At 40.1% G+C, this 122,777-nt stretch overlaps 4 protein-coding genes and 1 pseudogene across 21 annotated transcripts; 3 read left to right on the forward strand and 2 right to left on the reverse strand.

Annotated features, from left to right (window-relative positions):
* Positions 1 to 41,740: 41,740 nt before the first annotated feature.
* Positions 41,741 to 43,734, reverse strand: pglyrp5 (peptidoglycan recognition protein 5). Of its 2 annotated transcripts, none has more exons than XM_034079506.1 (4): positions 43,692 to 43,734; positions 42,965 to 43,160; positions 42,534 to 42,652; positions 41,741 to 42,001 (listed from the first exon to the last, which is right to left on the reverse strand). In XM_034079506.1, exons 1-4 carry the CDS (start codon positions 43,702 to 43,704, stop codon positions 41,829 to 41,831), a joined length of 501 nt encoding a protein of 166 aa, XP_033935397.1. In that variant the 5' UTR covers positions 43,705 to 43,734; the 3' UTR covers positions 41,741 to 41,828. The 2 variants fall into 2 exon arrangements, with proteins under 2 accessions (XP_033935397.1, XP_033935396.1); XM_034079505.2 differs by having other exon boundaries at positions 43,601 to 43,695.
* Positions 43,735 to 45,522: 1,788 nt separating this feature from the next.
* polr2i (RNA polymerase II subunit I) lies at positions 45,523 to 50,291 on the reverse strand. The gene is made up of 6 exons (XM_034079504.2): positions 50,109 to 50,291; positions 49,920 to 49,974; positions 48,834 to 48,907; positions 47,612 to 47,686; positions 45,961 to 46,012; positions 45,523 to 45,789 (listed from the first exon to the last, which is right to left on the reverse strand). The coding sequence occupies exons 1-6, from the start codon at positions 50,168 to 50,170 to the stop codon at positions 45,727 to 45,729; spliced, it is 381 nt and encodes a 126-aa protein (XP_033935395.1). The 5' UTR covers positions 50,171 to 50,291; the 3' UTR covers positions 45,523 to 45,726.
* Positions 50,292 to 56,203: 5,912 nt separating this feature from the next.
* Positions 56,204 to 63,203, forward strand: LOC139433566 (hydroperoxide isomerase ALOXE3-like; annotated as a pseudogene).
* A 15,090-nt stretch (positions 63,204 to 78,293) lies between these two features.
* LOC117443601 (adapter SH3BGRL-like) lies at positions 78,294 to 95,972 on the forward strand. Of its 17 annotated transcripts, none has more exons than XM_034079493.2 (9): positions 78,294 to 78,470; positions 80,373 to 80,558; positions 82,035 to 82,115; positions 85,492 to 85,575; positions 87,553 to 87,732; positions 88,270 to 88,308; positions 91,024 to 91,050; positions 93,592 to 93,653; positions 95,330 to 95,972. In XM_034079493.2, the coding sequence occupies exons 1-8, from the start codon at positions 78,426 to 78,428 to the stop codon at positions 93,607 to 93,609; spliced, it is 660 nt and encodes a 219-aa protein (XP_033935384.1). In that variant the 5' UTR covers positions 78,294 to 78,425; the 3' UTR covers positions 93,610 to 93,653; positions 95,330 to 95,972. The 17 variants fall into 17 exon arrangements, with proteins under 17 accessions (XP_033935384.1, XP_033935385.1, XP_033935386.1 ...); XM_034079494.2 differs by having other exon boundaries at positions 88,273 to 88,308; XM_071202613.1 differs by having other exon boundaries at positions 78,295 to 78,470; positions 87,553 to 87,669; positions 88,273 to 88,308.
* Positions 95,973 to 97,051: 1,079 nt separating this feature from the next.
* Positions 97,052 to 117,572, forward strand: LOC117443600 (immunoglobulin superfamily member 5-like). The gene is made up of 10 exons (XM_034079491.1): positions 97,052 to 97,169; positions 98,458 to 98,553; positions 105,143 to 105,457; positions 108,545 to 108,672; positions 110,309 to 110,474; positions 111,462 to 111,593; positions 113,449 to 113,476; positions 114,682 to 114,770; positions 115,570 to 115,637; positions 116,981 to 117,572. The coding sequence occupies exons 2-10, from the start codon at positions 98,505 to 98,507 to the stop codon at positions 117,089 to 117,091; spliced, it is 1,086 nt and encodes a 361-aa protein (XP_033935382.1). The 5' UTR covers positions 97,052 to 97,169; positions 98,458 to 98,504; the 3' UTR covers positions 117,092 to 117,572.
* Positions 117,573 to 122,777: the final 5,205 nt, after the last annotated feature.

Here is a 122,777-nt window from a genome sequence, read left to right on the forward strand (position 1 = left end):
TCAGATAGATAGGACCTAAACCAGCCTAAAGCAGTTCCCTGTATGCCAACTAAGTGCTCTAGTCTTTGCAATAGGATATCATGGTCGATAGTATCAAATGCAGCACTGAGATCGAGCAAAACAAGAATAGAGACAAGTCCCTTGTCTGAGGCTATTAGAATGTCATTTGTGACTTTAACCAGAGTCACAAAGTCTCTGTGCTATGATGTGTTCTAAAGCCAGACTGAAAATCTTCAAATAAATCATTGTTTTTTAAGTAATCACACAACTGTTTTGCGACCGCTTTCTCAAGAAGTTTTGAGAGGAACGGAAGATTAGAAATAGGTCTATAGTTGGCTAAAACCTCTGGATCGAGGTTGTGCTTTTTAAGAAGCGGTTTTATCACTGCTACTTTGAATGATTGTGGAACATAGCCTGATAATAAAGACATATTCATAATATTTAATAAAGAAGTGCTAATTAATGGAAAAACTTCCTTCAACAGCTTAGCTGGTCTAACATGCACGTTGATGGTTTAGAAGAGAGAATCATTGAATTTAATTGTTCAAGGTTTATGGCTGAAAAGCATTCTAGTTTACTATCTAGTGTAATATTAGAACTTACGTTTCCGGGAGCTGTTGACAACACTATACTGGTCAAAGGCAAGAGGTCATTAATTTTGTTTCTAAGAGTAACGATTTTATCGTTAAAAAAGCACATACAATCATTACTACTGAGTGCTATGGGAATAGAAGGCTCAATCGAGCTGTGGCTCTCTGTCAGCCTGGCTACAGTGCTGAAAATAAATCTTGCATTATTCTTATTCTCATCTATTAATGAAGAGTAGTAGGCTGCTCTCGCTTTACGCGGTGCTTTCTTATATTCATTGAGAGTAATATGCAAAATTAAACGAGATTCTTCAAGTTTAGTGGAATGCCATATCCTTTCAAGTTGTCTAGACTTTTGCTTTATTTGCGGGTTTCGGCATTATGCCATGGAGCTAATCTATGTTGTTTTATTTTCTTCTTTTTCAAAGGAGCAACAGAGTCTAATTGTATTCGCAGCGCATCTGTAGCACTATCAACAACATGATCAATTTGGGGTGGTGTGCATTTTGTATACGTTTCCTCCCTTACATGCAGACATGCTATCGAGTTAAGTATTGGTGGAATCTCTTCCTTACATTTGGCTATAGCACTAACAGATAGGTTTCTGCTGCAAGAGCTTTTGACTAATGCTTTGTAGTCTCGTAATAGTACTTCAAAAGTTACTAAGAAATGGTCGGATAAAGCAGGATTATGCGGTTCGACTAATAGTTGCTCAATTTCAATACCATAAGTCAGAACAAGGTCGAGAGTGTGATTATAGCAGTGGGTTGGTTTATTTACCAACATAATCTAATATAGAGTTAAATGCAACAGTAAGGCTATTTTTAGCATCGTCAACATGAATATTAAGGTCACCTACGATAATTACTATCTGTTTTAAGAACCAAAGTTGATAAAAACTCAGAGAATTCTAATAAGAATTCTGAATAAGGACCTGGTGCACAATACACTGTAACAAATAAGATTGGCTGCAAAGTTTTCCAGGTCGGATGCGTAAGACTAAAAACGAGGCTTTCAAAGGAGGTATAATTTAATTTTGGTTTAGTATTGATAAGTAAACTTGAAACGTCAAAGATTGCTGCACCTCCACCTCCTCGGCCCGTGCCTCGAGCAATATGAGTGTTGATATGGCTGGGTTGATGATGTTGTTTCCAATCGTATAAAGGTCTATCATCAATCATATTGCAACACTTTGAGTAATAGAATCCTTCTTCAAATGTAGTATACTTTTCCAGAACTCTTTCAATCCCTGCATACTACACATGAAATATAGACCTAATGAATTTGCATATTCCAAAACAACACACACAGATGAAGGCCTTAACACTCATACAAACATACACATCAGGAACTGCTAACAGGTCTTTATAGAGAAAAATGTGTCTTTTGATTGCAAATGAGTAAAGGTCAGTTCAATTAATTATATACAGTATGATAAATACTACTGCAATTTTCAGCAAATGTCAGAAGTGTCACTTAAGTATAACCTCTGACATTTAGATACAGGAGATACGTTTACATCAACAAGTCTTAATTTCGATGTAATGGGGAGTTACGTGATGATTCCTCAATTTGATTGCATGGGTTCTTAATGGGAGCCTTTTTTAAACTGACATAGCAAAGACAGGTAAAAATCAGGACCTACCTTTTATGTTTCAGAACTTCTTGAAAACAAAAACTGCTTTACAGAGTTACTGTTGATCAAAGCTAGCATAAACCTGGCTCAAATCAAAATCCAGTTGTGAAAACCTTCATGACAATGTTCAATTTGAATTCAGGATGTTGCACAGTCATAGAGTCTGCTGTTAGCATTCAGGTCATGCCCAATGTTATTGCCCTGATTCCTCTCACACTCATACACACTCCACCTCAAGTGTTTCAAATATAACTTGTGAATGGTCTTGGGAAGAGGATCATTACATCAGATGACACACATAACACATGATGGATAGGGATGTGTTGATACTGTTGAGACAAATCCAAATGACAGTTAATAGCAGCCCACTGGAGCTTGTAAAATGAAGTAGCTTAAAGAAGTGCATTCTCTAATAACAGTGCTGCTGATGAGAGAAATACTTATAAAGACAGAAGTGACAACAATGTAAAAGAAGCCATGTTGTTGTTGCATTTTGGGGTAAACTCCACAGCAGATTGTCACCATGGGTTTACTAGCCTGTAGACAAACAAGAAAGGCTGTGATTCAAAGCCTTCTCTGGGATTTAGAGGTCTTCTCAGTATCTGTAGTGTAAATGTAAATAAACAGCACCGGCTCTGTAGCGTCGTGATACGGAACCCCACTGTCCAGAAGCCAAGACACGGAGAAACCTGTTTAAAAAAATAGAAGAAAGGAACAATACATCATCCATGTCCGACTCCCAGAAGCAAATATCTCCTCTCTCTCTAATTCCTTTTCTTTCTGTTTTATGCTCTCGTTTTCTCTCTGTACAGTAACTGGTTATCTAGACTCCTGCACAGACATTCCGAGAAGTTGGATGCTCAGGGGTGGACAGCATTAGTGTTACCAGGGGCACGAGAACATCCTCCACTGAAGGGGCGGTGGTGCCATGATGAAGGCCAAAGCTGGATGCTGAGGGGCTAACAGCAAAGCACCACCAAACCCATCCCCTTTTAATATTACCTGGGGCACGAGATTCTGGCGGGTGTGGATGGAGGGGTTTAGTCCGAGGGGGGTGTGTTTAAGTGCGGGTCCCCGGGTACTCACGGTGTGCAAGGTTATGGATGTGTGAGTTTGTAAAAGGTTTGCTGGTACTCATGAGGCCGCCCTGTGATGCTTTTAGGTTGGACATGGTGAAGAGGATTTCCCGGTCTCTTTCCTGGATGATGGTAATAACGAGAACCTCCAGCACAGCAGGGTTGGTGCCATGAAGACGGCCGAAGATGGATGCTGATGGGCGGACAGCAAAGCACCACAAAATCCATCCCCTTTTAATATCACCAGGGGCACAAGGTTCTGCGGGTGTGGATGGGGTTTAGTCCGAGGGGGCGTGTTTTAAGTGCGGGTCCCCGGGTAAAACAAACGGTGAAATACATACAGAGGAATTCATATCAAATAGGCGCATTAGTGACTTATTCTTACATAACCGCTGGGTTATAAAGTAGTAGGGAATAGTTTTAGCGGAGGTATTTTACCGCACAACATGCAGCAGAGTTGTGAGCCTCTGAGCCCCGCGGCCGCATCACGGAGCCCGGCCAACGCTTAGAGCGGCACAGGGGAACAGTTTGCGAAGTTGATTCTTAATACGTACTCTAAACTTAACCACTTTTAACAGTATTGCTTCGGTACGCACTTGATGTAAACTTTGCCCAACACCATTTGCGCGAAAAAATAGACTACATGAGCACGACAGGACTGAGTCCAACTTTAACAGCAGTAATGGCACTGGCATGCATTAAAATGTCGATGTTCCGTTCAAAACAGTGAATACAAGAAAAGTAAATAACACTTGCTAGTTAAAAAGCAGTAATTAATAACTCAGGAGGTATGCTTACTTGTTTTACGATGCTTTGAATAGGATCCAACGCAAACACGTGTCCAACTGAAGAACCGCTGCAAAGAGGAACCGGAAGTCTCACACCGCGGTATTCTCGTTTGAGGGCGTGGCATGACCGTGGCGTTGACAAAAGCATTTTTATGAAGTTTTCCAAAACGTATTTATAAGAAAGTTCAAAAAATGTGATATTAATTTACAAATTAATGAGTTCTTAAAACATGCTCTCATTGTTGCTTAAGTGTTACTTATTTAAACACACATTGAAAAAATTATAATTTAGGGCAAATAAATTACATTAAAAAATTGAGTTTTTTGACTTCACCATCGGAACTGTTTTTACAGTGCATGTGAAAAATGGAAAGAATTCTGATTTAACATTTGTGTTGTCTTCCCGTCAACTTTGCAACTTTTGTCCTGGTTGACTGTTATAAAATGTATTTAATTGTATGGAAAATAGACATAATTTACACAAAATTCAACCTTAGTTTTGAGTTAAAAGGGGGAAACATAAACACAGTTATTTTTGACGGGATCAGAAGAGCATTTCTTAAAGGATAATCACGGACTGCATGTCATAGTTAAAAGTTTACTGAGGATACTGTTTTGAAACCACCTCAAATATTTAACGGCAGTACATAATGTCACCAGATGCTATTCTTTTAAATACAACAAAGACAATTTGATGATCATTATCTCATTAAAAACACTTCAAAATGGTTCAAATGTAACCCAAAGACAACAGGAAGGCTTCTTTTCTTTTTCTCCTTTCCATCTGTACTTTTCCATACTGGTCCGTACTGGCAGTTATTTCCTAACCTTAAATGAAAATGATGTATACCTATGGAATTGAGTTGTTGACCAACATCAATCAGATCTTGAAAAATTCACAATCTAACAAGCATTATGTTGTAGAAGAGAGGTACTCAATAATAATCTCAGAACATTCCTTTAAATTACATTTAGTTTGCAGGAAACAACAACCTTTCTTTATTAGCATTTAATTCCCACAAATGTCCAGCTTGAGTAACGTTTTTGAGTGACAACTGCTGGTTCTCATTGTATCTTGATCTAATCTCCCGAAGCCATGTACAGATGACTGTGTTGATGCTACGGTGGTGAACCTTTTGTCCACTGAGCGGTGACTCAGACAGGAGAGCGTCATCAGAGGGATGGATCTCCCCACGTTACTTACAATGCAGTGATATCTCTGCGTCAAAGTTCGATTAGTATATCTAATATTACAATTATTGATGATTAAACCTTTTTGTATAATAAATATGACAGCTTTGTCTTACTGATGTTGCATCAGTGAATCATTAAACAAAAGCTATGAAAAATGTGATAATGAAAACAATTAATAAGTCATCACCTTCACCATGAAACAGCTGGCTGTGACTACAGTCATTTGTCCTAAATGCACTTTGCTGTCACGAATGGCACCCTGAGTTATGGCTGTTATTGTCATCTCTAAATGTTTGCATTATTTTGAATGATATCAGTCTATATCAACGTCATCCGTCATTACAAGAGCCTCAGCATGGCACAGACACTGATTTATCTACACGGTCTATGATCTTTACACAGACACATTTGAAATGCATCACACTCTGCATGCTATCATCGGAGAAATCAACAATAGTCTTTTCTACTATGTATGTATGCACTGATTAGTGTCATTTGATCACGTCTACATATCTTAACGACCCTGATTCTGCCACTTTTCTAATGCTAATATAAGAAAGCCAGACAAATCACAGATTTCTTTTTAATTGACAATGCTATTTGCATCAGCGTAACTATAGTCAACAATGCTATTTTCACTGGGGTGTAGCATGGCAGAGACACATGCACTCAGGTATCCATAGGAGACAGTGCTATTTACACCCGGACATACATTTGATTTAGTTTTGAATCTATAGGTATTTCTGAAATATCAATTGTAGCTACTACAATTGGACATGATTTTTTGAGCGTGCTTAATTGCATAATTCTGCGCTTTACGGCATGATGTGACGAGGGGAGGAGGGAAAGGGGATCTGTGGCGGCTTTCTATTTTCAACTGGGTGCGAACAGGCCCTCCATTTTTTTGATTCAGAAATGAAGCTTTAGTCTACACATATCATAGACATATTAGGACCTTTTTGCATCCCTCTTTTCCCTCTTTCTAGATTAAGTTATTATAATTTCAGCACACTTTTAAACCTATTCTAGCAGTTATAAGCACTATATACAGCTAATTTAGGACATGATCGACACTTTAATGTGGTTGTAAGCAGACAAATATTATGTAAATATAAGTGTTTATTATGAAGCATCCAAGACCAAAACACATTTTTTCACAACAGTTTTAAAACCTTGTTTGTGTATGAAATAAAAAGTAACAAATGCTCTTCATCAGTTATGGATGTAAATGTCATCTTGTGAAGACTACCTGATATTTTTGGAGTCTGAAAAAAGCAACAGGAATAACTGGTCAAGAATGTTTTGTAAAAGCGGCATTTCTTTAGTATCTTCTTAAGACGATTTTACACTGCCTGTGAAATATACTTAAATACATAGAAACCAATTTTGTTTTGACACCCCTGGTAATGTTCTCAAGTGCTCCACAGAGGACTCATTTATGAATTTATGACAGTGTTAAAGCAGGAACTGTCTCATTGCAACACATCACATTGCTTTTTAAAGCTAATTCTCACTTAATAGATATTGATCTAGTCCGATCTGTAATTACATCACATTACTTCCTCTGAGACTGCAGGGTGGCAGACTTGTCTCTACTAACCTCCTCTCATGCTGCCACTGCAAAGATATGATGATAAGCTCCATGGTAATGTTAAAGGATCTGGCTGGATGTCAAGGTGTACACATGCACTAAAACACTGCAATGAAAATGAAGCGCTGTGACAAGCTGTTAGCAGAGGGGACTGATACCACCTGTCTGTCCAAACAACCTTAAAGACTAGTTCACACCTCTAGCTTTTAGTACGGAAGCAGTTTCCATTTGATTTGTGTTATGTTTACTTTCTAATTTGACTAAGAAGTTTGCATGCTCATTGTCAAGGCTTCATGACTGTGCGTCTTTGCACTGATGATTTTGTTGAAGGCAGTTAGTTCTTTGAACCAACCAGAAATAATGCGGGTAAATTCTCCTATTGTTGATTAAGTTATCATTTTACATACCAAGTTTCAAACTCTAGGAAAAAGACGTGGGCAGGAGCTCCAACAAGGCGTTTAGGACAGAGTGAAATTCAGTGAATACACATACTATGGATGCTGTATGAGAAACCAATGTGAGTTTGGAACATTGAACAATGTAAATCTATTCTAGTAGACCTCAACAATGGAATTATGATCAGTAGAAATAGCCATGTCAAGGGACCTTTAAATAACTATAGGGATTTGTTTTACCATTTTACAGCAACTACAGGTCCATGATGTGACTTTGTGACTAATGTCAGGAGCACTGTAGAGGCCAGACATCTTATGTGTCAGAAAGGACCATGGCTCAGCTACTGTTATATGTACAAGCAGGGGCTATACACTTCATGTGATTCACAGCATGTATAAATCATCTCAGAGAGCTGTAAAACATATTGAATCCCTCTAACGCTGTAACAGGCATCTTAAGCATGCCAAACGGCTTATACGGTAACACCCAAGACCGGGGATCAGAATGAAGCTGCTTACATCACGTAGAAGTGTAAATCCTGTGCATGCTATAGATAAATTACATTGCACATACAATGAACGTGCATACTACCGCCAAGACAATGTAATAATGACATTTTGTAGATTATACACTCAGATTGTTTCTTTTCTTTTTGTCAGAAGGTTAATTAATACCTCATTCGAGAAGGTTTGAGTAAGAAGTCACCATGGTGATGTGGCTATGGGTTTGACTAGCTGTTTTGGTTGATAAAACGTTCCTATTCTGGTGTTGCAATGAGGTGAAATAATTGCACATTGAGGGCACTAATCTGTGAGGCTTTGTTGAGCAGACAGTGGCATGAGAGCTTTCTTATCGCGTTCATCTGGACAAGGGCTGACCGAGCAGATCATGCTGATGGATGTCGACTGCAGGACGTTCCTATTTGTGACCTGCATTGTCTGGCCAGGTAAATGATGTAAGCCCAAACTGCTGGAGAGGAACCGCCGGGGGAAAGAAAGACAAATAGAGAGTCAGAAGAGTTGTTGCCCCCATGAATAGACCTCCCCTCTATTACACTTTGGATTGGACCCTAATGACACTACTCTCTTTGGAAACACATCTTTCAAACCCTTTGTGCGAAAAACCCCGCGTCCCCGCGAGAAAAGCAGATAAATCAGCTGTTTTCCACATGATTAAAGCCACCATGAGGAGCTTTTCATGTTGCTGTCAGACTGCAGAACAGATCTGTTGAACTGTGTTTAATCCAGCTATAAGGCACTGTCAAATGTCATCAACTTAAACTCAACATGTTGTTTGCCTTACTGGTGTAGAGATTTGAAGTGCTAACCTACTACCTTGATGCTCTTTAACTTTACCTCTGTGCAATTACATTTGAGGATTTATTTAACTGCATCTCTTGAATTCCAGGTGCTGTCCAACACTTGAAAGTTATAGCTGATTTCTTTTCTTGGGCTGCTGAACTTTGTGGTGCAGGTCAGTTTCCTACTGGGTTGTGCTGAGTCAGCCTTGTTCTTTGTAAGCCTGTAAATATATAGTTGTTTTTAATTGATGTTCTCATCAAACTTGGCAAGACAACACACAAGCATTCTTTTAAGACATTACATGATATGGTATTATTTGTGTGGGCTTTTGCAGGCTGCTCGGTGAAATCCTGCACAAAATAATTGACCCTTCCAATGTGGATTTACTGCTATACCAACCTTACATGTATACATACAATACAATACAATGATACCTTAACTTCAGCTCAAGTCTGAAATTGCTATTGCATCGCAGCTCCATGAACAATATAAACAGCACCAAGAAGCAAATGAATAGCACTAAACATAACATTTAATCACAATTTGTTCAAGCCCCTTTAACGTACATTTGATTTGGATTGATTAAACTCTTTTTCATTTACTTTTGTCTAATGCTGAACAAAGTGCTCTAGTGTAATCTTATCACCACATGTATTCCATCTCTTACAGTCCCAGATGTCTTCTTCTTCTCAACACATCATATCCTCTGTTGTCCCCCCCGTCCCTGTGTTCCTTTCGGTTCTCACAGATGCCACATATTGCCAGACAGCTTGTAGAAAAAGCTCCCTGATAGGCTGTGATGAGAGTGTGATGGCTGATCCACTGTGGCACTTTACCTAAAGGGGCGTTTTCCTCTCGTCTCAGTGTGCTCAATCAATGTAAATCTGTCCGGCCAGGGAATTGATGTCCTACATGATGAAGTGCTTTGCTTCACTGTGCTGCATTAATTTGACAGGGCTGTGATGTGATGTAGACAACACCTCTTTTTTGTGTGCAAAATAAGTGAGGCATACAAATGCACTATAAATCGCCCAGCCTATTTTTAGAACCCTCGAGCTACAGGTATCCTAATGTTACAGTTATTTTTTCCCTCACATTTGCTACATTACTTCTACCTTGTGTCAGTTCATCAGAATGACCACCGTGCTGTGCCAGTGTACTCCTCTGTGCTGACCAGAGCGGAGAGAGAACCAGTTGCTAGGAGACACCTCCTCCCTGCCCAATGGATGTCTGTGTAGTCCATTGTAAAAGTGTGTGGTGTGTGTGTGTGTGTGTGTGTGTGTGTGTGGGTGTGTGTGTGTGTGTGTGTGTGTGTGTGTGTGGTGTGTGGTGTGTGTGTGTGTGTGTGTGGTGTGTGTGTGGTGTGTGTGTGGTGTGTGTGGTGTGGGTGTGTGGTGTGTGTTGGAGAGAGACAGTGAATGAGACAGAGTTTGATTCTGAATAAGAGTAACGATTAATGACCATGGCCGATTAACAAGTCGTATGATAGTATGATTAACTTCATACTAATTATTGTCTAAAATACTAATACCTGTTTGCTAAATTGCAGTTTCATAAACAAATGAAAGCACAGGTGAAATATTATAAACGGTATCTCCCACAGGTGCAAGTATGGTGTATGTCCTCTGCAAAACGTGAATCAAACAAGGTGCACAGAAGCGCCTTCACTGCCATGTTGGATCTCCTTTGAGGGAATGCCTTTTCATTGGTTTGCCCTTGATTGCTTAGTTACGTTAAATCAAGAAAATCCGACTTGGATTAAAAACATGTTTCTCTTGTGGGAGAGGGAGGACAGCCTTTTTCTTGTTTTATTATAGACTGATGATTCATCTTGCAGCAAATCCCACAAAGTCCGCCTGCGTGATAATAACACAATATACACATGGTACGTATAGACGTGGCAGTATTTTGCACTTTAGAACCTGTGCTTCTACTCCACACTTCAGAGAGAAATATTATTATTTTATCTTCACTGCATTTAATTGCCAATTGTATTTAATACATTCATAGAACATGTACTATTCTGAAAATAGGTCTGAAATTGTTGGCACTTACTGTAAGTACTTTTTGAAGTAGTGCTTTTGTACTTTTACTAAAGTAACATGTTGATTGCATGACTTTACTCCTCAGACAATTCTTACATTATGGCTCACTGGGTTGAGGCAGCGAATAAGACCTATGTTCTCCTCATTTAGCTTCTACACCGTGATTGTCTGTTATCAATAATAACAAATGGCGGTTTTATTCACCCTTGTCTTAATGCACTCTCACTTCCCTTCTGCCTTTTTAAGTTGATCCTTGTCCCCTGAGCCTCTCTGTGTTTATATTTGTGTTCAGTTCCTTCTGTTGCCATGCCGCGCTGTGAAGCAAAGGTTAACTCTATTGTCTCCGCTGGAGTTGCTGCAGGAGAAGCTGTGCTGCAGTTAGCAGGGTGTGAAGTCAACTCGCTCAAAGAGTTCATAGTTGGATGTGATGCAAAAGTGTGAATGGGACATTGTTGTCATTGTACAAGTGACTTTCTGATTCAATCTCAAGAAACTCTACATCCTCTTTGGACCTGCTATAATATGTATGGCCATGCAAATGTGTTGCTGTCTCTATTAAATACTCCTGATCAGATCAAATTACTCCAATCACATATTAGAGTAAAACCTTCAAACAATTGCTCTGTGAACATGGTCTGAGGTAGAGGTCCTATTTATTTCCAATGTATTCCGACCACAGCTATCTTGGTTACTTGACGTCACCAGGGAGTAGAATCATCCGTTATTTGGACGAGACACAGGGATTGTCTATTGAATCACACACTTCATAACAGAGATAAAATCACAGTCTCTATGGTGAAGCTTACAGAAACAAAACACTGATTACGCTCCAGTGCCCTGAACTACGAAGCTGGATTTCCACTTGGCAAGGTCACTTCACGGTTAACTCTGGGGTTCCGGTGTGAAGTAACGTGTTATAGCAGAAAGTTTAATACAGCATATTTCTGGTATATTCATTTTATTATGTCACCTGATATATAAGAAGTGTGTTTTTATATATTCATGTGTATACTTCATTACTTTGTATTAAATAGTAGCAGTCTGTATACCAAGAAGCTGGAAATATGAGAAGTGAAACCTTTGTATTTGGAGTAGTGGAGATATGAGAGATGAGATATCCTTATTTGGACACAGCTCAAATCTCTGGAATGCTGCAGGATAAAATGAGTGTGCGTTACACATGCTAAGGGAAATGAGTGTGCGTTCTCTGTTTATGTAAAGTTCTACTATTTCACTGCTTTAGAGCAGATGTAATGTTTTCCTCGTTATTATTGATATTAAGGTAATTTACATGTATTGCTTGTATTGGAGCTCCATACTGTTTCAGAAATAATCCTTGATAATCCATGATATGGCGTTTCATCGCGGCAGTAACTGCCGGTAGAATCTCCCGCATGTTTTTTATATATTTTGATATATCTGAGACCTTTAAGATATATTTTATATTGTGATATTTACTGGAAATTATGTATATCTCCATGGCAATTCTTCTTCCAGCTATCTTTTTTAGGTGTTTGAAGTCAAACGAGGACGTTTACTATTGATAACTCTTTTTTAAACTTCACATATTAGCCATTACTCATCCCTCAGCAGCAGGAAACTGGACCCTCGAGAAAAGTGGAACAAAATCAACCTGCCAGTTAGGACATTTCATAGAAAACAGTATTCAGTTAGGACAAAGTTTAATGGACAGTATGTACTAAACTATATTTGAATAGTTTGTACCATTTTGTTAGAATGAGGAATACAACACCAACTTAAACCGCCCTACAGTGTTAATGTACTGTCACAGAAACTCTAATTAGCTTTGTGTTGTCCTGTTAAGAACTAATGCATATTTCTGCTCTTACTATTTGAGTTCACTTTCACACCTCTCACCGTCATCCACACTGTCGGCAGCACTAAATGGAAAAGTAGCGACCAACTGATGAAAGACGTGGAGCATTTAGTGGATCATTCAATCAATGAGCAATGATACATTTAAAAAAAATACTCATTCCCTCTTTGTACAACCACAATTAAATTGTGTCATTGCTCTCTATTTGTGTAGAACTGAGTGTGATCAAACCAAGAACTCATTCATTCATAGCAGTCTTTGTCAGGTCTTTTCAACTCTTTCTTCTTACTTACCATGAACCTGTGTGCTGACTCATAGAGCCTTTTTTTTTTAAAATAAATCTCCACGGCAATACATTGAAAATCTGCCAGATTCATTACCAAAAATAATGCAGTTCTTGTGCAGAGTGTAAAGATGAATACTTCACACTCTGCAAAATAATTATTCATCTTCATAAACCCATTTATGTGCCACTGATGTTTGGTTTAAGCTGTAAAATATGACGTTTTACACAATTACAAGACATATTTTCCTGGCAGGTGAGACAGTAAAAAGGAAAAACGTCAAGGTAATTTACAAGACGAGACAGGAAGTCAAACATCACGAGATGAGTGGACTGTGGAATCCAGATTTGGTCTCACAAGTTGTCAAGCTGTCAACAACCTTGTGGTCTCCGATCAATAACACCGCTGTTTGAACTCCACAGTTGTCTGATTGATGGAGACCTGTCAACCTGTCCATCTGTACAGTGTTGGTTTCCATATTTAATGTTTTAGACCATCTTTAATCATGTTAGAGTGAAGAAAGGAAAAAGCAGTACATTGAGTTTTCCAGTAGTCTCTCTATTTCCTCAAGAGTATCCACCCTGTAGTCAGCGTTTTCTTCGCTGTCTGTGAAACAGCAGATTATATGTAAGCTCCAAATATATAAATGCAAATTGACAGCAGCTCTTCCCACATAATTACTATCTTATATGTGAGTCAATTGTGTTTGAGAGGCTGTGAAATATGGGTTATATCAGACACTATGACAGCAACTACTGTATACTTTTAGCTGGCTTTCATTTTATACTACCAGGAAAAAAAGATCTGAGAATATGCTTATTGGAAAAACTTAAGGGGTAGAATAGCATTAGTCACACCAAATAAAAATAGTTACAAAGATTCTGTACCAGATGGCATTTAGAAAAGAACATTTGCAAAAACCTTCCCTCCCATCCCCAGTGATAGAACATTTAGAAGAGAACGGAGAAACTTAATTAGCATTGCTTTTTAGTTGCACATTTTATTATATGAAGTCAATTTGGTCTCTATTTATTGTAAAGTGAATGGCGCTAGGGCTGAACGAGTAATCGATTTTAAATCGAAATCGCGATTTTAAATGATGCGATTATCACAACAATCTTTTTACCAATTTTTATTTATTTTTTCTACATTTTTTTTTTTTTCCTTGTGTGTCAGTCATCCACACCAATCAGAAGTGCTGTGCTCCACATGTACCAGCCATTGTTAACCAATCAGAAGTGGCCCATGATAGAAGGTGATAAGTAATGCTCCATCACATGTTTTACATCTATTACAGGGTGAATCTTAAACTGAAGCTTGACTTTAAAGCAACCCAACAGAAGTTTCATGTAAGTTTAGTTCTTTCACTCGTAGCTCGGGCTGCGGGGGTGCTAGAGACGGGAGCATGTTGATGCGACCTTCCTAGCCGGAGATATGGCCGCATTTTACAATAAACTTCCGTTGGGTCGCTTAAAAACAAATATCGCAAATCGGATCACAATATTTGTCAGAAAAATCGCAATTACATTTTTTCCCAAAATCGTGCAGCCCTAAATGGCGCCGCTGAAAACACCATAAGTCTTCATAAGTTATTCAGTTCTAATACAAAAGCAGTGTATTGGAATGAAACAGGAAGATGTTCATAGATAAATCTAACATAGATTACCAAGAAAATCCACTTTAAATGATATCTGATTGATATATCAATCTAAATGATGTCACTGTGATACTCAACATCACACCGCAAGACTTGAAACAAAGGAGTTATCACAAAGCTGGTGGATGAGCTCTCACAGGTAGAGATACAATATTATAAATCTGATAGATGACATAATGGAATAAGTCATGAGCAGAAAAGAAAAGAGAGTAAATGTGGAGCTTTTCTTCTTGCCAGCCTCTATTGATTCTCCTCCTTCCTGTGAGAAAGGCTTGACCAGAAAGTAGTCATGAATAAATCATGAGGCAGCAAAGCATGAAAGAAAATATTGAAATGAGGACTCAAAATGGCTAAAGGTGAGCAGATAGAGCAAGATCTGCTAACTTCTCTGTTTCTCCAGTACAAACTCAAGACTTTCTGCGTTTTCTTCTCCCTGAATCCATGTGGCCACCTGACCAGCTCTGTCTGAGGGATGGATTGACGGAGTTGCCTTTTCCCACCAGCAGTGCTGTAGGATTGGCTCAATAGGCTTCACTGAGAGCCTGGCTGTGGGGCTGGAGTACACTGACGGCTTATTGACATTCAGCTTGGCCACTGCAGCTGACCTTTGCTTCTCCATACGTTATTCTGCTGTTAATGAGGAGAAAGGTCGATTTCTTCCCCAATCCCAGAGCTATGTGTTTTCTTTCTAATTGGCGAGCTGCTATTCCTGTGAAACGGCGGCGAGGAAGGACTGTAGCCATGTGGTTAGGATCTGTCTGGGATATCAGGACCAAGAGGTTGATATTTAAACTTAGACATCAGCACCGGTATCCAATCATAAGTCTGATCACCGTAGGACTTGGAGACACAGGGTGTAAATATACAGGAATGAACCCGACCCCGGTCTAATGCCGCCTCGGGTCGATGGAGTCTGACCTGCCATGATTAAGTGGGTAATGTTCCGGCCTTTAAAATGCATTTAGCTTTCTTCCTGCTGTGTTCCTGGATGCTCTTCAGGGAACGACCTTCCACCTCTGGAGGAGATGACTTTGAAGTGCCGTGTTGTGCTGAGGATTCAGCGTCAGGCCTCCAATTTAGATTTGCAAATGTATCATTGGCAATGACAACATACAATTATTCCAAAAGCAGCATCCTGGTTTCGAATGTTCCTATCTTGTAGCTCTATACTTTGTATACGCACATACATACGAATGGTATTGATATATGCTTATGTGACCCCTGGCGAGAAAAAACACATTTCCCAAAATGTCTACTTTAAGTTTATTTGTTGGTGAAATTCTGTCTTCTGGTTATTCTCAAAGCAGGCATATTATATTTGACTGCAGCCTCGTAAAATCAAACGAAAGCCTGCGGACAGTGGTGGGCTCCATCTTTATTTCTAGTCTGAGGAATTCTAAAGACTTTCTCTTTAAATGCCGCCCCCAGCCCTTCCTTTTAAAAAACCCACCTATATTAAATCACCCAGGTGAGAAGATGGAAAAGGAGAGTCTCCTGTGTTAGGAAACTAAAACGGAATGTAGGATACGGCAGAACTGAGAGAAGTACATGTATTTGTCATCAAAGCATCGGAAGACCACATGATATTGAATTGTTCAAAATCAGAGCAAAACTCTACGTGACAGTGAAGAGGATTGTGGCTCTAAGTTGATTTCCCTCATTGTATTAACTCAGAGATTCTTTCGAGGGACAGTGGGGGTTTACTGGAAAGTGACTGATAGCGTGGAGTCCTAGGAAGTCATCTGAGCCCAGGGTATCTGTCAGATTCTTGGCGCAGCGAGCACAGAGAGCTCTAGAGGCAGCTTGGCAGACACAATCACAGTTGTTGGCCCGGAAGAAAACAATTCATAGCAGTTCTGATCATTCCTCTGATCAGCATAGTCTTCCCCTGTTGTCATGGAATTGTAAATCAAATAAGCGTTTTCTTTGCCCTGTAGTTATGTTTCCAAAGCCAATACTGATTCTTTTAAGCAAGTGTATCCCTCCAACTGTGGAGCTTAACACCAGAATATTAGAATAAACACAATAGAAACACAGACACACGTGGGATTGAGGTTACAAATTATATTGTTGTAAAACAGTATAAGAGACATATTTCTTGTGACAATCAGTCAGGAGCAAGTGTCTCAAGACTTGGACAATCGTTCAGGTTACCTGTCACCCAAAGGACATTTGGTCCAATCAATGCTTACATTTCTTCATTAGAAAACCAGACCGTCATGATACAAAGGTTATGCTATATTGATTGATTATCATCTATCCTTTTATCTATACATTTTCAAAAACTAACTAGACACCACTTTGGTGAACTGACCCTTCAAGAACTCTCGGACCCAAAGGAAACTAAATAGAATAATTGCTCTGGGTTCCACCCCGAAGGCTACAGAGTGGTACGAGCCACACGTCAATAAGTGTTGATGTGCTTGTGTGCTTCCTGTCGCTGCTGACCCCCCTCTGCAGTGATATCTCTTGATTACATGAAGGCTTCATTAGCATTGGCTAATTAGCCTTTCTGTTTCATTCTAAACTTTTCCACACCCAAGATGACTAAATCAGCCTGCCAGGGCCTGCAATTTAGACTTCCGCTGAGAGTACTAGATATAAAGTGTCCAGTGCTGCCGATGCTGGAGGAGGGATGTTCTTTTAGGTCTATTGGAGGAGGATGGAAGTTCCTTGGCAGCGGTTTCGAGGAATGCTTCCTTGTTGTTTTGGATGAGTCACAATTATCAGCTCATTCATTAACTCTGTGATTCATTCATCATTCTGTCAGTTTTACCGTCTGTTCATTTATCCCTTTCTCTGATGCTTTTTCTAGGCTCATTTCAATGAATTGTCCTACCTTTTTTATTTGAAACTATTTTCACCAGTCCCTAAGGTCAAAGAAAGACAGTTTTTAATCAAAAGATCGCGCTTCTTGTCCCTTAAGAAGCACTCCTGCTCACATATGTAATCTCCTCCTGCAGACTTCTTTTTCTGTTTGTAGTATCCAACCAGTGCTCCATCCAGGTCTTTAACCCTAACCAATTACAGCTTCAACTGTTGCTACATCTCTTATTCCACGTGTATACTCCAGAGATTCTCCTCGGCATCACTTTCAGCCCTAGAAACCGTGCTTCGCCAAAACCCCCCAAAGCTCCCAGAGGAAGACGCCAAAGCTTCTTCCCCCGCACCAGCCTAAATAACCAGTCTAGCACTGGTGAGATTAGCTGGTTTCCATTCTCTCAGGACCCAATGTGTACCCTGCCCTTGATATCCCTTGAATTATGTATGTCTGCTGCCAATCTGGCCTCTCAGCAGGCCCAAGACACTTTCCCTTTGAAATGGAGAGCACACAACATTCAGGAGGAAATAACGCATTGTTCAGAAGACAGTGGGGCCACTCGGACATTTATGCCATCTGTTGAAAAAATCATTTTATGCCGCTTAAATGACCAAGCAGGTGGTGTAAGCAGTTTGCACAACCTCAATAGCTGTCTGGTAATTGTTAAGTATAGATTGTTTTAATCGCTTTGAGAATAGGAAGGAATACTTCCATTCACTCAAAATATATGATTTGACTTGGATAACCATTCATTGCCTCAATGCATACTCCCATGATGCACCAGACAGGTGGTCCATCATTCCGCCACACCATAGGAGTCACTGCAGGTGGGAGTACAAGGCCCTCTGACATTAGCCTCATAAAACCTTTATGGGGACGCCATCCATCAGCTGTCGGCTGAACAGAGCAGAGAGTCCTTGAGAGGGGGGGGGGGGGGGGTTCTTATCCACGATAGACCCTGCGTTCTTGTTTATCCCACATAACAAGATTCATGTGAAAGATGTCAGACATGATGCTGCGACAAGCTGGGTGTCTGGGGAACAGATTTCTAAACGGGGGGGGCGATACAGTTTTTTTCTTTTGGTATAGACAGTGGATATGACTAACCGCTCAAAGCACTTCATTATGATGGAAGTGAGTGCTACTGGGCGGTAGTCGTTGAGGCTGGTGATTTTTGTCTTTTTGGGGACAGGAACAATGGTGGAGTGTTTGAAACATGTGGGGACTACAGACTGCAGCAGGGACCGGTTGGAGATGTCTGCGAACACCTCTGCACACACCCTGAGAACACGGCCAGGGATGCCATCCGGTCCAGGAGCCTTGTTTGGGTTAACCCTTTCCCCCCCATTATGTGGAAACTTGCCAGCTAACCAGAGCAGATATTTCTCAGAAAAGTGGAAATTGCCCAGAGACCCTGCTCCATTTGCACAGTGTACGCTGTTCCAGTGGCTGCTGAAGTGCTCTGCAGAGGGACATAGTGAAGACATTAGAATCTCATGAACGTGTATTTCATCAGGCATCCACTGAAATGTGTCGCGGCATCATCTGGAGCATTAAGAGAGACAATAAAACAACGGTAAAGTACAAGACAGCATCATTACAGCGACATTACATGCATGAAACGTCGCTTAAAGCACAGTGAAACACCAGGGAATGCTTTTGTCTTACAGACACCAGACTACAAACATTCACTCACACCCATTACTGCAGAAATCCCACTTGGCCAATATTTGGTATTTGAAGTACTGTCATTGATCATAGGGATATAATTGTACTACATTTCTATTAGATTTGCAGTTAATCAAAGCAGATTGCGCGGGACACTCGCTGCAGGATATGCATGTGTGACCTGAGTGTGACTCATGCAAAAGCAATCAACAACTCCGCTCTGTGGTTGCCATGTGTGCGTGGAAGCCATCTGTCTTTACACCTTAGAGTCCTCTATTTTCTGAAAACCTCTGACACAGAGTGTACGAAGACACTTTTTCTTTCTGAAACCTTCTGAACGTATATAGTGATTACGCATGCCGCTCCTTCCTTCGCAGTGTCAATATTAGTTACCGGGTGATGAGGGGGAGGGTGGTGGTGTACGAGGTGGGGGCTGCCTATGATTGCTTTCAAGCAGCTGACTCTGGCCCCTGTGGGAGGATGTTTAAAACCCAGGGAGGAAGTGTGTACCTGTGTGTAGACGCATCCCGGGACGTGTGAGGCATGAGAAAGGAGTTCCGATAGAGCCCCCACTCTGCTCCCTCCACCCGCCGCCCCGGCTTCATTAGCAGCTGTCAGCTGGGCCCCATACACCGCTGGATGGTTGCCTGGCAACTGGGACCCTGCTTGGCCAATCAGTGGCGGATGCAACAGGAATTGTCTCCTTGAAACATAAAAGAGAGAGACAGAGTTCTCCTCCAATGCAATTGATTTTGCGTCGTCGTCATTCACTTCAAGGGCGAGTGAGGCGTCCGAGCAAAGTTGTGTTAACGGGCCGCCGTTTAGACGGAATGTTCCAGAGTCACAAGCACTGCTGCCTGCATGAACACATCTTCGAGAAAGTTATGTCCTGACAGGCAGGGAGCAAAAGCTGCAAATCGGATCTCATGCTCTCCTCACCCTGCTCTCAATCAGGGATGTGACACACAGCAGCGGAGGGCAACACATCCGGCAGTATGCGTCTGTGACTTATGGTAATAAATAATTTGCTCCAGATAATGCACCTGTAGATAAGACGGTAAAGACGGCCATTGGAGAATCCGTCCCTGTGCTCGGGGAATCCTTTCTAAACACGGCCATGAACTAATGGCCCAGGCTGAGGAGCACGGGCGATGCATCATTGTTCTGGTCATCGGCATCAGGACTTATTCCTCTCTCCGTTTCCTCGTTTAGGTTTCGCTGACCTCTCCGTTCATTGATCCACCGCGTGCTCTGCTCTGTGGGGTTGTTCGTCTTTCTGTCACGCTGAGCTCGAGCACAATGACAAGGGGTGCTTCGTGATTTGTTACAATTTCATACAGGGCAGACCCATTGATCTTCATTTCCCCCCGGTTTTATTCGCACTCATGTTGCTGAGAGACTGTCAGGTGTTCACTGGGGTCTACCTGCGTGTGGTTCAACACTGTATCTGCTTTTCTTTTTTAAATGTCTTATTGTGGAATTATTTAGCAAGTAAGTAGAGAGATGGTCTCTAAGATAATTAGATTTTTGTGATTTTTCTTTGAAGTCGTTATCACCTGTTCAGATGTGTATGGCTTTAAGTTGAGTAATTTGAGGTCATTAAAGGCTGAAATACGGCATATGGAAATAAACTATTTAAAAATCTTATTTGACATAATGCTAGTGTTTTTCAGTGCGTTGAATGGTTGGGAATAGCATCTAAAACATAGCACAACTTCCTAATATTTCCACTCATCTTTTTTCCTGCTACTGACTGTATTTACTCTATAATTATATGTATTTTTTTAAATCAAGATTATAATATAAATATATTATACAACAGCTTGATTATGTTTACGTGTCAACATGGTTACCATAGGATACCTTTTGTTTTTACAGACTCACCTGAGGTTCTTTGTTCCTCCTGTATCGCTTTTTATTTATTACATTTTAACGATGATTTCAAGCCATTTTGAAGCCCTCTGGATGGACCTTTTATTAATCCCAGAGGGGGGGATTCAGTTTCCACTCTGTCGTACACACACATGCGTTTCTACACAGGTACATACAGTACACACAGTACACACTTATTACAACATGCACATACATGCAGTTGAGAGGTCAGAGTGGAGGCAGCCAGTCTAGCCGGCGCCAGTGAGCAGTTGAGGGTTAGGTGCCTTGCTCAAGGGCACTTCGGCAGTGGCTCAAGAGGTGAACTGGCCCCTCTCCAGTACCAGTCCACACTCTGTATTTTTTGGTCCGATCGGGACGCGAACCGGCGACGCTTCGGTCCAAAGTCCAATCCCCTACAGACTGAACCACTGCCGCCACATTCCTCCTTCTTTGGCGCTTTTGTAGACGTGAACAGTGACTTCCTCACTTCAGTGCAATGTATCAACACACAGCCCCATTACACATATACTCCAGGGGAACACGACATTACGCCAGGGGATGCTGTCGTCTCAAAGGTCCACTGATCTCCGCCGCAGTACAACCCAGATCTCTCCCCTCCCTTTCTCCGTCACCCTGCCACAAAAAGTCAATTGGATTTAAAATTGCGGAGGAGCGCGCTCGATTAATACTTAATGGCTCCAGCAGCCGAGCTTGTCTTTGTGTCCGTGTGAGGTATGATGAGAGCGGTATTCAGTACGTGTGGCGCTGACCTCTGACACATGGCTTCAGTGAGGGACGAGCTGAGATTTCTGATGTGATCGTTTCCATGACGTCAGACTGGTTCTATTTCCCCTTTGTTTCAAACGGAGAAATAAAGTAGATAGTCATTGGCTGCGAGTGTACAGTAATGTTTTGCACAGTCTTGGCACTAAGAAAAAGTTATAACTATCTTATTTGTATGTCCCCCTCTCTGGAGTAAGTCTCTCCTTTGAAAGCCCAAAGAAAGAGAAACGTATTATCACCCAGACCCCTGCATTGCCTCTAAAGCGTTTTTTCCAACAATTCTATCCATGTATGAGCGTACACTAATAATTCTGCAGATGTAGCTTCCTGTGTGTGGCTTCAGTAAATTGCACACTTCCTTGACCTTTCTTCTTCTAAGTGACTGCGGGAGTGAAGAGGCTGGAAAGAAGAAGGGAAAACACACCCACCTTATTGCGGTAATGGCTAAAGAGAAGTCTGTATACGTAGAAAGGGAAAGGTTACTTTGTCCTCCGGCTCCAGGAACTGAGTTCCACCACTCGTCCATTGAAGCCCCTTCATCAGGTCATTGCTTCCCGCTATATGACCTGAACAACTAAAGATTGTTTGCATTAGATGTACATTGTGTTGAGAGCTAATTAGCTAATGTTAGCTTGATGACATACTAAACTCGATCCACACATTACCGCTCAACAGTTATGTTTAACCGTGCAAGGTATTTATAACTCACTAGGAAGGTCATCGGTGAATAGCACTTGACCAACTCACATTCAACTCTTTCTGCTTTCTCCACACCCATTCGTCCCGAAAAGTGACATTTTCCATCTGAATAAGCCTTTGAATGAGGACAAAGATCTCAGTGTTGAGGTCAAGAGAGGTGGAGAGGTAGATAAAGAAATGTATTTCGGGAAAGAGGTTCCCTTTGTCCCAATCTGCCGTCCCCTGACCAAGATGACATCAGAGTGCCATATCTTTCCCCATCCAGTTATCTATCCAAATGTACGGCAACATTTATCAGAATTCCAGTGCAACGGCCACATGGAATGTAAATGTGCTTTTTTCCATCCGCACTGCGCCTTAAATCAAAGGGTGTTAATGTAAACACGGCCATAACTTTTCGCTCACATTAAGTGAAATGCTAATGAGATGAAACATACGACCGAACAAGAACTGTGAGCATATGGCAGCAGTGTAATGATTCTTATGGTATGCGTAGTTCCACAGCACCGAGCGCAGGTCACGTCCGCATGAATTATTGCCAGCTGTACGGTGCCATTTGTGTTCCTCCATGTTGAAATGTCCAGTGAGTGCAGGCGCTGAGGTTCTGCAATGTGGCAGTGTGCGAGTTAACAGCCGATTTAAAGAGGTACTCCACCACCCTTAACGTGTCAGACATTACAGGCGTGTCGGTCCTTCCTTTTTCTTTTGTAATCCATCTAAACATTCCAAAAAGAAGGATTTCAAATTGTAGTTGAATCAGTTATTAATATTATAGAACACTAGGGTTGTAAGAGGACATCACTCTTTATATATGTCTCTGCACGAGTAGCCATTTAATGAATGGATAGGTTGATGTGAATTAGTGCTCGGTCGTCATTTATCATGCCGTGTTCTCTTGTTTTGTATCATTAGTGAAGTGTATGGGTTTTCGGTTGGAAATCACAAGCATTTTGGCATCTGTTAGAATGAGAAGCACTTCCAACCGTTCGGCAGTGTTACCCTTTCGGCACGTGTGCCTGCGCTTTGAAAAAAAAAGAATACTATCACTGTTTAACGTGGAGATATGGCGTGTGTGTTTAAGGATTTTTCTATACGGTGCAATAGCGTTGCCGTCTCAGGGGGTGGGCTCGACGGATGAAGAGATGTACAGGGGGCCAGACACCTGTAATCCCTCTCCGCTCTGTCTCTAATGCATCTCACACCCAGCCCCGGCTCCTCTCTGTTATCCCTGAATCACGCAGCAAGCCCTTGGCAGCCGGCTTCATTTATGATTCCAGCCAGGCCAGTAGTAATACAAATGCCACTTCAATCTCATTAGTATGCAGAAAAAGTGACAGGTCGCCCCGCCCCTTTTCGACCGGAAGTCCCGCCTTATTTGACCGGAAGTCCCGCCTTTTTATTTTTATTTTGAAACCGGAAGTCCCACCTCGTTTGACCGGAAGTCCCGCCTCGTTCGACCGGATGTCCCGCCCCCGCTTCCGGCGGATGTCCCGCCCCCGCTTCCGGTTTTCAAAAAAAAAAAAAAAAATATTAAAAAAATGAGAAAAATAAAATGCCGTTGTTTTCAATCAATTAATATGCCTAGGATATATGTCCCGCCTCCTTACCACTTCCTGTGTGGTTAATCCTGTATACAGTATCGAATGTAACTTACAAATACTTGCAAATAACATGAAATTAATCAAAAGTAAGGCATCTTAAAAACATATATTTAAACCTCTCTGTTTTTGCAAACAGGACATGACAGGACATGGGGGAGAGAACATATGGTGGAGGAGGGGAACACACACACACACACACACACAATTTCCCCGCCCCTCACCCTCTCCCTCTGTCTAAATAAAAAGCCATCGTCTTTAGTCACTCTTAAATATTTTTCAAGTCGAGAGAAAATGGCCAAGAGACGTCTTGATATGAATTTAATCAGCGAGACACCGGTGACAACTTACAGCCATCTGTTGGGTGCTCCAAATCAAAGTAAAGCATATGTGCAACATTCATTAGAATTTTTAAATTGTTGAAAAATAGGACTGAAGGACATATTCACTCTGCTTGCATTGAGCGAGACAAAGATCCGTTTTTAAAAAGAACAAATCATTGTCGATACGGACAATGCATTTAACACAGTTCCAATACAGAGCATGAAACTGATGTGTTGCACAGAGAGTTTACAGCTACAGAGTTTTAAACTTGTCTCCCTAGTTGGGCTTTTCAGGTGACTCTGGCTTTATTAGGACAACAAACATATAATACAAATGGGTTAGGGGTTAAATATAACCATAGTGGACTTAATAATCTAACAAAATACTTTTATCTGAATACATTTGTTCTTTTTAAGAGCACTTTTTGAAATTATTTATTTATTATTTCAGTGGAACAATCCAGTGTTTGTTAACATTAACGCTTTCTTCTCTTTTTCTTGTGTTACTAAGATACTTTTAAACACACTTTGGTGTATGCAACACTTGTTCAGATAAAACAAGGTTTTTTCTTTTCTGATAAACTTACATATTTTAGTTTATGTTACCAAGATACTTTGAGATACACCCTGATGTACACAACACTTAACAAAGGGTATAATATGAAGTAGTTGGTAAGGAAGGGGTTTTTCTTTAAGGGTGCAAAACTTTTAGAACAGGGTAAAATATTCATTAATTTGTATTGAATTGAGTTTTCTTTTTTGATTTTCAACATACTATATGACTTTTACATATTTCTGACGTACTATACTTTTGTTTTTTGACTTTTTTCTGTAGAATCTTGACAAAACTATTACTTGTTCTTAAATGATGACCTATTGCTGGAGATGAGATGAAAAAGCTACAACGCTTAAAGAACTTTTTTCTAAAAAACTCTCAATTCTACACTGACTCCCCCCACTCAACGCAATAAGTCCCACCCCACTCAGCAAATCATCTAAAACGAAGGACCCCATCAAGACGACCGTTGAAAACTAGCCATGGATCTGAGAAAAACCAAGTCTGATGTAGCCTACCCTTATTATCACCAGGATAATGGATATGGGCTTAATGACTGGATGGTACAAAGTAGGGGAGAGGATGTTCCCGAAGAAGAGCTCTCCTCTATATGTAATAGTATTGTAAACGAAACATTTAAAGTGGTCCCGGAATCTTCATTTTTCAGAAACATTCTGTAACATTACCGAAGAAATTACACTTACTCTTTTTCTTGTGTTACCAAGATACTTTTAGATACAGTTTGGTGTCTGAAAACTGAAACTGGGTGAATATAAAGTACTTTATAAGGAATTTGGATTCTTTTAAAGGCAGATTTTGGCTTTTTTCTCTTGCCAAGATACGTTTAGACACACTTTGAGGGATGCAAAACCTTAAAACTAGAAAATGAAGTACAGTCTGATTAGATTTTTTCTTAAAGACTGTTTCTCTAAAAGGTAAGTTTGTGATTTTAACAATTTTCCCTGACACTTGGCAGATTTGTGTGTAATTCTCTCACAAAGGAACTGTAAGATACACTTTTTATGTATGCAAAACCTTAAACTTTTTTTTTTTTTTGAAAATAAAATACTTTGTCTGAATACATTTTCTTTAAAGGCACTTTTTTTTATTTTAACGCTATTTCAGTGGGAAAAATACAGTTTTGTTGACATCAAGGCTTTTTTTCTCTTTCTTGTGTTACTAAGATACTTTTAGACACACTTTGATGTATGCAACACTTGTTCAGTTAAACAATGGGTTTTTTTTCCTGATAAACTTACATTTTAGTTATTTTATGTTACCAAGATACTTTGAGATACACCCTGATGTACGCAACACTTAACAAAAGGGTATAATATGAAGTACTTGGTAAGGAAGGGGTTTTTTTTAAGGGTGTAAAACTTTAGAACAGGGTAAAATATTCATTAAATTGTATTGAATTGAGTTTTCTTTTTGATTTTCAACATACTATTTGTACACAATGACTTTTCCATATTTCTGATAAACTATACTTTTTCCGTAAAATCATGACAAACTATTACTTATTCTTAAATGTCACCTATTGCTGGAGATGAGATGAAAAAGCTACAACGCTTAAAGAACTTTTTTTCTAAAAACTCTCAATTCTATAATTGACTCCCCCATTCAACGCAATGAGCCCCACCCTCCACTCAGCAAATCTTCTAAAACGAAGGACCTCACTAAGACGATCGTTGTAAACTAGCCATGGAGCAGAGAAAAGCCAAGACTCCCCCCGCGAGTTGCAGTCAGGAACAGAGTCCACCAGCGACACCACCATGTGGGAAACCCGAATCTTGCAGTACTACTGCTGCTGATGCTACTCCTCGGGTCAAGAAGTCTCGGTTTAGGGACACAGTGAAATCGGAATTGTTTTATATTCTGGAGATGGTGATGTATCGGTACAGAAAAGAAATCTGCAAAGAATGCCGACGCGTAACCCCGACCAGAGGCAACACGATTGTCGGAATGACATGCAATTCTTCTTTAGAAACAATTACAAAGCGTTAATGAAAAGACTTTGGCTCGCCGACTTCGTTGCAGTGATTGACCAGAGTCTTATTGAAAAAGGCATTTGCGAGGATAAACTGAGGATAGGACGCGCTTCGGAAGCCTTTCTGCACAAGCTTGTAAAATGCAGATGCCTCAAGGAGAGACTTGAAATATCCATACAGAGTTGGATGGAGAAGAAGAGAAGAAGAAGACTAACAAACAGCAGTCGGATGGAGAAGAAGCCAGGGACTTGTTCAATGCAGTGACTTTTTCTTTAAGTAAAATAAAAATGGGAAACTACTATGCAAAACGCTCTGTATATATTGATCATAATGTAGTCCTTACCGTTTAATAAGCGGGAGATGATCTATAAGATTATTATGATCCGGTAATGGCTCTACAACACCATCCTCTAGTTTAAATTTCTTCACTTTGTTTCTTTTTCTTTTCACCTTCCTTCTTTTTGTCTTTTTAGTTTTCCGTCCTATGGTCCCTTTTCTTTTCATTCGCATTCTGCGTTTGCTTTTAATTTTTCTTCTCCTTTTCATGTTGCTTTTTTCTTTTTCTTCGTTTTTCTTTACTTTTTCTATTCTTTTCTGCTAATTGTCGTTTGCAATCTTGGCGAGTGGTATGAGATATACTGTTTCTATAAAGGTTATCTATAATACCATCTTTTAAAGAAAGATATTCTTCATATGTCATGTTATCATGGTCCTCTTTTGTCCTAAAAACCTTACATGGATATGATATAGATGAGAGCTCTTCTTCGGGGACATCCTCTCCCCTACTTTGTAACATCCAGTCATTAAGCCCATATCCATTATCCTGGTGATAATAAGGGCAGGCTACATCAGACTTGGTTTTTCTCAGATCCATGGCTAGTTTTTAACGGTCGTCCTTAGTTTTATATGATTTGCTGAGTGGGTGGGACATATTGCGTTGAGTGGGAAGGCTTCATCTGTAGAAAGTACTCTGTTTGAGGAGATTTCGTAATAATGGCAGTTTGTCATTTTGAGGGTATTTCAGTGAAACAAGGCTGTTTTGAACATTTGACAGATTTATGCTTAAATTCCCTGGTAAAGTTACTGAAGTATACACTTTGTATATAAAAGCTGAAAAGTAGATAATGACGCGTGCTTTGTGTGTACAGACACACAGAAAACACTGAAAAACACAACAAGAAGGACTGTAATACACATGTATCAGACACGCTCCCCTTGCTAAAATGATGACAACAGTTTTTAGATGTAAAAAACCATTTTTTTATTTTTTTCACACGCAAAATCAATCGTTATACTGATTGTAGCATCCCCAGGACAGTCTCCAGCTTAGAATTCCCCATATTACTGGAGATATCGTGATGGAGTTTTTTCACTTCAGTCAAAATATTCACGTCTATGCTGTTTTCGACGCAAAGATGCATTACATCTACAAACAGAGCATACAATGAGAGCACATGATACACTGTTGATGTTTGTTTCATTTCTGAGATAATGTTACAGAATGTTTCGGAAAATGAAGATTCCAGGACCACTTTAAATGTTTCGTTTACAATCATTTCCCATTGACCCGGAATAGTACTGCCAGAACGAACGATATCCAAAATGTCTTCTAGTTTACAAACTTCAGCCATTCTGCTTACACGGGGGTCACTACTCATTCTGTTTTCAATCGTCCCCATCATCACACTTATTAAACGGGTAAGGACTACATTATGATCAATATATACAGAGCGTTTTGCATAGTAGTTTCCCATTTTTATTTTACTTAAAGAAAAAAGTCACTGCATTGAACAAGTCCCTGGCTTCTTCTCCATCCGACTGCTGTTTGTTAGTCTTCTTCTTCTTCTCCATCCAACTCTGTATGGATATTTCAAGTCTCTCCTTGAGGCATCTGCATTTTACAAGCTTGTGCAGAAAGGCTTCCGAAGCGCGTCCTATCCTCAGTTTATCCTCGCAAATGCCTTTTTCAATAAGACTCTGGTCAATCACTGCAACGAAGTCGGCGAGCCAAAGTCTTTTCATTAACGCTTTGTAATTGTTTCTGAAGAAGAAATCGGGCATGTCATTCCGACAATCGTGTTGCCTCTGGTCGGGGTTACTGCGTCGGCATTCTTTGCAGATTTCTTTTCTGTACCGATACATCACCATCTCCAGAATATAAAACAATTCCGATTTCACTGTGTCCCTAAACCGAGACTTCTTGACCCGAGGAGTAGCATCAGCAGCAGTAGTACTGCAAGATTCGGGTTTCCCACATGGTGGTGTCGCTGGTGGACTCTGTTCCTGACTGCAACTCGCGGGGGGAGTCTTGGCTTTTCTCTGCTTCATGGCTAGTTTACAACGATCGTCTTAGTGAGGTCCTTCGTTTTAGAAGATTTGCTGAGTGGAGGGTGGGGCTCATTGCGTTGAATGGGGGAGTCAATTATAGAATTGAGAGTTTTTAGAAAAAAAGTTCTTTAAGCGTTGTAGCTTTTTCATCTCATCTCCAGCAATAGGTGAAATTTAAGAATAAGTAATAGTTTGTCATGATTTTACGGAAAAAGTATAGTTTATCAGAAATATGGAAAAGTCATTGTGTACAAATAGTATGTTGAAAATCAAAAAAGAAAACTCAATTCAATACAATTGAATGAATATTTTACCCTGTTCTAAAGTTTTACACCCTTAAAGAAAAACCCCTTCCTTACCAAGTACTTCATATTATACCCTTTTGTTAAGTGTTGCGTACATCAGGGTGTATCTCAAAGTATCTTGGTAACATAAAATAACTAAAATATGTAAGTTTATCAGAAAAAAAAACCCATTGTTTAACTGAACAAGTGTTGCATACATCAAAGTGTGTCTAAAAGTATCTTAGTAACACAAGAAAAGAGAAAAAAGCCTTGATGTCAACAAAACTGTATTTTTCCACTGAAATAGCGTTAAAATAAAAAAAGTGCCTTTAAAGAAAATGTATTCAGACAAAGTATTTTATTTTCAAAAAAAAAAAAAAAGTTTAAGGTTTTGCATACATAAAAAGTGTATCTTACAGTTCCTTTGTGAGAGAATTACACACAAATCTGCCAAGTGTCAGGGAACATTGTTAAAATCACAAACTTACCTTTTAGAGAAACAGTCTTTAAGAAAAAATCTAATCAGACTGTACTTCATTTTCTAGTTTTAAGGTTTTGCATCCCTCAAAGTGTGTCTAAAAGTATCTTGGCAAGAGAAAAAAGCCAAAATCTGCCTTTAAAAGAATCCGAATTCCTTATAAAGTACTTTATATTCACCCAGTTTCAGTTTTCAGACACCAAACTGTATCTAAAAGTATCTTGGTAACACAAGAAAAAGAGTAAGTGTAATTTCTTCGGTAATGTTACAGAATGTTTCTGAAAAATGAAGATTCCGGGACCACTTTAAATGTTTCGTTTACAATACTATTACATATAGAGGAGAGCTCTTCTTCGGGAACATCCTCTCCCCTACTTTGTACCATCCAGTCATTAAGCCCATATCCATTATCCTGGTGATAATAAGGGTAGGCTACATCAGACTTGGTTTTTCTCAGATCCATGGCTAGTTTTCAACGGTCGTCTTGATGGGGTCCTTCGTTTTAGATGATTTGCTGAGTGGGGTGGGACTTATTGCGTTGAGTGGGGGGAGTCAGTGTAGAATTGAGAGTTTTTAGAAAAAAGTTCTTTAAGCGTTGTAGCTTTTTCATCTCATCTCCAGCAATAGGTCATCATTTAAGAACAAGTAATAGTTTTGTCAAGATTCTACAGAAAAAAGTCAAAAAAGTATAGTACGTCAGAAATATGTAAAAGTCATATAGTATGTTGAAAATCAGAAAAAGAAAACTCAATTCAATACAAATTAATGAATATTTTACCCTGTTCTAAAGTTTTGCACCCTTAAAGAAAAACCCTTCCTTACCAACTACTTCATATTATACCCTTTGTTAAGTGTTGCGTACATCAGGGTGTATCTCAAAGTATCTTGGTAACATAAAATAACTAAAATATGTAAGTTTATCAGAAAAGAAAAAACCTTGTTTATCTGAACAAGTGTTGCATACACCAAAGTGTGTTTAAAAGTATCTTAGTAACACAAGAAAAAGAGAAGAAAGCGTTAATGTTAACAAACACTGGATTGTTCCACTGAAATAATAAATAAATAATTTCAAAAAGTGCTCTTAAAAAGAACAAATGTATTCAGATAAAAGTATTTTGTTAGACTATTAAGTCCACGATGGTTATATTTAACCCCTAACCCATTTGTATTATATGTTTGTTGTCCTAATAAAGCCAGAGTCACCTGAATTAATTTTGTCTCCAGACCTTTTTTATTTTTTACATTTTGTAACAATCTTAAAACATTTGTGGTTTGACTCTTTTTTTAAAAAGTTATTTTTCATCTATCATTTTCAACCAAGCAGCAAGAGGTCAAATGTAAGAACAAGTAATAGTTTGTCACGATTTTATGGGAAATAGTCAGAGCGCGATGTCACATCTTAAAGACAGCTTGAACTGGATAAATGGTTAGTCTTTTTCAAACATACCGTACGCATGTTAGTATATCTGGCCCATCGATTTAGACCCTACTGCCCTAGACGCATGCCCTCAATAGGGTAGTCACGCTTTGGGAATAGGTGTTTCATTTCACAGATCCACCTTGATTGTTGTTGTGATGGCTGAAGGAAGATGACACCGTGTTTATGTATGACATGCAAAATATCTTGAAGTCCTACAAAAAAAAAAAAAGGGTACAATGAGTACAACAGTTTTTCTTACAATGCATTTTATTGATATGTCACACCCATGTATAGAAAAAACATGTTACAAAAAGAAGTAAAATATAAAAACAGATCAAAAATAAAACATACTTTAACGAAAAAGTATCAAAATAAAATAAAACTCTTCCTAATGCTGCCAGAAGGCCCAAGCTGCTCTTGTAATCTTCATTTGGGTTTCGTCGTTCTCTACCAGCTGTTCGTATAGTTTCTCGATTTTAGCCTCAAAGAGTCTGGTGTTTCTGAGGTTGTGCAGAATCGCCTCGGTAGCTCCAAAGACTCTCCTCTCTGACACATGAAGGTGGTTCTGGTGCAGAGCGTCCCGAATGGCTGGAATGAAACGAACGGTCCACAGTCTCTTTACCACTTCATCATAGTGTCGATCCAAATAGTATTCATCGGTAGGGAATAAACACTCGTGCTGCCTCTGACTGGGGTGATCGACTTGACATCCGTTACATGTTTCCTTTCTGTAAAGGTACACAACTCTATCCAACAGATGAACTACAACCGCTTTTACCGTGTTCAGGAATGCCGATGTCCTAATACGTTCTGTAGCATCACCCTTGGGAGCATAAGGAAAGCATGGCGAATCAATGCCTACTGTTGTTGTTGATTCCTCTGGAGACTTGGATGGAGGTTGAGGCATATCCAGCCACCCCGTGATATCAATGTCAGCCATAGCGCTGTCCAGATCTGGTGTCCAAAATGTTGGTGAGGATGGCGGTCCTGTAGGCGTTTGATCCAGGCTGCATATCGTGGGGAGAGACTTGGTTTTTCTCAGATCCATGGTTGCTGCTCTCTAAAAATGTCCTTGCGGGGTCCCTACTTTTTAAATGATCTGCTGAGGTGGGTGGGACTTGTTATGTTGACTGGGGGGCGGAGTCCTCTGCAAAAGTGAGGGTCTTTTTCACCAGTATAATGTCCATCGACGTCTGACTCTGTTTAAAAAGTTCTTTAAGCTTTGTAGCTTTTCCTTCAATCATTTCCATCCATGCAGTCAGAGGCACCCTCAAGGACGTTTGAAATACCCCGCAGGTAGAATTAAAATACTCCAAAACAAAATCATCAGAGGAGTCCTTACCCAACGTCACCAAACGGCTTGAGCGGTAATACCAACGCCCAGAGGGTCCGCTTTTAGTTTCCCAGACGGTGCCTGTCAGGACTCTTCTCCCCTCTGGTTGTGTGGGAATATCTCCTTCTTCTTCCTCCACATTGAGGGGTAAAGATGCAGGCTCTTCTTTAATCTCGCATGCTGTTTGTGTTTCTTTGTTTTTCTTTGCAAATATCTTGTACACCTCTGGTTCCACGATGGTTTCTTGATGCACTACTTCTTCCGATACAATGGTTGCTTGTAGATCTCGGGAAGACACCAGAGTTAACACAGCCCAATCTGTTGAGGTCAGTGTCGCTTTAACACTACGGGGTCCATACGTTTCTCCATTCTTCAGATTGTAGAAATGCAGTTCATTAGCCATATAGTTGAATATATAACCCCAAACATCGCCATTTTTTAGAATCCATTCTTCGTGAAGTTCTTCGGCTGTAGGCGTCTGAACCCGGCATACAAACTGCATTCGTTTCTTGATTGGAGCACCCAACGGATGGCTGTAAGTTGTCACCGGTGTCTCGCTGATTAAATTCATATCAAGACGTCTCTTGGCCATTTTCTCTCGACTTGAAAAATATTTAAGAGTGACTAAAGACGATGGCTTTTTATTTAGACAGAGGGAGAGGGTGAGGGGCGGGGAAAGTGTGTGTGTGTGTGTGTGTGTGTTCCCCCTCCTCCACCATATGTTCTCTCCCCTCATGTCCTGTCATGTCCTGTTTGCAAAAACAGAGAGGTTTAAATATATGTTTTTAAGATGCCTTACTTTTGATTAATTTCATGTTATTTGCAAGTATTTGTAAGTTACATTCGATACTGTATACAGGATTAACCACACAGGAAGTGGTAAGAAGGCGGGACATATATCCTAGGCATATTAATTGATTGAAAACAACGGCATTTTATTTTTCTCATTTTTTTAATTTTAATTTATTTTTAATTTTATTTTGAAAACCGGAAGCGGGGGCGGGACGTCCGCCGGAAGCGGGGGCGGGACATCCGGTCGAACGAGGCGGGACTTCCGGTTTCAAAATAAAAATAAAAAGGCGGGACTTCCGGTCAAATAAGGCGGGACTTCCGGTCGAAAAGGGGCGGGGCGACCTGTCACTTTTTCTGCATACTAATGAGATTGAAGTGGCATTTGTATTACTACTAGTGTGTTTCTGCTAATGGAAATGTTTTCAAATCTGAATTCAAAATCTCAGACACTCAAAATCCAGCACAACACTTTTTTACGCTGCTACGGACAATCTGCAATAAATGCACATTTTATGGACAATCTTGCACCAAAGTTATTGATATTGAAGTGACTGTTATTTTGTGAATATTGATTGTTGTTGTTTTTTATCTTAATGTGTGCATATGTGTAAATGTGTATGTTGATTGTGTATATAGGATATACATATTTTATACATATCTGTATTACTGTATCATTTTACATTCGGATTGTTAGAAACGTCATTTCGATCTCTCTGTCTGTAAACACAAACTGAGTAAGATTGACATTAAAGTTGACTTTTAGGCTGTTGTAGCGTGTTTGAACCTGTCAGCCACCGTACAATTGCATTAAAACACAGCTCTATCAAAGACAATTGTTGGAGGCCTCACATTAGTAAAAAAGTCAAATAGTCCAGAAAATATAGCATTTATTTCCAAAAGATTTGAATCATAAGCGATATACTGTTTTAAAGTTGAGCCTAATGCCTTGTTATAGAGCAAAGATAACTGAAATGTATTGCCTGCCATGTTAAAGGTGGGGTAGGTACATTTGAGAAACCGGCTTGAGATCACTAGAATTTGAAAATACACAACCGGAGAAAATCGAGATGGGTCTGGCTGCAGACCGCAGCAAGGAGGCGGATCGTATAGGGGCGGATCGTATAGGGGCGTTTCCTAACTTTTTTTATCCAATAGAATAATGACACTCAGCAGAAATACATACTGTAGGTGGCAGTAATGCAACTTAAGGGATTCCAGCTGCTTTTATAAATCCTCGCAGAAGAATTCATTCCTTCTAGTGATGGGAATTCCGGCTCTTCTTGGTGAGCCGGATCATTTGGCTCCCAAAGGGCTCTTCAGTTTACCACATATTATACCTTTTAATTAAATCAAATGTAGCCCTGTTTTGACTAATGATTTATATGTGTACAGTTTACCACATATTATACCTTTTAATTAAATCAAATGTAGCCCTGTTTTGACTAATGATTTATATGTGTACACATATATCACTTAAATTATTCAATACATCCTTTGTACTGAAGTATTCAAAAGTAAAAATTACATTTTAATATAAATTATTTGCTGTGGCCAATTGTTTTCATTGCATTTACAGACCCGTGTAACTCTCTGATACCACCCAATGAATGCATTGACTTGCTTGTAGAACCACGCTACACAAAACAGATAGCAACATCTATAAAAACTATTTTAAAAAAGGGGCTACTGTATCAACCTATATAAAGTATATAAATATAGTTTTTCTCCCTGCAGGAGAGTTGAGCGTGCTTTGAGATCAGCTGCTAGGCTGCAGCGGGGAGAAGAGGGGGACAAAAAGAGATCTACGTCCTCCGTGTTTTATTCTTATAGAAGTAAGAAGAGAAGTAATGGGGCAGAAACCCTCCTTTTTACGCAGCGGTCCAGACATAGACATCAAACGGCGACACATATTCAGTTGCCAGTTACTTTTGGCATTAGGGCAGGGATATCTAGATACTTTCCAAGGTTTCACATAATGAATTGTGCTACTTTTAAAGCAAGCAACGATGTTTTCAAATCTGTAATCAAAAAGCTCCTCAAAAACACTATAGAAGCAGTTCCTGCCGTTGTTACGTTAGTTCAAACAGTAACAACGGACTACTTTTCTTAGCGGATGCATGTCAATTTAAATCAATACATAAAACTATTTTTTAAATCAATAAAATCTTTTTCTAAATCCATTAAAGCATTTCAATTATTATTGGGAGTCATGTCGTTACTTTGTTGAGAATGTGGCCATGTGTAATAAGCGGGATAATGTCCACATTGCACATTGCATAATGTGCCTTCATGCCGATCTAGATCCCTCCGCAAAAAAACGGCTCGTTCGCGGGCGAGAGCCGGCTCCCGTCGTTCACTATAGGATCCGCCCCTATACGATCCGCCTCCTTGCTGCGGTCTGCAGCCAGACTCTATAGAGAGGCGAAGTCACGCCCATCTACTTCCGGCCCATGGGACCCCGGAAGCGAAACATTTACATTGAATTCAATGGAGAGAGAAAACGTATCTTTTGATCCCGTTTGAATTGTGCCACGAACTACACATATGATGTTTGTCAATCTTAAACAATAAGTTCCATGTCAAAAAAGTCACATTTTGTCGTAAAACTGTTGAAATATAAGACTATGAAAAATACGCGATTACAAAGACTACAAATCCCAAATCCCATTCTGGTAAGTGATGTCACAGGCGATAATGCTCCAAGTGGTTGCGACTCGTAATTAAAGCGAAGAAGAAGAAGAAGATCTCATAACTGATTTATTCCCTCCAATAAATAAGAGATTGCTAAAAATAAATTCACTTTTACAAGATGCCTGTGTGCTTTGTACCAGGTTGTAATCACATAAGTGATCATACCACTTGCTCGTTCTATCGATTCCCGTCTGATGAAAGGACCAGGAGTCGCCGGATCAGACATATCAGGTAATACACATGTTGTGCATGGAACACAGTCAAGGTAGCTACCTAGCTAGTTGCGACGAGTAGCGAGCACGTTAGTTAGCATTACATTACTTAGCCTTGTCACTTTTAGTAGCCTTACCATGAAGTTATTATTTTATTACATGAAGTAAAGCAACATTTTAAACAGTAAGAGTAGTCATGATGGTAAGTATTTCGTGAAACATTTGAAGAGTAGCCTACTGCGCCATCTACCGGGTGCTAAGGAAGCAGTCAGGGAGAGTCGAAGGCAGGCAGGGAGCTTTGCATGACAGATTCTTCTGGACGTGTTTCATTGTGATGACAGTGAGGGGGAGTCAATCTGTTTGTTGGAAAGACAGTAGTTGAGTGATTACTGAGAGAAAATTATTAGAAGAGATAATTATTCAAAGTGTTGTTACTTTAAAGTGTTGTTACTGACCTTTTTCTCTTTTATTTCCTTTCCCTCACCTGTAACTGCTGAGACCCTGAGGAACATGCACACTGACCTGGCAACCTGATTTCCACTGTACGTAATAGTATTTGGTTATGGTATATTATTTATATACATCAAAGGCACAATGCACCCCCCAGAGACACACATGTATTGAGTGTGATATTGTGCATAGGTCAAGTGAAATCATCTTTACACACTAGAAAACTGTAGGAGCGGCAACTTGTTTTGAAATTGAATTTTTAATATCCGATAATAAAGTTGATCTGTTTTCTTTATTCTTCTCTCTTCCCAGCTCCATCCATCACCGTGCTCTGTTCCTGCAGGTCCTGCTTGCTAATCAATGCTCATATGTCTTTATACAATTACAAATAAAGTCAATGTATTGTATGACATGAAGTTGTGCTTCATTCGGAGTCAATAATAAATTCATTCTGCCTTCAACTGCACAATGACTGTGGACTGCACCGACATCCATGTAGCTGCCCCCAGTAAGATGAACCAAGCAAAGAGGGTCACCATCATGCCTAAGGACATCCAGCTGGCCCGCCGCATCCGCGGAGAGAGGGCTTAAACTGACCTGAGACCAGCACACCCAAACACAACGGCTCTTTTAAGAGCCACCTACAGTTTCAAAGAGTTGCAATCCTACGTTATTATAATGATTAAACTGGTTCATGTGTCACTTAGTTTACTGAACCGTGATGAAAGAAATGAGTGAGGTAGTAGTTTACTGAAGTTACAAAGACATTAATATATGAGTAACAGGTCAGTGTAAACACAAGCTTCTGTCAATTATGGATCACTCAAACTATTTATATAAAAATATGTAATAAAGTTCTAAAATAAGTATTCGGTATATTCCTTGATAGCTTTTGGAGAAGGTCGTTTTTAAGTTTACTAAAATCTATCGTTTCAACTGTTTCACTTTATAAAAAGGAACAGGTGAGTAGAGCATCATTGAGTTTCTTATTCTGTCAGTTTCTTATTCATTATTTTAGTCAACCCTAAACAATTGATTGTACCTTTTAATAATGACCTTACATGGTCGCCAAAGTTAAATTAACTTCAGAAAATCAAATCTGTTTTGAGAAAAAACTAATACATGTTTAAAGATAGGAACTTGCCATCCCACTGAAAAACAGTCCGTAGAGATTTAAAGGCGTAGTTGTAGTTCAGTCCAACGTTTCATTTGGATTCATTTCGCCAACAGTCAACTATTTTCATAAAGAATATATATATTTTTCAAAGTCAACTTTATTGTCAATCTTACTCAGTTTGTGTTTATAGACAGAGATCAAAAAGACGTTTCCAACAATCCCAAATACGAAAAATTAAATTATACAATTTACAGATATGTATACAAATATATATATCCTATATACACCATCATGTATAATGATGGTGTATGATGTAGAAGGAAGTGTGGTAGATAACAAGTAAATATAGAGTTACATACAGATCCATGTTACAGCAAAAGATGGAATAACTAAGAAGCACGCAGTATAATAATAATTACATGCAACAATGAAATAACTGCTCAGCGTCTCCACCACAATCCCAATCTGCTGTCTCCTGTTTTCCTCCCCTCTGCATAACACCCCATCACACATACAACGCAGAGTCTGAGGGTGTTAAGAGTATGTTTATTTAAATGTCCTCCTCTCTACTGGCCAACACAGGGAGCATATGCTGGGTGTAGAATTGTTCCAGGAGGAAGAGATTTCCATGCCATGCAGGGTCTTTGGGGATGAGGATGATGATCGCCTCCTTCTGGTCCACATAACAAAGTAGCAGAGACTCCGGTCTGTGATGTGCAGCTGCCCTTGGACCTGGTGCCAGTGTGGGTGATTCTCCTTGAGAATATATGACCCACCCTCCTCACGGAGACAGAAGGATGGTAACTGGACTGCCTCCGCGATGGTCATGTTCATGTCACCAAAATCCTTGAATCTACACACAGCAAATAAACTCAAATGACACAACGAGATGTAAAAGGAGATCACACATACAGTATAGACTATACTGTATAGCAGTGTGCGAACTATACCATGGTCTCCGGGGGAGCCGGGATTTTTTTTTTTTTGCGGGGGGGGGGGGGGGGGGGGGGGGGGGATGCTGATCCGTGCATTAATAGCAACAGCACAGACATAGGCCTATTATAAAGAGAAAATCTGTTGCACACGGGGTGGTGCCACAGGTCTACATTTACATGGAACGTCCCGATGGATCATGTTCATGTCAACAGATTTCCCGAGCATGTATGGGCTACGCAAACTTCAATCAACTTGATAATAAATAATCCACGGACCACCAATGTAACGTTTGACTGTTTAATTAAATCAACTTAAAATGACTCAAAAACAGGCTACATTGTTTCACATGGGCTATAGCCTATTATGGCTGTAGCCTACATAGAGCCGAACACACGCGATAAGAGCAGCCAGCGGCACCAACCATGAACAATATTAATATTAATAATACAGCTATAGCACAACACAACCCTCTCACTGCCTGGAGAGACGCGACGCCACACACTACACAACGGCTCGTCTTCTTGTGTCTCTTCAGCCCCCAAGTTAACGTTAGCTGTCAAGTTAGCACTAGCACTGACGTTAGCTCCCTCCTCTCTCGGTTCTGTTGTAGCAGCAGTCACAACGTACGATGTACGAGGTCTTCTTGTTATCAGGTTGTTTGGCCGTCTTTTTAAAGAAATTGCCAAAGTTAAATTGTTTTTTTCTTTTCGACATGTCAGCAGCAGCAACAATGCCTGGTAAACATGCAGTGCTAAAACTAAACGAGCTTGTGAGTGAGTGGGTAGTGGGTGGAGCTGCGGGCAGCGTGCAAGCAGGTGACACTTTTTTCATGAATCATAAACTCTAAATATAATTTTATTTCACTTATTTTACACCTTTGAAAGAAAGACCATGCCCAAATTTATTTTGTCATCATATCAGTATGTTAGAGAGCTCCCCCCAAATTTCACAAACCATGTTCCCAGGGGAGCTCATGTCACCACTAGGGGAGCTATAGCTCCCCCTGCTCCCCTCCAGTTCGCACCCTGCTGTATAGTCGATATAAAACTGGCCGCTTCAATCTGAAGAGCTACTAAAACAAAACACGGGAGTGTACCTTCTTCTTGTGAACACTAATGTTATCCACAGCATACACAGAGACCACAAAGTTCTTAAGGAGAAAACTAGTTACTAAAACAAAACACGTTAGTGTACCTTGTTAGCTAATGTTAGCTAGCTGACATTAACGTTACACATTGCACTCATATTACTCACCGAAACCTTGTAAAGCCGGTCCCGCTGCTCTTACAGAACCGACTAACTCCCCTTTCGTGTATGTACAGCTCTCAACGTGTCCAGACTTGTAGTGATTTTCACCTCATTTTATACTTTTCGCCTCATTCTGAAAGAAACAGGTGAAATTTGCTAACGTGACGGCCGTCTTTGTGATGGTGACGCGTATTGTGCGAGACCAGACACCTGTAGTTCACTCAGCGGTTTCACACAAAAAAATGTGTAACTTCACAGTTTTACGACACATTTTTATTTTTTTGACTTGCAAAATATTCTTTTAAATTGACAAACATCATATGTGTCATTCGTGGCACAATTCAAACGGGATCAAAAGATAACCTTTCTCTCTCCATTGACTTCAATGTATAATTTTACGCTTCCGGGGTCCCATGGAGGCTCCCGGAAAGGGAGGGACTTCGCCTCTCTATACGATCCGCCTCCTTGCTGCGGTCTGCAGCCAGACCCATCTCAACCAATCCGTTTAGCCGGCCTGGCTAAACGGATTGGTTGTACTTTTTACAGTATTACGGCTTCTACAGATGACATTTTTTTATGGATTTTTTGTCAAAGCACTTAAAATATTCATTGCTATCGGGATGTTAAGAGCATTCCATGGAATATAACAAAAAGTGTATCTCGAGCCGGTTTCTGAAACTTACCTACCCCACCTTTAATACTGCACTAAAAAGAAGCATCGCAAAGTTAAAGAATGTGATCAAATAAAAAGAGTTATAAACATATTTATTTAAGTGCATTGATTTCATGTAACTTTTAAATGATAGTTGCTTAATTTATTTTAACACAAGTCATTGTGAGCAACTTCAAAGTTGAATGAATGAATTGAATATTGTTTGCAGAGCTAAAGCCTGTAGTGGTGGCTCCCCCTGTCGGTCAGCCTGTGAAACATTCCCTTATTACCACTGGTGGAAAGTCACTCATTTACTCAGTTCCTGTACTTGAGTTACATTTTGGAGTACTTTTTTTGAGTATTTCCATTTAATACTACTTTATACTTTTACTTCATTACATTCCTTAAACAGCTTTAGTGACTTTTCAGATGTTCAATTAAAAAGCATGTGATACACTTTGAACATAATGCATCTCTAAAAATGGTACTAGTGGACTAACTGTTCAAGGTACAACAAAGTAAAGTTATACAATATATTACAAAAAAGTCCTCACATGAATAATATGTGTATCAAAGCGCTGTTTGTGTACAACAGTAAAATGCTGCTTGATGAAACAATATTACCTAATTATCTAATAATGTCATATATATATAATCATATATCAAATATTTAGTTCTGCAGAGTTAGTACTTTTACTTTGTATACTTTAAGTACATTTTGCTGACCTGTACTTCAGAGTGTAGGACTTTTACTTTGAATGGAGTATTTTGACATTAATGCTACTTTTACTTCAGTACAGGACCCGAGTACTTCTTCCACCACTGATCATAATCCAGTCGTTTCATATATATGATCCTGAAATGGACCTTTAGGCATAACCAGTACTTTTACTTTTGGTACTTTAAGTATAATTAGATGTCGATACTCTTGTAACTTAAGTCACTTCTTGAATGCAGGACTTTAGCTTGTAACAGATTACTTTTTCAATTTAGTATGGTTTATTTTACTTCATAAAAAAAAATCGCAGTTCTTTATCCATGTCTGCTTATTTCAAATGATAAAAGAAAGCACAGAGAAGAAATTAGGGTTAATGTTTTATTTGAATGATCATGTTTATAGCTTTACAATGACTCTCTGTGAAGCCAGGGAACTGATTGGCACTTAAACCCTTTAAAGATAAGCCTTATGTGCTCTTCAGTTGTTGCAGCACACCGTAAAGCTTCGCCCCGGGACATTCAGTGTCTCCCACATCTCTGTGTCCACACAGGCTGAACTGGGGCTTTATGAAGCCCTGAGACATGCCGGACTGCAGCAGCTGCTTGACTGAAGCCAGCGCTTCACAGCTCGGTGCTTCACCTGAAACATAAAAAATGCATTGTCATCATATGTGACATCTTAACACATTACATTTCACGCTTTTATTGAAAGTTACTCACAATAAGTGCAATACACCACAAAGATACAAACTTAATTAAAATTAATTAATTTAAACTTGAATCTTTATTTTATTCTATTTTCTTTCTTTAGTTTATTCTATTTTCTTTCTTTTTTAATTCTTATTTTATTCAGTCCTATCTGTTGGCTTTTATTGGTATTCATGTATTTATTAATCATGAAGTTATGTGTGACATGCGGTAGTGTTACTTTTCTCTTTTTGTTTTTGTTGGTGAAGCACTTTGTGTATGAAAAGTGCATTACATTAAAAAAGGAAATTAAAAGATAACATTTACAAGTTGAAGTCGCTTTAATGACCAATGACATATTTCTATTTCCTTGATATTTCCCTACAAATGATCTCCGTTCATTAGGAAACAGACAGGACTCACTGCCCCGTGAGAACCTTGTCTTTATGTTACACAATGGATGAAAAGATTAAGAGCACACCTACTTTTAAAGTTGCCCAAGAAGGCAATCCCCAGTGAGTCATGATTGTTGCCTTTGGCATGAGCCCCCACCGCGCCCCAGCCACGGCCCTCGAACACCGTCCCGTCTGCTGCTACCAGGAAACTGCAACACAGACAGAGTTTATGGTTAGACGGCATATTCTGCTCATTTCAGGTGTGTGGGAGGGAAACTCCGCCTGGAGAGTACACAGGGATTTTAGCCTTTGCAGACCATTGACATGCACACAAACCTATTAACACGCTACAGGGAAGGGGAAATACCTGACACATCATAGGGCCTCTTTAAGGACCTAGGATTGGAAAAAAGTCCAAACTAAAGAGAAAGAACACCTAATTAAGTGTCCCTCCATTACGTCCACATTGTAAACACTGCATGAACATCACTCAGAAACCACATGTCCCTGCAGCTACTCACTTGTACCCGATGTCATCCCATTTTCTCTCAGTCATGTGCCCTCTCTGGATGCTGGCGACGCGGCTCACACACTCGCTGCGGCTGCTGCAGCTTGGGGTGTCCGTGTGGTGGATGATCACTCTCTGAGCACAGGAGATCTTCTCCGGCACCTGCTTCGGAGGAGCCGCCCCCCACTGCTGCCTCGACACTATTTCCACTGAGGAGAAATCAAATAAATACTTTTTGAAAATGTCATCAGCAGCAGGGTCATGTAATCCTTCTGAGGATCAAAATATGAAAGTTATGTAACCTGGATACTTTATTTTGGATTACCTCAATATCAAATGCAATGAAACACATGAGCACATATACTACAGTTAAAATAAGCAGGAATAAAATCTGAGCCGAGAGAAAATGCTGTTTTAGTTTCATACACACAGTTAAGCTCACACACACTATTTTATGAACATATAGGTTCACCTGCTGAGTAAAAAAAGAACAAATGAACCAAAGAGAGTGAAAACCATAAAGCAGATTCAGGCAGTAGGCGAATAGATTCACACAAAGTATTAGCCTACAGAACAGAACAGCTCACAGAGAAGAAATACAATCTGACCTTTATACAACACACACTATATGCTATTTTTAGTTTGTTACCATCAATGTAATCTTGGTGGTAATACACCATTTTTAGAAATGTAATCTGACAGCGTCTCCCAGTGTGATGTCTGCAGTGTGAGGATGTTACCTGTAGTTGCCATCTCTCTGTAATATATGGATTCAGTTTGCTGTGCATCTCCTGATCTTGAGTGACTCTCAGGAGGCGTGGTCTCGGGGAAATACACCTTCCTGGTTTCTTGTTGTTTCATGCCAATGCACAAAATACATTCCAACTACTCGTCTGACTGAGTAATGATTCTACAGTTGCCAAACAGGTCTTTGGAATATACGTGTGGATACAAAAGAGGAAGTTGATTAAGCACTCTCAATCATTTACATGGGGGCATATTTCTTCTTCCCACAAATGAGGCATTAATACATAGGATAAATTATGTTTTAAGTCACATGAGTTTTTAGGGGAAATCAGTTGTTTTGCAATATCAGTCATTATGCTAAAATTCCCATCAAGCAGAATGTAACAACGTATTATATTTACATCATTTTACTTGAGCATTTCCATTTCATGCTACTTTATAATCCTATTTATTTAACACTCAGTTACTTTAAACACACTATGCTTACATTAATCATATATAACATATCAATCATGTATTCTACAAAGTCTCTGAAATTGGCTCCATATTGAACAACAAGATAATAAAGCTTGTTCTTGTGATAAAAACAGAAACCATTCTGCTACTTTTACTTTTGATACTTGAAGTCCATTAGGCTGATAATACTTCTGTACTTAATATTTTTCTGAAATGGGTAATTTTACACGATTACTTTTTTTGTTTGTTGCACTTTTAGTTTGAATTCTGGATCTTTACATGGAATCGAGTGTTTAAAGACCAGAAGTAGAAAAACTTTGTCCTAAAATACAAGATCGATCAAAGATGGAATCCTATCTTGGAGTCCTAATTGACAATTCTCTCTCTTTAAGCCCCACATTCAACAACTGGTGTAAACATTAAGGATTTCTTTCTTCCTTTGATGCCAAAAAGAGAGTTATTGCGGCAACCTTAATGTCGGTGCTGGACTCTGGTGATGTGGTTGATATAAATGCATCTTCTACATGCCGTCATCGTTTAATCCCTTCTACCACTGATCATTACAAACCTTAAAACCCTTGAACGCACCACTGCTCCTTGTATGCTCGGGTTGCATGGTCTTCTCTGACCACCCGTAGACAAAACCAGGAGCACACTATATTTATGAGGCTATTTATGCATATTTTCATTGGGAAAAAAAAAGAAGCAAAGAACTAAAAAGGTACCATGGGGTCAGATTGGAATTTTCCAAAGGGGGGTTCGTTTGGCATGACACACTTGAAATAACTAAAGGACAAGTTAAACAAGAAAGTAGAAAGAAAGGGAGGTGATAGAAAACTATGTCTGCTAAAAGGTTAGCATTGATTGAGTCAGACCTAAACATGTCAGATGTGTCTCACACGGCACTGTAACTTTTATTCATGCATCTTTGCTTTTAAATGACATGAGTGCTTTTAAATGCCATTTTATAGTTTCTTTTAAATGTGTGTTTTTAAATGTCATTCATAATATGTTTCTTAATATCTTTCATTTCTGTAAAGCACTTTGAATTGACTTAAATAAACTTGGCTTGTTGGAAAAAGTCCAAGAATCCATCAGCTCTGTTCTGAGAACTTGTTTTTACTAACGGTCCCTGAAGTCTACACTGTGCGGGGGCAAAGGGCGTTCGGTTCGGCTGCTCCTTCTGCTTTGAACCAGCTGCAACATGACCTGAAACTCAGATTTAACGGATTTATACAAGTGCTTCTTAAAGCCAGAGGATTGCTAAATAAATGAGTACACGGTCTGAGTAATTCTTCTACCTCTTTAGTGGGTCTGCTGATGTGAACATCCGTTACACCTTTTCAATGAAAACTCAGAGACATTAGAAACAATTGATTCTTTTAATCGAACAAAACACACCTGAATGACAACTGTTATATAAAAAAATAACTATTAATACAATATATTCACATGATGGACTAAAAAGACAAACAAAAAGATGGTTTCAGAGTTTACAAACACCAGCAGTTAAAAAACTCTGTTGGAGATTTACTGTAGATAAAATGTCAGACCTCTTCACCATCTGCATCTTTACTCCGTCCACCTGTGTCCACAGTGAGGCGCTGTGCACACGTAGTACAGTCTCATAGCGTCCTGTCAGGAAAACACAATGTATGAGAGCTTTTAATTCAATATCAAATACCAAACTAAAGATGTGCAGACAACAGGATTAAGGTCTTCCTCAATAAAACGTATTCCTCGACAAACAATATCAAGACTTCAGGTCATGCATTGTGTTATATAGTCATTCAAAAGCATCATTACCTCAGCCTTCATACTGTGAGACTGGAAGAACACTGCCTCCTTGTGACCACACCTGGGAAGAGACATGGAGAGAGAACAACGTTAAAAACCCCTATAAACACAGCTAGTTGAAAACTCAATTCTGATTGGTCGATTTGGAAAGTAGCTCTGATTAATGTGCAGAAAGAAGTCTGGTCAATTTAACGTCAGCTGTGGACAACAAACATTAGTTTCACTCCATCACAGTCTTTTTGTAAGTTCACTTTTATATTTGTGGAGAGCACGATACTTTCATGATGGCTAAACCGTCTCCAGTAAAGAAAAGAAAAAAGAGAACAAGAGAAGGAAAGCGGGTAAAAGACAGTGAGCTGGACGTCAGAGAAACACTGACAGGAAGTAAACTCTAACGGGAACACAGGTTGGGGTTAAATTGTCCAAAAATCAGCTCCCATCATCTTTTCTTAACCACTATTCCATAACCTCTGTGAGAAACGTCATCAAAAGATGAAAGGGGGACTCATCAGGATTTAGGAAAAGACAACCGAGGTGATTTGCGAATCCATCTGCACTTACGCTATGTGACATGATCATTCATGAGACGCCAGTGGATGTTATTAATGTATTTCTGCCGTGGGTAAACAATAGGGATGTAACGATATATCGAATATCGCGGTAAATAAATCTCTCAATACCGTCATGAGACTGACAAAATATACCGTGATTTTTGTTTTTTTAAATAATTTTTTCATCAATCTCTTTTTCAAGGGAGACCTGTCCAACATGGCAGCAAGTAGGTTACAACATGAACATAAAACAACAGATAACACAAAAGGACATCGTATTTACAGGGCTACATGTACACACCTAGAGACATTGACAAGTACCAACAGTATATGTATATCTCGCCCTGTCAATAAGCCTCACCTTCTTGGCAACAACTGTATTGTTTTTTAAGTGGTGGAGAGACAATGCACAGTTTTACCCACTGCTGTCACCCATGGCCAAAGCATATCTCTCTGTCCCAGCAACATCAGTACCAAGCAAGAGTTGTTTCCACAGCAGGGGATTTTGCAAACGCCCAAACATCCCAGCTTCTACCTCGAAATGTGGACATGCTCATATCCCTAAAAGATAACCTTGATGACGCTGAGTGAGTGAGTTAGAGTTGAGTTACTTGAAAAACTAAAGTGGTGCTCTAGGAGGAGATTCAGGTGATACGTGTGTGTGTGTGTGTGTGTGTGTGGGGGGGGGGGGGGTTTACCTTGGTTGCTGATTGGCTAATGGTTGCACAAGCCAACAAATCGTTATGACATCATAAAGTGGCCAAAATCTGATCAGCTCATTTTCAGACAGGTTTTTATATAAATGGATCAGGACAAAAAGAGAGAGAAACTTTCAGAATCTCTTTACACCGAGGGGACACGTGTTGACATGAAAAAGTGGATTTTGCATAATAGGTCCCCTTTAATGGTCGCTCGCACTCCCACTGCGGTGGACACGTATTAATCCACATGAATCCTAATACATATGATTGTATGAAAACAATTGTATGAAGACAGTTACGTTGCTGTCGTCGCGGTTCCAGTGGCTGGTACGCATTGGACCGGACTGCCAACAATTATTTAAAGAATATTTATTTGATGCCGACATAAGTTATGTTGTAAAAACTTACTTGGGGCAGGGGTGGTCCTCTGTCCTGGGTAGTGTCGGATCCTGAGAAATATCAGCGATGATTTGTGTCAGCTCACTGGAGAAAGACAGAAGCCAGATGCTAGATTAGTTACTCACAATTAGCCTTCAAGTGCCTGGCATTACACAGGAAACACGAGACTACTAATCGCCAAACATTAGCCGCCTTTAGCTTAGCAGTGGTGGCGTGAAGTCATGTGACCGTGATGTAGTTCCTTTAGAGCATAACGTTAGCTTTTTAATACAAAAATCATAAAGTGGTGTGAGCATGTGGAGATCATCCTTCTGAACAAAATGTGTAAGTATCATAAACGTTTGTTTGACACAGACAATATTTTCTGCAATAATCCAATTGAAGATCCCATTGAAGCTTTCTGCCAAGCGAACCAGGGAGATGTTGCCTTCAGGGTCAGCTACAGAAATTCAAGGCTTTTATTTTCATTCGTACATAGCTGTGGTGTAGTTATGTAGATGAAAATCTTAGGTCCCAAAGAGTAGAACAAAGCGGTATAAAAACTGTTTTATCCCAGCAGCTATTGCACAAATTAACACATCATAGGAGCGTCACACAGACGCCTATTTATTTAATTATGAATTCTGAATGTCAATGTTTGTACTAGTGTTTTCCTTCCTTCTTAAATGTTTTTCAAATATTTTGAGATTCGACGGAGCAGGGTGTACTTGTACTTTTTGCTAGTCCTTTTATTAGAGATGTGTCTGTTGTTTGTGTTTGTTTTTTAGTGTGTCAAGATGGATCCCTTGTCTTTTTCTCTGCAAACAAAATCTACCTACGGGTACAAATAAATAACCTGAACCCGAGGTCAAAGGCTCATCCAACAGTGCAACACAATAAACAGATAAAATAGTGCAAGTAAATACAATAGAATAGAATAGAAGTAGTGCCATAAAAGTCTATATACAAGTGATAAATAATTTGTAAATTGCAAACAGGTGAATGTTATGGATGTTCTTAGTTCAGGTGTTTAACAGTCTTATGTCATCACTGCACTACTCTATTATCCTATTGATTGTAAGGACTGCCTAAAAGTGTTTGAGTAATGCATTTCATTTGATGTGCCGATAAACATCTTTGTGTTGATATTGATAAAGTGATGTAGCGGTGACCCAACAAACGGGAAGCAAATTCACACCACAAAGAAAAGTTTTAAACGCATTTATCAGAGACATAACTGTCTTTTACTTACTCAACCTCGTGGGTGATCTTGTTGACGTAGATGCAGCTGTTGTCCGCCTCTTGTTGGTAGTCACAGTTCCTGCACTGATGGATGAAAAGAAACAGCTTATTCAGCGTCTCATTCAAGCTTCAAATAAGTGGAAATGCTACAGCCTCATTTATCAAATCCAACAGAAAAGTGCACATATTGCCTAATTTAGCATCACAACAGTTGCAACATATGTTTTAGAGCAGTTTCATGATTACCTTTAAAAAGACCTTTAATGCATTAGTTACATTTTGTATTATCTCCTAATTTATCTTGTATTTTTTATGTCTTAACACACTTTTATGTGAATCTTTGCACCGGTTTTTTGGAGTTTACGCTCACTGAGGGGTCGTTCCTTTTTCCTGGGTTTCTCATATAACCTTTATTTAAAAAAAAATGTAATACAGTTTTGTTTTATCAGTTCTTAATTGTATGTCTGTTTGCATCTCTCTCTTTGTTGCACTCGTACTTTACTTTAGTATTTCAATCTTTTGCTACTTTGTACGTCTACCCCACTTCCATTCATAGGTCAATATTGTACTTTTACTCCACTAAATGTATGTTGTACCTTTAGTTACTTTGCAGATATAGATTAATGATAAACAATAAGATCATCAACACTAAAACACCTCAAACAATTCACAAGCTACCCTGCAGTATATAAAGTAATTGACATTAATTCCACCTTTACCAGCTTTGATCAACACAACAATACATCAATAACAATAACCAAAACATATAATATATATATGATTCTGAAATGGGCCAATCTGCATAATGAGTACTTTTACTTTTGGTACTTTAAGTATATTTAGATGCCAATACTTCTCTTGAGTTACATTTTGAATGCAGAACTTTTACTTGTAACATAGTATTCATTCACTCTGGAACTTCTACTTTTATTTAAATACAAGATCCGACTACTTCTTCCACCTCTGTTTATGCTGCACTCTTGAATGAGCCTGGGACTTTAAATGTTCACTGTAATTACTGTACATATATGACAATAAAACCTTTACATATTTGACTTGATAGTCTCAACCATTGATATCTGAACCAGACACTTACCGCGTAAAGCAGGATCCGGTTTTCTTTGTCTTCTTTGGGGTACAACATGTTGTTACTGGGAAAACAGTTAATTATTTTACACATTAATACGCAGCGTTATCTTTTCATTAAGACACCGGTGAGTTAACATGCGTTTAGCTTCAGCTAGCTAGTATGACTTATCTAACTTCTATTCAGCCACAAACTCACCATTCTTGACAAAACCGGATCCCCACAAACCCCGGCTCGAAGCTCCCAGCTTCCATATCCATTTTGAAAACTTTAGGTTGAATATAAACACGACAAACTGTGATGTTGCTTCACTTCTGCTACCGATGCTAAGGCTATTCCCACTCGTTTGAAAACAGACCGTCTGCGCATGCGTGAAACGTAATCAGAGCAACAACCAATGAATAGGTAAATTACCGCCACCTAATGGACTGGAGTGTAGAACAGAAAAAAGAAAACGAAGGCCCAATTCCAAAACACACCCTACCTACTCCCCCTCCGTGATGGAGTGAACTCCGTATGGAGGAAAACACTCAGCTTAATGAGGGTCCCTTCTTTCAGATGGAGGGTGTAAATACAGCAGCAAGTTTTGGGACGAACGTCCCTCTCTCCGGAAGAAACAGGTGTGGTGTGGATAGTAAATGGACAAACCGTGATTCTGAAACAAAGATTACCACCCATTTAAAGTTAATCTTCATTCATACCTCCATTTCCTTCTGCAGAGAGCTTCCCTCTTCCAGGAATGGCTTCACCATTTCCTCTGTGACCGGGAAGTTTGTGGGAAGCTCTGAGCAGCGCTTTATAACACCAGGGTTGACTCCATTCAGGAACTGATATCCATAAAAGTCATCTTCCATCCAGTGGTTTGCAACATACTCTGGAAGAATAGCAATTATATGTGGTTTAATACGAATAACAATTGGTACATTTAATAAATAATATAATATCATTTATCTAAAATGTTTTTGGGTGTTTAAGGTTCAACATAATCATCATTGTCATTGACTGTAAAGCAAGAATGTGTTCAGGTATTTAAATAATTGTAACTTTTACAGAAATACTTTGTAGAAAACAAAACATTTTACAGAACAGGAAAAACATCTACATATATCTGTTGTTATGAAACCATGACATAGATGGGGTGAGTAACACTGACAACTGGTTAATGGGATAAAAAGAAAATACCTGACATTGTTGTCTTTTTATACCAGATTTTTTTTTTTATGTCTTCAATGCTTTCCCATTGTGCAGTAGATCCTTGCAGCCCCTTAACCTTGAGTTCAATACCACTGAAGTAAAACAAGGAACAATTAGAACACAGGAATAAACAACATACGGAAATTAATGGCAATTTACCCTTTCCCTCAATATATAAAAATCTAAAGAACAGAGCATAATAATAAATATATACACATTTAATGACATATATTGACCCACATTTTAGTTTTTGAGTAATTTAAGTCAGCTGTTCTGGAATCGGAGAAGCAGATTTCAGCTGATTCCAGACGATCTTTTTAAAGTGGTCAGCACTGTATTACATGTGATGATAGCCCATTACGTCAACTGGCTGGGTTGATATTTACAGTATAGAATACCAGAGCCCAGTCTGTTAATATTAAGGTTTTTTCTTTTACAATAGTGGCTTATTTCAAATGAGTCCTCTCACTCAGGATTTGGCGACTCATTACGAAAACGTGGCTTACTTTATTAAAGATCAATATAGATTTAAGGCAGTGGTTCCCAAACTTTTTCAGTCGGGCCCCCCTTGGGTAATTGGAAATATTTTCGGGACCCCCCCCAACCCGGTTCCCATCTATATTGGTAGGATTAATTGTATATTGTTGTAAAAACATTACATTTTTCTCTGCTGATAATAAGAAGATATACAAATCCAACTATAATTGTATATTTTATTATGGATTACACATGAACAAAAGTGCTTGTAATAGATACTGTGAATTAATTTGGCCTAATTGAAACTGGTTGGCCTTCTTCCCTGAGTAGTAGATTTTTAAATTCAAATTTCTTTAAGGAAAATATATTAATTAACTACTATTTCTACTGCAGGTTGCAAGCTATCACATCACATTCCTATTCCACACATAGCTTATCAATGACTTGTGTGTGAGCTTTCCCTTGCAGATCTTCTCAAACCGGGGCTGTTGTTTTGAGACTGCCACTCTCAGTTCATTCTCAATGTTGAGCTTTGATCTGTATTTGGTTTTGATGGCAGCAAGAGCAGAAAAAGCCTATTCACACAAGTAGGATGTTGCAAAAGGCAGCATTATGCCCACTGACCAATGAGATATTTTCGAGCAGTGTTTGTTTACAATTGAATAATAATAATAATACATTTGATTTATATAGCACACTTTAAAAACAATGTCATCTCTCAAGGTGCTTCACAAAGCTAAAAGGATAAAATAATAAAATCTTCCCGCGACCCCCCTGCAGTACCTCCGCGACCCACCAGGGGTCGCGCCCCACAGTTTGAAAACCACTGGTTTAAGGTATTTTAAAGGTGTTGAACTAGTGTGGTATACATTTGCGCTAAGTCTTACACTAAATTATGGCTTTAAATCTAAAGTGCTTACTTGATGATGCAATCTTTTATGTACAGACAAGTGCAGATGTTTAACTGGGTTTTACTTACTGCCCCTGTTTGAAAGTCGAAGCCATAGTTGTCCATCAAAGTTCGCTCACTCTGCCCCTCAGTTCCAAATAAGGTGACATAAATGTAGTCCGATGTTCCTGCATATTGCACGTCACCCGTTGTTATCTCTAGCTTGTACTCCGCCATCAGGCCCGGTTCTACGGGGGTGCATAAGGGTGCATTCCACCCTCAGTTGAGTTGTTCCCTCATTTGAAAAATTAAAAGTGAAAAAAAAATTAAAAGGGAATATTTTTTTTTTATTAAAAGTGAAAAATATTACATATATAATAACAATAATCACAATAGTAGTAATAATAAGAAGAAGAATATAGTTGAAATAAAATAAATTTTAATTGTGGTTAAATAACATTGTCTGCTGCATTTATTTGGTCAATTTAAACGGTAAGTAACGTTATTATGTCAGGTGCGCGTGACCTGTGCCGCTGCACGTTCGTCATTTGCAAAGTGCTTACACAGCAGTCAGTGATGGACATCAGAAAATGGTTAAAACAACCAGCCCTTATCGCTAGCAGTAACACTGCATCTACTGCAGGTAATAACAGTTCAGATCATGGGGAGATTACGTTACCCGCGGCCACTGTCGTGGACACTAACGTCCTCCCGCCCGACTCGCCGGCTTTGCCCGCCTTGCCCTCTTCGTTGCCCCAAACACTGCCACCCCTCGGCGGCCCGCAAGTGCCAGAGGACCTCGGCAAAACAGAGCCTGCTCAGGTATATTAAAAAAAGTACCCAACTCGCCTGTACAGTGGGGTAAGGTGCTCATTTTGCAGCTCATGGTTTCACAACAGAGATTGGCTGGAATATTCCTCAAAAAAATATGCCATCTTCTACTATGCATGTAGACATTTCGGTCTTGAAAGGGGAGTGATTTGTAAAATATCCATAAAGAAATAGTAAATCTGCTACAGTTCTGTTTCATATGGGTGTTGAGATGTATCCATAGATCTCTTCATTTTGCTCTCAAAGTGCACCAGATTGATGCTTTTAACTTCAATATTTAGCATGCCCCCGGACCCCCCTAGAGGAGGTGAGGACCCCCTAGAACAGTGCTTCTCAAAGTGTGGTCCGCGGACCACTGGTGGTCCGTGAGCGCCCCCTAGTGGTCCACGAGTATATTGGTAACATTTCACATTTGAAATAAATAAATACATTTAAGTTTTCCGCACTCTCGCGGGAATATCTCCGCAATGGAGCGAGGTTAAGTTTCACTTTCGATTGTATGATATAGCCCTGTGGAACAACTTCATCACACATGTTGCCACTTGTTTGTACCATTTTCAGGCGATTTGTAATCTGTTCTAGAAAAACGATGCGATTTTGGATATTTGTGGAGTTAGGTGGTCCGCGAGTGTTTTTTTATTGGTTAAGTGGTCCTTGGTATGAAAAAGTTTGAGAAACACTGCCCTAGAGGGTGTTAGGTCCACTCCCCACTTATAAAAATAGCACTTTACCACTGCACCCTCTCTAATCTCAGTTGCACCCTTAGTCATTTTGTTCTGGAACCGGGCCTGTCCGCCATGGTCACCTGTGGATACTGTTTGGAAAAATAAACACATTTGAGTCTCTTAATTTACAGAATGAAGGATCCAGTACGCAGCAAAACAAAATAATGCTGACATTGCCCGTGGATTGTGAACCTTCTTTCATGAAAACATTTTAATTTGGATACATTGCATTTACCCAAAACATGTTTTTTGATACTCGAAATATTTGTCCACAGGCATCCAAAAACCTTATTATTGTGGCAGTAGCCGCAGAGGGGAGGATCGGTGAATGCATTTGTTTAAATTTGGTTTGATTACACCTTGCGAACAGGCAATGCAGGCAACTGCTTGGGGCCCCGGACCAGAAGGGGGCCCCCAAAGAAGGTAGATTAAGAAGGTCCACAGCAACGACAACATGAAACACCCTTGAATTTACTGACATGTCGGGAAACCCCCTCAAGGCGGCCCCATGCATAGAAGCCGTAAAATGCTGCTTCTCATCTTAAGTTTTGCTGTCGGATGTGCGTGGTGATGAAAAGTTGGTTCGAGGGGCCCCCCAGTGAATGTTTGCCTCGGGCACCCTTCACTAAGGAAGGCAAAGCAAGGCTATCAATATCAATTCTATCAATACGCTGGCAAATTGCAGAACTTTTCCTGAAGCGAGCAATGTTGGTGTATATAGGCTACTGCCTGAATATGCTTAATGAAAGACAGGTTTTCCTGTAAATTAAATCCTGTCAAATTCTTAATATGTTATTTTCTAAGGTCACATTGTTCTGTTGTCTTACATAATACACTTCAGTAAAAAAGATCTTAGGGTGCATTCACACCTAATAGTCCACTTCTCTGGTGCGCACTAGACGACAGTTTGTTACATTGTTTCATTTTTCTGAAGGTTCGGTTTGCGTTCACACAGGCAAAACTCAAACTGACTATAAACTTTAAACACAAGTCATGTGCACGGAAATGCTGTTCAACTATTGGTCAGACATTAAGGGGGTAAAACCGCAAATCTCGGCAATTTCTACCGGAGCCTCCGCCATGGAGCATCGGCACTTTCGGCAGGTTATTCTCATGCTGCTGTTAATCTGGAGATCAACAGACACTAGCGACCCGCGCATATTATTATATAATCAGACAACGTCCGTTAAAAAAACGTTCTGCAGTAAGGAGGGGCGTTTCACCGACGGCAGGTGTTCTTACTTTTATGTAGCTGACGGAGAATCCTTACTTTACACGACACTGTTCAACACTTCATTCTGCTTTACTCTTTAACTAAACAACCGCGGATGTCTTGAAAGACTCTTTCGCTAAAGATTTTGAAGATATCCGCGTTCTTGTGACACGTAAATACTACGCTTCCTATGTTTTGGTGCGGACTGCGTTCACACCAGCAATGAACCGCTCCAGAGTTCACTTGCAAGCGTTCCAAGACCACCTATTTTAGCGGACCAGAGTCCAGTTGTTTAGTTCACTTCAGAGGTCTCGGACTGTGTTCACACCGACCCAAATGAACCGCTCCAAGCGGCTAAACGCGTCCAGGGTTCGATTCAACCGGACTATAAAAGGCTGGTGTGAACGCACCCTTAGTTTTAAATGTTTTCTCTTGGATTTATTTGCATTGCATTGGATATTGAGTTAATCCAGAACTGACAGAAAGGTTACATGTACTGTATAGTAGGGGTGTAACGGTATCCGTATTCGTCCCGTACCGTCACGGTTCGGACGTCACGGTTCGGCACATGCAGTCACACGACGAATACGCCTTTTTTTACGAGTGGGAAAAAAGTATGTCAATCAGGGCAGTATCCATTACACTATTTATAATCCAGGGGGCGGTATTGCACCTAAAAGCTGTTTGCCAACAAGAAGAAACACAACAACAAAACGAACAAAATACAAGAAGAAGAAAAGTTAGTATGCCGATTTCAGATAACACACAGGAGCTAGAACCCACCTGCTTCTTTTAAATCAGCTGTGGGAACATTTCGGGCTCCCTGTGGACTACAATAACGATGAAGTGTGCGAGTGGTGGATCGGACGAGAACGGTGTGTCGGCGTTGTTCGATAGCGGTGCGGTATGCTAATGGTAACACACGCCAAACATGCTAAATCATATCAGACATGAAAAGATAGACATGAAAGCTGTGAGACCAAAATAAATAACGGAAGCTTTTGACATATATTTTTCAACGATTTTGCGCTCTTGAAACACTTTCTTATTATTTATGATGTAATATTTTCAAGACATTCTTTTTAGTTTTACAGCTTGATGACACCTTTTTGTTTGACATCAGTCATTATAGATAATATGGCCATCTGAGTGTCTGTGGTACTGTTTGTGGTTTGTTTTTAACTGTTTAATACAGTTAATTATTCAAAATGTCAGAGTTCCTTATTTTTAAACTGAAACTTGCACTACTGTTCAAAAATAAATAACAACAAACCTGGAAATATGCATTTGGGACTTTCTTTTGCTTTTTCTTGTTGTACCGAACCCGTACCGAACCGTGTCCCCCAAACCGAGGTACGAACCGAACCGTGACTTCTGTGAACCGTTAAACCCCTACTGTATATTAACGTAACACAACATGTGAATTCCAAAAGAAACTACAGTACTCTAAGAAAGGTCCTTTGGAAACGCTTGCCAGAGGCCAGAAGTGCAAACAGGTTGTGGCTGGGGTGAGAGGTATCCATGAAGATGTTGCACACATCTAAAACACATATTTTGAAGCATGAAACACAACTTTCATGTGTGTATGAAATGTGTGTCTCACTGTTTTTGTATCTTTGATTGAAGATCGTTTTGTTATTTGTCATTCACTGTTTTTTTGGTTACTTACTTTTCATAGATCGTCTGTGGATATGGTTTTATGAACCATTATTTTTGTATGTATTGAAGAAGTCAAACTTTTAATACAAAAATTGTAATTGATTTCAGTTGTGTTTGCTTATAGGTTCCTTCAGTTACACTGATGATGTTCTGCCTGTTGTCTGCTGAATCAAGCATCTTACTTGGATTTTTATTTTATTTTTTCTCTGTCTGTTCAGCTGCTGTTTCCTCACCTCCGGCACACTCTTGACCTAAACAATAACGCCCGGCGAAGTCTATTAGGACCTGATGGGGCTCTCACTAAAGTAAGGCTTTTTAAAATTGATATATTTATTACAATTATAAATAAAATAAAATTCATACCACACCTTGCAGCTTAGATTAGGCCGTTTTGGATGGTTTCTAATTTGATGTCAATTAACATGTCTGATGGTATAGTGTATTTTTGATTTGATAGAGTTCACTTGGACTTGATGGAGTAATGGAGCTCATGAGAAGGGATCTCTCTGAAATGACCTACAGCTCTCTCTGTCTGCCGGAGAACATCGCTGCACGAGGACTGGAGTCTATCCCCAACTTTTACTACAGAGATGATGGCCTGAAGCTGTGGAACATCATCCAAAGGTGTTACCTATTCATAAATATTGTGACTGTCCACAGTGATTCATTGTACAAACACCATTAGAAACTTTCTCAGGCACTCATATTATTAAAAATACAACTGTTGTGTGTTTACCAGCTTTGTGAAGGCAGTAGTGGAGCACTATTATCCTTCAGACTGTGAGGTGCATATACACTGAGCTGCAGGACTGGATCAGTGAGGTCTTCACACATGGCTTCTTAGGAAACAAAGCCTCAGGTATTTGTCCCATATTCTGATATCATATGTATCTACAACATATTATAATAGTATATTTTAATACACATAGTGATTGACAATAATAAACCCATTATGTGGTTATGAACATATTGTGCTGCCAACAGGGTTTCCAGCAGCCTTTCATACTGTCGAGGAAGTGGTCAAGTTCACAACCATGGTGATCTTCACACCGACGGTTCAACATGCTGCCGTAAACAGTGGGCAGGTAAATAATAATAATAATACATTTGATTTCAAAGCGCTTTTCCAGATGCTCAAAGACGCTTTACAGGGGTTTGATAAATCATGATAAAATAGAATAAAGAATAGAAATAAAAAAGAAAGAAATATTAAAACAGCAACACAGCATAATTCACAAATTAAAAGCCAGTCTGAAGAGGTGTGTTTTGGTCAGTGTTTTGAAAGTGGGGGGGTCGGTGCAGTCTCTGATGTGTTGTGGAAGGGAGTTCCAGAGGGTGGGGGCAGCGATGGAGAAGGCTCTGTCCCCCCAGGTTCGGAGCTTGGTTCGTGTGGGGATAGAGAGGAGGTTCGCTTCTGATGAATGAAGGCTGCGGCAGGAGGTGTAGTGGTGGATCAGGTCGGTGAGGTAGGGGGGGGGCCTGGTTATTGAGAACTTTGTGTGTTAGCAGAAAGATTTTGAAATGTATTCGTTGACGGACAGGGAGCCAGTGCAGGTTTTGAAGGATGGGGGTGATGTGGTCTCTGGAGCTGGTGTGGGTGAGGAGGCGGGCAGCGCAGTTCTGGATGTATTGTAGCTTATTTAGAATTTTGGATGATGAGCCATACACAGGGCCGCCCCTGGCCAACTTGGGGCCCCAAGCGACATTGTGAGATGATATTTTATTATAATATAGTTGTAATATAGTCAAGAGAAAACATGCTTATGACATGCTCAAAAACTGATATTTCTTAAATCTGTATTCTAGTTCCCTCTGTCAGCAATGTACCAACAACTACACACACATTTCTATCAGTATTTCTCTGTGTTGTGGTTGACATGATGATGACTGTTAGGAGTTAAGGGGAGAGGCTGAGCATCACCATGAAATGTGCAAATTGACATAAAAATTAAGAAAAGGGGAAAAAATGTTCCATGTTTTTTAAGCTGGAAACTTTAACTGTTATGTAAGCCAACTAGACAGACAGTGTATCACTCTTCCTCCTGTGCATTAGCAGATAAAAGGCATAACATACTTGAATGAATGTTAAATAAAGAAGGCTGGAAATAACTGCATCTCCATTAGCCTATATTCTATGCAGAGACTGCCTTCTTCATGTCGTGAATTGCAGCTGATGTTTTAATATGGCACTTGGCAATTTGACTTATACAACATTCGCAAGTTGTACATTTGACTCATACAATAACCCACCTTCGAGTGATGCTCTAGTTTCTTCATGTTTTGTTTTTTTCCCCTCTTGCTTGCGCCGGACTGAAACTGTCTTTTCACCGACATCTCTTCACCTGCACTAGTGGCCGTTTCAAAGCCATGATTGGTCAGATGTCGATTAATTGCAACGGTGTCGGGTTACAGACGTGCTCCCCTTGTCACCTCTCACTCTCGTGGGGGGTGCGCGGAGAACTGCGCACAGCAGCTGAGGCCCTCTGGGCGGGGCCCCCTGCGCAAGGCGGGGCCCCATGCAGCCTGCGTGATTGGCCTGTTGGGAGGGGCGGCCCTGTCCATACAGGATGCTGTTGCAGTAGTCCAGTCTTGAGGTGATAAATGCGTGGATGAGGGTTTCAGCAGCCGGGAAGGAGAGTGAGGGGCGGAGGCGGGCGATATTTTTCAGATGGAAGAAGGCAGTCCTGGTGATATGGTTTGTGTGTTTATCGAATTTGAGCTGGCTGTAAAGATTACTCCAAGGTTGCGAATGTGAGGAGAGGGGGTTAAAGTGGTGTTGTCAAGGGTGAGGTTGAAGTTCTGGGTGGTGTTGGTGCGGGATGTGGCTCCGATTATGATGATATTTGATTTGTCGCTGTTCAGTTGAAGGTAGTTTGTTTGCCTCCAGGATTTAATTTCTGAGAGACAGTTGGTGAGTGTGGAGTGAGTTGTGGCAGTAATGGTTTTTGTGGAAATGTAGAGTTGGATGTCATCCGTGTAGCAGTGATACTGGAGGTTGTGGCGGCGGATGATTTTTCCAAGGGGGAGGATATAGAGGATGAAAAGGAGAGGACCAAGCACCGGACACTGGGGGACGCCTTGGGACAGAGGGGCAGTGGAGGAAGTGCAGTTATTTATGTGGATGAACTGGTGTCTGTTGGTGAGGTATGATTTCAACCAGGAGAGTGCAGTGTCAGTGATGTTAAGAGATGATTCCAGGCGGGACAGCAGGATGGTATGGTTGATGGTGTTGAATGCTACTGTGAGGTCGAGGAGGATGAGGATGTTGAGATTGCCGGAATCTGAGGAGAGGAGGAGGTCGTTAGTGATTCTGAGGAGGGCTGTTTCTGTGCTGTGCTTTGTGCGGAATCCTGATTGAAAGGGTTCAAACAGGTTATTGGAGCTGAGGTGGGATTTCAGTTGGGAGGCTACAACACGTTCGAGTAGTTTTGATAGGAAGGGGAGATTAGAGATGGGCTGAAAGTTGGACATGATGTCAGGTGTGAGTCCAGGTTTTTTCAGTATGGGTGTAAAGGCCCTGACACACCAAGCAGTCACCAGAGGACTAGCTGACGCTGAAGTCGGCTGTTGCCTGGCCGTGTTCTCCTGCGTTTTGGCCATGTGTCGCACGGGAACACACCGCACCGACTTCAGTGCATGAGTGGCAATAACTCTCCTTACCAGCAGGCGGCGGTAGTGTGTATTCGTCATTCAAAAGAGGCAACAACCGGAAGACAGAGAAGAAGAAGAGTATCTTTTCTACGTAATATCATACAGAGCTGGCCTCTCCTGGATCAAGGTGATGAGCAGGTCTTCGTTTGCATCATTCCAGATCGCCATGATGAGATGAAAATGAATAGCAGTCTGTGTGTGCCTTCTTAAATCGTTTGTTTACGTCCCTGACTTCCGCTTCGCTTCTCATGCACTGATTTGCTAGCTGAACAGCCAATCAGAGTGATTATTTGGTCCGACTGCCAGACCCGATGCATGGCCGATTCAACATGTTGAATCGGCCATGCATCGGGTCCAAATAAGGCGTGTCACGGTCGACGGTGCGGGACACACCAACCTGACTACGGCACCGCGAATGCCCGACAGCCTCTGACGGCCTCTGACTCCCAAAATCGGGTTGGTGTGTCAGGGCCTTAACAGCAGCCAGTTTGAGTGAGGGGGGGACTGATCCAGAGCAGAGGGAGGAGTTAATGATTGTGGTTATGAGTTGGGAGATGGGAGGGAGGCATTCCGTGACAAATTCAGTTAGTATGGGGTCCAGAGTGCAGGTGGAGTTCATTCCAGTCATGAGGGTGGACAGTTGCATTGGGGTCACAGGGGAGAACCGGGATAGGTGCTGTGAGGTGAAAGGGGGGAGCCAGGAGGGGAGATGGGGAGGGCTGTTGAGGAAGTCAGGTTTCTATAGATGCTGTCGATTTTGGATTGAAAGAATGAGAGGAAAGAATTGCACTGTGCAGTTGTGAAGGATGGGGTGGCGTTGTCACAGGGTTTAAGGAGTGTGCTGATGGTGGAGAACAGAGCCTTGGGGTTGCTGGTGCCGGAGTGTATCAGTTGTGAGTAGTAGTTGGACCGGGCTGCTTTGAGTGCGTTATTGTACTGATGTAGGTAGTCGGTGTAGGCATGGAGATGAACTGTTAGAGTGGTTTTCTTATGAAGGCGTTCCAGTTGGCGTTTTTGTGCTTTCATTTGGCTGAGTTCGGGGTGTACCAGGGAGCTGAGTGTGTGAAAGAGACAGTTTTTTTTTTTTGGGGGCCAGTTCATTAAGACAGGAGGAGAGGGTGGTGTTATAGTAGTCCACCAGTTGACATGGATTGTCAGGTGGGGGGGAGGGAAGGCAGACATCATGCAGGTGATGCAGGCTGAGAGTGCTGAGGGAGACAGGGATTTAAGGTTTCTGAAGGTTATTGTGCGCTTGTGTTTTTGGATGGGGATGGGGATATTAATGTCCATGGTGATGGCCAGGTGGTCGGAGATGTGAAGGTCGAGGCTGGATAGGTGGTGGGCGGTGAGACCAGTGGAGCAGACTAGGTCCAGGATGTGTCCACGGCTGTGTGTGGGGAAATTGATGTGCTGTGTAAAGTTGAATCATTGTAGAGTTTCCAGAAATTCGATGGCATATTTACTGGTTGGGTCATCAATGTGGATATTGAAATCCCCTACGACGAGCACAGATGGAGATATTACGCATAGCTAGGTTAGAAGGTTAGAGAGGTTGGAGAAAAAGTTGGGATTTTGTTTTGGAGGGCGATAAATGATGGCTGTGACCAGGGGGGTGGGACCAGAGAGCTTGAATGCCAGGTGCTCGAATGAGGGAACATCAGGGATGGAGATGGTGGTGGCTTTCACAAACCCCGTCCTTGTGGATGTGGTTTATCAAAATAGGTGAATCCTGATGGAGTGACTTGGTTTAATGAGAAATAGTCCAGAGGTTTTTGCCAGGTCTCAGTGAGAAAGAGGAAATCCAGGTTATTGTCCGTTATGAATTCGTTTAGAATGTGGCTTTTGTTGTTCATGGAGCGGGTGTTGAAGAGGGCCGCTTTTAGAGGGCGTTGCGCTGTGATTGGATGGCTGGACCGGGGAAGTTGTCGAAGATTGGTCAGATTCACATGTTGTGTGTTGTTGTTGTGACGTAATGCGGAAGTGCGGCACGACCAGATGGACGGGATGGAGTGTGGAGACGTAGAGTGGGAGAAAAACTTACGGCCTGAGCCTCTGTGTGGAGGCCGTCGTCTACGGAGTAAACCCATCTCCTTGAGGATATCCATACAATCGGGAGGCAGGTGGTTATTCAGAGAGTGGAGGTCTGAAGCGGAGAAAAGCGGTGGCATGATCGGGGGGTGTGGTGCTGGCACAGAGCTAGCTGTTGCTGGAAACCAGGGGCCGGATGACCGTGGCAGAAGAAGTGGTGTGAACCCGGGTATAAGCCACAGGATAATCCACAGCATCACAGGAAGACGTCGTCAGCGGTTTGCGGAGGAGAGGTGGAAAGGAGTGACTGACATCCGTGCGGAGAATGGATGCCGGGCGACTAACCCGCTAGATAGCCAGATAGCCACTGGCCGATGACCGCCCAAATAGTTGGGGCATTAGAAAATGTATTCAAGTATACTGCTTTAATTTCCTTTACAATAACCATTCCGTTTGCAGGACATTAGCTGAGCATTACAATGGAGTAAAGGTTGCCTTTTATTCTAAAATGTTTTTTCATAATTTAGTATGACTACAACTCCTGGGCCCCCAACAGCACGCTCCGTCTGCGCAAACCTCCTCCAACCACCAAGGGGCAGTCAAGCAACAAGAAACTCACATCTTGAACTACCCTACACATACCTGGACCCTGCGGAGATAGAGAACAGTGTTTCTATTTAAGCAGATCTGCGATTGTATCCATGTATTTCTCATCACGTATTTTACATTCTGGGAGGTCAGTTATACTTTTAATATACATACTGTATAAAAGCTGGGGCAGATAGATGAGGTGCAATGGATAATTCACTAGCAGGGACCACGCCAAAAAAGTGTGATGGCATTTCGTGTTCACCAACACAAAGCTGTGTGGTTCATAAAAACATGTTCTTACTCAATATCAAGCCACAATTATTGCTTTTATTTTAAATCGTATCATTTCGGACTTTTGTTGCCATCTGTGAGGAAAATAAATGGGGCTCAGAGCCTCAGAATACTGAAATCTGTATTTTTTAATTTATTATTCTTTTCAAAATAACACACTTTTATTTACTCACCAATAACACACAATTATCCTTGCTTTTATTTATTGGTTTAATTCCATAATCTCGGGCTTTTTTGGCGTCCGTCAGGAACTGAATTTCAAAATAAATATAACCGGAAACAGACGTAGGCCTCTAGGAGTTTAGGATGGCCGAAGACACTACACTACCCATAATCCCCAGCTATCATTTAGGACTACAGTCCCCGTGATTAATCTTCAAGCTCTGGTATTGGATGATGGAGTGGCAGTGCGCCAAGGTTACGCCGAGCGTCAAACAGCTGTTTGAAATGGAACGAAACCACGCCAGACTATCCAAAACTGGAATTGAACGCCCCCCCAGAACTACACACTACACTATTGTGTTTCGCAAAATGTTCTATGGGACGTCTCTACTGAACGTTTTCGTTTTTCCCACAATTAGAAGTTGCCAGTATTAAACACATTGGTGTTATCAAATGTAAAACATATAATTAATAAATGGGTGAAAATCGCTTGTATCCATAATGGGCAGCATTAATATATACCCACATGACAGCTCATTGTTACTTTGTAATTCTACTCCACTACAATTCAGAGGTTAACCTGGTATTTTTACTCCACTACACTTATTTGAGTTACTTTGCAGATTCTGATTAATGATGTGAAATATAAACAACCCTTAAATCAGACTTTAGTTACACCTGAGTAAAATTCAGGGAAGGTGATTATCAAGTGCCAACAATCAGGAGAGATATTTGATAGTTGGTGCTTGAGAAGACTAAACATGTATCTGCAATTGACATGAATGGAAACGAGTAATAAAGTATATTCATTACTCGTTATTCTCTACTAATAGTTAATTAAAGACTGTATATTATGGCTATTTTGCACATCCCTTTCAAGATTTCAAGATTGTCAAAGGTTTATTGACATATCATATACACAACTATGGTGTAGTTATGCAATGAATGAAAAACTTGGGTCACAGGTTCCTCAACAGCGCATTAAAAGACATCTATCAATATGTGTGTATACCTCCACCATTAAACTGTCATATTCTGCACATTTCTTATACTATCTACATACATGAGAGTATAATTCATACGTATAATATCAGTTAAAATAAGTGCTTCAACATAGTTAACATTGCAGGAAAGCAATATATTAGATGTTAAGTACTTTGTCAGGCTTAATATTTATCTGTAGATAGATACCCCCAAAGTTGTTTTCTTATTTAAAAGAAGACCTTAATCTAAAGTATTATTTAATGTTTAAATAAAGGTTAATTCGTTTTTCTGTTTTGCACCTCCTATTAATATCTTTGTACATCCTGTACTAAACTGTTTTATTTAGAGATCACTTATAGTATCTTCTTGATTTTTTATATTCTATATTTCTATTACAGACCTTCTACTTTCCCCCTATGAAAGTATGTACTCTTAATATTTTGTTAATCAAATATAACACATAAAAACAATAATTCAATAACGTGCTTTAACTTCTAGGAGGTGCCCACAAGGTACACACAGCCATAATAACTTTGTATTATTAGTGTAGGACACTTATGTATGTACAACATGTGTAGTTTTATTCATGCTTTCACATAATTTTACAACATATTGCTATACTATTCCTTTTATATATCAGCTGTGCACCGTTATGGTGTAAATATAACCTATCTATGAATTAGATCAAATGTAAAAGTCAGCCGAATTAGTGTTGATACTGCAAGGAGATGTATTGTGTGAAGAGAAATTGAAGATGTTGTTTAATTGTTGATATATTTATGATCCACATCAAGTATTCAGTTTCGGCGGCATTTCTTCCAGTTTTTCCAAAGGTCTTCTCATCAGGGCTCTCTAAATAAAGAACTACGGCAGATCTGTAATATGTAATGCAGCTGAACCGTGTATTAAAATGCCGTTATGTGATGACTTTCAAAGAGAAAAGCAAGAGCACTCGGAATTAAGTATTATTTTATTCTTTTAAAATGTTTTCAGGATTTCATATCATATAAACCCCAAATCCCAGCATGCATTGCGGCTAAAACATCCAATCAGCGAGCTTAAACCATAGCTGAGGATCTTGGGTAATCGCTCGAAATGCCTACCTCTGTTTCCGGTTATTTTTATTTTGAAATTCATTTCCTGACGGACGCCAAAAAAGCCCGAGATTATGGAATTAAACCAATAAATAAAAGCAAGGATAATTGTGTGTTATTGGTGAGTAAATAACAGTGTGTTATTTAGAAAAGAATAACAAATTAGAAGGAAAAAAATATTTAAAAAATACAGATTTCAGTATTCTGAGGCTCTGAGCCCCATTTATTTTCCTCACAGACGGCAACAAAAGTCCGAAATTATAGGATTTAAAGGTCACATGTCATGGTCCTTTCTACTGATCATAATACCATTGTTGAGGGATATTACAATAGAAAAATACTGTGCAATTTTCCAAACTCACATTGTTTCGCATACAGCATCTCTGTAAACTACGTGTATTCCCTAGGCTTGTTTGAGACACATTGCGGCTCGCCTCGAAAGTAGACGAGAGTAGCCGATCGCAGCCGGGGGAGGTGTCAAAAAGCTCGTCTTAAATCGGACAGCTCGGACTCGGAGTCGGCTTGACTGGCTGGGTTTGCAATGGCGGAAATTCCATTGTACCCACTGTAGACAAAGGTGATCTCCATTGCTTTATATAGGTTTGTTAATTCAGTCATGATGATGAACCACACCAGTGACTGGGTTCCATAATTAGAAATGCTCCCCCCTCTTAATGTTTGCAAAACTGATAGGTGGACAGGCTACAAATGATCAGTCCCTTCAGATCCGCACACATGAAGCTTAATGAGCATGAATTGAACAGACCTGCTGCTGTGTTAATTCTTTAGCTGCCACTTTAAGCTTTATGATGTGTACAACATGGATGTAATTTGATTTAATCTTGCCATTTTAAATGATGTATTCAATAAATAAGGTTAAACCAAATCATTACATTACAATAGATTTTATTTTAATGATTTGGTTTAACTTAAAGAGAAACTGTATTGTTATTGCACATATTACAGGTACTGAGACAACGAAATGCAGTTTAGCTTCTAACCAGGTGCAACAAGCAGTAAAGTGAAAAGTAATGTACACAATCTACAGAATAAAATATAGAATGAATTGAATGATGAATAAACAGTGAGGGGTATGAATACACTAGATATCAGCCTGTGAGCAGTATGAACAGTGTGTATGAATATGCTAAGATATATAAAGTATGAAAACGGTAAGCAGTATAGTATAAAATATATAGATATTAATTTCATGATGATAAACATTGTGGAACAATGATGAAAAATGGGAATGGATGTGGCGACGTAAAACTGACACAAAACAACAACACACTTTTGCCAGCCAATTGGAGAGTTTCATCAGCAGCACGTGGTAAACACCACCAATAAGCGCTCAGCTCGAGATACCAGCGAGCCGTTTCCCATCAAGCATTTCGCTTCCGCAGCTCGTGGAGAGCAAGTGCGCCAACTCGCCTCGCCTCGCTCTTAAGGCTCCGGGCGTCTTTGTCCCGCGAGATTTCAAAGTCTCATGTGGGCGAGCCTCCAGAGCAAGTCGGACAAAATGACTAACCATCATGCAACGCACGAGCAAGACGTTGATCGCAACTGCGCAGGTCTGCGCAGGTCTTGCTTGTCTCAAACAAGCCTACTCTCTCCACTAAACGGCTCGTTGGAGCTCTTGCCCCCCTTCCTGTGAGCCCAGTGTGCTCCGATTGACCAATCCACAGACTTTCTCACACACACGCAGCTCAGCTGATGTCTCCTCCGGGCTGCTGCTGATAACAGACAGTTGCGATTGCAGCGAAATTCTCTCTGTGCAGACCCATTCTCACAGCGTTTATCGACCTTTTTCTTCTCAATATCAAGCCACACTTATTGTTTTTACTTCGGCTGAGACTTTGTGTGTGCTCGGGGTGATTCACAACGTCCGATTGTTTCACGTTGTGAATCGCGTTGAGCTCCGTGGAGGTGTGATTTCCTTGTTTAGCGATACACAGCGAAACACAGCCAAACTAACCCTGAGCACACACACAGTCTCAGCCGAAAAAAACGGCAATAAGTGTGGCTTGATATTGAGAAGAAAAAGGTTGATAAACGCTGTGAGAATGGGTCTGCAGAGAGAATTTCGCCGCGATCGCAACTGTCTGTTATCAGCAGCAGCCCGGAGGAGACATCAGCTGAGCTGCGTGTGTGTGAGGAAGTCCGTGGATCAGCGGGGGCTTAACGTAACGGCTCCGCGGACTTAACGTAACGGCTCCACGGATTGGTCCATTTCGTTCCGGTTACAACATGACGTCCTGATGTACCCGGAAGAATCAAATGGATGATGACGTTTCACCAACGAGGCGTTTTGGGGAGTTCTTCTCTGTGTTAGAGTTTTACTCGCTACAGGGTGTACTTTGAGGGTTTTGACTCTGCACACCATTTACACGCATAAAAACCTTCATAACACACAAGGGACGGGTAATAACCGGAAAAGCATGACATGTCACCTTTAAAATAAAAGCAATAATTGTGGCTTGATATTGAGTAAGAACATGTTTTTATGAACCACACAGCTTCCGGTCTTCCACGACCCGACCGGAGAAAAAGACGTGCTGCAGGCACGAAACACATTACCAGTAGAAATACATTGCTTTTAAAATCGTGCTGTGAAACACGAAAAAAAGGGGAAAATCGTGTTGGTGAACACGAATCAATAGATAAAAAATCGTGTTGGTGAACACGAAATGCCATGAGACTGGGTTGGATCGACAGCTGGGACACAAACCACCAAATACAAAAACATAATTCAGATCCAGTCGTCATGACTCCACTCCGGAGGGATTCCCCGATCATTTCTTACAGTTTCTCATCAAGGGGGGGTCTCCTGTCCCCGGTACAAACACACTGCCTGAGGAAGGCTATGTGTATTTTTTTTGTCATGAACCTTTTTCGGACCACTTATTTATTTATTTTGGTGACGATCCGACCTCCATGCTGCTACTCTGGTTCAAACTGCATCCACCAAACAATATGATTTATCTCGACCTCCCCAAAATAACCAAAATCTGACACGGTGTGAGATGTCTTTTTTAGCTGTTCTGTCGTCATTTCCTGCGATCTTCTTCATAAAGTCAGTCAAAATGAATGAATGAATGGACGTTTCTTTGACTATTTATAGGCAAATATGGGCGTTACGTGAAGCCCGCAAAAGCTGCACCGCATTTCAGGTCGATTGTGATTTATAAAGGGAAACCGGCGTAGGAAGTGCTGTATGCACTTTCCTCGCCGGTACGCAATGTTTGGTGAATCGGAAAATGTCGGAACATTTCTGTACCTATTTTTTGGATTTCTACTACGTAAGCAACCTTCCCACGTGAATCCTACGCACGGCGTTATACATGAGGCCCCAGAGCCGCTCTTAACTTTCTTATATTTGTTGATTCTTCAGTGAATCTTGGTTGGTTTGGTGATTCCTTAGTGAATCTTATTACAGTTTATGATTATTGTTAAATGTGTGTGTGATAGGAGGTTGAAGATTTAGGTAATCTTTGGGTACCTGCTACATTTTACCACATCAATTACATTTAGACAGACTAGGTCATTAGATTGTTACCACCCCTATTGGTTTTGTTAACATAGATCAGATAGTGAGAGCTTTTTATTTGTTTCGTTTCAAAGGATACATTCAGATAAGCCTTGTTTTGTTGTATTTATGTCTTTAATTTGGCATAATCTTCTTTTGTCTCCTCTTCCCCCTCACTTAAATAAACTTTGTTGGCATTTGTTATTAATAAAGAATAAAAACACTAGTTTACTTTTATTCAGTCTCTCATTGTATGGGTTGTTGTGTTAGTGTCTCCATTTCAATCAATCAATCAATCAATCAATGTTTATTTATATAGCCCAATATCACAAATGTTACATTTGTCTCAGTTGTCTTCACAGTGTGTACAGAATATCAGTATGACAATACGACACCCTCTGTCCTTAGACCCTCACATCGTACAAGGAAACACTTCCGGAGAAAACCCACTGTTTAAAGGGGAAAATGGGAGAAACCTCAGGGAGAGCAACAGAGGAGGGATCCTTCTCCCAGGACGGACAGACGTGCAATAGATGCCGTGTGTAAATTGAAAAGATAATAAATTTGCAACATAGGTAGTCCAAATGTTTGGAAATGCATGTGTGTATAATAGGAAGATGAATCCACGAGGATATCCATCCAGGACCGATGATCCAGGACCACAGCCACGACTCAAGATCCAGCGCTCGCGATCCAGGACACAGGACCGCAGGATCATCCATGACTCCGGATCCCGGCGTATATAGACACCAAAAAGAAAGACATTTGGGGAAGCTGGGTAAATCGGAACATGAGAGTACACAGGTATAGACAGAGAGAAGGAAGAAGTAAGATGTCCCCCGACAAACTAAGCCTATATCAGCAAAACTAGGGGCTGAATCTAATCAGCCCTAACTATAAGCTTTATCAAAAAGGAAGGTCTTAAGCGCACTCTTAAAAACAGATAGGGTGTCTGTGAGGAAGCGCACACACTCCCTCACTAACATGTTGGTCTTAACTATTTGTTTGTTAAGAAAGGTAGTACATGTTTTTTCTGAGTTGCCTTTATTTCAGTTAAAGTTTACAGTTTACATAAACAGTTTACATAGACAAACTAATAAAATGCGTCTAAATTCGTGTGTCAGTCTGTAAAACACACAAGCACCAAGTAATCACCATTTCCTTTGTTCAGACCTGGAGGCCATCTTGTCCCAGTGCTCAAAGGGGGAGCACGCCTCCAAAGTACTCCTTATATGTGCCGTATGATTAGGCGGAGTCTTGGACGCGATTGGTCAGGAAATGTGTGATTTTACGAGTGTCAATTAGGTTAAAAACTATCCGTTTTAAGCAGACCTTGTTATTCTTGAAGATATAATATTTATGGCGATGCAATAATGAATTTACTTAAGCCTTTAGTATTTTATTAAAGGTAGACAACAGTGTTTAATTTTGTATTTAAGCCTTCACACCGCTTTTAGAACCATGACCTGATTGGCCAGGTTGGAGTGGGAAGGTGGGCCGTCTCCTATAAATGTGGTTGGGAAGAGAGGGGAAGGTGCATTCGTTTTTGTGTTTGTTCCTTGCTGGTGAATGCAGCACCAGGCATGCAGTTTGTGTTTCTGTGGAATAATGTGGAAGGCTAAGAATAAAACGCCTGTTTATTTTTGCAAGAAAACCCTCTCTCCACGTATCGTTCTTTCACCTGCACCTCACATCGTAACAGTGTCTGCCGCCCGAACACAAACTGGAAGCTGATTCCACAAATGTAGAACTTGATAAGAAAAGGCTCTGGCTCCCATTGTACTTTTAGAGACTCTAGGAACAACCAACAACCCTGCATTCTTGGAACGCAATGCCCTAGTAGGACAGTAGGGTATAATGAGTTCTTTAAGGTAAGATGGCGCCTGCCCATTAAGGGCTTTGTAGGCGAGAAGAAGAATTTTAAATTATATCCTGTGTTCTATAGGGAGCCAGTGTAAGGCAGCCAGAACAGGAGTAATGTGGTCCCTTTTCCTAACTCTGGTTAGTACACGAGCCGCAGCATTTTGAATCAGCTGAAGCGACTTGACTGACTTCTTGGTACACCCTGATAATAAGGAGTTACAATAATCCAGCCTTGAAGTAACAAATGCATGAACTAGTTTCTCTGCAACGTTTTGAGGCAAGATATGCCTGATTTTTGCAATGTTACGTAGATGGAAGTACGCGGTCCTTGAAATTGATTTTATGTGGGCGTTAAAGGATAAATCCTGATCAAATATAACACCAAGATTCCTTACAGTCTCACTGGAGGCCAAATTAATGCCATCCATAGTTAGTATATCTTTAGATAATTTGTTTTGTAGATTCTTCGGGTCAAGTACAATAACTTCAGTTTTGGTCGTGTTTAACATCAAAAAGTTTAAGGTCATCCACATTTTTAAGTCCTTGAGGCAGTCTTGAATTTTATTTAGATGAATAATTTCATCAGGCTTGATTGATAAATATAGTTGAGTATCATCCGCATAACAATGAAAGTTTACAGAATGATTCCTTATAATATTGCCTAACGGAAGCATATATAATGTGAACAAAATAGGTCCGAGCACTGAACCCTGTGGCACTCCATGGCTAACTTTGGTTTGCGTGGAAGATTCATCGTTGACACGTACAAACTGAGAGCGTTCAGATAGATAGGACCTAAACCAGCCTAAAGCAGTTCCCTGTATGCCAACTAAGTGCTCTAGTCTTTGCAATAGGATATCATGGTCGATAGTATCAAATGCAGCACTGAGATCGAGCAAAACAAGAATAGAGACAAGTCCCTTGTCTGAGGCTATTAGAATGTCATTTGTGACTTTAAGCAGAGCTGTCTCTGTGCTATGATGTGTTCTAAAGCCAGACTGAAAATCTTCAGATCATCCATCCATCCATCCATCTTCTCCCGCTTATCCGTGGTCGGGTCGCGGGGGTAGCAGTTCCAGCAGAGAGCCCCAAACTTTCTTTTCCCTGGCGACATCAACCAGCTCTGACTGGGGGATCCCAAGGCGCTCCCAGGCCAGCGAAGAGATATAATCCCTCCACCTGGTCCTAGGTCTACCCCTTGGTCTCTTCCAAGCTGGACGTGCCTGGAACACCTCCCTAGGGAGGCGCCCAGGTGGCATCCTAACTAGGTGCCCGAACCACCTCAACTGGCTTCTTTCGACGCGAAGGAGGAGCGGCTCAACTCCGAGTCCCTCCCTGATGACCGAACTTCTCACCTTATCTCTAAGGGAGACACCAGCCACCCGGCGGAGGAAACCCATCTCGGCCGCTTGTATCCGCGATCTCGTTCTTTCGGTCATGACCCATCCTTCATGACCATAGGTGAGGGTAGGAACGAAAATGGCCCGGTAGACAGAGAGCTTTGCCTTCTGACTCAGCTCCCTTTTCGTCACATCTTCAGATCAATCATTGTTTTTTAAGTAATCACACAGCTGTTTTGCGACCGCTTTCTCAATAATTTTTGAGAGGAACGGAAGATTAGAAATAGGTCTATAGTTGGCTAAAACCTCTGGATCGAGGTTGTGCTTTTTAAGAAGCGGTGTTATCACTGCTACTTTGAATGATTGTGGAACATTGCCTGATAATAAAGACATATTCATAATATTTAATAAAGAAGTGCTAATTCATGGAAAAACTTCCTTCAACAGCTTAGTTGGAATTGGGTCTAAGATACACGTTGATGGTTTAGAAGAGAGAATCATTGAATGTAATTGTTCAAGGTTTATGGCTGAAAAGCATTCTAGTTTACTATCTAGTGTAATATTAGAACTTACGTTTCCGGGAGCTGTTGATAACACTATACTGGTCAAAGGCAAGAGGTCATTCATTTTGTTTCTAAGAGTAACAATGTTATCGTTAAAAAAGCACATAAAATCATTACTACTGAGTGCTATGGGAATAGAAGGCTCAATCGAGCTGTGGTTCTCTGTCAGCCTGGCTACAGTGCTGAAAAGAAATCTTGCATTATTCTTATTCTCATCTATTAATGAAGAGTAGTAGGCTGCTCTCGCTTTACGAAGTGCTTTCTTATATTCATTGAGAGTAATATGCCAAATTAAACGAGATTCTTCAAGTTTAGTGGAACGCCATATCCTTTCAAGTTGTCTCGACTTTTGCTTAATTTTGCGGGTTTCGGCATTATGCCATGGAGCTAATCTATGTTGTTGTATTTTCTTCTTTTTCAAAGGAGCAACAGAGTCTAATTGTATTGGCAGCGCATCTATAGCACTATCAACAACATGATCAATTTGGGGTGGTGTACATTTTGTATAAGTTTCCTCCCTTACATGCAGACATGCTATCGAGTTAAGTATTGGTGGAATCTCTTCCTTACATTTGGCTATATCACTAACAGATAGGTTTCTGCTGCAAGAGCTTTTGATTAATGCTTTGTAGTCTCGTAATAGTACTTCAAATGTTACTAAGAAATGGTCGGATAAAGCAGGATTATGCGGTTCGACTAATAGTTGCTCAATTTCAATACCATAAGTCAGAACAAGGTCGAGAGTGTGATTATAGCAGTGGGTTGGTTTATTTACACTCTGACAGAAACCAACAGAATCTAATATAGAGTTAAATGCAACAGTAAGGCTATTTTTATCATCGTCAAGATGAATATTAAAGTCACCTACGATAATTACTTTATCTGTTTTAAGAACCAAAGTTGATAAAAACTCAGAGAATTCTGATAAGAATTCTGAATAAGGACCTGGTGCACGATACACTGTAACAAATTAGATTGGCTGCAAAGTTTTCCAGGTCGGATGCGTAAGACTAAAAACGAGGCTTTCAAAGGAGGTATAATTTAATTTTGGTTTAGTATTGATAAGTAAACTTGAGTCAAAGATTGCTGCAACTCCACCTCCTCGGCCCATGCCTCGAGCAATATGAGTGTTGATATGGCTGGGTGGAGTGGCCTCATTTATGCTGACATATTCTTCATGTCTCAACCAAGTTTCAGTGAGACAGCATATATCAATATTATAATCTGATATTAAATCATTTACCTATATTGCTTTATATGCTAGAGATCTTATGTTTAAGAGACCACATTTAATCTTCCTGTTTTGTTGCACTGTAGTAGTTGTTACATTTACTTTTATTAGGTTATTATGTATGACACCTCTATTAGGTTTTACCTTAAATTGTACTTGGGCAGACACACACACCGTTAATATTGGGTATTTTATTGGGTTCGGGATTCCTATGGATGACTGCCTAGGAGAGAGTGCAGAGAAGCATATAAGACTGTGACTCCGCCTCCTGGTCTCAACACCAGTTTGTCATGGATTAAGTCCACAAAGCCCTGAAATGTTTGCCGAAATGAGATCTGCACCATCCAAAGTAGGATCAGTGGTGACTGGTCATTAGGGGCAGGTGGGGCACAGCCCCACCTAGTGTCAGCAGAAAGTATTAAAAATAATGATTACAAAAAAATGCATAAAATATATTTTAAGATCATGTTTAATCATCTGATTCGTCTGTACATTGCTGTTTTAGTCTGTGTTCTTCTAATTAGTGTCTACAGTGTCACACTGCTCAATAGGAACACACTGTCAGTGTGTGCCTATTGAGCTGTTTAGAGCCATGTGGGACAAAACCCGATCCTGCCCCTCCCTCTCCCTGTTTAAGTCAATGTTGACTGTAAAAACTACACTGCGCATGCTCAGAGTATTGTCCTATTTAATGTGTGTGGCAAAAAAATAATGACCAGAGGGGCATAGAGCTGCCATCCCCACCATACGTCATCTCACATAATTCAGAGCTGATTGGCTGTAAGTACGTGTGCCGCGAAAAGTGTAGTGTGTGAAGAGGAGACGAGAGAGCTGCAGTGAGGCGTCCTAAAACCCGGAAGTAAACTGCGCATGGCTTCCCTCGACCTAAAAGCAATGAGATTTCTCCATAGGATTTTAGAAAATAGCTCAAAATAAGATCTGTGGGAAACAAACCTGTTAGATAAATGCACGTTTTGTTCAGCCGGTTAATATCCACATGTCTACCCTACTTTTATAATTTTCGAATCATAAATCTATTGATTAGATTAGATTTATGATAGACTTTTGAAACTACAAGAAGATAAGGAGGACTTTTACAAAAAAGTAATAGAGATTTTTGTCCAGAGGGATAGGCAAATGGACTTCATCTTCATGTCAAGGTAAGACTGCAATTTGATTGAAAATGGGATCTTACTAAGAGAGAACAATTCAATATTTAAATGATAAAATTACATGTTTTGGGTATCTTTTTGTTGAACTGTCTGTTTACAATTAATTGAAGCATCAGACAAAAAAAGCTTTTGAAAATAATATTATATTTTGATTTAGGTCAAAATATAATATTTGTAAACCTGAAGAGTCAGGTGCCTCACTAGCCATGAACCTCACTGCAGAAGCTTATATTTAGACATCTGAGTTTTTTGTGCCCCACCACTTTTGTACATATAGAAACGCCACTGAGTAGGATGAATGTCGTCTCTCTTAATCAGACCAGGTTTTCCCCAGAAGGCTGTCCAATTATTTACGAAGCCCACATTGTTTGCTGGGCCACCAAGACAACCAGCGCTGAAATTATGACATGCGGCTAGGGCCGCCCCTCCCTACAGGCCAATCACGCAGGCTGCATGGGGCCCCGCCTTGCGCAGGGGGCCCCGCCCAGAGGGCCTCAGCTGCTGTGCAGGGGGTGCAGTTCTCCGCACCCCCCCCCCCCCCCCCCCTTGTGAGAGGTGACAAGGGGAGCACGTCTGTAACCCGACACCGTTGCAATGAATCAACATCTGACCAATCACGGCTTTGATACGGCCACTAGTGTCGATGTTTCAGTTTCAGTCCGGCGCAAGCAAGAGGGGAAAAAAACAAAACATGAAGAAACTAGAGCATCACCCGAAGGTGGGTTATTGTATGAGTCAAATGTACAACTTGCGAATGTTGTATAAGTCAAATTGCCAATTGCCATATTAAAACATCAGCTGCAATTCACGACATGAAGAAGGCAGTCTCTGCAGAGCATATAGGCTAATGGAGATGCATGTTATTTCCAGCATTTTTTATTTAACATTCATTTAAGTATGTTATGCCTTTTATCTGCTAATGTACAGGAGGAAGAGAGATAAACTGTCTGTCTAGTTCAGGGGTCTGCAACCTTTTTGACCAAAAGAGCCATTTCGCTCCTTTTCCCCCGGTCTAGTTGGCTTACATAACAGTTAAAGTTTACAGCCTAAAAACATGGAGCATTTTTCCCCCTTTTCTTAATTTTTATGTCAATTTGCACATTTCATGGTGATGCTCAGCCTCTCCCCTTAACTCCTAACGGCCCGTCTACACTACAGCGTCGACAGCGTCGAAAGCTCCAATCTGCCCATTCACTTTCAATGGGGTGACGTCACGTAGCCTCGCTTTTTCGCCGAACTGAATTGTGGGTAGCAGAGCGGTCCGTCTCAGGCGTCTCCGGCGGAGTCTCCGGAGTAGCCAGCGCCAGCCAATCAAATCCCGTTTCCCAAAATCTGACAGCTGAAGCCGTAGCCAATCAAACCGCGTCTAAGCTGGGAGAGATATCCCGCCGTTCATTTCTATATTTCAAAAAAAGTCGGAGGAGAAACTAACTATCGCCGTAGCAAATCACCCGGTTTTGTATGACCAGACCCTCTTCACCTACCGGGATACAAACCGGAGGAACCAGGCATGGAGGGAGGTGGCAGAGACAGTGGGTGAAACTGGTAGGTTTTCGCCTGTTTGGGGAGTTTATATATATATTGCTCCCATACAATCCCCGGGTTTTTTTGCTTTGTATGTCGGGGGCGGGAGATTCATGTGATTGGTTGTTGGCCGTGTTGCTTGAATAAAATCCCCAAGCTCCAGACACGCCCAGCTCCAAGCTATTTTTGAAGCTGTAGTGTGGACGCTCCGTAACAGTCATCATCATGTCAATCACAACACAGAGAAATACTGATAGAAATGTGTGTGTAGTTGTTGATACATTGCTGACAGAGGGAACTACATTTGAATACAGATTTAAGAAATATCAGTTTTTGATCATGTAATAAGCATGTTTTGTCTTGACTATTACAACAATATTACAATACAATAACATAGTATTTATATTATTGAATTGATTATGATTATTATTAGTAGTAGAAGTAGTTTATTTGCATTAATTATATTGTAATCTTTTTGAGGCTAGTATTTGGCAGGAAATGCAGACGTATTCACCTGTAAACTCATACTGAACGACATACATGCACATTTACCATTTACCTCACTGTATAAAAAAGTAACTGTGTTGATAATAATATTAAACAGGAATTATATTTGCAAAGTAGCCTACTTTGTTTCCAAAAACATTGTTTTTACTCCTGTCGGTAGGGGGGGGGCCTCATCTCACAATGTCGCTTGAGGCCCCAAGTTGACCAGGGGCGGCCCTGCATGCGGCTATACATGTCATCATTGATCAGATTGGGGAGGGGACCAGAGAAGATTACGGTGTCCGACATTGTTTTAGCATAACTACACACCGACTCCACATTAAGTTTGGTGCATTCTGATTGGCGTAAACGAACGTCATTACCACCGACGTGAATAACAATCCTACTGTATTATTATTATTATTATTATTATTATTTCCCCCTAGACCCTTTTTTGAGACGTAATACTGTTTAATACAGGCAGACACACGCCAATCTAAGCAGCCCCAGTGATTTTTGAAGGTGAAGACCTTACACAGAGGTCACAAATGTTTAGTAAATACGTCAACTAGTCTAACAAAAAGGGGTGCTCTTGTTGTGTACAATTTGCAAATAAAAAAGAAAGTATTCTACGCAAACTAACGCAGTGTTTTTCCCACTCAACTGTCCTGAGTTTCTGCGTTAGGAAACCAAAGCCTGACAGCCTATAGTGCTGGTCAGTGGTCTATTTCTGTCCATATATGCACTGAGCCCGGAGCTAATAAAACCTCCGTCCCCTGCCCCGATAGACAGCTGCACAGCCCAATCGGTGTGTGCTGCTGCGCCCCTAGGGGCCAACCCGCCAATCCCGCACTAATGGAGCCTGCAGACCAAAATAGCCCCCCAGCAGTGTATGTGTTTGCGTGGTGTGTGTGTCTTAGTACTGTGTCCTGGGTGAGCTCTAATAATAGAGGCCCGCCTGCTCCTTTAAGAGCATACTTGTTGCATATAGTCCGACTCTACAAACTACATTTGAACAAAAATGGTTATCAAAGTGTTCCTCGCCTCTTCGTCGGGATCCACTGCGGTGAGTACTCCTTCAACACGACATATTTCTCATTTAAATTAACTTTCCTGTGTGTAAAACGATCAGGACTTTCATTTTAAATGCGCGAAACATTGCAATGAATGTCACTTGGGTTTGATTTTGCATGCGAAATTTGGATGTTTACGATGGTGAGTTTTCCCCTGGCAGTGTTTTAATTGTGGATTTTAATTAGCGAGTCGATGTGATTCACATGTGGAGCTTTCGAGAACTCCCTTCACGTCCCCCGATATAGAAACGCTTCACACCACCACCCGGTGTTGCGTGGGAATTTACCCAGTTCAGAAAGAACCTTTTCACACTATTTGGCAACTCATTTACCTTGGAGAAAGTGTTTTAAAAGAGGTATGTGTGATAAACACAGCATGCAGGGAGGGGGTGATTTTACATACATTCTTGATCTACTTTTGGCAAAGCTAAATAAGCAGTTTGAAGCAGGGGTGCCATGGTGGCCCAGTTTGCTCCAGTGTTGTTTTACGGCTGATTGAGCTGGGTGTCAATTGTGTTTAGCATGTCTTAATTGTGGCTGTCTTCCATGCAGAGTATCCTGGCACAAATACAAGGTCCTCATTTGATTAGATTATAAACGTTATTGCACATCAGAATCAGGTTTATTGCCAAGTAGGTTCACACATAAGATGAATTCCTTTGTGTATATGGTGCATACATGAACACAGTTAAAGAAGATGGCTACATTGAAATAAAAACAAACTATTGTAAAATTAAAATATAGATAAACATTTACATAAAATATAGATGTATAGAGAAGTATAGTATAATATAACAAAACACTCAGAGAAATCAAATAAAATGTGCTTTATTGTTACGAGAAAGTGGAAAGCTGTGCAGATACACATGTGCAAAATATTCGGAGGGTTGTGCAGGACTGACAGTATGTATGTGAAATAAATAAAAACAAGTTGCATGAGGTTGCAGTATATTCACATTGATAACAGTTGTTGCAAGTGTGAGGCAAAGAACAGATATTTGTTTTTAAAATATGACATTAATATATTTACTGTTAAGGTGCAGGGTTTAGCCTTGTAAACGTCACATAAAGTTGTTATCAGAGGTGGAAGAAGTTCTTAGATTTCTTACTTAAGTAAAAGTAGCAATACGTAAAAGTACTTTGTTACAACTAAACGTTTAATTTAAAATGTCACTTAAGTGAATGTACACAAGTATCAGCATCATTCAGTATTTTTCAAAGTTTATCAAGTGAGTTTTAATGCAACATCTGGAAAGTCGCTAAAGCTTTTCAATACATTTAGTGGAGTAAAAGTAAAAAGTAGCATTAAATACTTAAGAAAGTACAGGGACCTGCGTAAATGTTTCCTGCTACCCTCCACCACTAGTTGTATTTAATATTAAAACAGATGTATATGTCCAAAAGCAGTGGGAGGTCCCTGAGTGTGAGGCGCTGTCAGGACATGTAAACAAGAAGTTGCACAAGAAATAAGCAGTTATTATTGAGGAATCTGATCGTTTTCGCATTTTAAATTTAAGACTAATATGTCAAAAAATAGAGAAACAGACAATCATTATTTATATATCAGTCCAAATTGACGTCTTTATTTTTATTTCCTACAAAATGTCCAATCTGCAGTGATGTACTTGGCAGATATGCTTGATAAACTACTTTCACGACTTATCAATCATATAAGTAATTCCTTTTTGGTGAATACACTAATTGTTTGAGGCCTTGTTTATGTTTATTTGGTGGGACAGGGGACCATGGGAAGCGTCATATGTTAACGATGCTCACAAGAAACACAAGAAAATCCCAATTTTCACATTTTTAAAAGATAACTACTTCAGTCTTTTTCTTTCTGTGCAATCTTTACATTTTCTTGAAGCTTAGTTGTGTATTTGTTTGCCTCTCAGATCAAGAAGAAGCAGCAGGATGTGGTGGGATTCCTGGAGGCTCTTAAAGTGGAGTACGCTCAGCTGGACATCGCCTGCAGCGAGGAGAACCGCATGTGGATGAGGCAGAACGTCCCGCAGGAGAAGAAGCCCTCCAACGGCATCCCCCTGCCCCCCCAGATCTTCAATGAGGAGGGATACTGCGGGGTGAGTACACACCCTCACTGCCAACACTTACCTTTATTAACCAGTGTTTGACCCCTGAGAATAGTAAAGCGCCATTATCGAAAGACTCTTTTCTAGTTAAAATACCGAATTCACATTACATGCCACCATTCCACTGTACAGACCTGCAAGTGCACATGATTAGTCAGTAAGAAAAGATCAAATTAAATAGGCCCTATTATGCTCTTTTTTTTTAGGTCCATATTTGTTGTGTGTCTCTACTGTGACATGTTCCCATGCTTTAATGTTCAAAACCAGGGACGTGCACAGGTACGGGCTAATGTTGCCCGGGCAATGGCCCGTTTGGCCTTTTTGGCTGACCTGCCCCTCTGGAGAGAGCGAGAGTTTGTTTTTCTTTTTTCTGTTGTGGCCGAATCAACAAGATAAGCCCACAATTGGTATCGTAGCGTCTCGCTGCGGGAAACACACTTTGTCAGCGACTCAGCGCTGTCATCTGCCGGTGCGTTAAGACCACCTCAGTGTCGGATTTTGGAAACTTGATTTTGAGTTGTCTCATGGCAGTTAGGGTAAGGGACAAACCAGGGGACTTTACTTCCTCTTGATACCGTCGGTTATTTACAAAAAAACACCTAAATATAGCCTAGGCTACTTGTTGTTATTGTGCTTCTGTCTTTCTGTGTCTTTTCATCTGTAAACTCGCTCAACGCGCCGCTCGCTCTCTTTTCTTGATCGCCCTCTCACGGGTGAACAGTTCAATGTCTCGCTTCATCGTAGGATTTCTGCCATGTCTCCACTTTAGTTTGACCATGTCTGTTACTAAGTTATGGAATACTAAATAAATAATTAGATACCTTACCGCTACTGCGCTCATAAAGAAAGATAAGAATAAGAATAATGCGTATTGAACTGGTTTAATTAATTAGTGAGTTTATTTAAGGTAATTAGTTAGAGGCCCTATTTTATCAGTATGTCCTGCACAGCAGTTACAAAGGGCAAACTACATTAGAACATAATTGTCCCCATTTTGTCTTTAAGATATTTTAATGAGATATGGACCGCAAAAAAAATGTTTTCCCTGGTTTTCATTTTTAAAAACAAGTCATCGAATGCAAGTAGTCGCCTTAGCTTATTTTGTTATGAGATGTGAATTACTGTTCAATTTAGTTGATGTAATAATCGTTTGGTTTCTTTTTTCTTTCATTAAAAACAAGTTACAATTTTCAAAAGGTCTCGTGTTTTTTTTCGGGGGGGAGGCCCTTTTTCCAGTTGAGAGCAATAGCCCCTCCAAATGTCTGTGCACGTCCCTGTTCAAAACGCTCTTTATTTTTTTCATTTTCACCCTCTGTCTGAAACCAGAGCCTGATTGGTTAGCCGGTTAGCTCTGTTGTGATTGGTCGACAGCTTAGAGATGTCTCGCCCCTGTCATGTACAATGTGTTGTAGCACTAGCCAATAGAAGCGTGAGCGTTACATAATGATGTCACTTTTCTTCTTGCAGGACTATGAGACGTTCTTCGATGCCAAGGAGGACAATGCTGTGTTTGCCTTCCTGGGGCTGCCCCCTCCCCCCGGCTCAAAGGTTGGAAATGTTTTCTGTTTTCTACTGTGGACAAAACGAAACTGACTTGTAACCAAAATAATTGTATTTCCTTCTCCTTCAAGCCAAGCTGTGAATCTACGATATTGGGATGCATCAACTGTATATTATGTCGTTAATCAAAGAGCTAATATATTGACATTTTGCCGGTTAATCTCGATTCTGGAATAGCTTCCTGCAAAACGTCTGTGCATGCGAGTCAGTTTGTAAAGATACGTCTTTAGGAGTTTAAATACTTTGGCCAAAATTCAATAAAATCAATAAAACTGTGCCATAAAAATAATTAATTGTTCAAGCAATCATCAGAATATTAAGCAACTTTAACTCCCTGCAATGGGCTTAAAATATATATAAAAAGATAACAGACATGCCCATAGACATGACTGGGCTTCTGAAATGGTACAATGAATGGGCTCTCCCCAAATCCGCTTTACTCATATCATCATGCTCTCTTTTGTAACCTTTAAGATGTTGAAATCGATACTAGACGGAGCCTTTTAGTTCAAATAAACCATTTAAATGTGACAATATAGAGTGGTGCAGCGATGACACATTTCTGTAGTCCGACCCGACACATAGCATCTCCCTGGTTCCCTCAATAGAAAGCCATTGGGATGTTTTCATTGGATTTTGGATCATTCCGGCAATAATCTCTGTGACAAACAGTGGCGTTTCTATATGTACAAAAGTGGTGGGGCACAAAAAACTCAGATGTCTATATATAAGCTTCTGCAGAGAGGTTCATGGCTGGTGAGGCACTGACTCTGACTCTTCAGGTTTACAAATATATTAAATCAAAATATAATATTATTTTCAAAAGCTTTTTTTGTCTGATGCTTCAATTACTTTTAAACAGACAGTTCAACAGAAGGATACCCAAAAAAATGTAATTTTATCATTTAAATATTGAATTGTTCTCTCTTAGTAAGATCCCATTTTCAATAAAATTGCAGTCTTACCTTGACTTGAAGATTAAGTCCCTTTGCCTATCCTTCTGGACAAAAATCTCTATTACTTTTTTGTAAAAGTCCTCCTTATCTTCTTGTAGTTTCAAAAGTCTATCATAAATCTAATCTAATCAATAGATTTTTGATTCGAAAATGATAAAAGTAGGGTAGACATGTGGATATTATCCGGCTGAACAAAACGTACATTTATCTAACAGCTACGTTTCCCACAGATCTTATTTTGAGCTATTTTCTAAAATCCTTTGGAGAAATCTCGTTGCTTTTTTGTGGAGGGAAGCCATGCGCAGCTTACTTCCGGGTTTTAGGACGCCTCACTGCAGCTCTCTCTCCTCCTCTTCACACACCACACTTTTCGCGGCACACGTACTTACAGCCAATCAGCTCTGAATTATGTGAGATGACGTATGGTGGGGATGGCAGCACTTTGCCCCTATGGTCGTTATTTTTTGCCACACACATTAAATAGGAAAATACTCTGAGCATGCGCAGTGTAGTTTTTGCAGTCACCGTTCACTTAGACAGTCAGAGGGAGGGGCAGGATCAGGTTTTGTCCCACATGGCTCTAAACAGCTCAATAGGCACACACTGTAGACACTAATTAGAAGAACACATACTAAAACAGCAATGTACAGACTAATCAGATGATTAAACATGATCTTAAAATATATTTTATATATTTTTTAATTTATTTTTTGCATTTTGTTGTAATCATTATTTTAATACTTTCTGCTGACACTAGGTGGGGCTGTGCCCCACCTGCCCCTAATGACCAGTCGCCACTGGTGACAAACAATCGTTTATGATACTTATACGTTTTGTTCAGTGGGGTAATCTCCACAAATTAACACCACTTTATGATTTTTTTAAAGTAAAAAGCTAACGTTAGACTATAAAGGAACTACAGCACGGTCACATGACTTCACATCACCACCGCTAAGCTAAAAGCGGCTAATGTTGGATGTGATGAGGTTTAGTCGTCTCATTTAGTCACTTGTTAGCAACCTGTGTTTTTAAAAACCACTAGTGGGGTATTTACTGACATATTTCATGTTGTAGGACAAACTATTAAAATGTCTTCTGGTTGTGTTACCCAAATACCTTATTTTAAGCTAACAACCAAAAACTAGGGCTGTCAAGTTAACGCGTTAATAACGCGTTAACGCAAAAAAAATTAACGCCACTAATTATTTTAACGCGATTAACGCATGTGTATTTTTTTCCTCGGCCGCCCCGTAGTTTCAGAGCGCATCGAGTTTAAAATACCATCTACAAGCTGATGCTGACAGCCCCGCTCCTGCCGCCCGCTTGTGGCAGACCACACTTCCACGCTCACCGGCAGGCACCGACTGGCCATCGGGAGGACCGGGAGGGTGTGTGTGGCCCGAGCGAGCGAGAGAGAGACCTTACGTGCATTACCGTACCGCAGTGTGAACGCGGCTATTGTTGTTGTTAGCATCGGGTGCTAGCTAGCTGCGCTAACGGATATAAGGAGCTGTTTAAATGAAAACAGAGGAGCGCTCTATCCACACAACTGCGCCGAGCACTTGACTTTATGCAGGAAGCAGACAGCGGGACATTGTAGGAGAAGTCAGCACACTCATGATTGCAGCAACATGATTGCAGCGTCCAGGCAGCTCCCGTTCGAGCATATGCCTTGAGTTGCACATAGCTCCAACGATCACACACACACACACACACACACACACACACACACACACACACACACACACACACACACACACACACACACACACACACACACACACACACACACACACACACACACACACACACACACACACACACACACACACACACACACACACACACACACACACACACACACACACACACACACACACACACACACACACACACACACACCATTTGTATTGTATGAGAGAGGTTCCAGGTTGAATTGAGGCGAATGTTTGTAATGTTCAGAGGTTGTTGTGTTTAATATGCATGAGAATATTTGTCATTGTTCAAATGATAATAAACATTAGCATAAAGCATATTTGTCCACTCATATGTTGATAAGAGTATTACAAACTTGAAAAATATTCCTCTAAGGTACATTTAGAACAGATAAAAAATGTGCGATTAATTTGCGATTAATCGCGATTAACTATGGACAATCATGCGATTAATCGCGATTAAATATTTGAATCGACTGACAGCCCTACCAAAAACACATTTAGAAAACCATTTGCTTCCAGACGAGGGAACCAAAAGTGGGAAAATGCCAAGTCATCTCCGGGTATTAGGACTCATTCCTGCACCACTCTAATGGGAGTTGAACAGATATTGGCTCGGGATCTAAACTGTCATTTCAAGCCCTCCTTCTGTATGACGCACACATGTTAAACTTGACTGTTTTATTAACACAGGAAGCAAATCAGGGCGGCATTGTGCAGAACGGGACCCACGCGGAGGAGACTAATGCAGAGAACGGGAACGTTGATGACTCAATAGTAATGCCGTCGTTTCTTTATTCACCCAGCATTCTGTGTTTCTACTCCCTGTATTATCTTTCCTCTTCATTCAGAGTAACTCGACTTGAACATTGACTCCTCATTCCTCCACTCTGTCGTCACTCTGACTAACCTTTTTGTGTTATGCACGAGTGACACTTTTCCCAATAACACAACATACAGAGTTGTCATTATAACACTGTTGTTCATTATTTTGGTTTTATTCGATGCGTACATTTGTTGTGTGCTTTTATACTTCTTGATTCCAGTGACTTCCTAACAATTTCCCTCCAAAAAGAAAATCCCTGCTGGTTTACCTCACTACAGATGACACGCACTTTAGCCCAACTTTGAAAATATACTTCATTCCCTTTCTGCATATCCAGGATTCCTCATAAGCATGATTTTCTTTTCTCCTTTGTCATTTAAAGTAACTGGTGTTTTTGCACGTTAATAGCATAAAACACAACTGAATATTTCTGCTTAGTTGAACCTGTGATCTGCCTTTTTTGATATCCTACAGGGTCTAACGCAGTGCTGCATGAACAAGCTGAGTTCATTTAAGTTGTCTTTCCTTTCCAGCAAGCAGTGTCGGCGCCAGGGTATGGCTGGGGTAGGCTACAGCCATACCAAGAAATGGCTTAGCCCCACCTTAGCCCCACCATGAAAAAAAAATGATGTTAAAGTAAGCAAAATAAAGTCCGCCAACTCGCGCAGAGTAAATTGCACAGACGGCAGTTAGTAAGATTGATTTCAGTAGCCACTTGTCTAGAAATACAGAAACGGTTTTGAAAACTTTTGTCACGTAGTGATCGTCTTTTCGATAGAACATCTTTGATAATGTCTTCTGGCCAATCAGAATCAAGATAACGGCGTGGTGTTGTTGCAGGAAGTCCCGACGGAGAATACTTGTGCGGTAGTACATCTCTATACATCGATACAACATTACGTGTTGATAGAAATCAACACGTACCGAAATAAGACCCCACGGTGTGATGATTGATAGGTGTGTGGGCTGTCTTTCATTTTGACACACAGAATAATGGGGGCTATCCACCCTTATCCACAATGTAACTTAATTCACAGCCTCTTCCCTCCTCTCTCTGTGAGGAGCAGCAGGTTCAGCTTTCAGAACAAAGTAACAAAAAACTAAAATGGCATTAATTTTTTTAAATATGCCGTGTAGTAATAGATGTATTTATTTTTCTTCTGAAGAGAGTACCAGAATGTGTATTTTATGTTAGTATTTCAAAAGATCTCCTGGGGGAGAATCTCCCCAGACTCCCTGCAGGGGTTGGGTTTTCAGCATGTCAACTCTTTCACCTGTGGGGAAATTGCAGGATTGGCTCCAGGTCGCCCTTTTTATTTACTACAAGACAAATGTGCCTTTTTATTTCATACAGTTCAATTTGGATTGAGACAGGGAAATAATCTAAACCTCACGCGTGGCGTTTCACTGTCAAGGGGGGCGTGTATGTAATTACATTGCAAATACTGACTTGAGCCCCACCACTGTATGGGTTAGCCCTACCACAGATTACCCAACAAAAATACTCTGGCGCCGCCACTGCCAGCAAGAGTACTATAGCTAGCATACTAGTCAGTTAGCTTAGCACAAAGACTGGTAACAAAAACCATCCAAAGATAACAAAATATGCCCTTCAGCCCCATTATCTCTTTGACAGAATGAAGGGATGATATTGTTAAGCATGCTTGATTCTCACCTGTCACAAAAGTGTGTCTTTCATTCACAATGCATCATTCCAAACTTTGATTTTCCTAAAGAAAGTATTCACTCATCTCCACCTTTTTAACTGCTGCTACTTCTTCCCCTCCTTCATTTCCCCCAGGATTGCCTAACACCCATCGTTTATGTTATTAAAACCTTTCCTCTTTGTGCTCTAAAAGCAGTACCTGAACAACCATGCCAATAATATTTCTTTAATTATTACATTATATGTTTCACCTCACAATAAGGAGGTTCCAGTGGAGGAGCGAAATGGGAATTCACACTCGGATGAGGAGCAGGCAGCTGATGAGGAGGAGCTAGCAGAAGAGGATGAAGCCATGGAGGAAGACGAGGACATGGCTGAGGTAGAGGAGGCGGAGCAGGAGGAGGAGGCGGTGGAAGAAACAGACGAGGTCACGGAAGAAACAGTAATTGCCTCTCAACTACAATCCGACCCTCCGTTTCCCCTTGAATGTTTTTTGAGTTGAATGTCTTCTCCTTCACCTTCCCATCATTCCTGGAATGCTCTTTTTCTTCCTTAAGCACCTTCAATCTCCCTTTTTAATGTTCCCTTCTCTTCCATTTAAGGATTTGTCTGCTGTTTTGAGTGTCTGTCGTCTTCATTCTGCATTTTCCCGTCAAGTCATCCCTCTGGATTCAGTTGTTTCCTAAATACAAATGTCCTGTTCCCTGTGTATTCAGCACCCTTGGACATGTAACCTCTTCTTTGCATTTTTTTCATTTCCCTATACGTGTGATTTTATTTAGCTGATGTTACCGCTTGCCTTCCATCCCGCATTTCACTGCATATTCAATTAATTCTAAATGTCCTGTTTAAAGGGTGTCCCTCTCTGTTCGGTTCAATAAGCCTGATCTGTGGATGCTGTCGTGTTTCCGTATGAATATACAGATTGGGTAATGTATTAACGATTCACAGTCTCTAATACCATGTTCTCTTCTGGTAGCAGGCCCCCGTAGAGGAGGAGGAGGAGGAAGAAGAACAGGTATGTTTATCAAACACTTATATCTGCTTGCCAGTGATCTGAACATATGGAATAATGCTAACCAACATACACTTGTGTGTCTATCAACTATCAAATGATTCTTTTAAAAATGCTTACATGAAAGCTGTGTGGTATTGCAAAGTAGAATTTGTGGTTTTAACTCGCAGTACCTTTTTCCTAATACTGTTGTGAGTTAGCCACAATGCTAACCCCTAAAATCCAGTGTGCTGGACAGAAGATGATCAGCCATTTTCAGAAGTGACTCGAATAACTGTGCTCTGTACTTGCAATGCATAACTTCTAATGTTATCTGTCAGTGGGGTATTTTTCTTATATCTGCATCCCTTCAAGTACTTGAATGTTTGAAAAAACTATTTTTTAATATTTAGTTGCTTCTTAAAACTAATATGTTCCTCTTCAGCCACTATTGAGGTGGGGATGCATGTCATGATCGTCAAACAAATTCAGCAGCCTTACATGAGAAAAGTATATATAAAAAAGGAAATATTTTGGAAGTGACATTATTCACTCGCAACATGAAGGGACAAGGGGATGTTGGGAAGAGGGGATGTATGGAGGTTGGGATGAAGGGTGCTTGGGAGGGATGAAGGATCGAGAGGGAATGAGGGAATGAGGGATGAAGGGAGTGAGGAGGGATGCAGGAAGGGAAGGTTTAAGGGAGTAAGGGATGTTTCAGACACCGTCTACACCTTCCACTTCCTGTTGATGCATGTATATAATGGCACGTTTCTTCAGTTTGTGTTCCAGTCCATTGAAGCCACCTGACTCACTTCACATCGGTTTCAGACGTCCTTCTGCTGGTCTTCACAGCTGTCTTGTTCCTCATGCACGCACCTTACAGCATTTTTTAACCCTATTCTTTGCCCTTTTTTTGTTCCATCTCTCGGTTTGCTCCCTCCAGGAGGAAGAGGATTTGCAATCAGAGGTAACATTGCGTCGGTGACCGCCTCCGTGTAGTCTTCATCAGTGTGGGTTTGATGGAGATCAGGGAAGGCTGCTCTGCTTGGAGTGGTCTGCTGTTCTCATTCATCTTTAAACTCACTTCATCTGTATCTCTTCATCCCTCCATGTGTTTCCCTAACATCCTCTTCCTCATTTCTTCCCAGTTTCTGTAGCTGCTTCCTGACAACTATCCCCATATAGTTTCCATTTCCATTTTTAACCAGAAGACCTTTTATTTTGCATGCCAGTGGTGCTCTTTTGCTCCCAATCCTAGCTGACCTGCTATCTGTTATTCATTTCTAGGAGGAAGAAGAGCTACTACAGCTTGAGGTAGATTTATGCGTTGTTTTCTTTACCGACCCCTCTCTGTTTCCTTTTCTTGCTTTCTTTGCCATCCCCCTCAAACATTCCTTCACATTTGCATTTCACACTAGTACACAGTAGACCTAACAAAGAGTCAAATAAAGTGCAAAGACGAAGACAACACTGTTGGCCATACTGAGAGGATTTGCTTGCTGCCTCAAGTGTGTATTGTCTTTATCCCCTCACATATGCAGTGATGATTAAATTATGACCACCAGTGCTAGTCAAGAAGCTTTTTTAAAGACTTAATTATATAATATACTGAATAATGTCAAAGTCACATTCTAGTATGTGTGCAATTTAAATTACAGTATGTTCCCAAGGGTGGACGCTCTTCTGCATCCCTGTTTGCATTCACACAAGCACATCACACAAGAATGTAATTTCCACTTCCCTTTCTTTAAACAATCTTTTTGACCCACGCAGTCCCTGAAATCTCGCTAAACAGCATCCTGATGAGAGAATATTGATATACAATTCTTTAGTTATCACATTTTCCTCACTGAAATGCATTTTATAAGAAGCAGTGTGTGCTTAGTGGACACTATAACATTGTACAGGCTACTTCTGAAGCCAACCAATGCAGTTGCCTGCAAACCGGGTTGGGAGGGTTACTTTAAAGATATAAGTGTTACAATTACTAGTTACCTGTACAAAATGTAGTATAAGTATCAAAATATAAAAGTTAATTAACCTGATTACTTTTGGATTGTATCAAATGCAAAGTGAATAAATTGAGAGAAAATAAATATAAAAAATATATTTTGATTCTATTGGCTAGCGCTTCAGCACATTGATAGGCTAAGGGGCGGGACATCGCTAAGCGGTTGACCAATCACAAGAGAGCCAGGCAGCTAACCAATCATAGCCTGCTGCATCACAGGCAGTATGAGAAATATAATAAACATGTCACGGTAGAGGAACAAAATACTAATATTTAGGGCCCCTTAGACTCTGGGTTATCTCCCTCAGTTCAGACTTCACTAGATCCTAGGATTTACAAACAAATCTGCTTTTCTGAGACATTCCAGCCGCTGCCTGATCTTCTGAATGCTTCCCTGCTGTGCTTTGCTTTGTCTTCTTTCCTCTATCTTTCCCATCTATTTTGTCCAACCTCTTTTTCAGGAGCAAGACGAACAAGCCACTGAGGTAGTTTGTGGTGTCTTACCCACTCTCCTTCCTTTGTCTTCCTCTGTGTGCTGCATGGACCATTATGTATCCATGTGTCGATGCCTGATGATGTGCAGCATGATACATACATACGACAATACTTGGTGGATTTAGTGTAGAATCCAAAAAATGTGGATCGATATACAGACCATTATTGCGTTTATCTTCTCTCATTATTTGTTAAACTCACGAAGTCTCACGTGCTTTGATCCTCTATAGGAAGAAGAAGAAGCTGAAGTACAAGAGGTATATTTGACCCACCATGATTCGCATTTTGTAAACCATTTGAAGATTTGTATGCATGATCTAATTGCATACAAACATTTTGACTGTCTCCTTCCAAGGACAAATTGTGTGTGATGCATTCCAGAGCACATTATGGGATTGTGACTCAGCTCTAAATTTCACTGTTGAGCGTTACTTCAAATATGGCACCATGAGACATTTGTTTGTTACTTCAGTGTTGTTGACATTTGTTCTCAGTCTGCCAGCACATTTTGTTGTTGTGATGTCTTGGAGCAGGTGGACCGATTTGTTGTTGTTGTTGTCTAACTCTGCCTATGAGCCCCCAAGCATAATGTTGACATGTTTGGTTATGTTGCACGGAGGGGATACACACCTATGGAAGACGATTAGGGCCACATATCAACAAAAAAAGTTGAATTCTGAGAAAAAACTTTGAAATGTGAGGAAAAATCAGATTTCTGTGAAAAAGTGAAATTCAGAGAAAAAAATATGATATCCAAAATATAGTCTGAATTTTGAGAAATAATTTGAAATGTAATTTGTTTTGGATTCTGAGCAAAAATTCGATTTCTTAGGAAAAATTGAAATTCCGAGAAAAAAGTTGAAATCTGAAATAAAGTCAGAATCTTTAGAAAAAGTTGAAATGTAAAAAAAAAAATCTGATTCTGAGAAAAAAAACTCGATTTCTAAGAAAAAAGTTGAATTCTGAGACAAAACTTGAGTTTTGAAAGGAAAGTGGTTGGTTATAAAATAATGCACGTCACCCTAATCCTCTTCCTTACTGACCTGACAGGGGGACACGTATTCTTCTGTTTTTTTTTAAGTAGTCTTTGGTGTCTTTTTACCAAGAGCACTATGAAATAAGTGCATGTGACACGTTCTATAGAAGATGGAAGAGATTATGTATTTCTTGATATTAAGAAAGACTTGCAGGAAAAACATACAGTTACATCAGATGGGAGTATATCGATGTCCCCAGGGTGCTATATCCCCCAGTTCAATAACCTGTTAGTATGCATTCAAAATCTTACTTAAGTAAAAGTACATCAATATTAGCATCTAAATATACTTACCATAAGTACTTATTTCAGAATAATATGAAAGACTGGATCGTGATTATTGATGCATTAATGAGTTGATCCCAGTTTGTAAAGGTGGAGCTACTTTTAATTACTTTATATACTGCTGCTGGATATCTGAACCTATAATTAATCTAAATGTATTAGTTGATTTATATTTTGTGTAAGCTAATAATCTGAGTCTGTCCTTAACATTGTACTTAAGTACAGTCCTTGAGTAAATGTTAATAAGTCTTATTGCTAAATAAATTGCTCAGAAATGTTTTTGTCAAGGTCATGGGTTCTAGAAAAGGATCAATGTCATCCATTACTCCCCAAATCTGCTGACAGTGTTCGGCCCTCACTAATTAAAGTAGTAGGATTGGATGTTGTTTACTTCAAGATGGCAGTCATCAAACTGACCTGATGTATAAGGTGCATCACTTTAAGCACCACTCCTGTGTCACCTCAGGATAAACAGAACACTTGAGGTCATTACTAATTCCCCCGCTGTCGTTGACACCGCACCTCTCTCGGGTTTCTTCTTCTACATTTTTAACCCCCCCGTCGCTATAAACACTAACATGTGAAGTCCTCTCACCCTCCTGTTGCTTCACATGACTTCAAACAACCTCCTTCTAGTTCTCGAACTACTACTACTACTTCTTCTCTCCTTTTTTTTAATTTTTAAACGTGGCCAAGGAAGAAAACTTGAAACACAGGTAGTACAGTGACGCAGTAATGAGTCCAAAAACATGGAAATGACTCAGCATGTTACCACTTCCTGTCCCCTGGTGTGGAAGTCAAGGGTTTTCTGGATGTGTTTTTGGTTGTTTGTGGAAACGCAAGCAGAAGAGATTTTAACATTTTGTTCTGCGACACAAAATAATAAAATCTGAATTTGCTTCAAATTGACAAACTACAGTACTAAAATGCTCTTACATGTATAACACCATGATATTAAAAGATAATGTAATACTGGGAAAGGTCTATTAAAACATATTTGATACTTAAAGTGCATTTAGCTGATAATAAAGTATTTACTTTATATTATTCTGAAATAAGCCATTCTGCACAACGAGTATTTTTAATTTTTGTACTTTTAAGTATAATTTCATTTCAATACTTTTGTACTTTTACTCAAGTAAACAATCAAACTACTTCTTCCACCTCTGGACACAGATGGTTGTTTTTTAATAAACAGAGGAACGCGGCTTTGCTTTTTTACACCATCTGTCTGAGGAGTCATGGTTTTATTTGTGCAACAAACTAAGCAGATCTAACTGTAATCTTTTTTCCTAAATCCACTAAGCTTTGAGTCCGCCCGGTGGATCCAGGGTCATGGAGACAATGAGGCTGATTTTTTCTTTTGCAACCTAGTGCCAAAATCACATAGCAACTGGTCAAGAACCAACTCAAATCACACATTCATTGTTTCCATGTAATAATGTGTTGTTGATACATCATTATTTATTTTTGACAGGAGGAAGAGGCTGAGTAGTTGACACCAGGGGGCGTCATCGATGTTAAAATGTTAATATCCAGGTACAAATCTACACTCGTCCTTTGATTCTGTGTTTTCTCTACCACTGGAGGGCAGTCAAACATCATGTGAATCTGCAGTAAACACCACCACAACACGAGTAGTTCCCTTTTTATATTTGGCATTTATGTAACCAGATTAATTAAAAACTGTTTGTGTGCCTCTGTGACCTTCTGAATAATAACACACAACCTCTCTGCTTTATCTACATTGTATATTGCGCCTTTGAAGCTGCATTAATATCAATGTAATGTTCTTTCCTTTATATACAAGATGCATAAATCTCAAACGCTACCCTCGCTTCACCTTAGGGTTTGTTTTCATGCAGGTTTTCAGGAAAGGAAATAAAATAATGCAGCAGTGGATTTCAAAGGGACCCTTCACTAATGGCTGCATCTGCAAACAGAATACTAGAGATCATCTGAGAGGCCAAAAAACATAAAAGTATCCTCCATTTTCTTTTGGTTCCTCTGAGGCGGTGATGATAATCCTAATCTTCAAAGGATGTGCTGGGTAGGAGGGTAACTTTGAGAACCTATTCTAATTACTAGTTACCTGTAAACAAAATGTAATCAGTAACCTAACCTACTTTTAAGAGGCCCTATTCTGCTTTTTGGGGTTTTCCCTCTCCTGTAGTGTGTTATATATACGCCTAAAACGCCTCCATTGGAATCCTTTGTTTACTTCCGGAACATAGTGACATCACTATGGAACACTCTAGCTTCTATTGGCTAGCGCTCCAACACTACAGAATAAAAAAAAGAACAAATGAACCAAAGAAAGTGAAAACCATGAAGCAGATTCAGGCAGTAGGCGTATAGATTCACACTTAAAATATAAAATATTAGCCTACAGAACAGTAGAGTTTACAAAGAAGACAGCAAAAACTAAACGCTCTTTTATTTATTTGATTAACATTGTAAAATTGCTAATAATCCACCATTCTAAGATGTATAACGGTAATCTGATTACATCTCTTTTTTAAGCAACTGTAAGGGAAATCAGTCTCCTTTTGTATCCAGAGCCAGACTATCCCTTTACATCAGGGGTCTCAAACTCATGGCCCGGGGGCCAAATCCGGCCCGCAACTTAATTTTATGTGGCCCCGCAAGAGCTTGCAAAGAATATAATAAGTTTATTATACCGGTTACAGAAGCAGGTTGCCCATAAACTACATGTCCCACAATGCATCTTGTTTTGTGACATGCGCACTGAAGAGACCTGGACCTCTGCTTTCAGACGTAGTTAATTACTAAGTTATTATCCTATCCGATAATAATCCAATTCAGAGGCAATAATGTAATATAATACATTATTTTATATTTATATTATATATTTATATCGTTACAACCGGCCCTTTGAGTGCAACCTTTATGCGAATGTGGCCCGCGATGAAATTGAGTTTGACACCCCTGCTTTACATGTAATCCATTACTCCAGAAGCCTGTATATGACGCTATGCATTAAGATCCACAGACTGAGCTTTGAAGAAATGCTCGTCTTCTCCCTCACTTGGTAGCGTCCTCCAAACCCTGCGAGCCCCTGTCACGTAGCGTTAGAGGAAGCCACTAAGTGAGCCTCATGTGCCTCCGGAGCACGTTGGGTGGCACAGGCTCAGCGGTGGTGGCGGCTGCCTCAACTGGGAAATATGTGACCTCGTTTCTTTTTTTTGTTTCAGCCTGAAGGAGCCTCCCGTTACGTCTCTCCCTGACCCTTTGACGCTTGACCCCCCTCCACCCGTCCCCAAGGACCCCACTGGAAACTGATGGCCATGTGTTGGAAGGCGCCAAGTCAAAAGCTAAAGTCCTGACACGCACATCTCGTTTTCTTTTGACTGCAATGTTGACTTAATTTTTATATTTTGCCTTTAGAGACGTACTGTAATGAAAATGCACAGAGTAGCCAAGTGGTGTCGAGTAGCTTTTGTAAAATGCTATTCAGTTATTTTGGTAAAAATCAAACGTATTTCTCGTGTTATACTTGTAGAAATTCTAGTTTTCTAACAGAGAAGAAGTGGCCTTTACAAAAAATCTTGACTTAGATGGTTTTGCCCGACTTCAGATTGAAACTCACGCTCGAGTGTGTTCTGATCTTTTATCAGTAGTTTTACCAATGTCGTGGATCCTTCGATCAAGTGAATGTACAAATTCAAGACTTCCTAAAGGCAACATGAGGAAAAATACGCACATACTGCACCACCACTATAGTTACGTCTGCCAATACTGCTGTCTAATCAATGCACTTTGTTGAATAAGGAGTGAACCATGTGACTAAGACTGGCATGCAATGGAAAATGCAATAAAGTAAACTGGTAAAAACGACTATTTAGTTTTATTTTAAACTCTTTTGTTGGCATATTTATAGATCAGATTGTGCAATGTCAGAAGTGCTGAGGCAAACAGGAAAACACCAAGAAATGCCTCGTCCCAAGAGATGCTTGGAAAAGGAGAGGGGGATGTAAGATACCATAGAAACATGTTTTTCAAGGCATTGTAGGTATTTCACAGTGAATGTGTTGTTACGTGAAAAATATACAATAGACTGTTAACAAGAATGAAAAGGAATGTGTTCTTTATTTCCAGCCAAGAGTTCAGAAACTGAGACTTTGGTGAAACTGTACTTATTATTGCAGGAAGTTGGACAAAAACCAAAGTATAGGACAAAATAAAAAATGGATTCAATATTGGATCAACTTTTTTACAGTAATCTATTTGCCAGGGTGCTTCAGTCAAAACTCAGAATATCAGCCGCATGGCCAGAGATGATGGAAAAGTCCGTAGCACATTTCTTAGAAATACACTTATTTTTCGAAACATTTCATTAAAAAAAAGCCAGAAATACTGTGAGTAAAGTAATTAGGGGTCATCCTCTGCCTCTGGGGAACATGATTGCATTTCATATCTATATTTCCATCGTGGCAAACTGATTTACCAAGGTGATAACGTGGCTCAATATTTCCAATTTGGTTCCATTAGCACCTCAAACAAGATATGATATAGTACCGTAAGCCGTTGTTTATCCATCGAGCTGATGATAATTTAATTATTGCATGAAGTTTTTCAATCACCAAAGTATACAGTTTACAGAAAGTATACAAATGCCAACCCCATGGCTAGAGCTAAAGAAAAGAAAGTCAAAGAATAAAAAGAGAATTTCATAACCATCCAAAAGTTGTTGAGATATTTTCTTCTGGACAACAAGCTTGTGTGACTAAAGTTATCAAAGCATGTCATCCTTCTAAAAGATATTCTGTATTTCTGCTGTTTTTATCATCACCTCCTGTGTCCAGCCCCATTTCTTTGTAGAGGGTGGAGGCCTGCTTGTAAAGCCCCCTGGGAAACGGAGCCTTATGAGGGGCATTGTTTGCACTCTGAGTCACTCTGTATTTCCATGTGTGTGAAGCACGGGGCAAAGTTCCCTCTGAGTTTCGGGTAATATTTAACAGGGAAGTTTTGGGAAAGCATGAGGAAGGAGCAGCATCGTTGACATGTATCCACGGGTTGTGACACCAGACTGAGGTGAGTCACACCAACACAGTGGGACTTATGGTTATTATTTCACTGAACTTGGGGAATTTATTCAGGATATGATGCTTTCTGCTGTGTGTCAAAAGAAACTGCATGCTGCAAGATATTTATACACCAGATGTCAGGGATTTGACGTAATGATACTCTGACATGAGAAGTTTCACCTGTATTCAAGATTACAATTTGTAGTAAGATTTCCTTACTTTACTGTCCTATCAAGGCAATTTTCATTTAGGAATTTATGTAAGCTAAAATAAAAAATAGAAAACTGAAATAATTTTTGTTCCTCCAGTATTTTCCAATTTCACTCCTTGTGTACAATTATTAAGCATTTGACTGTGACAGTGACCTTTAATTTGAAAAACAAGATATCACATTTTCTGTCTGAGTGGTGCAGAAACAAGTCCTAAAACCCGGAAATAATTAAGCTTTTTTACATGTTCCTGATTGGTCTTAATGGTTGTTGTTTTTTGGATGTATTTTTGGTTTTGAGTCTGAAATAAGGTCTGAAGCTGAAGAGATGTTATTGTCATTTCATTTCACTTATTCACACTCACACAGTGTGAAATGAGTTATTTCACACTCATTCCATTTTTATTTCTGGCAGTTGTGGAGCCAATATTATTATCTTGTGATTAGTTTAGCTCAGAATGAATTCAAATCTTACAATATATATTTTTTCCACACTTTCCTCAGCTTTCTTTAGGAGACACTTTACCAAGAACACATTTTATTTCCAGGATATGAATATATATTTAACACTTTATATACTATATATGTTTTTTAAAAGGCTACAGTTAAGCTCTGTAAACTTAAATGCAATTTGGAGAGACTTCACTTGAGTATTTCATTTTTGGTATTCAGTTTGAAATGTACTTTTTACTACATGTATTTTATTGTTTTGCTTTGAAGATTAGATTGAATGAAACTAAACATAATCCACTTATAATTAAACGTGTATTATTATAGGTTAGGATCAACTTTATTGCAGTATCTCACATTATTTGTAAAGGCTCTTCCTTTAGCTTATGCCTCATTTAATTGATGAATACTATTATATATGAAAAATATAATAATATTTAGAAATTGGCCACCCTGCTGGAGTATGTCTACTTTTGGGCCTTTAAGTATATTTTTATGCTAATACTTCATTTATTTGATTTGAGAACAATTCTGACTGCAGGACTTTTACTTGTAACAGATGGTTTTACACTGCTTTTCTTAATTAAATTACTTTGTATACCTCCGGCTGAGAATAACTCAATTATTTTGGTTTCAGGTCCATGCAGCGTTGAACAATGGATTGACTCGACAGACTGATTAAACATGGACTTATTTTGTCTGTTACTGCTCCTCCTCTCATGCAGCATTCAAGGTGAGAGTTCAGTTCAGAACAAACAGCAGCTTGTTTGAGTGTTGGTGTGTCACACAGCGTAATGTGCATGTTCGGCTACATCTAGTGCATGCTGTGCTTTGTGGCAGCGCGTTTTAAAATAAACCCACCCTCTGATTAGAGCCATGTGATCTATCTGCACTATATCATTAATTTTCTTCCAAATGTCGGCCTATCTAGTTAACAGTAAGATGTAGCTAGTGGTAAGGGGACTCGTGGTCTCAATAGGAGCATGCATGCTCATTAGACTGCAATTCTCTGATTGCAAAGAAAATTAATCTCCATATAGGATGTCCTAGATATTTCTCAAGCCTAATTTCCCAAACAGATGCATAATTTATGATTTGCATGCTGAATGTGAAAGGTAACACAGTTATACATCACCTCACTGCAGTGTACACATCCACCCGAGTGCAGTGATGTGTCTCTGTGTGCATGGGCAACCCAGTCTCATGGCATTTCGTGTTCACCAACACGATTTTTAATCTATTGATTCGTGTTCACCAACACGATTTCCCCCTTTTTTTCGTGTTGCACAGCACGATTTTAAAAGCAATGTATTTCTACTGGTAACGTGTTTCGTGCCTGCAGGCTGCAGCACGTCTTTTTCTCCGGTCGGGTCGTGGAAGACCGGAAGCTGTGTGGTTCATAAAAACATGTTCGTACTCAATATCAAGCCGCAGTTATTGCTTTTATTTTAAATCCTATAATTTCGGACTTTTGTTGCTGTGAGGAAAATAAATGGGGCTCAGAGCCTCAGGATACTGAAATCTGTATTTTTTAAATCTTTTTTTCCTTCTAATTTGTTATTCTTTTCAAAATAACACACTGTTATTTACTCGCCAATAACGCACAATTATCCTTGCTTTTATTTATTGGTTTAATTCCATAATCTCGGGCTTTTTTGGCGTCCGTCAGGAACTGAATTTCAAAATAAAAATAACCGGAAACAGACGTAGGCATTTCGAGTGATTACCCAAGATCCTCAGCTATGGTTTTAAGCTCGCTTATTGGATGTTTTAGCCGCAATGCATGCTGGGATTTGGTGTTTATATGATATGAAATCCGGAAAACATTTTAAAATAATAAAATAATACTTAATTCCGAGTGCTCTTGCTTTTCTCTTTGAAAGTCATCACATAACGGCATTGTAATACATGGTTCAGCTGCATTACACATTACAGATCTGCCGTAGTTCTTTATTTATAGAGCCCTGATGAGAAGACCTTTGGAAAAACTGGAAGAAATGCCGCCGAAACTGAATACTTGACGTGGATCATAAATATGTCAACAATTAAGCAACATCTTCAATTTATCTTCACACAATACGTCTCCTTGCAGTATCAACACTAATTCGGCTGACTTTTACATTTGATCTAATTCGTAGATAGGTTATATTTACACCATAACGGTGCACAGCTGATATAAAAGGACTTGTAGTTTTTAAAGATATTACTGATTTTCTTTGAATGTAAGAATGTAAATACTGAGTCTGAAATAGTATAGCAATATGCTGTAAAATTATGTGAAAGCATGAATAAAACTACACATCTTCAGATGTTGTACATACATAAGTGTCCTACACTAATAATACAAAGTTATTATGGCTGCTTATCTTTCTTACAGTGCAGACGCTTTTCTGCTTGCTCTTGCCTCTGCTTACTTTTTATGCTGATTTTCCTATTCTTATTCTCTGAAAACTTCGAGCAGCGGCTCCGGGACATTAACTTATCACTGGGACAGTTCATCTTCGTAAATAGTGGGAGGGTTTCAGCCATATTTCAACATTTTTATGACGACCTCAGTCTTACAGTAGCGTGGCCTAGCAACAGCTAAAGCCTGGTAGGCTACTGCATGCTATTTAGCTTAAGCTAGTTGGTAGCAAAATGCCTCCGTTCTCTACAGATGACTTCCACAAACTTCTACAGAAGATGGCTGTGTTGGAAATGAAAATGCAACGGTTGGAAGTTAACGTGGAAGTGAATGGACTATGTCGTGGGAATGACACCACTTTACCAGTGTTGCAAAATAATGGAAAAGGGTATGCTAACTCACAGCTAGTTAGCAGCTACAAGGATTCCAAGGAACAGGAGGGCTGTGTACTGGGTAATAAATCCTGGAACTCTCTGGGTGCAAAGCCTAAGAGTAAATCATTTCCATGGGATTTGGGAGGACGGATAACAGGCAGAGCCCAGCGCTCTGAAATCTGTGATGCGACCGGCTGGCCTGCATTGTTATCACCCAGGAAGAGCGCCTCTTCAACCCCTATTCATACTAGGAAACAGCCGTGGACAGCTGCTAAAGGGAGAACTTTCGGAAACAGTTCTAAATTGGTTTGAATCCTACTTAAAGGACAGAAACAACTTTGTTGCTATAGGTAAATACACATCTGAGTTGACAAATATGACATGTGGGGTTCCTCAAGGCTCCATCTTGGGGCCTCTTCTCTTTAACATCTACATGCTACCACTGGCTCAGATAATGAAAAACAACAAAATAAGTTACCATAGCTATGCAGATGACACACAAATGTACGTAACAATTTCACCAGGAGACTATGCTCCAATTCAAACACTGAGTAAGTGCATTGAATAAATCAATGACTGGATGTGTCAGAACTTTCTCCAATTAAACAAAGATAAAACTGAGGTAATGGTTTTTGGAGCCAAGGCAGAACGTATAAAAGTTAGCGCTGAGCTTCAGTCTGCAATGTTCAAAACAACAGATAAAGCCAGAAATCTATAGTCATGGACTCTGACCTGAGTTTCAACAGTCACATTAAAACAGTTACTAAATCAGCCTAAAGAATATATCTAGGATTAAAAGACTAATGTCACAGCAGGATTTGGAAAAACGTGTCCATGCTTCTATCTTCAGTAGACTCGACTACTGCAATGGTGTCTTCACAGGTCTCACGAAAAAATCTATTAGAAAGCTGCAGCTGATTCAGAACGCCGCTGCTCGAGTCCTCACTAACACTAAGAAAGTGGACCACATCACTCCTGTTCTGAAGTCTTTACACTGGCTTCCTGTGTGTCAAAGAATAGATTTAAAAATACTGCTGCTGGTTTATAAAGCACTGAATGGTTTAGGACCAAAATACATTTCTGACCTCCTGCTACATTATGAACCATCCAGATCTCTCAGGTCTTCAGGGACTGGTCAGCTTTCTGTCCCCAGAGTCAGAACTAAACATGGAGAAGCAGCGTTCAGTTATTATGCTCCAAATATCTGGAACAAACTCCCAGAAACCTGCAGGTCCGCTGCAACTCTCACTACTTTTAAATCCAGACTAAAGACTTTTCTTTTTGGCGCTGCTTTTAATTGAACTATTCATATCTTAGACTGCACTGTAACTTTTATCCATGTATTTTTTCTTTTAATGTTTATTTGATTAGCTTTTCTTTTTAATGACTGATTTTAAATGCCATTTTCTTAATGTCTTTCATTTTTTGTAAAGCACTTTGAATTGCCTTGTGTTGAAAAGTGCTATATAAATAAACTTTCCTTGCCTTGCCTTGCCTGTGTGTACCTTGTGTGCACCTCCTAGTGGTTAAAGCACGTTATTGAATTCTTGTTTTTATGTGTTATATTTGATTAATATTAAGAGTACATACTTTCATAGGGGGAAAGTAGAAGGTCTGTAATAGAAATATAGAATATAAAAAATCAAGAAGATACTATAAGTGATCTCTACAATAAAACAGTTTAGTGCAGGATGTACAAAGATATTAATAGGAGGAGGTTCAAAACAGAAAAACGAATTAACCTTTATTTAAACATTAAATAACAGATTAAGGTCTTCTTTTAAATAAGAAAAATACTTTGGGGGTATCTATCTACAGATAAATATTAAGCCTGACAAAGTACTTAATGTCTAATATATTGCTTTCCTGCAATCTTAACTATGTTGAAGCACTTATTTTAACTGATATTATACATATGGATTATACTCTTATGTATGCAGATAGAATAAGAAATGTGCAGAATATGACAGTTTAATGGTGGAGGTACACACATATTGATAGATGTCTTGTAATGAACTGTTGAGGAACCTGTGACCCAAGTTTTTCATTCATTGCATAACTACACCGTAGTTGTGTATATGATATGTCAATAAACCTTTGAAAATCTTGAAAGGGATGTGCAAAATAGCCATAATATACAGTCTTTAATGAACTATTAGTAGAGAATAACGAGTAATGAATATACTTTATTACTCGTTTCCATTAATGTCAATTGCAAATACATGTTTAGTCTTCTCAAGCACCAACTATCAAATATCTCTCCTGATTGTTGGCACGTGACAATCACCTTACCTGAATTTTACTCAGGTGTAACTAAAGTCTGATTTAAGGGTTGTTTATATTTCACATAATTAATCAGAATCTGCAAAGTAACTCAAATAAGTGTAGTGGAGTAAAAATACCAGGTTAACCTCTGAATTGTAGTGGAGTAGAATTACAAAGTAACAATGAGCTGTCATGTGGGTATATATTAATATAAAAAGCAATAATTGTGGCTTGATATTGAGTAAGAACATTTTTTTATGAACCACACAGCTTCCGGTGTTCCATGACGAAAAAGACGTGCTGCAGGCACGAAACACATTACCAGTAGAAATACATTGCTTTTAAAATCGTGCTGTGCAACACGAAAAAAAGGGGAAAATGGTGTTGGTGAACACGAATCAATAGATTACAAATCGTGTTGGTGAACACGAAATGCCATGAGACTGGGTTGGCATGTGTGTGTAGTTGAGTTGTAGGCCCTCACAGTAGTGCATACTGTGTTTTTTCTCATGGAGACTTTTTCTATTTTAGCTCTAATCATGTTGTCCTTGTGGCTTTATCAAACTGCAGGGTAGCATAACCTGCAGAATAATGCCTCGCATGCTGCCCACAGTTACAGATTCATTTACACACTCCTATTTTGGTTGCTATTTCTTCCCTAAATCCTGTTCGCCCTCATTCATGCACCCGGGCAAATCACCCGTCTCCATCTGGACAGCCTCAGTAAGAAAGAGATTTAGGTAGTTGGGCTGTCAATGTCTTTCTTTGTCTCTTTATCCTCTAAGGCTTTATTTCTTATTTCTTACTTTCTTTCTTTCTTTCTTCTCTTTCATCTTTCTCTTTTCATTTTACTCAATGTCTCTAATACACTTGGTCCTCTGACGTAACAAAAAACAAACAAAGCAAGTATAGCCGCCATTTTGTTCTGGTCTTTGAGCAATATGGTTGAAATCTACTTGCTTGCTCATTCTCACTGATACAGTATGTATAGGTTTCCTTAGACATCACGTTAGGACATTTCAACTCGGATTTCAAGAATGTACTGTACATGCTCTTTGCATACACTGTTAAAAATGTCTCGTAGCGTAAAAAACTGCAATAAAAATATAAAAGAAAAACAATATGTATTTTTACTCAAAAGTTCTTTATAATGTAATGTTTCACATTGAGAGTAATAATCAAATGTCGCAATTTTGCAACTCTAAAATGCATCTATTACAATTTTAATGTCATTCATTTTGAGATAATATTTGAAGAAGTCAGCTTCCTCTGCTAAATGTGCACACCGATGATGTCACTGCAGCATGTGACTGTTGTTAAACTGCTTACATTCAGAATATAGTTCACTTGGGTTTCCCTTACTACTGCTGGTTTGTATATATCGCCAGCTTCTTAATTATGATTGGCCTCATATTATTTTGTTATGTGTATGGTCTTTTCAAAGGGAGAATATTGGGGAATACAATAACTACTATACAATCTGTTTTTGCTGGCTGCCTCGGTCAGGAAAACATGGTATTCAGCAAGACATTTAAATTTGGCTCCCCTTTGTCTCATGCAGGCTAATTTGGCTGAACAGCACCCCATCTGAGTATCTCTGTATCTCCAACCACAGCTTGCAAACTACTTTTACAAAGGGGCGCCATATTTTTTCAGCAATCAAATCAGAGCAGATTGGTTTCAGACAGAGGGTGAAAAGAGGTGCTGCAGCACAGGCAGTATGAGAAAAAGATCTTTTTGAACATTAAAGCATGGAGACATGTCACAGTAGAGGCACAACAGTACATACTAATATAGAAGAATTGGGAGGGATGAAACCCTCTTTTAATGGTCACACAGGGAGAGCACACAGCACACACAGTGAAATGTGTTCTCTGCATTTAACCCATCCTAGTACCAGGAGTCTAGTACTAGGAGCAGTGGGTAGCTATTGTACAGCGCCCGGGGAGCAATGGGAGTGAGGGGGGAAGGGGGGTGTCCGGTGCCTTGCAGGGCAGGAGGTGAACCCTCTCCAATTAGCAGTCCACACTCCATATTTTAGGTCTGGTCGGGGATTTGAACCAGCAACCCTACAGCTCCCAGTCCAAGCCTCTACTGACTGAACCACTGCCGGACATATGAACCTGAAAACAAGATTTTTTTTAAAATATATTTGTCTCCACTACTCAAACTCTCACCAAGAAAGCAAATCAGCGCATCAGCTGATGACTTGATTTGTTTTGTTCCACATTGAATATAAATGTGTTTAACATCTGTTTTTGATTTGGACACTTTATCAGTTGGAGCTGCGATGAAGCTGTCTCCTGAAGCGCTGACCGTCCTGCGGGGGGACGACGCGCGGTTCACCTGCAGCCCGTCCAAGACCAAGTGGACCGTCATGGTGTGGTTGCTGGACGGCACGGCGGTGCTCACCATCTCCAAGGAGTTTGGCGTCCTGCCGTCCGTCCACCCTAACGTGACGGCAGAGAAAGGCAGCGTCTCATCAGGAGACAGCTGGGTGTTTGTGCTGAAGAACACTGAGCGGCGCAACCAGGGACAACTGACCTGTGACCTCCAGGGCAGCGACAGGAGAACAGCCAGCCTGTTTGTACAAGGTATGTGTGTGTGTCAGAGTGTGTACATGTGCTTGTAACATTGTTTTGTAGCAGTAATACAGAAAGTTAGTGTTTACTTCGGCTGCAGAGATTTCAAAGTCTTACCTGCAGATGAGAAGTCTCAATTGCAAACTGAGAGATCAGAAACACACTGATTTAACCTTGACGAGACAAAAAGAAGCGTAAAATAAGAAGGGACTAAGCACAAATCATGTAGCTGCTTTCATTTTGTATACCCCCACATTGCTGTCTCTGAAACACAAAGAGACAGAGAGCATTTCCCCCCAGTGTTCAAAGCGCTCATCTTAATTAAAGTGCCTTTATTCTAATTTATTTGAAGTGGGGATTCAAGAGTGAGGGTTTTCTATAAACGCAACTGAACAAGTGCAGTCTATCGAGGGTGGAAAATCATCTACTGGGCTGTGTGGATGAGTACAGATGCTCAGACATGTTGATTCCACTCTGTGACCTTGTTAATGACCGTGGGGGGGATATAAATACCAGGTGGAAAGCTGGGGACTCCTCGACAGTCAGACCGGTATGCAGAGCAGGATTTACAGAGCTGAAGCCAGTCGCCCTTCTTCTCCTCTCTGTAAAGAGTCCAGGCTTGATAAGAATCAGTCATTCTCTGCAGTTCTGTTAGTGTTGATATCTCAAGCTTGAGAGCTCTGCAGCATTTTTGGGACTCCCTGGTACTAGTAACCAATACAATTTATTTTTAATAAAAATAAATATAGGTGCACCAGATTGATTTATATATATCTTTTAAGAAACAAAATGTATGCCCTACATTTCCCCCCCAAAATTGAATTAAATATCAATATTCTTTTGTTTTGTATGAAGATGATGCGCTTACTGTATATAGCTATATGAGTGAAGATAATACAGTACATGCTTTGAACCTCGAGATAAAGCTACTGTATGCAATTTTCTAAGCAGACCGGAGGACATGCAGCATATGATAGATCGCTCATAACATTCATAAGATAATCGACAGAGACTTGACTTTTACTTTAAAAAACGACTTGTAAGCATTTTTTGGTTTAAAGGGGCCCTATAATGTTCATATCTGTATTTTGTGTCTCTGTGACATGTTTGTAAGCTTCAATGTTCTCCGGTCTTTTTACTAAAGCTACAGCACCTAATTTCACCCTCTGTCTGAAGCCCAGTCTGCTCTGATTGGTTAGCTGGCCGGCTCTGTTGTGATCGGTCAAACCCTTAGAGATGTCCCGCCCCTTAGCCTACCACGTACAATATGTTTGAGTGCTAGCCAATAGAAGCACAAGTGTTACATATTGATGTCACCATGTTACGGAAGTAAACAAAGGAGTCAATGGAATATATAAAACAACCCAAAAAACAGAATAGGGCTTCTTTCTGTGTTCCTCTTTGCTGATGAGAGGGAAGTCCAACTTTTTTACGGAGAGCAGAGAAAGATATGTACATGTTTGACCTCATAAAAGGGATGATCAAAGATAGGGACCCATCCCCACTCACTCTGATAGGTTGTGTACAGCCTTTTTGTTCAAGAATTGCCATGTTTGGACTCTTTTGACCTTCAGCTTATTTCCACCTGTACAAACCTAACTCAGCAAAATGAAAATCTGCGTGGAAACATCCTCTCTGCAGAAAAGCAAAGGGAAACAAAAAGCAATGACCCATCACCTCCAATATATTACACAAAGAGCCTCCATCGCTGCCAACGCCACAAATCCGCACTGACATATGCAGCCATTAACAGTACTGCATGGTGAATCAGGCCCTCGAGTCTTGACGCACAGGATCACTATGGCCTGACACAGCCTTTGAATTAATTGTGCATCCTGGCACGCCCAGTTAACAGTCAGCAACTCTGCCTGTGATTTGTGTACTGCAGCTTCAGATATACTGCTGGAGCGGAGCCACAAATCCACCGCCGCCTGGCTGCCTCTGCATGCCATCGTCAACACTCCCTGCTTTAATTGTCCAGTATGAGGATGATGTAAATATGACAATGCACATTCAATTGACTAAATCAATACGGTTGTACGCACTGTTGAGCAGGTTCTGCAGTGAAGGCTGCAGAAAAGGAGAAGTGTTCAATACAACTCAAAGAGCGAACATGCCTGTGATGTTTGGTCCGCAGAGGCATAGCGCCCTCCTCATTGGAGTGAATTCACTCCCACACACACAGGCCATGGGTTATCATGCAAAAAAGAGTTCTGCGCACAGACATAAAAGTGTCAATGCAGCAAGTTCCCCTGCAGAAAGCATCACCAGATCAGAGTTATCTGAGGATTCCCCGCCTCTTAAGGACTGCAACAGCAGCTGAAAGTCTTTTCCCTACAGTGATCAACCAACCTTACGAAACCTTATTTAAGGGATCACTTAAATTGGAGCTTAGGGAGAGAGTGCTGATGGCGTTCCTTTCTCAATATTCAGACGTATCAATCTGCCATGATCGCCCAGAGCTGCTCATCAGTCAATGCAAATGAGGCCCGCCAACCTTTACCCAACAGCTCTGAGTTCACTCTTCCTAGAATTGGACGGTACGATGTTTATGACACCAAAATCAGGCATCAAATAAAAGCTCCTGGAGAAAAGGGACTGCCAATAATGCGTACAAAACATCTGAGGATTTTGAACCTAAATCAACACAGACATGTCATCCGCTTAGACGAAGCACCGGAGCTTCTGTAATTATCTTTCTGTCTGTAGCAATTGTCTGTTGCATCTACTGACTTTCGTTCTGCCAGACAATAGACTTCACATGAGATACTATATCTCCGAGGCCTTAAGTGGCTTATTTGGCTGGCAGGGAAGGAGATGAAGGAGAGACGAGAGAAGCATTCGTCAGGCAATTGAGACTTTGAGACATGCGATCAATCACCTGGGACGAATGAAATCTGTCTCTTGTAATCGAGCGGGCCATCTGGAGAAGTGATGCTCATCTTTGGGTACAGAAACATGCATGCAAATAACAGAAACACATAGATTCCTAACAGCTGTAGGGATACATAAACCTATAAGGTACATACATATTCATACATGCAAGCATATAAGAACAAAATGTACAAGTGTGTAAATGTACTTCTCTTCTGATTGCAGAAAAGGGCAGCGTGAAAGTGATCGGGGACTCTACGCTGGTTTTCAAGGGTCAGTCAGTTCTGTTTGGATGCCACGCTGCGGGATGGTACCCTCTACCCACTCTGCAATGGCATGTGAATAACAAAACAGTGAGTACACACATCCTCCTCAGTACTGTCTGTCTGAGAACCAACCACAGTTTGTCATATTAGAGAACAGCATCAATGTTGCTAATGCAAAGACACACAACTGATATTGTAGAAGTGGTGAGCCAAATCAACATGCTAATCCCATTAAATAAAGCGCTAGCAAAGCAGCGGGTGGACGTGTTGAGCTTAAATGCCCAACAGATTGATTAAGACATTTCTAATCAACATACAGTAGGTGTGATGGACCCACACTCTAAAGTAGATCTAGTGTTAGGGTTTTACTAATATTAGACGTGATGAAAGCAAGCCATTACATAAAGCCTGAACATTTCTGTGGCAGCGCTAGCTAGCTGTCTTTCTCCTGTCATTGTACATAAACCAGGCTAACAGGAAACCCCTGAACAAAACTTAAATGTCTTAAACTTCTGTCAACTTGAACTGAAATGTTATGTATAATATGTTGAATAAACGTTGTGGTGAAGTAGGTCAAGTAATAAGTAATAAAAATGTAATGATATAGTATGTCGAAACCATTATTTAAATGTTGTAGTATAGTAAGTCAATAAAAGTCATGATATAGTTGAATGTTATGTTGAAATATTGTTTCGTCAATACAAAGTCAGAGGAAATGCCATACTCTTGTCAGTCCAAAAAAAAGAAAGACACAAGAACTACCATCTTTGAAGTAAAGGGTGAAACATTCAAGGAAAAGGAACATGAGATAAAAGCTTCTATTCAACCACAGATAATGGTTCATAGTGTCCAATACAACATTATATTTTTTTAAACACAAATTTCCCCAAAGACCCGAGTGGAGTACTCTCAGCTGCATTTTGATTACAGCATTTTTTGCCAATTTCTAAATTAAATAACATCACAGACCTCTTTGTGAACATTTTTACTCAAACCACTTTCATTTTAAGTGCCCGTGTAAATAAGTACATGCTGTAATTGTGTGCCAGATAAGGTGCATTATAATTTTCAGGCTTTCCGTTTCTCTTCCACACCCTTTATGAAACTGTCCTGTGCTTTTACACGGGTCAACACAACATCAAGTTATTACCATTTATTACATCTGAAAAAGACACCCTGCTGTAAAATGTTCTCAAGTGTAATTGTTTGGTTCTAATGGTATTAAGCCTCATTACACTGGTGGGAAGCCGGTGAATGCACCGTTCAATTGTCTGGATACAAATCTGACAACAGATGAAACAGATGTGACATCTCCGGGGAGCTCAGCCTTTTTAAAACTCAGCAATTTAACTAAAACCTGGTCGCAGCCAAAGATGGAAGACAGATTATTTACTTCAGTAAAAGTAGCAGTAGTTTTTCAAAATCCTGCGCATGTGTTGTCAAGTTGATGAAGATGTATTTCATTGGCATGTGTGTTTTTATATTTGAAGCTGCAGTACGTTTCACCTAATGGAATTGTTATGGGCCGTTGTACCTGTCGACAACCGTAGAAAGCACTATGTATACAACGTACTTAAAACACAAAAAAACCATTTGTTTTATATTTTCACTTTTGGTCTTATACAGTGTTTTCACAGAATACAGATACATCCTGTCTAGTTAGATGTCCACCATCCAAATGAATAAACAGAATACAAATAAACCAATTATCTCTCTCTCTAAGGTGAGCCGGGGTGATTACAACATCAGCAGTGAAGAGTCGGGGGAGAGCCTCTTCACTGTGAGCAGCAACCTCAGTGTTACAGCAGCAAAGAGCTCTTATGTGGATTGTCTGGCCTCTGTGTCTGCACTCCGAACACCGCTGAGGAGCAGCTTCCGCCTGACAGTGGGTGAGAGGACGAATTCACTGTGTTTTTCATTAAATAACACAACATATTTTCTCCGTCCCTGCTTCAGGGTTTTAAGGGTTTGTTACAATTGAAATCCGTTACAGGTACCATTTAAAAAAATCTAACCAACTCTGAGTATCACAATATAAAAATAATGTAACCTGATTATATATCAATAAGATGTTTTGTTTTACTTAAAGAGGCCCTATTATTCTTTGGGGGGTTTTCCCTTTCCTGTAGTGTGTGTTCTATAGGTTTGTATCCATGTAAATGGTCTGCAAAGGCTAACATCCCTGTGTTTCTCTCCCACCCCCCCCGTGACATCACTATGTAACACTCACGCGCTCCAAGCGGACGACTAATCACAACACCATCGAATGGAATGCAAATAAATAAAAGAAAATAGAAATATCATTGCATTTGATATTGAGGGAATCCAAAAGTAACAAAAAGTAATCAAGTCACATTACTTTTATATTGTGACTCACAATATACATTTTTCTACACGTAACTAGTATTAGTAACAGAATACGTTTTTAAAGTAACCCTCCCAACCCTTTAAATAACATAATTATACAGTGAAGAGTCTCTCTTTGCTCCGTCCTAGTTTGGTTCTCTGTCTCTTCATTTCTTCTCTCTTGTTTAACCCGCCTCTCTTTGTGCGTTTCACTTTGTTCTTTCCCCCTGTGAAGCATTATTATTGAAGAATAGAGTGGAACAGAAATAAGCTCTCAGATCAAAAACTGCATGAGTTTGCATCGAAGAGCCTCAAATACATTATCATCTTATGAATGTTCCATTTGTAATTCTTGTTTTACATTTTTCTTATTTAAATCTACTCTGCAAAACCCCTCATGCACACCACTTCAAATGGAAAGCAAATTGAACAAGGCTTTCTTTACACTGTGTCTGCATCTCTGTGATTGGATTGCAGAGTAACAACACTGCTTCAGCGTTTCTTTAACCCACATGTGGCTTCCTCTCTAGTGGCCGAGGTGGTGCAGCTGGAGGACGGCTGCACGATGCCTCTGGCAGCGATGGCCTCCCTCTCTGCGATTCTGCTGCTCCTCCTGCTCTGCATCTGCACTGTCCTCTGCTACATACACAGGAGACAAGCAAGTATGCACTTCTCTTTTACTTCAATTGGTAAAAAAAAAAGAAAAGACGTCACCTCCCCCCACACTTCTTCCAGTTGATTAAAGTATAATGAAGAAAAGGGGGTGGTAACACGCTGAGACTCCGCACTACCCCACGATGGCCTTCACCAAGGGCACGCAGTATCCTTTCTGACAGAGGAAGAACATTAGTTGTCAGCACAGAGCATTTGTTCTTCTTTTGAAACAGCAGCAGCACAAAGGTTAGAGAAGTGTGTGTCCTGCGTGACTTCAGGGTGTGAAATCCAAGGAAAACTGGGACAATTCCAACAGAAGGGCAAAGACTTGTAACCTTAAAACCCACGGGAAACTCAACTCATGAGAAATAAATGTACAAAGATATTTCAAGGTTCAAGGCTTTTATTATTCATACGTACATAGCTACAGTGTAGTTATGACGATGAACATCTTAGGTCACAGGCTCCTCCAACAGAGCAACACAATAAAAACAGAAACACAGAACAAATAGTGCAAGTAAATACAAAAAGAAACAAGTAACGGCGAGTAACAGATTACATGTAGCAGAATTACGTTATCTGGATACATACAAAGGTAACTGTATTCCCTTATAGTTAAATAAACGAAGACATGCATTCATCCATGAAGAAGCAAACTCGAGAACAAGAATCCTGCAGGTTCACATCCTATCTATAAACCCAACAGGATGAAGTGCTACTGACTGACTGACTGACTGACTGACTCCAGGTCTAACCATAGGGTGTTAAATAACAAATACAAATTGAATTACGAGCGATAGCTAGCTAGATAGCTAACATTCGCTGGCTAGCTTTTTAGATGGGTAACTAATATAAGCTAGCTAACCAGGTAGATAGATAGGGGGCGGGGCAACATGAAGTGAATAGACGCTATTCTCTCATTCCCCATACTGCTCACAACCCAGATGATTTGTGATGAATCCACACATTTCGTCTCCTCTCCGAACAGAGAGACCGATGCTTTGCCAAGTCGTAGCGCTAAACTTGTGTGACGTTGTAAAAAAGTCTGGCCAGGGAAGAAGAATCTCCAAAGGGGATCGTTGTTCTGTAGCACGAGGAGGCGGAGGAGGCCTGTTTGTGCGCGATAACAAAAAGGTGGCCCTAAATCACACATTTGGAAGTCAATGTAATCCCCATGACTGATGCAGGACCATTGCGAATCATGGCACTGGTTTAGAGCTAAGGGATTATCATAAAGCAGGTGTGACCTTTCTCCCGCGGCGGCTGGTTCTGCACCTGAGACGTCTGATTCTTCGTCTAAATTAACTTCACAAGGATGTTTCACATGTTAGAGGATGTGACATGCCTCCTAGCCACTAAGCTGTTCTTTGAGTAATCCACCTCAATGGGGAGAAATGTATGCTTTGTAAATATTGGGGAAAAAAGGGATCTTATAAAGTCATCCTCAAAGACTTTGGCCAGCATGACAGCAGGGATTTAAAATATAATGACTAAGGCAATTCCGCTCGCTGTAAAAGGAGCAGTTTATACGCCTCCTGAGGCGTGTGCACCATCTGCACCATTGTTATATTGTTGTGTGTTTTCACCGCGGCCAGGAGGACCTTTGGCATAGCTGTGCGACAAAACTCATTAACACTCAACTCCAGCTTTCTCTGTTGAATTGAAAACTGACTGGAGGCGATGATATTAGTGAAGGATCCAAAACTAATAAACGCAGGGACATTTACAGCTTTCATATTGCTGCAGACGCAGTGAGCAAGCACAATGGTTTTGTGGTCAATGTACTGAGAATAATAAAGTTAAAGCTGCACACGGCTCGTAATAGTTCGTTAAAGTTAATGCCTCATGCTTTTTACCTTTCAGAGCAGAGCCCACAGGAGGCGGAAATAAGGTAAGATTTAAGAGCTCTGTTCTTCTGCTTTACGAGGCTGTTTTTAAAACATTGGATTTTCTCCACATTTCAAACTAACACAAATAACTTTAAGATCAATTGTAACCTGAGGAGAAAGCAGCTGCCTATAACCTGTGAAAGAGTCAGAGAATCACATCTGTAATGAGCTCAATTTTTACTTCAAATAAGGGAAAAAGGGAGTAATCGATTACATGTAATAGGATTATGTAATTAGGATTTAAAAAAAAGGAATCTTTACTCCCTTACAGTTACATAAAAAAAGAACTAATCGGATTACACGTACATTTTTAAAGAATGGTGATTACTGGCAGGTTCCACATTTTAAAATATAGATTAATATATTATAGGTATACGTACTGCCTGAATATTTTTAAACTATACATATCATTTAAAAGGAGACATTTTTTATACTAAATATCTTGGTTTCTTATTTTCTAAGATCACATTTTTCTGTTGTCTTACACAGAGTATTTTGTATTGTGTTCCTCTCCTGTGACATGTCTCCATGCTTTAATGTTCAAAAAGCTCTTTATTTTTCTCATACTGCCTGTGCTGCAGCACCTCTTTTCACCCTCTGTCTGAAACCAGAGCCCAGTCTGCTCTGATTGGTTAGCTGGCCGGCTCTGTTGTGATTGGTCAACCACTTAGAGATGTTCCGCCCCTTAGCCTATCACGTACAATGTGATCCATAGTGATGTCACTCTGTTCCGGAAGTAAACAAAGAAGTCCAATGGAGGTTATATTTCTTCCGAATTTTGATACTTACATTAAAAGAGGTTTCTGATTTTTTTTACATGCAACTAGTAATTGTAATGGATTACATTTCAATAGTATAGTAATGAATGGGCTCTTATTGTTCCTCATTATAAAAGAAAATTGAAGACATGAGTTTGCAATAATCATTACATTTTTTAACAGCTTAATTAAGATTCAGATTTTCCTCGGCTCATTTAAGAAGCAGATATATTATGCATTATTTGTCTAGGCAGCTGAGACACATTTTATAGCTTCCCCTCTAATCAAATTCACTGAAAAATGATGATGTACATTTTTTGTATCCATCAAATCACTTTATGACGGAAAAAAAACAGAAGCTTTGTGAGAAAATAAAATGGTCTGCCTCTGCGAATCCCAGCTAAATGTTTAAATCCTTTCTATTGGACCGCTCATCTGGCCATTTGCAGGTTTGGCCAATCAGTGAGCGGGAGAAGCTTGGTTGCTGAGGCGACAGGGGGGAAAGTCAACCTGGGATACTCGAGTGAGGGCCCCACAGGTGAGAGGGGGAATCATTGCAACCGTCAATTTCAATTGATCACAATGGTTGTAATCGAATAGTAGAAAATGATCAGCACGTATGTATTTTCCTGACCGCTATACCTTAGCCTCAGGGTCAGGGGGTTGAGAAAAGAAGGGAACAAGAATATATCAGGGTTGCGGACACATTGTAGTTATTTCTCAGTAAATGTCCTATGGTGGCCGACAGGGGCAAACACTTACACATAAGGAGAAACTCGGTGCACATTTAAAAATGCAAAAATATAAAAAGACAAATGTGCCAAAACATCTCCACCAACTTGACAACACATGCGCAGCTTTTAGGAAACATTCACCAACTTGTATGATGATGAAAAATGCGTAGCGTTTACTTAAAGTGCTGCATAAACAAAATGCTGCACTTACAAAAAACTGCAAGAAGCTCAAAACACAACGGAAACTATGGGACACTAAAAAGTGATGCACACAGCTGGGACTGGAGCGCTTGTTTACTTTCGGGATTATAAAGTTGACCTATCAAAGAGTTGACCGCATTCCAGGACTAACAGTATCACAATGCTTTAAGGAACTACTTGCAAATGGTCAGTTGAGCAGCCACAAACCCCATTATATGTAGGATTAAAAATCTATCAAATCACATTTAGATATTTTTTAACTCAGACAGAAACAAAAGATGGAATTAGACCCAGGATGCTGAGTTGACTTCAGAGCCATTATGCTTATTTCCTACTATTTAGCTGCTTAACATCCGAATTGTGAGTTAAAATCTGGATGAATTGCTGTTTCTCCCCCTGCAGACCCAGCTTACAGCGAGCTAAACCTGGAAACTCGTAGGCAGCAGCAGGACTTTGTCAGCTGTCTCAAGGTAAGAGAAGGTGGGAGGGCAGAGAGAGTGAGAAAGAAATAAAAAGCCACAGAAAGACATCCTAAAGGTCCACTGCAGCAGAAAAATGTTAATTCTGCAGTTGGATTTTCTGCCGCCTCCTCCTGTGTTGAGAAGGAAATGCTTTACTGCTGCACCACCGCTGGCCTCCCGTCCTGCTCCCTGACAGCAATGTAGAATATAATGCTTTTTGGCACTTCATGGCCCTATTTTTAGCATTCGGGACTCTGTCTCCATCCTAAATTGAGGCCTCACTGAGACGCACAGTTATTACATTTTTGTCTGTCAATGCTCCTCTTGCCCCGTCATTATTCTAGCTTGTCAAAGATGAAGCGCTTAGGGCAGCATTTGTTCAGTCTGTAGGGGATTGGACTTTGGACCGAAGGGTCGCCGGTTCAAGTCCCGATCGGACCAAACAATACGGAGTGTGGACTGGTACTGGAGAGGAGCCAGTTCACCTCCTGGGCCACTGCCGAAGTGCCCTTGAGCAAGGCATCTAACCCCCAACTGCTCACTGGCGCCGGCTAGACTGGCTGCCTCCGCTCTGACCTCTCAACTGCGTGTGCATATAACTGTGTATTTGTATATATGTGCATGATGTAAAAAGTGTCTACTGTGTGTATAAACCTGTACCAGTATAAAGATGCATGTGTGTATGTACGACAGAGTGGAAACTGCATTTCTATAATTTAAGGTCCATCCTCTTCTTCTTCTTTTTGAGCATCAGGCGTTTGTCTAGGCCTTACCTGTTGTAGGAGCCACATGTAAGGTCCCTGTGTGCTTTTTAAAATGTATTATTTGGTATTTTTCACTTACTGTAAAGAGGTCTTATTCTGCTCATGTTCAGTTTCAGGCAGTTCATTAGCCCCTTGCGTTTTCCTTTGACTGCCTCCAGCTGCAAATCCTGAAATCAACAAATACATTGTATTGATTCCGGATACCAAACTATGTTGCTATCTTTCGTAATTTACTGGTATCAAATAATAATAAATGGAGGTACTGGTTTAGGTTGCCTGTTTTCCAATTACATCTGCTGTTGAGGTCACAAGTTGAGCTCTGATTCACTGTCTGTGCAGTAATGACTCTGAGTTTGGTTATAGGACGATTACCTTATCTGCAGGTAATAAATGTGTCGCTTACTTCCTTCTGCGGGGGGATTGTACACGGCCCTATTTGGAAACACAAAATCTTCCACAGTGTCACTGCAGCTCTTTTGTAGGAGAAAGGTTTAAGTACAGGAATCTATATGATTGTCGACGATATGCAACGCTGCAGAAAATGGCCTGTTTTACTGTCACTAAAGGTGAATGTAATGGTGTGTTCAGGTCCCCGATGTGGTGTCCTCCAGCAGCCGCTCTCTGCACGACGACAGCCAGGCACAGGTGTGTCTCTCAGAGGAAACCGCCAAGAACATCAGGAGAATAACCACGGTTTAATATGTTTAATATGATATTACATGATATAAAAATAAGGTATACTTTTGTTCGTAAGTTGGCCACTAACAAGCATTTGTACGGTGTAATGTTTTATGTTTTTTTATAAAGCTAATGTTATGTGCGTAAGTGTACTGCACAATTATTTTTGAAGTTATATTTGAACAAACTACTAACGATAAGCTGATGCACAGTTCAACTGACAAAAGAAAAGGTTGCTTTGTCTCCTAACCTAAATATTATAAATATATATATTTGTGTTTGTCTGCTTTAAAATGTAATGGATTGTCACTCACTATGTAAATGCACACCTGTTATTATATGTCCCTGTGTTAATGTATAGTTTATTGTATAAAATGTTAAAACATGCATATCAACCATAAAAAAGGGGATAATGACAACGGAGAGATTTTCCTTAATTGCAGATCCTTTGTAACTGCGGTAAAATATAACAATTATCTACTGAATAAAGAATTGCAAAACATTTATTGTTATTTGTTTACCTTTAGCATGTAATGCATCTTTTAAACTTTTAAACAGTTTTTTGGAATAAACACAAAACACTTTTAAATGTCCTTAAGGCTATAGAATTGCGGACCAAAGTAATACATTATGTTGCATTTCAAGAAAAAAAAATAAAGCTTATTTGAACTTTGGTTTTGGTCTTGCAGCTGTGGGACTCCATTTCTATTTGTATGGTTACAATTTAAAGCAATTAAGTTAATTGCTGGAATCTGATATTGCTGTAATATGATCAAACATTTTCTAGATGAACGTAAATATTTAATTTGAAGGTCAAATTATCTGGAGTTCCATTATCAAACTGTGGCTGCGCACAGGGCAACTTTTGTGTTTACTTGATTAATTTCGGATGCAAAACCGCGCCAAGGTGACCGGTGAAAGCAGATAGACATTGATGATAATGTTGATGGAGACGCTCTCATCTAAATATGGCGGCACTGCTGTTCCCATTCCTTTTTTGTCACTTGTGTTTCCCTCGATTCTACTGACCGGTAAGGTTTGATGTTCCTTTCTTCCACACAAAGTGTTTGCTGAAGTAGATTAATATTAAATAAATAACATGTTCCTGTTTCATGTAAATGTGTCTCTGCACTAAAATCATGATGACTAAGAAAAGAGTCTTCCTCCTACAATACTTCATCATTATCAAAGTCGGCCATCATTTTTAATCTAATCTTGTTTCCGGGGAAGCCATAATCCAAGATATGCCTCTTTTTCCATTTCATATGTGGAGCTCAATGAATTCCCCAGTAATGGAAATGAAATGGTTATAAATTACAGTATAAAAATGTTAAGCCTGGAGAGTGTAAATTATCACGGCGCTGCAATGAGAGCGATGCGATGGTGAGGCTCTCCGCAGTTACGCATGAAATAACAGATTTATCTCTGCGGGAAGTGGGTGACATAAGATTTGCATTTTATAATAGTAAAGGACGGAGGGGAGTAGGGTGGTGGAGATGAAGGTATATGAATCTGCCAGACACTATAGTTTCACTGTTATAAAATATGACATGTCTATTGCTGTTGTCCACAGAAAAAAGAAGGGGATACACATTAATTGTTTTACACATTTCGCTGGTCCCAGTGTCATTCAATTGTTTACCACAGTGGGTTATGATCATTGTTTGATCATGTCACAGCTTCTCCTGGATAAGGTTACAGGACTCTTTTAGCATTTCCACATCATTTGTCACCTCCCATAACTGCACTGGATAAGCTTTGAAAACAGATATGAGAAATCATGCAATTGTCAGCTTGTGTTTTGTTGCATTGGTTTTCATTAATCTGAAAGCCACTGTACATTCTGATTGGGCCCTTTAGCTTCAGACGTGATTTATCACTGTTGGCAACCTGAATAAGAAAAAGCTTAAAATGACTACAGTGTTATCAGTTGCAAGTGTGTATTTGTTGTAATAATGACAAACACATAATACATTTCACAGTAATTATAACAACAAATAAAAACGATTTCCATAAAACATTCCCTCAAGAACGCTAACGAAAAAGCTCTATAATGTCAGGCAAACATTTTTTACTTGATTTATTTTCTTAAAAGAATATAATTCACAAGAAGAAAGAGGCTAGCAGCACCGAAGCTACAAGTGAAGCGACTAGTACTACATCATCAGAAGAGCCGCCTAAAGACGTGGATAATGCTAGCACTAACGTTAACGTTAGCTGCGCTAGCAACGTTCCCCTGGCTAGCTCAAGCTCACCTTTCCCAGAGGTATGGACGGAGGAGATGTGGCGGAGGAAACAAGAGACATAGGCTACCCGTGGATAGACTGCAAAGCTGGAAAACTGGACTGCAAAGTTTGTTCATCCATTTCGGATTTATCAGTCTTCAAAACGTGTGTGTGTGTATGTGTGTGTGTTTGTGTGTTTGTGTGTGTGTGAAAAGCAGCACTGTCTGCTTATTTGCAATGTAGGCTAGGCCTAATCAGAATAATTTCAAGTCCAGATTCAATGTTGTTTGCATAAGTAGGCTATACTTTTCGTTTCGTTTATTTAATACGTTAATTTCAGGACAACTTTGGGAATTTTGTTTGCTTGTGTGTTTGTAGAGAGAGAGAGAGAGAGAGAGAGAGAGAGAGGCTTGGTTGCAATACTGTAGCTTATGCAATTTAGGCCTATAAATTGTTTATGTGCCAGTGTGTCCATGGTTTTGTGTGTGTTGAGCGCAGCGCCGTCTGCTTTTTGTAGTAATTAGTATGACTAAGCATACCGGTAGTTTCTGTGGATCTGTCTGCCCGTTTTGTGAGTGCACTGGGCGCGTGCGCACTTGTGTGGCATTGTTTGCAATGACCTAATTAAAATAACGCCCCCCAGTAAAAAAAATCCTCACTACACCACTGCTACAAGCCAATAAGAAAAATGGCATGGTGGCTAAGTCTCTGCAAATACAAACGCTACTGGAACTAATGCAGTCATTTGCAGTGTGAAGTTTTATAATTGAATTTAAAAATGTCATAATGAACCAATGCAGCTAAGAAATAGTCTATGCCATGCTAGCTGTATTGTGAGGCCGTGCTTTGGACTAAATGCTAACATCAGCATGCTAAGATGTTTTAGCAATAAACACAAAGTACAGCTCATGGACATTGTATTGGTTTTGCAGGAATTTGGAAATATTCTTACCTATTGGGCAAATTAAAATTCATACTTAGGAGGACATAAATGTGACCATTCACCTTGAGCCTGAGTCTTCATCATGTCTTTATCATGAGCCTGAGTCTTCATCATGTCTTCACCATGAGCCTGAGTCTTCATCATGTCTTCATCATGAGCCTGAGTCTTCATCATGAGCCTGAGTCTTCATCATGTTTTCATCAAGAGCCTGAGTCTTCATCATGTCTTCATCATGAGCCTGAGTCTTCATCATGTCTTCACCGTGAGCCTGAGTCTTCATCATGTCTTCACCTTGAGCCTGAGTCTTCATCATATCTTCATCATGAGCCTGAGTCTTCATCATATCTTCATCATGAGCCTGAGTCTTCATCATATCTTCATCATGAGCCTGAGTCTTCATCATGTCTTCACCGTGAGCCTGAGTCTTCATCATGTCTTCACCATGAGCCTGAGTCTTCATTGTGAGGGAAACTTCTGAAGCAATTGGAGTCAGGACTCAGAGAGACACGAGGAGAGCTGGAACTTTGATGGCAAACACTGACGGTTTATTTGGAGCTCGGGCCGAAGAATTCACAGGACATGTCACGAGCCACGAGTTGACCACACGGTTGAGATGCCAAATCAATTCTGAAGAACTCTTCTGTAGTTCGAGGTTTTAACTCGTTCGGAGTGTAATAACATTCTTCATCAGCGAGACTAAACAAATATGGACCCTGAATCTAACTAGAGCTCTCGTCCATAGAAAATAATGTGGGCCATATATTTCAACACAATATACTGGTACCCTTTTTTTTTTGTAGGACTTCAAGATATTTTGCATGTCATGCATAAACACGGTGTCATCTTTCTTGAAACTGATGTGCTGTCCGTTTTACAAACAAGTTATGTTTATGCTTCTTCATCCTCTGAATGTTCCTCCCCGTCCCAACAACAATCAAGGTGGATCTGTGAAATGAAACACCTCTTCCCAAAGCGTGACTACCCTATTGAGGGCATGCGTCTAGGGCAGTAGGGTCTAAATCGATTGGCCAGATATACTAACATGCAGAATGTACGGTATGTTTGAAAAAGACTAACCATTTATCCAGTTCAAGCTGTCTTTAAGATGTGACATCGCGCTCTGACTATTTCCCGTAAAATCGTGACAAACTATTACTTGTTCTTACATTTGACCTCTTGCTGCTTGGTTGAAAATGATAGATGAAAATGAACTTTTTTAAAAAGAGTCAAACAGCGAGGGACATTATACTGGTGAAAAAACTCTCAATTCTACACTGACTCCCCCCACTCAACGCAATAAGTCCCACCCCACTCAGCAAATCATCTAAAACGAAGGACCCCACCAAGATGACCGTTGAAAACTAGCCATGGATCTGAGAAAAACCAAGTCTGATGTAGCCTACCCTTATTATCACCAGCATAACGGATATGGGCTTAATGACTGGATGGTACAAAGTAGGGGAGAGGATGTTCCAGAAGAAGAGCTCTCCTCTATATCATATCCATGTAAGGTCTTTAGGACAAAAGAGGACCATGATAACATGACATATGAAGAATATCTTTCTTTAAAAGATGGTATTATAGATAACCTTTATAGAAACAGTATATCTCATGCCACTCGCCAAGATCGCAAACGACAATTAGCAGAAAAGAATAGAAAAAGTAAAGAAAAACGAAGAAAAAGCAACATGAAAAGAAGAAGAAAAATTAAAAGCAAACGCAGAATGCGAATGAAAAGAAAAGGGACCATAGGACGGAAAACTAAAAAGACAAAAAGAAGGAAGGTGAAAAGAAAAAGAAACAAAGTGAAGAAATTTAAACTAGAGGATGGTGTTGTAGAGCCATTACCGGATCATAATAATCTTATAGATCATCTCCCGCTAACCGACTGCTGCGAATGTGTTGAACAAATACCAAAAGCAATGTAAAAAAAACAGAGCATACAATGAAAATGTGTTTTACACACAAATCTGCCAAGTGTCAGGGAAAATTGTTAAAATCACAAACTTACCTTTTAGAGAAACAGTCTTTAAGAAAAAATCTAATCAGACTGTACATCATTTTCTAGTTTTAAGGTTTTGCATCCCTCAAAGTGTGTCTAAAAGTATCTTGGCAAGAGAAAAAAAAGCCAAAATCTGCCTTTAAAAGAATCAGAATTCCTTATAAAGTACTTCATATTGTAAGGAAATATTTGTATGTATTCATGCAAACTGTGAAGGGCACAGTGGGAACAAGACCCCACTGTGGTCTCTGGAATGGGATGGGGGGATGTGTGGAGGCTGCAGAGGCTGCAGAAATAGGAGACAGTGAGGGTCAGAGGTGTTTGTTTGAGATGACATTACGACCAGTTGTCCTTAAACTCCACCCCCTCCTGTATCATTTGGTATGAAAGCCTATCCGGCTTGCTGTTCTCGCTCTCTCTCCTCACGTCGCTCGGACTGGAAGGTCGTGGCGGCCTGTGGGGAGGAGCCAGGAGTAGGCCAAACTCCTGACATTACACATATGATACGATATGGTTGTGTATGGTAATGTATTTGAT

Source organism: Pseudochaenichthys georgianus, unplaced genomic scaffold, assembly GCF_902827115.2.
Source record: "Pseudochaenichthys georgianus unplaced genomic scaffold, fPseGeo1.2 scaffold_637_arrow_ctg1, whole genome shotgun sequence".
Classification (NCBI taxonomy): Eukaryota; Metazoa; Chordata; class Actinopteri; order Perciformes; family Channichthyidae; genus Pseudochaenichthys; species Pseudochaenichthys georgianus.

Coding starts and splice junctions, on each gene's coding strand:
- pglyrp5 (XM_034079505.2), bottom strand. CDS start 43,631: ATGGTGTATTACCACCAAGATTACATTGATG. Junction 43,161..43,600: donor CCACCAAGATTACATTGATG/GTAACAAACTAA, acceptor ATTTCTCCTCAG/TGGAAATAGTGTCGAGGCAG. Junction 42,002..42,533: donor CTTCTTGGGCAACTTTAAAA/GTAGGTGTGCTC, acceptor TTTATGTTTCAG/GTGAAGCACCGAGCTGTGAA.
- polr2i (XM_034079504.2), bottom strand. CDS start 50,170: ATGGATATGGAAGCTGGGAGCTTCGAGCCGGGGTTTGTGGGGATCCGG. Junction 47,687..48,833: donor AAGATCACCCACGAGGTTGA/GTAAGTAAAAGA, acceptor GTCTTTCTCCAG/TGAGCTGACACAAATCATCG. Junction 46,013..47,611: donor GAGGACCACCCCTGCCCCAA/GTAAGTTTTTAC, acceptor GTCTCTTCCCAG/GTGTGGTCACAAGGAGGCAG.
- LOC117443601 (XM_034079493.2), top strand. CDS start 78,426: ATGGTTATCAAAGTGTTCCTCGCCTCTTCGTCGGGATCCACTGCG. Junction 87,733..88,269: donor ACGAGGTCACGGAAGAAACA/GTAATTGCCTCT, acceptor CTCTTCTGGTAG/CAGGCCCCCGTAGAGGAGGA. Junction 88,309..91,023: donor AGGAGGAGGAAGAAGAACAG/GTATGTTTATCA, acceptor GATCCTCTATAG/GAAGAAGAAGAAGCTGAAGT.
- LOC117443600 (XM_034079491.1), top strand. CDS start 98,505: ATGGACTTATTTTGTCTGTTACTGCTCCTCCTCTCATGCAGCATTCAA. Junction 98,554..105,142: donor CCTCTCATGCAGCATTCAAG/GTGAGAGTTCAG, acceptor ACACTTTATCAG/TTGGAGCTGCGATGAAGCTG. Junction 114,771..115,569: donor CTCGAGTGAGGGCCCCACAG/GTGAGAGGGGGA, acceptor CTCCCCCTGCAG/ACCCAGCTTACAGCGAGCTA.